The following is a 129,957-nucleotide window of genomic DNA, read 5'->3' as shown; positions in this document are numbered from 1 at the left end:
TACTGCTGGTCAGTAACTTCAGCTCTTGCTTTCTGCACCATGTGCTTGGATTTGGGAGAGGAATATGCTGCATCCAAGGACTTGTCCCTGACTCCTCCCTGAGGGGGAGGCCCCATCTCCCATTTCACCATGTCCACCACAGTCCCCAATCCATGGCGAACATGAGTCTGTTCAGCAACAGCAGGCTGTAGCCGCTGGTGCTTTTAGCTCTGGAGGGCCCCAGTTCAGTCCCTAGTGTGCAAGGACCTCTATGTTGCCTGTGCATTCCAAGCAGAGCCATCAGATGGCACCACGCAGCAGCATTTCCTGTCTTTCTGTGAGCCCTTTATGCTTCATTTACTCCCATCTGTTTCCTCTGTGCAATGTAAGGGAGGGAAGTAGAGGGGCCAAAGACACTAAACAAGATGGACTCAGAGAGTAAAGAGAAAGAGCAAAACACACAAGAAATCAAGACCATGTTTTAAACGTGTCAGGGTTTACTAAATAAAATAGCTCCAAGTGGGGGTAAGCCACCAAGTGCTAGAGCTGGGGGAATGAACAGCGGCAAACCTGGTGAGATGGACAATTGCTAAGTGCATATCCTGGAGGCCTGGAAAATGATCAGTGATGAGTTTTGTTTTTCTTTTTCTCATTTAGCTATCTCTGTTGCCAGACCAAGTCTGGCCTTTATCCCTCAGCAGCTACACCATTCCATTGCTATAATCCACACAGCCACAAGAATGGTTTAGCTGCTTTACAAGTCAATCATGTGATGTGCGGGAAACCAGCGCAGCTGCCTTGTGGTTTTCGGCATGAGAGTTTGATCATTCAGTTTTCTTCTTAATTGTCTGCTGATTCTGGGGCATAGAGCACTCGCGCCTTGTGACCTCTGCAATGGGCCTGACAGGCACAAGTACAAACTGACAAACGCCCAGCATGTGTCATGCTTTTTTGTCTTCCTAGTTTGTCTGAAATTTGCAATGCTGAAACAGGCCTGGAACAGTTCCAGTCCTTTCAGATTCCTCCTGTAGTGCAGCACAGGGATGTCTCTTTCCAAGGGCTCAGCATTATTCAGTGGAATTCACACTGCAGGATGGAGGGACCTTTAAAGGCACCAGATGCCTGATTCTCACACTGCAGGATACTTGACTTCAGTGGGTTTCTGTGCGTGCTGTGGCAGGGGAATACAGCCCTGGGACTGTAGCCTATATTTCAATATGGACTATTTCATCTGAACAGAGTCAATCCCTGTTCTTTCTCTCAACATACTAAGCCAATTTCCACCGACACATCCTCATTATTTGTAATGCTATTTACAAAGCAATGCATGCTCTTCCATGGCAGCTGCAGAGAGGCTGGGGGGCACAAAGGCAGGCAAGGAAGGGGCACACGCATCCAAGGAGGCCAAGTTTGTGGAGGACCCTTGGTGGAGGACTCACAAAGTGCATGTCTGCGTTGGGATGGCCATGTGACAGGCAGCCTCAGTTGGTGACACAGTACTTCCAGAAGCAGTCTGGGAAGGAGAGTGGAGGAGAAGTGTGACAGTCAGTGGGAGAGGATACAGCACAATTCTGATATAGCAGCATGGCTGAGCTTTGTGGATACAGTTATCTAGCCAGGCGCCTGTAGTTGCCATGGCAATCAGTTCCAAAGCCAGGTAGTTAGATGGCTCACTGTTACCATTTGGACTCACCATTCTGCATCCACAATAGCTTGCGAGTAGAAAAGACAGACGCTTCTATATGGAAATGTCAGATAAAGCACCTGAAGGTGTTAAACTGAGCAGACTGATGGAGCAATGGACCTCCCTAACCCTTTAATTCACCATACAGGTGAAACTTTATAGTGGGAAATTAATGGTTTCAGTGTAACAGCTAAGAAGCCTCCACTTTTGAGAAGGGCTCCTAAAAACTCCTGCTTGGATCCTAGGCTGTCAAATTGAGGGTTCACACAGGATAGACTATTTTGCTGTCCCAGAGATGGAGACAGATCTCTGAAGAGACCCAGGTCCTGATTCACTTTCACCTCTGTTAAATTGTCTTTGTACCAGTGTAACTGCACCGGGAGTACAATGGCATAAGTACACCTTACAGAACCACAGAGCTTGAGAGGTCCTGTAGTCAAGCCCCTGCATTAAGGCAGGACCAGGAATACCCAGACCATCCCTGATAGGGGTTTGTCCAACCTCTTCTTACAAACCTTCAGTGATGGGGATCCCACACCTCCTAGGTTACCTGTTCCAGAACTTAGCTATCCTCATAGCCAGAAAGCTTTTCTTAATACCTAACCCTAAATTTCCCTTGCTGCAGCTTAAGCTAATTATCTTCTGTCCCACCCTCAGCTGACAGGAAGAACAATTGATCCCTGTCCCCTTTAGAACAGCCCTGAATATATTTGAAGATTGATCAGACCTTCCCTCAGTCTTCTTTTCTCCAGACTAAACACATCCAGTTTTGTAACCTTTCCTCACAGGTCAGGTTTTCTAAATCTTTCATCATTTTTGTTGCTCCCCTCTGGGCTCTCTCCAATTTGTCCACATCTTTCCTAAAGTGTGCTGCCCAGAACTTGGCACAATACTCCAGCTGAGGCCTTTCTAGTGCTGAGTAGAGCAGGACAATTAGCTCCCACGTCTTACATATGACAGTACTGTTAATATGCCCCAGAATGATGACAGTATTTTTTTGCAACAGTATCACATTGTTGGCTCTCATTTCATTTGTGATCTACTCTAACCCCTAGATTCTTTCCAGCAGTACTGCCAGTTATTCCCCATTTTGTAGTTGTGTGTTTGATTTGTCCTTCCTAAGTGAAGAACTTTGCATTTGTCTTTATTGAATTGTTGATTTCAGACCAGTTCTCCAGTTTATCAGGATCATTTTGGAGGAGACTTGGAGCCGGTGCTCAGCCAGCTGTTCACATTATGCTGACAGTGAAATGATCACAGGCAATATTCTATCTTTAGTCATCAAGTAAAACATTCCCAGAACATACTGGGCCAAATTCTCTCCAGGAGCCAGACCTGGTGCAGGGCATCTGTCAGGTTTCCTGTGGTGCAATATACCTACTGTCTTCCTTTCACCCAGGGATCTGCAGACAGGCAGTGCAGCCCCAAGTCCAGGCTGTGACATCTACAGAGTGGGTATAGCTATAGCAGCTAGTGAACCCAGCTGGGTTCATCTACAGAAACTTGTGGGAGCTGAGGAATTAGCCCGGGATAACCTCCTGCCTACCCCCTGGGATGAATCCTCTCTGGGATGCAGTGGTTTTGCTGGCACAGGAGGGAGCCAATTGCCCAACATGTCAAGTCACTACTGCTCAATATGGCCAGTTGAGTCCTTTGACACTTTTATTGAGATGTCCATGGAGTAATTGACTGTTGTCAGTCCTTTGAGCAGTCATTTCAGGCAGGTTTCACAAGCAGCCAGAGCAAGGGGATCTAGCATTTCTATCCTCCTCAAAGGAATGGGAGGTACTTGGGGAGCTGAAGTTTCGAGTCCCCACTCTCCCTGAATTGTACTTACCCCTACAATTCCTTTTCACGACATGACTGGGGAAAGCGCCTTCAGCTCCTACCACTGGCCTTCCAACTCGCTCCCAGAGTGGGCAAAACTAATGCTCTGCTTGATTCCTGCAGCAGGTGACAAGCATCCCACCCTAACAGACCAGACATCTGGCCCCTGAGAACAAGGAACTGCACTCAGCAAACTGCCTCTTCTCCTCCTGGAGACTCAGGTCGGCTCTGTGGCTCCCCAGGAGCTAAGTGCTCACCTCGCTTGTTGGGTTTCTGTCGGGGCTGCTCTGATTTGGTGAATTCTTGGCTCTGTAGCTGGTCTGTGGCCACTAGTTTCCACAGGATCATCTTGACATCGTTCACCTGAAAAGACACAGGGCCTTTGCTGGGGAGAAAGTGCCCTCCTTGGAATCCTTTCCTTCCCTCCTCACCTGCCAATCACATATGCTAGTGAAGAGGCTGCCTCAGCAGCACTGCAAGCTGCAAGCATGTTGCTTGAATTCCAGCCCCCTGGCAGCAGGACCAGCCAGAGCTCCCTCATATTGATGCCCCGAGTCTGCACAGCAAGGTCCTGCCAATGACAGATTAAACTCCCAACAGTGTGAACTTCCCTCCAGCAGTGCCCTGTTACAGCCCCTAGACCTCAAAACTGCTTTCTCCATCACCAGGCCTACTCCAGGATGACTGGCCCTGGTCTGATCATTTGAGATTTGGCATCCCAAACAAGGCTGACTACTCCACAGTGAAAAACAGCAACAATGCCTGCCTCTCTCACTCACCAGGTTATCAGGGGCATCCTCTGGAGAAGTCTCTTTGCCTCCTGAAATGACAAAATATCTATGGCAATACTATCATCAACAGAACACAGAGCAACTGGGTTTTCCAATAGAATGACTGGGTAACAATCAAAAGGGTGTGACGGAATGCATCCTGTCTTCACCCCCTACACATGACTGTAATAATCTTTGTGCAAAATATGTCTTGTGAGCTAGCATTTGAAAACTAACTCACTGGTCAATAGGACCATGGTGAAATGTGTGCAGCAACATTATCTGTAAAGTTATTAATTCCCCCTGAGTGATGTTGGTGGCATATGTTCAAAACCAGCCCCAATTAGGGAGGACCGGTCAAGCGGGTCTTAAACAAAGGAGTGTGTATTTACCTCAGTTTACATGAAAGTGGTAACTAAGGTCTTTGAGACAACAAGTGGGAGACAAAGCAAATCTGCATTTTAGCGAACAACAGCATGAAGCCTCTTTCATGAGGAGACTCCATGTCTCTCCCTGTCCAGCCCCTTTTTTTCAGCGGAGATGACAAAAGACGCAGCCGCTGGACTTTGGAAGCAGGTCCTGGTCTGAGAGTTTGGTCAGCAAAGTTACTGGAAACATGTGGTAAGGGACTTCACCTTGAGCCAAGTCTAGTTAGTTGAGTTTAGCCCTAGAATGTATTTTCACTTTATTTCTCTGGGAACCATTTCTGATTTTAAGGCCTTGTACTCACTGACACCCTATCTCCTTGTAGTTAAATCAACTTGTTTAATTCTTTAATCAAAACTGATCCAGAGTTGTGAACTGTGTGGACAACTTCATTTAAAGTGGCAAACTGCTGTACATTGATCCCCTTAGAGGGGCAATGGACCTAATCTATCTGGACTGTTGTGGAGAGGGCCAGAAAGTGCAGAACACATATTTTGGGGTAAAATCTGGGTCTGGTAGTGTGATGGGGTCACACTGCAGGTAGTAACCCAGGCTGCTGGGAGCCAGAGTATGGCAGGTCTGTTGCTGACAGGCTGCTGGGGTCAGAGTTGCTGGACTGGGACTGTACTCATAGACACGAAGGGGGTGACCTGCATACTGTCTGGCTGGTTGTGAGCGGCCCAGGTGGGAGCTACAGCAGCAAGGCACTGTGAGGCACCCCAGGGCAGACAGTGACACAGCCCTCCACTGGTCTGGATTGCACCTGAAATGTCATAATGAGACCAAAGGAAATTCTCCTCTTTCAGGGGACAGAGCACAGGACACAAATGAGGGCCATGAGAGCGGAAGACAGATGCCAAAGACTCAGTACTCACCCTTCCAGTGGCCTGCTTTCTGAATCTGGCTTATTCCTTCTTCCAGAGCAGAGAGAACTGAGTTCAGACTCCTGGACTGCCTGAGCCCAGTGGAAGCGGTGTTATCAGATATGAACCCAACTGCATTGTCCTCCAAGTTAAAATCCGTAGGAACAAAATCTGGGTTTAACAGATAAATTATCACAAGGTTCCTGGTACTTTAGGACAGTCCTGCTCCTCAGACAGACAGGCAGAGAAATTTGATATGTTGTGAGGGGTGGGGTTGGAATCTTTCGTCACTTGTGGCTGTGGGTATATCACATGGCCAGGAAGGACATCTGAGTTCACAGCCTGATCTCTGTCCCAGGCCCCACAGGAAATGCACTCTGGCTTCTGGTGGGATGAAGTACTTTGGGCCACAGCTGTAGTGACCACTGTCAGCCAGGCTAGGTGGGTAGGGATGTTTCAAAGGGGTATGGTTATTGCCCTAGAGGGCACCCTATGAGCTTTGGCAATTGGCTGTGGAGACTTGGCACTCAAGCAGTATTTCGCCCCAGGCTGCCCCCATGTCCCTCACTGCCCAAGTTTGCAGCAGGGAAGCCCTGAGTGGATCCTTCCAAGGGGACAGAGCTGTTCCTGCTCACTTAGGAGCATCCATGGAGGGTGGGCAGCAGAAGCTTAAAGAGAGGGCTGGGCAGAGCTGGTGATACCAAATTTTGGTTCCCTACCACATACTGATGGATGCCAGTATCCAGAAGGACCAAGTAGCAGAGAGGCAAAGACATGCAGAGGAGCCACTGGCAACAGCAAAAAGACACAAGTGACTGAGCAATCAACTTGTTGTATAACTGAGCTCTTCCCCTCACAACAGCCACCTGCAGGATCACGGTGCTTTGAGGAGCAGGAATTTGTATGGCAAAGTAAGGATTACAAGTCAGCTGGGCCTCCAAGACATCCCAGATCAGTAATTAGAAAGATCTTTATGTGTCCAGTGCTTTCTAATGCAATTTGCATCAGCACTGCTATCACTCTTCTGTAGCCATCCTCTACGTGCCACAGGGGCTGGCACCAGCTGAGTCCCAGCAGCTGCTGTAAGGCGAAATTCTGGCCTCATTAAAGTCAGCAGCAAAACTCCCATTAATTTCACTTGGGCCAGGATTTTACCCACTGCCTTCAGTGGGATTTGCAGGTGCTCAGGAATGCTGAGCATTGGGCCTGTTTGTGGTTTTCATAATTTCCCTTATGGCTTTTGTTCTCTGCCAAAGAGACCTGTACTTCAACATATTCCTTCTAGCTCATCTGATCCTGACTCTGAATCAGGCCTGGAGTCTCTCCAGATAACGTTTGGTCAAAGGTTTCCACAGAACATTAGTGGGATCTTGAAGAAGCAGCTTTGAATGCAGCTCACGATCACCACCTTGGTCATTAATGGAACTTACACACTGAATCTCTGCAAGCGGAAGCCATTCATGCAACAGATGCCAACTACTGATCCCCACAGGCACTGTTCACCACTGGACTCCAGCCTGAAATCCTCCCCCACACACAAGCCTTCAATAGACCAGTAACAGCACCCAGCTCTCACAGCACATTTGTCATGTGTAGATCACCAAGCGCGTCACACGTGATGAGGGCCATGCCATTACCCCATTTTAGAGGGGCACAGGGAGGTGACGGGACTTGCCCAAGGTCATGCAGTAGCATAACTGGGAATCGAAGCCTGGTCTCCTAATGTCCAGTGTGGTGTTCTAGCCACTAGGCCATACTGCTTTCTACTCTGCTGTTCTGTAAAATACCAAATGATGGAATCCTGATGTTTCTGATTTAAGTGGTATAAATAACCTTAATTACAAATCCCAAGTCTCACAGCCCTGGTTGGGGCAAATTCCCACTGATATCCCACTGAGAGCTTTGCTTGAGTGCGACTGAACTGATCCAGCGATGCCCTATATATGCTGTTCATAGTCAGACATTAGTTACATTAGTTATTAGCAAGGGTGGTAACTCTAGAAAATTGCTTTATACATGAGCTGTGCTTTCCAGATCTCCCATTTAGAAGCCAGAAATGCCTATGTAATCTCCCATTCTCCATGAGGTCTTTATATATTTACTTCTGTCTGGCCACCTATAGGGTACACAGGGCTCTCACCACAGGAGCATCTGAGCAGCTCACCTGAACTCATCTACCTGCGTCTTATTTTAAAAAACAACTGATCAATGAGATCAGATTGCTCATGAATAGACTGGCCTTTAGTAATTTAAAAATAATTCTAGCCCTTATGCAGCATTTGTAATCATCAAATTTCAAAGCAATTTGCAAAGGTGGTCAGTATCATTACCCCACTGGGGAAACTGAGGCACACAGCAGCAGCGACTTGCCCAAGGTCACCCAGCCAGCCAGTGGCAGATCCAGAAATTTAATGCTGGTCTCATGAATCCCAGTCCTCTGCCCAGTTCATTAGGCAACACTGCCTGTCTGAGCCTAAGAACGGGGTCTGTTGTCTCACCTCTAATTTGATCCAGTTATACACAGAACCAGACCAGGACAGTCCATCTCACTGGCTGTAGAAAAATTCTGGCATGCTAGCTTGTGGTTCTGATGAGCCAAATCAAACCAGGTCTAAGACCAAAGCAGGGAGATGCAGGCAGGTTTGCATGCACTTTCCAGCGGTCGATGCCAAACTAAATGTCAGATTTGGTGTCATTCCAGTCGGAGCTGGACAGGACCTGCCCATTAGGACACTGACTAAACTCTGCCTGGCTTATCGGTGCTGCCAGCCAAGTGAAAGAAAGATTCAGTAATGGCTCTTACCTTGCACCCCCTCACTCTCAGGATACATGGGATAGGCATCCATGTGGCAGGCTGCTGAAAGCACTGCCAGGGTGCAGAGCAGAACCTGGGGATGCATCTTCTGGACTCCTCTTCTCCTTGGAAACTTGATCAGCATTGGAGGAGCCTGCCAGACTGATGGAGGGCTGAGAAGGGACTTCTTCTTTTATACATTCCTCACGTATTAATCTCTGAGAGATCAATATGTCATCATTGTGATTCTCATCTTCCTTGCCGGCCATCCATCCTCGTGACAGAGCAAGCCATCACTATTATCACCCGGGTGCCATCCCTTAAATCTCCCCCGTTCGCTGCTTGAACAGGTGGCGTTAACAGACATTTGCCTGGCCCTTGAAGATCCCCACTGTTTACCTTGGCCATGCTGAACAGGAGACGGGGCAGTTCCCCTCTCTGCGCCCTGACGTCACAGGCCTGAGAGCCTCACAATGAATGCAGCAGGTTTCGGCCAACACTAGTGGAAATCTGAGGAGAGACAACAGTGAAATAAAACTTCCATTTGTAGAAAACCCGCAGTTCCTTTTCATAGGAACCTGTTTTGCAGACATCATTGCCATTTTCCCCAAAACCCCTTCAGATCAGGACTTTCCCAGCTAGGGAAAGGCCCAGGGATAAAGGCCCAGATCTGCAAAGATATTTAGGCACCTAACTCCCATTGATCCTAAATATCTTTGAGGATCTGGGTCAAAGTCCCCCACTTCAAGACATCCCCTCCTATTGCACCCCCGGTCAGTGATAATGCAGACCCTCTTCCATAGGGCACACATCAGAAGTCCCCATTCTCCAACAACCACACAAGGTTAGTGGTCATTTCCCCCTCCTTTAAGCCACAAGTCGGAACAACTAGCACCAGGCCGCTGCTGAAGTTCGTAAGGGGGCCTCCTTTCCTTTCATTGATCCCCAAGCTATAGCTAAAGGGTCTCCTTCTAGGGGAGGCCACGATTAGTATTGATAAAGTCCCCTCTCCCAGGGACCCCTTGATTGGGATGGACCATGCCCATAAATGTCAGGGGATTTTCACTGGGTTGTGTGATTTTGTACACACTGCACCATTCACATTTGTTTCTAAATTCTGGACATTTTCAGTTTTGAGTTTAATATTTATTCTTCCATGTGCAGAGGTGGTGGCAGGAGATGGGGGGAGGGAAAGCATTGCATTATTGGCTTCGCTCCACCCTACTGACTCTCAGGCGATGGATATGAGCATAAATAGTTGGAGGAAATTGGGACTAAACTAAGGTGTCTTATGAAAGATAGAAGTTTCATGTGTCCCTGGTTAGCTCTTTGGAGCTCTCCCCCTACTTCTCGCACTCATGGCCTCCTCTGGCTGATGTTCCACACCATGGTCACTATCACACAGTCAATGGCAGATAAGCCACTGAGCCCATGGGGCCCAGGCCCTAGGACCCCAGCCAACGGGAGGCCTCTAGCTTCTGCCCAGTGAGTGGGGCGAGGGAAGCCCCTGTGCCCCCTGACCCTATTCCCTGCAGAAGCTGCATGATGAGGGAAGCCCCCTGGCAGCACTCTCCCACCCCATCCCCAGCAGAAGACATGGGATGGGAGAAGCACCTTCCCCCTGCCAGCAGCACCCGAGCCCATCCCTGGCAGAAACTGCGGGATGGGAGAAGCCCACCCCCAGCAGTGGAGGGGGGGCAGAAAGGAGCAAAGGGGGTTGTGGGGTGGGCAGAATGGGGGGGACCATGAGTGGAACAGGGGCAGGGTCCTGGGGAAGGGGCAGAAAGAGGAGTGGCTGTGGGCAGGGCTGCAGATGGAAGGAGTGGAACAGGGGTGGGACCACAGGTGGAAAAGGTAGGGCGGGAAGCCTCCCTACTTGCTTTGGCCCAGGGCCCCAGGAAACCTTAATCCACCTCTGCACACAGCCCTTGCCATGGAAGAGTGGACAGGGCTTTTTGAAGCCCATCCACAAAATCTATTGAGTCTATTGCATTGAACTATTGAGTTAGGTGAGGTGCTGTCTCCCCTTCCTCTCTGCTGTGCAGCCAGGACATGGTCCCCCACTGGGCTCCCAGTGCCTAATGAATGGAAAACATAAGGTTCACCACTTTACAGTGACAAGCGCCATCACTGGTGCTGCTGGAGCCCGAGCTCTGGGATCTTCCTACCTCTCAGGGTCCTAGAGCCTGGGCTCCAGCCTGACCCCAGAAGTCTACACAGCCATGAACCAGCCCCACAGCCCAAGCCTGTGAGTTGAAGTTAGCTGGCACAGGCAAGCTGGAGTGTCTAGTTGCTGTGTAGACATTCCCTAAGGGGAAATGGAGCCAGCCACACCTGTGCCTGAATTAATTAGTTGCTTCCAGCCTGAGGAGGTGGGGCTAAGAGGGGTTAGGTGATAGATTAATGGACACCTGGGCTTATCAAAGGACTGAGAGTGTGAGCAGACTAGAAAGGGAACCACAGGCTGGGTGGCTCACTCCTGAGCCAGGATCTGCAGGGGAAAGGGAACATCATGGGAATCAGCATGGGCCCAGCGTCTAGCCCAGAGCACAGAGAAAGAGAGACTCTCAGATGTAGCCCAGAAAGGGACAGGGCCTAGACAGTGGGTTGAAGAGACGCCCCCAATGGCAGAGGGACCTTTTTGCTTGTTTGGGACTTTTTAGTTGGATTTTGCTATCCCAGGAGGGGTCTGTTTGCTGTGATGTGGCTGGAGGCTAAGTCACATCACCAGCACAGACCCGTGTGTGCACTGCCAAGGAGACCAACTTCAGGGAGGGAAACTGAGGCTAACAGTGCCAGCTGCACTATGCTTAGCCAGCAGAGAGCCCTATGGGATGGCTATTACCTGTGATGGAGGCTTGTGTATATTCCATAGTAACATCACATTTAAAGGCTTGTTAAAAATTGTGCTAAGATATTTCCAAAGTAATTGGCATAAAAAAAGATTCTTAGAAATGTTGCTAAAAGAGAGGGCCTGACTCCAAAGAGGGTTGCAAATAGGTGCCAGAGGCTCATGACCACCTTGCCTTTCCCATAGTGTATGTATGTATGTGTGTGTGTGTGTAGCAGTGTGGGGGAGTCTTGGCATAGACTAAGCTTCTGGGGGGCAGGGACCATCTTTTGTGCTGTTTGTGCCCAGGACCTAGCACAGCAGGGTCTTGCTCCATGAATGGGGCTCCTGAGCACAACGCTCCTACAAACAATAAATAACAGGAGAGGAGAGGAGAGATGTTGGAGGGGCTGTGGGTTGGGAAAAGCCAAGGAAGAAATATTTTGCCTTCCACTTGCTGAGAAGAGCCAAATTAGATACAATGCAGTCAGGGGACTCTTAGACATGCATTTGCTGTTGCTCCCTCTCCTACATTGAGGCTCATTTTTCATGCAGCAGCTTGAGGGACTGGACTAGTGAGCATTACCTTTGTCTGAACATCATCACCCATCAGTCGAGGCCTAGATGAGACTGATGAGGCCCAGCACCCATCCATCCTCCCCGCAAGTGTCAGATAGCTCAGACTATTCTCCTCTGATTAAATACATTTCTGTTCTATTTCCAATTTGTTTCCACTGTCTGGATGTCAGATTTCTTGAGACAGAATGAAATATCCCTGATAGGGGCTCATCACTCCTTTCATCAGACCAGACAGACACGGGGGCCAAGGCGTGAGCCAGAGATCAGTCACAAAGGGCTAGGTAAGAAGGTGGTGAGAGTGCAAAGATCAGCAATTACATCCTATCAGTGATATAGCTTTGCTGGTCCCAGTCTAGCCCAGATATCAGAACCACAGCACAGCTGGCTGGCATACGGTGCAGGCTGGGATTGATGGTCAGTGACAGATTTTGTGGGGCCCAGGACTAGAACAGCACAGAGAGCTGCAGGCCAAGAGGAAAGGGCATTGGTATTGCTCTGTGGAGGCCCAGGACTGGCATCTCAGGGCTTGCTGCAGATCAGGAACGAGGTAAAACTGAAGGCCTGTGATTGAGGGGTGCTTGCAAAGATATTGCCCATACCAGACCCAACATGAGCCAGTGCTATGGGTCTTGTATTTGTTCTGAAAATTCAGTCACTCTTATGGGCTCGATTCCAGCAGAGTTTCTAGGAGGAATGTCCGCTTACCAAGTGGTCCGCACACAGAATGAAAAAGTTTGAGAGACATTCTAGGAGAGACCTCTCAGCATGGCTGTTAGTGAAAGGCTAGCCTCTGCAGAAAGAAGAGCTTTCTGTACAAAGGAGAGCTGTGCTTCTCCCCATACTGCAACTGACATAACATTCTTGGGACTCTGATCTGGTTGCTCTGCAAAAGAACCCCAAGTAAGTGAGAGCCTGGTCCAGGGGTTAGAGGATAGGGTAGGGAGTCAGAAGACCAAGGCTGCTAATGGAGCACTTGACTTGGGCATATCATTTAGCCATTCTGTCTTGGTTTCCCCAGCTGTGAATTGCTGCTAATATTTCCCTTCCTCATGGCAGTGTTATGAGGCTTCCCTGATCAATGTTTTAATACTCTGTAATATGGAAAGTAGAGGATATAAAAATGTGCTCTAGGCTCCCTATAAAAGCCAGGTACGATAAAGACAAGATAAAGGCCACTTGCTGTGGCCTGCAGGTGTGTGATCTCCATGCTTCTGACAAACAGGATTAATACTTATCCAACTCTAGTCCCAGGAGACGGTTCCAGGTGGGTGTCCAGATTTGGGAAAAAGTAACAACCCCAAATGTGCCCTTATTCCTAGAACTGAACCCACTGCTCAAACATTAAGTGGATCATTGCATGGTGCCTCTAACAGAAAGGACTAGTGGATGGTAATAAGCAGATGAAATGGCTTTGTCAAGACTGATTCCCTACTCTGGAACTTTGAGTGCAGAAGGTGGGGGCCCGCAAGGATTCTAAAAATTAATATTGGTCACTCCAGGCTTGTATTAAACACCTAAGGTTACAGCTTCTCTCTGACCTTGGATGGGTAGATGCTGCCACCATCCAAATGCACAAAAAAAACCCACCTTTTGAGAACCTAGAAAGGGGCACTTGGGAATTCCTTCCTGTGGGGTACCCTCAAGTCCTTTCTCGCCCCCTCCGGGGAAGAGCTGAGAAAGAAAAACAAAGGAAATCAGCTGTTGCCACCAGCTAATTAAACAACATGCACAAACCTCTTAGGGACACAAAAATCCAGTCCTGTTCTTAAAAAAAGTAAATTTTATTAAAAACAAAAAGAAGAAAAAAATACAACAATTAAGCATCAAGATAGCTCTCTTGAGGTTTATCTTAAAAGTGACAAGCAAAACAAAAGCACCTGGGATTAGCACAAAGGAGTCCACAAGACAATAAGAAAAAAAGAAATAACCCTAATAGTGTCTTCCTAGACTTTCCCTGACTTGCTTACATATCTGGGGTTTCAGATAAGCAATCTCTAGGTATGATCTGATGGCTTTTCATACCTGGCTTAAAGCTTCCTACATCAGAGTTCAGCCCAGCTCCTGCTCTGTGTCTCCTCTCTCCAGAGAACAACAACAAACAGACAAAGGGAAAGGTTTTTTACACAATTTTAAAAAGTTCTAGCTCTCCCATTGGCTATTTTAGTCAGGTGCCCACTCCCTTCTTTTTACCTATGGACTTTTTAAGCCCTTTACAGGTAAAACAAATAGAGAACAGCTATCAAGAGGGATTTTATAGCTAACTGGCTGGCTGGGTGTTCACAAAAAGGAGCTACCCCGACTCTCATTTATCACAGGCTTGAATGTGCCATGTGTGGTTGCCCAGTTACATCCTCTATTTTATACATTTCTGCTGTTCACGTCGCCTCTCTGGATGAAGAGCATTATATTTGCTAGTGGTCTCATGGTCTCAAGCCCCCACTACTCCAAACCCTTCCATTCACTTTAATAAGTAATTAATAATAATAGTGCTGAGCACTCCCATAATACTTTCTATCTGTAGATCTTAAATCATATTACAAAGATGGGTCAGTATCTTTATCCTTATTTCAGAGCTGGGAAAAATCTCTCCCCTCCTGCATGTTTTGCTATCTCTCTCATTTTGATGTCACCTACAAATATGATCACAGTTGAATCTGCACCAAAGAGACCAGCCACACAGAGAGACAAAACAGCTACATAGAATGGAGAGATGAGCTTGGGGTATTCGAGTTTAGTTGGCCAAAAAAGGCTTCTGGAAATAGTTATTCACACACAAAAAATTTAGATAAAGACATAAATACTCTTGCAACATAGCACTTCTGTACTTCTTAGAATTCAAAATGGTAACACACAAGAACCCAAAACAGAGAAAGACAAAGCGGGCTGCTCCCTAAGGAGGCAATACACAATTCACCTCACCACTTCATCTAGATCAGGAGTCTCAATGTCACAGCCCATAGGCCATCTACAGCCTGAGAGCCTCGCCACTGTGGCCCGTGGAAACTTTTAGAAATTTATTTCACTTGGCCCTTGTGGCTGCCGGACAAGGTGGGGTGGCAGGAGGAGAGCAGACAGGAGAGATTCACATACTCCTTCCCCCAATGTTGCTCCATCCTGCTGCTCCTGGGACCTAACATGTCATTCATAAAACTTTTGAGGTCTGTGGCTGGGGGACATTCACCTCAGACAGCTCAGCTTCCTGCAAGAGGTTCCCTATCCCTGCTGTTGCTGGCAGAGGCAAGACCCATGCAGCCATGCTGCCAGTTCTTTCTGCTGCAGGCACCACCCCCCGCAGTTCCCATTGGCTGGGGGAGAGGGCCAGAGATACCATCACTAGTCTCCGAGCAGAGTCAGCCATGAAGGCAGCATCACTAGTCGCCGGACAGAGTCAGCCAGGGCAGCATGACTCCAAGGGAGCAAGGGAAACAGGTGGGAAATGAGCTGGGAGGTGGTGTGACCTATGAGGCTCCAATGACAGCACAGGGGGGCACGCTGCCTCCATCCCCCCTCCCCGAGCACTGACTCTGTGGCCAATGGAAGCTCTGGGGGATGGTGCCTGCATGGAGGCAATGTGCCCGATGCCTGCAGGTAAGATAAGGTGATAAGAAGAAGAAAGGAAAGAGGTTCTTTCTAGCTGTTGGCACTGCAGGTCTGTGTAATGAAATTGGGTCCTTTATTTATGTAACCCTTCTGCCAGGCCTAGTTGATAGCAGCAAGGGCCGGGTTCAGTACATAGGGGTCCCCTCCCAACAACATAATGCAAAACCAGCTCGAGCCCCCACCCAGTGACCTGGGAAAATCTTATACACACCCCTGGGCGCCTCGAAGAGGCAATACTTCCCCTCTCGCAAGCACAGAATCTCGGTGTAGCAGAAAATGTTTAATAACATGAGGTAAATGACATCAGCATTAAATTGGGAAAACACCACAACTAGAGTTCATAGACCAAGCCATGAGCAAAGACCCACCCCAGCAAACTGGGCCATGCCCTTTCCCTTTGGTTATTGAGTCCAGCAACCCAAAAATCACCCAAAGTCCCACAACCCAAAAGTCTCTGTCCTGGGTCAATGCAGCCCCAGAGTTCAAAAGCTTATCTGCAGAGTTTCCCCCCCCCAGCCTGGGTGGAGGGGGGGGGCACACACGGAGTTAAGGTGCACCTTACGTGGTCCGAGGCCAACTACCCCACCTCTCTATGGGGTTCTGCTTCCGCCTTCACCACAAACTGCTCCGCTCTACCAGCCGCTCTGATACTCCAGCCATCCCCACAAACTGCTCAGCTCTGCTCTACTTGCTGTTCCATGGGCCACGCCAACCATCCCACAGACTGCTCTGCTAACTACTCCACTCCACCAGCTGTCCCATGAGCTACTCCAGCTGTCCCCACAAACTGATCCACTCACTGATATAGCTTCAGGCTTCCCCACTAGCTAACACAGCACTTAAGTCATCTCAGCTCTTAGTAACTTTAGCAATTTCAGCTTGTAGTAGAGAAGCCCCAATGCTAGTACATCCTTAGCTCAAAGTGAATTCAACTCAGCAGCCTATAACTAGATTCTTAATAAAATCAAAATTAGCCCAACCTACAAACATAGGAAAAAACACCACCCTCTCTTAAGTCACTGGGTTTTGGAACCCATGTCCCTTGTCCAGCGAGTGCTACTTAGTTGACAGAGAGACCCTCTATCATAAAACAGTTTCATTGTCCTTGATTCAAATAATCAGGGTAACAACACTTTATTCCTCCTGCCCCAATAACAGAGAAACTGGGGATCCCACAGCTGCCAAAGTGACCATTTGGGGCTGCTGTGGGCTCATGCTAGGCGGGGTGGGTGTGCCTATGCAAACAAGATCAACCCCTGAAGTTTTTTTCCCACACTTGCCACATTTCACCACCAGATGTCAGGGTAGAGCTCATCCTGTCTCTCCTTACATTTACTTATTACCCACTGACCCATGTAATGTTAGTAGGTTGTGTAGGAGAGGGCCATCTCAGCAGGAGCACCAGGAGGCACTGAACCTGATGGGAACATCATGCCAGACACACAGGGAGGGTTAGAACCACCCACTGCCCCATCTCTTTAGGGTAATAGCCATGCTCTTCACCCCCTGCATCTGACCAGTGAGCAGACATGACTGTGCGTCCTCCTCAGCTGCTTTTGTACCCAAGGAGGCCCAGCCCAGCAAGGTCCTGCTGTCAGCAGAGCATGACATGTGGGAAAGTGGAGCAGGAACTGCCTCAGGTAGGATGGTCTTGGTGAAGGTGTTTGGTGGGCCCTGAGAGACCAGGTTTGTATTCTTGGTGCTGCCTCTGCCAGTGATGTCCTGTGTGACCTTGGACAAAGCCTCAGTTCCCCAGCTGTCACACAAGGATAATAATAACCCATTGTGCCGGGGTAATAAGAACCCATCTCTCTCTCTCTCACATACACACAGTTTGCTTGTAAACAGCCTTACAGAGAGATGTCTCAACCTAAAAAAGGGAAAACTGATGACAAACACCGCCAATTCCAAGATAAGTAGACTGTTGATTATTTTGTCGCTGAGTACAAACAGACTGCCTCATGCTTGATCTGCAAAAACAAAGCTGCTGTTTTAAAAGTCTACAATATCAAACAACATGACACAGCGAAACATGCACAGCAATATGATAAATATCAGGGAGAAGAGAGAGAGAAGATGGTCTGACAACTGAAAAAAGAATTAGCAAAGCGGCAGCAGCAGCAGCAGTAGCTTTTTCAGAAAGCGAGAAAAGAGTCAGAATCAGCAGTTTTGGCAGGTTATGTCATGAGTGAAATGATTGCTAAGTGTGGGAAGCCATTTACTGATGGTGAATTTATTAAACAATGCTTTATTAAAGTCAGTGAGATAGTATGTCGCGATAGGCTGATATTGCTGAAAACAGCTTTCCTATCTCCAAATACAGTAGCAGAGCTTATTCTTGAGCTCTCTAAAGATATCGATGGGCAGCTCATCGAGAAAAGCACAGCTTTCCACACATATTCAATCACACTTGATGAGAGTAGCGATTTGACTGACAGTGCACAGCTTGCCAGATTTGTAAGAGGCGTTGATGAAAACTTTGCAGTAACTGAAGAATTGCTCAGCTTGTCAATAATGCGTGGTAGAACAATGGCCAGTGAAATTTTTCACTGCCTCACAGAAGCACTGGCACAACACGTTCTGCCATCATGGCACTTGTTAGCAGGCTTAACCACTGATGGGGTTCCAGCAATGATTGGTCAAAAAACCGGACTGGTAGCACTAGTACAAAGAAAGATGGCTGAGTAAAACACTGAGCAATCAACAGCGTTACACTGCATCATTCACCGACAAGCACTGTGCAGTAAATCTTTGAAATGTGACACCGTCATGTCCGTTGTGGTGAAATGCATGAATTACATTCACTCCAGGAGCTTGCAGCACAGACAGTTTCGTGCTTTCTTGGAGGAAATTGAATCTAAATATGGTGACTTGCTCTACTTCACTGAGGTGCGCTGGCTAAGCAGGGGTTCTACTTTAAAGAGATTATTTGAACTGAAAACAGAGGTGAAAAGATTGATGGAAGAAATTAAAATGCCTGTACCACAGTTTGAAGATCACAAATGGATGACAGATCTTGCTTTTCTTGTTGATGTAACACAAGGGCTGAATATCCTAAACCTGAAGCTGCAAGGTCCAGGCCAGGTGGTGTGACAGCACTGTGTGACACTGTGAGAGCATTCACAACTAAACTAAAATTGTGGACAAATCAGATTTCTCAGGGGAATCTCACTCATTTCCCAGCATGCAAGTCACTTGTGGAAGAGCTCAGCTCTGACACACAGTTCAGTGGTTCTGAATATACTACTAAGCTTGACCTGCTTTTGCAAGAATTTGATCAGTGGTTTGCAGATTTCAGAAAGCACAAAGAAAGCTTCGATATATTTGCTAATCTATTTTGTGGTTATGTGGAAACAGCACCATGTGATTTACAAGTGGAACTCATTGATATGCAATGCAACATATCTTTAAAGACTAAATTTAGAAAAACTGAGGATGTCACAGAGTTCTTCAGACAACTACGACCATCCTTCCCAAATCTTTGCAAAACCTTTAGAAAAATCATGTCCTTGTTTGGCAGTATTTACATTTGTGAGAAAGTTTTTTCCACAATGAACATAAACAAGTCAAAATACTGAACACAAGTATCTGATGCACACCTTGCTGCAATCCTGAAGGTTTCAACTGCTCAGTCACTGAGGCCAAACATCAACAAACTGACAGAACTGAAGCATTGCCAGGTGTCTGGCAAACACTAAAAACTCTGGCAGGTGGAGAGTTGTATGAAGTTGTATAACAGTTTTATTATTTCTAAGAAATTCAAAATAAAAAATACAATATAGACGTTTTCTTTTCTGAACACCATCTTCAGTGACATCATTGGCTCTCTGGGAGGATTTGAGGTCTGTCATTGTCCTTTAGGTAAATTGAGTTTGAGACCTCTGGTCTAGATCATACTTAGTTTTGTCTTGAATGCAGGGGACTAGACTAGAAGACCTCTGGAGTCCTATGATTCTATGATTTTCTAGTCCTACAATTCTATGGTTTTCTAATCTAGCTTTTCCCAGAATGACTCTGAATCTCTGATCACACACTTCACCACCGAACCCCCTAGCCTGTAAGCAGGACCAGGATGAAATGCCCTTCCCTCCTCCCTGCCCCTACTCTAAAAGTGACAGTTTACAATCCCATAGAGCTACCTTAATATGTTCTGTAGCCAGTGGTAGTGGCTTCTCATCTTCCACAGAAATGCTAGTGTGTGGCTGGAAAAAGGTGGCATGGCTCAGGTGTCCCTCTGTCCCTGCCTATTCCAGCTGCCAGAACAGGCCCCTGTGGGCTTTGGGGAGCCAGTATAAAATAGAGCTTCCCTGAGGCTGCTCTCACTTGTGTCAGAGAGTCGAGGATCTGGGTGGGAGGGGGGTTGCAAAAATAATTTAATGCAATCCAAATCTTTCAACAAGCACAGCATAGTCTGAGCTCTCCTTCTCCTAGCCCACTGGCCACAAATGGATGCAAGAGAGACATGCAAGAAAGGAAATAAATTTGATTGATCTGCTGATTTAGCCACACCCCATTGACTGCACATGGCCAATGCCCCTTAATCCAGAGGACTGTCCTACATTGTTTCCCTGTTTTCTGTTTTGCCTCTCATACCCATCAGAGGTCGCTAGAGTTCTCCCATCCACAACTGCAGAGGAGAAGCTCATTAGGGCTTGCTTGGACCAGAGTCAATGCAATGAACTGAAATGCCCATGGTTGTTCTAAGCACATCTCAGCCTCACTTCCACAGGCACTGGACCAGCATTTCCACCTCTGAGATACAGGAAAAGCAGACACTGGAACCGCTGAGAGGCAGGAAAACCAGCCAGTGGCCAGTCCTCACCCATCAGCAGAAAGGGGCCTTGTGCTGATGCAGCTAATTATTACTAAAGTGTTTTAGAGAATGATCGTACACATACACACATTTATGTGTTATTTTAGCATTTGTCTTACTTTATCCTAACCTGGTGCCACAGTCTGGACCATGGGGTGTGAACCTGGTGCCTGGTGCTGCAGTCTGGACCTTGGTCTGGACCAAGGTTATGTTTTAGTCACAGATATTTTTAGTAAAAGTCATGGACAGGTCACGGGCAGTAAACAAAAATTCACAGTCTGTGACCTTCCATGACTTGTATTATATACCCCTAACTAAAACTTGGGCTGTGAGTACTCTGGCAGGGCGGTTCAGGGGTGCTGATGGGGGCGGGCAGAGGCACGTGTACCAGGACCCCAGCTGGTGTTGGTGGGGGTGGGCAGCAGTAAGCTGCCTGGGACCCCTGCTGGTGCTGGAGGAGGGGTGATGGTGAGAGGTGCACGGCCCAGGACCCATGCTGGTGCTGGAGGTGGGGAGACTTGGCAGGGCTGGCAGGTTCCCTGTTGGGCTCTGCATATGCCTGAAGCTCCTAGTGGGAGGGAAGGCCAGGGGAGTTTCCTGCAATGCCCGCGCCATGAGCTCCAGCTAAGAATCTCCTATTGGCTGGGAATCGCAGCCAATGGGAACTGCGGGGCTGGTGCCTGGGAGTGCAGGCTGCGCACGAAGCTCCCTGGCCCCTCTGCCTAGGAGCTGCAGGGACATGCCAGCTGCTTCTGAGGAGTCTCCTGCAGAGGTAAGCACCACCCCGCACTCCAACTACCCACCCCAGCCCCAACCCCAACCCCTTCCCACACTCAAACTGCCCCAGCAGTGGCCAGTGCTGCTGACCAAGAGGCTGCCTGATCTGCTTGGACAGTCACACGGGCTACTGCAGAAGTCATGGAGGTCACGGAAAGTCACAGAATCCATGACTTCCGTGACAGACATGCAGCCTTAGGTGTGAGTTGTAGCACTCTACCATGAAAAAAAACACAGCACATTAAAGCTTTTAACCAGCAAGACAGTAAAAACCTGGCCATGTGGCCAACTTAGCTGGGACCAGGGAGAATATTCTATGTAAATCTTCAATGGGGACATTTGCAGCAGGGGCTCTATCACAGTTAGCTGGAGACTTTCCCATGAAAAGACCCTTTGTCAGGCTGGCAAGCCAGGAACTTCAGAAATGGAAACATTATCATAGAATATCTGGGTTGGAAGGAATCTCAGGAGGTCATCTAGTCCAACTCCCTGCTCAAAGCAGGACCAATCCCCAGGCAGATTTTTGCCCCAAATCCCTAAGTGGGCCCCTCAAGGATTAAACTCACAACCCTGGGTTTAGCAGGCCAATGCTCAAACCACTGAAGCAGCATCTATGAAAAATTTGTTGCAGTTACTACCCCACTAAACTGCAAAGCCCAACAGGTCAGGGATTTATTCTATTAACCTATCTATTGTGCTGATGTATTTGAGTGCTTCACAATCTGTAATATATTAACCCTCAAAAAACCCCTGTGAGCTAGGGAAACATTGTTCTCGTTGTTTGAGGGGGAGGCACAGAGTGGCTAAGTGACTCAGCCAAGGTCACAGGTAGTCTGGGGTAGAGTAGCAACTTAAACACAGTCTGCTGACTCCTAGGCCAGTGCCTGCCCCACTGGACAACTCTTTCTGCCAATCAGTACTAAGCAGAGTGATAGTGACCTGCTACAGCTCTGTGGCTCAGGCTGCCAGCAGCTGGTATTACAGCTGCTGCCTGCATGGCCCGGGGAAGGAGTGGGAGTTGGCTGGGCTATTTTAGACCATCATGGCTTCATATTTGTTGATGTAAGCAGAGTCAGGATGCGCTCTACCCTGACATCTGGTGTGAATTGTGACAAGTTGTGGAAAAGAACTTTAGGAGCTGGTCTTGTTTGCATAGGCACACCCACCCTGCCTAGCATGAACCCACAGCTGTCTAAATGATCACTTTGGCTGCTGTGGGATCCCCAGTTTCTCTGTTATTGGGGCAGGAAGAATAAAGTGTTCTTACCCTGATTATGTCAATCAAGGCCAGTGGAACTGTTTTATGACAGAGGGACTCACCATCAACTAAGTAGCACTCACTAGACAAGGGACATGGTTTCCAAAACCCAATGAATTGAGAGATGTTGGGTCTGGGTCTGGGTTCTTGTCTAACCAGTTGTGTGCTGCCCCCCCCCCCTCTTTGAATAATGCAGCTAATTTTGATGCTATTAAGAGTCTAGTTACAGGTTGCTGTGCTGAATTTGTTTAGAGCCAATGGTGCACCAGCACTGGGGGTCCCCTACTACAAGCTGAAATCACTAAAGAGCTAAAATTACTAAGAGCTGAGATCACTGAGTGCTGTGTTAACAATATAGCTTCAGGCTCCCCCACTAGTTAAGTGGCTGGCAGAGCAGAGCAGTTTGTGGGATGGTTGGAGCAGCCTGTGGGAGGGCAAGCGGAGTGAAGTAGCTCATGGTGAAGGCTGCAGCAGAACCCCATGGAAAAGTAGGGCAGTTGGCCTTGGACCATGTAAGGTGCTCCTTAATGCCCCACATGCCCATTCTGGGGTGATCTTTTGGGTTGTTGGACTTAAGACCCTGAGGGGAAAAGGATACACCCAAACTTACTTGGGGGGGGAATCTTTTGCTTATGGTTTGTGTTATGAATCCTGTTTATAATGTTTCCCCACCATAATGCCGTATTGTTTCCCTCCTTTAAAAGGATTTTGCTACACTCAGACTCCGTGCTTGTGAGAGGGGAAGTATTGTCTCTTAGAGGCGCCCGGGGGGTGGTATGTAATTGTCCCAGGTCACTGGGTGGGAGCTCGAGCCGGTTTTGCATTGTGTTATTGAAATGGAACCCCTAGATACTGAACACAGCCCTTGTTGCTGCCAACTCAGATGGGCAGAAGAGTTACATTTACAAAGCACCTGAGAACCAGCCTAAGGAGAAGACTATCCTCTCAAGCGTCTACACCAGCGTGCTTCCCAGCAGATGATTCGATGCAGATACAAAGCATGGGGGTACGTGGGGGTGGTACTTGGTGGGATAATACACGTGATTGGAATGTTGGTGTGGATGGGTACAGCTTGCTCAGGAAGGATAGACAGGGGAAAAAGGGAGGAGGTGTTGCCTTATATATTAAAAATGTACACACTTGGACTGAGGTGGATATGGACATAGGAGATAGAAGTGTTGAGACTCTCTGGGTTAGGCTGAAAGGGGTAAAAAACAAGGGTGATGTCTTGCTAGGAGTCTACTACAGGCCACCTAACCAGGTGGAAGAGGTGGATGAGGCTTTTTTTAAACAACTAACAAAATCATCCAAAGCCCAGGACTTGGTGGTGATGGGGGACTTCAGCTATCCAGATGTATGTTGGGAAAATAACACCGCAAGGCACAGACTATCCAATAAGTTATTGGACTGCATTGCAGACAACTTTTTATTTCAGAAGTTGAAAAAGCAGGGGCAAGATTAGGATATGGGAATAAAGGGAAACAAGAAGACTTTTTATCAGTACATTAGAAGCAAGAGGAAGACCAAGGACAGGGTAGGCCCACTGCTCAATGAGGAGGGAGAAACAGTAACAGGAAACTTAGAAATGGCAGAGATGCTTAATGACTTCTTTGTTTCAGGCTTCACTGAGAAGTCTGAAGGAATGCCTACCATAGTGAGTGCTAATGGGAAGGGGATAGGTTTAGAAGATAAAATAAAAAAAGAACAAGTTAAAAATCACTTAGAAAAGTTAGATGCCTGCAAGTCACCAGGACCTGATGAAATGCATCCTAGAATACTCAAAGAGCTAATAGAGGAGGTTTCTGAGCCTCTAGCTATTATCTTTGGAAAATCATGGGAGATGGGAGAGATTCCAGAAGACTGGAAAAGGGCAAATATAGTGCCCATCTATAAAAATGGAAATAAAAACAACCCAGGAAACTACAGATCAGTTAGTTTAACTTCTGTGCCAGGGAAGATAATGGAGCAAGTAATTAAAGAAATCATCTGCAAACACTTGGAAGGTGGTAAGGTGATAGGGAATAGCCAGCAAGGATTTTTAAAGAACAAATTGTGTCAAACCAATCTGATAGCTTTCTTTGATAGGACAATGAGTCTTGTGGATAAGAGAGAAGTGGTGGATGTGGTATACCTAGACTTTAGTAAAGCATTTGATACGGTCTCGCATGATATTCTTATCGATAAACTAGGCAAATACAATTTAGATGGGGCTACTATAAAGTGGGTGCATAACTGACTGGATAACCATACTCAGAGAGTAGTTATTAATGGTTCCCAAACCTGCTGGAAAGATATAACAAGTGCGGTTCTACAGGGGTCTGTTTTGGGACTGGCTCTGTTCAATATCTTCATCAATGACTTAGATATTGGCATAGAAAGTACGCTTATTAAGTTTGCAGATGATACCAAACTGGGAAGGATTGTGACTGCTTTGGAGGACAAGGTCATAATTCAAAATGACCTGGACAAATTGGAGAAATGGTCTGAGGTAAACGGGATGAAGTTTAACAAAGACAAATGCAAAGTGCTCCACTTAGGAAGGAACAATCAGTTTCACACATACAAAATGGGAAGAGACTGTCTAGGAAGGAGTACGGCAGAAAGGGATCTAGGGGTTATAGTGGACCACAGGCTAAATATGAGTCAACAGTGTGATGCTGTTGCAAAAAAAGCAAACATGATTCTGGGATGCATTAACTGGTGTGTTGTAAACAAGACACAAGAAGTCATTCTTCCGCTCTACTCTGCGCTGGTTAGGCCTCAACTGGAGTATTGTTTCCAGTTCTGGGCACTGCATTTCAAGAAAGATGTTGAGAAATTGGAGAGGGTCCAGAGAAGAGCAACAAGAATGATTAAAGGTCTTGAGAACATGACCTATGAAGGAAGGCTGAAAGAATTGGGTTTGTTTAGTTTGGAAAAGAGAAGACTGAGAGGGGACATGATAGCAGTTTTCAGGTATCTAAAAGGGTGTCATCAGGAGGAGGGAGGAAACTTGTTCACCTTAGCCTCCAATGATAGAACAAGAAGCAATGGGCTTAAACTGAACCAAGAGAGATTTAGTTTAGACAGTAGGAAAAAGTTCCTAACTGTCAGGGTAGTTAAACACTGGAATAAATTGCCTAGGAATTGCTGTGGAATCTCCATCTCTGGAGATATTTAAGAGTAGGTTAGATAAATGTCTATCAGGGATGGTCTAGACACTATTTGGTCCTGCCATAAGTGCAGGGGACTGGATTCGATGACCTCTCGAGGTCCCTTTCAGTCCTAGAATCTGTGAATCAAGGCTGTAGCAGACTGGGGTTAGGATGGCTGCATTACTAATGCATGCTGAAGCCTTCATGTAAATTATGCAGGTCTTCCCGGAAGTGTAGCATTGACAATAGTCAGGCCTGGCTGAATGACAGGGTAATGAAACACAAAGTCTCAGGACTAGAAATGGCACTAACAGAGAGTGACTAGGGGCTCCTAGTCTAATGAGTGAAGGCATTTGTTCAAACCCTGCCAGGGCATGAGAGAGCAGGACTTAATTCTGCAGCATCGTGATTTATACACAAGCTCATTTAGTGCCTTTCTAGAAATTTAAATACTGATTAACCATTTCCTAGTCAGTCATTGCTAGTAAAGCCGCCCCCCTGCCTTCCTGGACGTTTTTCTCTTTTCTCTGAGGCCAGTACAATTAGCTTCTTGGCACTCCAGCAATTCAGTTTTATCAGAATTAGTATTAGTATAAAAATACCCTGTACAATATTTCTGAGCTAGCTTTTCTGAGTAGGGCTCGCTTCAGCTGCTTTTTCCTATGTTCTTTGATCTGGCAACTGCAGGAGTCAACATGCAGATCACTGAGCAGACAGCAATGGAGAGCCAGACCAAGGGGTTTAAGATGAGTCAGAGTGCACACAAGCCTGATTTGTCTCCTTACATTACTGTTTCAGGAGCTGTGGCCAGAATGAATCAAACCCACCCCAGGGCTGACTCAAGCCCTCTAGGGACCCCACTTGCCAGGTCTGAGGCCAGGCTGCAGCCCAAAGGTCTATGGACGTCAGGTTTGTATAATATTTGGTGGTGCCCAGAATGGGTCCCAGGCCACCCTACTCCACTCTGCCCCGCCAGCTCCCGGCATTGCTCAGGGGAGGGAGTGAAGCCAGGATTAAGAGGAAGGGGTGGAGTGGGGCAGGGCATAGGCGGAGCAGGGTTGGGAAAAGGTGGGGTGGGGCAGAGCAGAGCAGAATGGGGCAGGCTGGGCCAGGTCACTCACTGCTGCCAGCACCAGGCCCCCCTCTAGCCCCTGAGAACACCCTGGACCCCGCATCTCCCCAAAGTGCAGGGCCCGGGGTGGTTGCCCCAATCCTTCCTATGGACGGAATGGCTCTGAAAATATAAGCCCAAACATTGGTGGAGCTGGGCCCACCTTCCTGAATATTGGTGGAGCACGAGCAGCACAGGCCTATATAACTCACGCCTATGCAAAGGTCTACATTGCTATTTTCAGCCCTGCAGTGCAAGCCCCAGTCAGTTGACCCTGATGCTGAGACTCGCTGCTGGGCGAGGTTTTGCTGTGTAGATGTCCCCTGGGCCTACAGTACTGCAAGCCTAAAGAGACAAAAAAATCCAGAGTCAGATCCTCAAAAATCATGAGCTTGCCCCAAAAATCCTGAGGACTTTTAATTTTATTTTACTATTAAATCAAATCAGGTTTTTGCAGCCTGGCTTTTTAACTTCCTGCTACTCTGCTTGTGTGAGAAGAGAGGGAGGATTTCAGGGTGAAATATCAATCTCTATTGCATGTCTCTCCCTGACTGCTCAGCTGGAGACTTCACTCACCCTCTCCTCACCCCTGAGCTAGGAGAACTGCTGGCCAGTCCCCATTATTCCACACATAGCAGCAAAACTCCTTTGCCTTCTCCTGCCATCAGACTTCTCTACTTGTTTCCCAGCAACACCACTTCTCCAACTCCCTGTTCCCCTGCCACCCATAGCCCCAGGACCCTCTCTGTGCTAGGTCATACATGAAGGCAGGACAGATCTCTGTCCTCGGCCCCAAGGCTTTCTTCCAGCATGCCCAGCCCTGAAAATCACAGGGTCCCATCTTTGCGACAGTTTCTCCAGCAGGCACTAAAATGATGTGTGATCAGTTCACAGGAGCTGACAATACTGCTCCCTACCCCAGCTGCTCAGAAGGGACACTCTTCCTCACCACTGCCTCCTTCAGCCAACCTCCTACCCCCTCATTCCTCTGCACTCCTCTGCCTTCCCTTAATCCCTACATACCCCTGTATCCCCTCTCAGCCTACCTCCTGCCCCCAACATCCCTCCAAACCTGATTCCCCTCTTTGCTCTTGTCTTTCTATATAGGTTTTTAGACCATACTAATCCCTATAGTGGTGAATGCCTGCCAGTAGTGCATTAAGCAATGTGACCACACATCTGTCATGTGCTATTTGTTCTCTCATGCTCTCTACAGGGGGAGAAGTGTGTGAAGTTGAATGTATCATTTGGTGAGTGTTTTGTATGGGGTGTTTTTGTTACATACACCTGTTACCATGTGTTTCTGTTAGAGAGGACGGTCAAAGAAATGCACTTTGCCCTGAGAGCAGAAGGCAAGGAGGTTTGCAATGGTCCTTAGCCCCTAGGGGATGTTCATTCAACAGTCTTGGACTGGCCCCCAGAGAAAGTTGTGTCTAACACAGAGACAAGATTAACACCTATTGCTAGGATTCCATCGGAACAGAGGAACCAAGCTATCAACCATAGTCTTCATCCTGGAACTTTAGATGGTCTTTAGGTAGCCATGGAGCACTTTGAAGATAATGAGCAAGACCTTAAACTTGATATTTAGCATGTGTTCAACTCTGTTGTTTTTATTAGGTTTTCTCTGTAATGCTTTTACCTTAAGAATAAATGTGCTTGCTTAGAAAGTGCTGAGTGGAGACTTGTAACTGCAGGAAATACACTGTCCGTAGCCCTTGGGGAAAATTCAGCACACAGACCCTGACCATTGGGCAGACTGGCTCGCTGGGGATATCACAGCATAAGGCCAGGAGCTGTGCACCCTTAAAGCCCACTGTCAGAAGGGAGGGGGGAAAGGGTTCCTGCCCAGAGACAGGTGATGCCTGGAGACCCAAGACCTGATGGAGCACTCCTGGAGTGGACCATAGATAGGTGCAGTTCCTCTGAAACTGCAACAACTGGAAACTAATGGGCAGGATCCCCTGGGAGGCTAATATGAGTGGCAAAGGAGTCCAGGAGAACTGACTGTATTTTATATAAAGCCTTATTGAGGGAGCAGGAACAAATCATCCTGATGTGCAGAAAGAATAGCAAATATGGCAGGCAATAAGCTTGGCTTAACAGAGAAATCTTCAGTGAGCTTAAATGCAAAAAGGAAGCTTACAAGAAGTAGAAATTTGGACAAATGACTCGGGAGGCCTATAAAAATATTGCTCGAGCATGCAGGGGTGTAATCAGGAAAGTTAAAGCACAACTGGAATTGCAGCTAGCAAGGGATGTGAAGGGTAACAAGAAGGGTTTCTGCAGGTCTGTTAGCAAAAAGAAGGTGGTCAGGGAAAGTGCAGGATCCTTACTGAATGGGAGAGGCAACTTAGTGACAGATGATATGGAAAATTATGAAGTACTCAATGCTTGTTTTGCCTCAGTCTTCACAGACAAGGTCAGCTCCCAGACTGCTCCACTGGGCAGCACAGTATGGGGAGGATGTGAGCAGCCCTCAGTGGTGTAAGAACAGTTTAAGGACTATTTAGAAAACCTGGACATGGACAAGTCTATGGGGCCGGATGCAATGCATCCAAGGTTGCTGAGGGAGTTGGCTGATGTGATTGCAGAGCCATTATCTTTGAAAACTCATGGCAATTGGGGGAGGTCCTGGATGACTGGAAAAAGGCAAATATAGTGCCTATCTTTAAAAGGGGAAGGAGAACCCGGGGAACTACACACTGGTCAGCCTCACCTCAATCCCTGGAAAAATCATGGAGCTGGTCCTCAAGGAATTCATTTTGAAGCACATGAGGAGAGGAAGGTGATCAGTAACAGTCAAGATGTGTTCACCAAGGTGAAGTCATGCCTGACCAACGTGATTGACTTCTATGATGAGATAACTGTCTCTGTGGATATGGGGGTAGGGGTGGACGTGATATACCTTGACTTTAGCAAAGCTTTTGATACAGTTTCCCACAGTATTCTTACTAGCAAGTTAAAGAAGTATGGCTTGGTTGAATGAACTATAATGTGGATAGAAAGCTGGCTAGATTGTTGGTCTCAATGGGTAGTGATCAATGGCTTGATGTCTAGTTGGCAGCCGGTATCAAGTGGAGTGCCCCAGGGATTGGTCCTGGGGCCCGTTTTGTTCAATCTTCATTAATGATCTTGATGATGGGATAGATTGCACCCTGAGCAAGTTCATGGATGACACTAAACTGGGGGGAGAGGTAGTTATGCTGGACAGTAGGGATAGGATCCAAAGTGACCTAGACAAATTGGAGGATTGGGCCAAAAGAAATCTGATGAGGTTCAACAAGTGCAGAGTCCTGCACTTAGGACGGAAGAATCCCATGCTCTGCTACAGGCTAGGGACTGACTGGCTAAGCGGCAGTTCTGCAGAAAAGGACCTGGGGATTACAGTGGATGAAAAGCTGGATATGAGTCAATAGTGTGCCCTTGTTGCCAAGAAGGCTAATGGCATATTGAGCTGCATTAGTAGGAGCATTGCCAGAAAATTGAGGGAGGTGATTATTCCCTTCTATTCGGCACTGGTGAGTAGGGTTGCCTAGAAGATTCAGGGGGCCTGGGGTCCTCGGCGTCAGGTGACCTCTGCTTCAGCAGTAATTCGGCAGTGGGGGGTCCTTCCTCTCTGGGACCCGATGCCAAAGTGCCTCGAAGACCCACAGCGGGGGCCCCCACCGCCGAATTACCGCCGAAGACCCAGCTTTTCGGCGGCAAGTCCTGGGGCAGAAGGACCCTCTGCTGCAGGTCTTTGGGGCTCTTAGGTGGCGGGTCCCAAAGCAGAAGGACCCCCCACCACCGAATTACCACCAAAGACCTGGAGCGGAAGATGCTCTGGGGGCTCGGGGCCCATGAGAATTTTCCGGGTCCCCTGAAGTGAGTGAAGGAACCCACTGGAGGGGCCCTGAAAAACTCTCATGGGGCGCCCTGCAGGGCCTGGCGCCTGGGGCAAATAGCCCCACTTGCCCCCCCCCCCCCCGGGCGGCCCTGCTAGTGAGGCCACATCTAGAGTATTGTGTCCAGTTTTGGGCCCCTCACTACAGAAAGGATGTGGACAAATTGGAGAGAGTCCAGCAGAGGGCAATGAAAATGATTAGGGGGCTGAGACACATGACTTACAAGGAGAGGCTGAAGAATTGGACTTATTTTGTCTACAGAAGAGAAGAGTGAGGGAGTATTTGATAGCAGCCTTCAACTGCCTGAAGGGGGGTTCCAAAGAGAATGGAGCTAAGCTGTTCTCAGTGATGCCAGATGATGGAACAAGGAGTAGTGGGAGATGCAGTGTGGGAGGTCTAGGCTGGATAATAGGAAAAGCTATTTCACTAGGAGGGTGGTGAAGCACTGGAATGGGTTATCTAGGGAAGTGGTGGAATCTCCATCCTTAGAGGTTTTTAAGTCCCCACTTGGCAAAGCCCTGGCTGGGATGATCTAGTTGAGGTTGGTCCTGCTTTGAGCAGGAGGTTGGACTAGATGACCTCCTGAGATCTCTTCCAACCTTAATCTTCTATGATTCTAATATGGTTGTAGTGTTTGTGGGAGCTGTGACAGTGTGAATAAGTGCCAACAGCAATGAGAGCAAGTACTGTGGAAGGAAAAGCATAGAGACAAGTGTCTCAAATCTTTTCAGGAAAAAAGAATAGCAAACAGAGAGACAGGAGCAGGAACTAGGAACCGCTGCAGAAAGAACAGCCATTGAAGTTTTGTGAGCAGCAAAATTTGTCTGCTGCTGATCCGAAGCAATTGGAGGTGGTGGCTATGCTGCGCTCATCTGATCTGAGGCAGGATGGGATAGACCCTCCAGACAAGGAGTGAGGAAAGATCCTTTTTCCTCCTACAGGATGTGCTGGTGGCTGAGGAGACAGTGCCATACAAACAGTCCAGCAGAGGTAGCCACAGTGGTCACTGATTACAGGTCCAGAGACATGAAGGCCATGTGGATAAGGCTGCTTGTGTGGGAGGCAGGCCTGGAGCCATAGAACCCTGGTCCCCAGGACAAAGGCCTGGTTCACTCAGGACAAGAAGGTCAAGGCATACCTTTGGGAGCCAGGAGGAAAGACATGTAGACTGCACCTTTTCAGGGCTAGCAGACAAACAGATGTGGGTATGGTGAACCCCAGCACTCTGCCTGTGGTCTGTGTCAATATGGCCACCACAGACAGCTCTGGGATTCTGTGCGAGCCTGTGTTTTGGGATGTGTTACTTTAAACCAAATCCAGCTTTTTCTCTGGGAAGGGCGGAGCAGGTGAATCAAACTCCCGCAGTGGTTCCAAACTTGCAGAGGGAGATGTCAGCCAAAATGCAAACAGAGAAGGGCAGGAGGGGAGTTGAATTTCCCACTACGGGTAACACAGGAACCGAGCTCTGAGACAGCTGGGAAGGAGGGGGAAGGATGTGGGGTGAGAGCTCCTTCAGTAAGGGCCATATCACCCTACCCAATAAATGTTGGAGAGTGGGCAGCACGGATCGTCACACATGCACACACATGGATACTCACATGCAAGGGGGACAGGCAGAACAAGTTCAGACATCAAACGACAGATCCCAAAAAACCACAATATAATCAGTTTTTTAAAAAATTCCTGATTTGGGGACCAATCTCTTGATTTTTGAACTTTTGGGGTTGGCAATACAGTTAAAGTGGCCTGAAAAATGTGGGAGATCTTCATGATCCCAGCCAAAATACATTTTTATGCACTTGATACAGACAAGTCATAATTGTATGCATACATTTATTACATAATAATCACATTCAATTTCTACTGCATGAAAAAAACCATACCTATTTATTGTTATTGACTTTAAATGCAGAGAGAGATGGGCACCAGAATTTCCACTGAGGCAGGGTGAACAGGAAATTCCCTAGCTATAGATATTTTGTTTAATAAATCAGTTAGTTTTAAATGCAAAACATGTTTTGATAAATGTTTTTTTCTTTTATATCCAATACATTTAAGAGTTTTATTTAACATTTCTAATTGAATTTCAATTTCCATCCAAATAGATTTTGACACAAAACGCAAGTAAAAAATTAATCATCATCTAGTAAATAAGAAATGCATCACATTTTGTAACATTATAAAAAATGTGAAAAATAAGAATCTGAGTAAGTGTCAGTTAAGTTATATAATTTCTTAAATCAATGTGTATAGATACAGTGTATACTCCTGGTTAGCAAAAGAAGCATCAAATTTAGTGTTAAGGCTATATTTAGGTGCAAATCATTACATTTTAATGCTTACCAACCAATGAGAATTAACCTTTCCTTAGAAAAATAACTAAAAAGTACAAATATAAAATAAGATTAAAATACTTATTTTAATCAAGGTTTCCTACTTGCTGATTAAAATAATTATTAAAATTGGTGATTCAAATGTCTTCAATTTCAATCAATCCACCCCTGCAATGAAGTGGTAACTAGTTTAAAGTTGCAAAGAATCCTGTGGCACCTTATAGACTAACAGACGTTTTGGAGCATGAGCTTTCGTGGGTGAATACCCACTTCCTCAGATGCATGTTTAAAGTTTTAAATTTTAACCTACTGTCCTTGGCTAACTGTGGAGATTGTCCAGCATAACCTAACAAAACAAACTTCCAAAGTCCTTCATGAGTAGCATTATTGTCTGATGTATTCTTCCATTTCATACAGTTCTGAGCTGCAGAATGTCTTCCTCTTGCCAGACGTTGTTAAAATCATGCTACAGAAGGACCATTAAGCTTGAGTCACCTGCTGAATGTCAGTATGCGAACATGAATGGATGATCTTGAAGTAGTTGTTCATAGCACTAAATCCATGTTCAGTAATGGCAGGCAGTAATTTCACACAAATTAAAAGGCTTTTCAGAGCATCAAGACATAGTTTCACTCCAAAATCTTTGTAAATTCAGGAGGCTTGCAAAATCTCATGAACATACAGCTGAAACTGACAGCAGATTTCCTGTATTTCCTTTTCTCCATGCAAAGCACTTTGTTCTCCAATTGGCCAATATACTGGATCAAGAACGTTTATACTGGCTATGAGCTCTGAGTCTGTCTCTGGGGCAAATAGTTTCTTTCTTGTGGCTCCCCCTTCCACAATGGAAACAGTCTGAAACACACCATCCTCTGCTGCTTTCTGCGCTTTGAATAAATAATCACCTGGTTGTTCTTTCACAGCTTTAAAAAGGTCTACTTGCTTAAGTAACAACTTGTGTGCAGTCACATTACTTACATCATTCTTCTGTAAACCTCTGCTAGTTCCGTGCATTCTAGATGAGCATCATTCATCATTCTCAAGTCTTTCAAAACTGCATTAGATGCTATCTTCATCTTAAGGCCATCATACTTGCTTCTCTCTCTATTATCTTGAGACATGTCTTGGGGGGCTTCTTCAAAGTGCCTATGTGAAGCTGAGTAGGAGTTCCAGGCGGCATTTGCGGTTCTAAAACTTGATGCCACCCAATGGGTGTCAAGAATTTTGCCAATCTTTGGCAATTTAGATCCAGTTTCACTGTCATATCTTTCAAGGGCTCCCTTGTCTTTTAGTGACAGGCTGTAAAGTAAATACAGAGATCCTACCAAAAATATGAAATGGTTGACACCAGAAGTTTCATTAACTGTATCTTCAACAGCCACTCAAGTCAGTGAGCCAACAATGCCAGGTAACAACCAAGATGGTTAATTCTAGCTTCACCAGACTGCTATTTATCCCCAACATTTTGAAAGCTTCATCAAAACATATTCTTACCCAGATTTCTTGAAGAAGAGACTTCTCCGTACCACAACTTTCAAAATATGACAGGAGGTCCCCTTTGATATCCTCAGCTGTCATTTCACTATGCTCAATCAAACCAAATAGTATAGTAATTGGATTAGCTTTATTCCCAAATAGCCCACATAGATAAATAATCAGCATAGAAGAAACATTACTGATGGCCATGTTTTTGTCATCAAAATAGATAGTTTTAGTTTCCTTTCCTTATGTAGCTAACAAGTTTCTTTTTTATTTCTAGAACAATATGACCAATAATGTCTGCAGCATCATGTTGCTTTGCAGAACTCTACCTATTTCAATTCCATTAGCCTCTTGAAGACTATTAGCTTTGGATGATCAACAAAAGTCAATGTTTATTTTTGAAATATAATATGCAGTCCTAAACACTTGGGTAGTAGTTTCTGCATGGCTGGAATTACTCATATGTACTGAGGTTTCTAACTTACCGTCCTGTCTTTTATCATAATTTCTTCTGCTGCAAGGTGTGTTGTGCTACTGGATTTTTTTCAAAGCTATTTCTGTCTAAAACTCCTAGTATTTCAGAAGATGTTATGTGTGTGTTAATCCATTTAGCCAAAAGTAATCCCTGAGGGAGCAGAGGCAGAGATTGGGCGCAGCATAACCCCATGCAACAGGTCCAATACCACGCAAATTTGGCCTGGCTACTTCTCTGTCATGCCAGCAGGGATAGGGATCCACCATTATACTGCCAGCTCTGGTTACTGTCTCCCCATTGGCAGAAGTGCACCCCAACCCACCCAGGGGTGGCTCCAGGCACCAGCACACCAAGCACGTGCCTGGGGCAGCAAGCCACGAGGGGGCACTCTGCCTGTGGAGGGTCTGCTGGTCCCACAGCTTCAGCGGACCTGCCGCAGGCTGCCGCCGAATTCGCAGGACCAGGACCCTCCCGCAGGCAAGCTGCAGAAGGCAGCCTGCCTGCCGTGCTTGGGGTGGCAAAATGCCTAGAGCCGCCCCTGGACCCACCCCACCATAAGTAACGGAGAGGTGGTGGGGCCAATGAGTGGTGTTGTGACCTTGTGCATGGGCTCCTGTGTTGTTCCTCATCAACACAGACTCTGGTTCCATCCCAAGCCACCCAGCTCTGGTTACTCCCTCCCCATTGGTGGAGGGGTGCCACTGCTGGGGGACCTCACCAGAACCTGGAGTACTCCCAGCCCCCTGTCAGACAGTGGGGAAACAGTACCTGGGGCTGGGTGTCGTGGAGCGTGTTGATGGGGAAGCAGAACTGACTCACTGAGTGGAGCAGAACAAGGCAGCATCCATCCGGCTCAAACATAAAAAAAAACCCCAGTTTGGGTCTGCAATCCCCTGTGAGAGCCCTCACTTTAATCACTGCCCATGTCTGGGTGAGAATCGGTAGCTCTGAGAGGTGTGAACCCAGAGCTGGTAGCTCTGAGAGGCATGAACCAAGAGCCGGTAGCTCTGAAGGGTATGAACCCAGAGCTCTGAGGGGTGTGAACCCAAAGCCGATAGCTTGGAGAGGTGTGAACTGAGAGCTCTCAGAGGTATGAGCTCTGAGGGGTGTGAACAGCCCTAGCCTTTCAAAGCAATATTAAAGACACTCAGACATGGTGATGGGACAGCAAACAGCAGCCCGAGAGAGGACTGTGTGTGTGACTGGGCCTGGAGAAGCACCCCAGCTGCTGGGCTAAGTAATGGTAGCCTGCCTCTCTATGAGGGGCAGGTGACCCATCTGATGTTCCTAGGGGGAGAAGAAAGCTCTGGTGGGAGGGGGGAAGGCCACTGCCCCTGCAGATGAGGGGCAGGGCAATGGCATAGGTGGCACAATGAAGCCACGGGACCCCCCGCGTCATGGTGCAGCAAGGGCCCTGAATTGCCTTACCCTAGCCCTGAGCCTAAGTGGCAGCAGAGCTGCTGCCATGTTACAGCAGAACTGGTATCGATGCTCCTTTTCGACATCTCACACCCTGAATCAGCAGTCACATGTGACGATCCCATTCAAACTTACATATATGATGCCTTCTGTAATACACACAGAATCCCTCCAGCACAGACACAGAGCTCTGGAGCAGTTGGACCAGCCTTCTCAGACAGACCCCTGGCCTACGGGCAAATTTGCTGCACACTGACATGCTAAGTCCTGGAAACACACGGCTACTGAGACTGGATATAAAGAAGCCTCCCCCACATCCTCACCACCCCATCTGAATAAAACCACAGGAGCCTTGGCAGTTGCTCTCTGTCTCACAGTGCCAGGCATGACTGTTATTAATCACCGGTACCAGGCATGCCTCATTTTACTGTTGTCTTTAATCTTACAGCTGCTGGAAAATTCGGTGCAGCATGCTTCTAACTGAGCACAGCATGGATATAGCTCGAGAAAGTGAGAAACCCTGTATGTCTCCTCGGAAACTTTGGCTGTTCAAAGGTTACACTGAAATGTCATCAGCCTTTTGTCTTTTTTCCATTGTTAATGCTTCTGTTGAATAAAACACACACACCATCAGCTACCTTATCTATATACTGAGCATAGGACTCGGGTAATTCCCCAGCTTTTGTGAGTAATCCTTCCAAATTCCCACCAGCGAGAAATCCATGCATGTGCCAGCTTCCCAAATGAGACACATTAGTTGTTAAAGCCCAGAACTGAATGTCAAGGTATGTGGGGTCTATACCCAGTTCTGCTACTGAAACACTGTAAGAGCCTGGGCAGGTCATGTAAATGATCTGTGCCTCAGTTTCCCTAGCAGCAAAATGGGGATAATAAAATGGATTTAGCTCACAGGTAACAGGCTATGGGGATTAATTCTTTAATGATTGTAAATTGCGTTGAAATCCTCAGATCAGGGCCGATGAGATGGGGGGAAAGCCAGTACAAATTACCGGGCCTGGTGATCCGGAAAGGGGCCCGGGTCCCGGCTTCGTCAGCCCTGTTAAGCCAGTCCTCCCTTGCTGGGGGGCCCAAAAATTTTTTTTCACTGGGGTCCGAACCCGCTCTCGGTGGCCCTGCCTCAGACAGAAGGTGCTAGAGAAATAGATCACATTAGCAAATTCGGTATCTCACCTAGCTCTCTTTGCAACAGCTGCTCTGCAAGCAGATTGTACAGGGAGAAAGGGAGAGTGCCTCTTTCTTGCTCTGCTCATCTCTCTCCGTCCCCATCTTTCTAATATTATTTTTTTCTAACATTCAGCTGGGCACTTAAGTAACCTGCCAAACGGCAATGATAAACATGGACTCGAGTGCAACACAGAGTCAGTGGAGCTGGTGGAAAATTTCTGCATTCTACTTAGTGAATAAAAAATATTGTCAATATTTCAAATTTTAATTTAAAAAACCCACAGGGAAAAAAATTCAGAAACACTGGGAAATGTCTTTACCCTCATTTTTCACACACCTCTAACAACTACCAAATCTGTGTGTTAATGTCTTTTTGTTTTGTTATTTTTTTGCTTATAGACCAGTCGTTCTGTATCCTGCCAAGAGTTGACTTTTTTTGTTTTAGTTTTGTTTGTTTGCTGTCAGCTATTCTTGCTGCACCTGAATTCAGTTTTAATTCTTAATCTGGGTTGATATCAAGGGTTAGGCATGGTTAGGCAGGGCAGAGACCTGATTGGCCTGATGCTTTAAGTCTGAATTTTAGATAGTACTTTTACCTTGACTTCTAAAGTTGTTGAGCTGGGTCCTGTATTGGTCATATGTTTAGCTGTCATATTCCCTAATGGGTGATGGAAATTTCCCCATCAGACTCTGAGCTTGCCGCATACAGTATGATTATCCTTGATGGCTGGTCTCTGTTACGCCATTCATTTTTCTTTCAATTAGCCTGTCTTCCTCTTCCAGTGAAGATAAGTGTCTGGAGACAGCAGCCACCATACCTATTTTTTTTCTTTCTACTTCAGGACTGAAAATACATCTGGTGACAGATTGGGAGATTTAATCCACTGAGTAACAGTTGCAAACACACCCAAGTGATTTAGAAGCCTGATGTCTTGCCTACTTTAGAAGGTTTTCTTACTTTAATGAGTTATATAGTTAAAGTGGTACAGTCCCCTGGTGTGGATGCCGCTGCACTGGTGAAAAGGTGCTTTACACAGGTAGAGCTACTCCCATCAAGGTAGGGGAATGAGCTGTGCCAAGATAAGGCACCCACACTACAGCTTGTATCAATATAACTATTTCATTAGAAAAATGATAGCTTAACTGACACAGGAAGGATGCTCCAGTGATTAGCTATTCTGGGCTGGGTTCAATTCCCAGCTCCACCACACATATCCTGTGTGACCATGTTCAAATCACTTAGCCTTTCTGTGCCTCAGCTGCCCATCTGTACAATGGGTATGAGAGCCCTGCCCTGCCTCACCATGGTTGTGAGGCTGTTGGAGATTGTGAGGCACACCGATACTACCCTGATGGGGAAATATGTAAGAACCTCAGATCAGTAGTTATACTGGCAGAATGTTGAAGTGCCTAAGTGCCATCGACTCTCATCTCACAGATAAATGTTGTACAATTGTCAAACATAAATGCCCAGATTCTGATCTGCCTGACACCCGAAATGCATTGGCTTCAGCATTTCTCCTTGTTTTCACTGGTACGAGTGAGACAAGAATCAGGTACATCTCACACACATCCACCACTTGAAAGAAACCCACAGGTCCGATCATCCATTTGATAACTCAGCCAGTCACATTCCACTCTGCTGCAGTTTTACAGGTAACCTCAGAAAGTGCCTGTGCACACTGGCAGGAGTCTGGCACATTGCTAACAGCACCCAGTGTTGTACATGGTGGTTCCCCTGGAACCAACCAATCTGAAATTGGAAGTTGAAGGGGCAGGACTGGAAATCTGGGTGCAGGGACAAGGCTGCTTGAGTAGCTGTCAGGAGCTCCAGTGGGCATGTAGTACATAAAGGCAATTACTAGCTCTCTGCTGAAGAGGAGCCAGAGAATTGTGGTGTGTTGTGCACACTCCATGCTGCAACTATAGCCACTTGGGATGGACTCCATCTCCAGGACCTGCTGACCATTCTAAAACTTCACACTCATATCGAACCCTTCCTTGAAGGATCTCAGAACGCTGCCCTCAGGATTAATCAAGCCTTAGAATAAGCCTGTGAGCTGGGTATATAGAGAGACACAGAGAGGTTACATCTCTTGCCTAGGCTCACACAGCAAGTCAGTAGCTGAGCCAGACACTGAACTCATGAGTCCTGATTTGCAATCGCTTGCTCTCCAGCTATGCAGCCCACACTCTCTGCCTTACACTGACTCTTTAATGAGAATAGTTTAGATTCAGCTAGCACTCTTCAGGGCAAAGCACTTTACAAATCATATCCTCACAGTACTGCTCTATACAGCCAGCCTCTGGGTGCTTGGGGAGATCCAGCCAAGGCACAGCCTGCAGCAAAACACAGTCAGCAGAGAAAATTCCAAGTAGAGTACTCAAGTATCTCTTACAAATCTTGCCCAGGGATCCTCAGTGACCAGGCTTATGTTTTAAAGACTCTTCTAAAAGACCTCCCCATGGTAAATTATGTCCAACAGCCTGCCTGAGAAGAATGATAGGCTAAGCTGGGGTGACCTGAGCCTTGGGTGCAAAAGCACCCCCAGAAATCAAGCCTGGAACAGAGCTGAGCCTGCCTAAAATTCAATCTCTATTTCCAGGGAAGCTAGACGTTTCAGACCTGATGCTTGCTACACTAAGCCATCCCTGTGACATTATTGACATGAACTGTGACCATATAGATCATTGTTACAACTAAGGCCCTATAGTTGCACCAAATCTTGTACAAAGGAGGTCAAGTCGGGTGTCTATGGAAAGGTTGTAATTTGCTGGTTATGATTATGCTGTCTGTATGTGTGTGTGTCATTTTTGTATTTGAAGTTATGAATATTGACTATGTACTTGTATCTCAATGTGTTTAATTCTAAATAGCATCTGGTCAGCTTCTTGAGAAAGGACTATTCTGAGTAAGCGCCCAATCAAGAAACACTTAACTGACAATGGACTTTGGGAAACACTAATCCGCATCTGAGCTTTCCTGGAAATGTTCAAACTAACATGTAAATAATGGCATTGGCCTCCAAAAAGCTGAATCGTTCATGGACATGTGACTTGCCCAGGAGCCTACAAACTCCATCTTGTCGCTGTGATTTTGCACAGAAGAACAAAGGGGTTTCCACCCACAAGTGAGAGAATATAAAAGGCTCTGGAAGCCCCTCCATTTTGTCTTCAGCTGGCTCAAGAGATGACCTCTCCACCCCAAAGAGATGCCTGATAGAAACTGGAACAAAGGACTGCAACTACTGGGGGAGGGGGAAAGGAGGAGGAGGGGAGAGTGATTGCTGAACCCAGGCCATAAGTCACAACTTTGGTCTGGAAAGGATTGGGCCCAGACTAGAAAAGAGTCTAGTCTGTGAAAGAAGCTTATTGGGACATCTCTGAGGGTGAGATTTATCTGTATTCAGTTTCCTACTGTATTAGGCTTAGACTTGCATGTTTTGTTTTATTTTGCTTGGTGAATTACTTTGTTCTGTATGTTATTACTTGGAACCACTTAAATCCTATTTTTTATACTTAATAAAATCATTTTTGCTTATTAATTAACCCAGAGCAAGTAATTAATACCTGGGGGAGCAAACAGCAGTGCATCTCTCTCTATCAATGTTATAGAGGGTGGACAACTTATGAGTTTACCCTGTATAAGCTCTATACAGAGTAAAACTGATTCATTTGGGGTTTAGACTCCCAGAAAGACTGCATACTGGGTGCTGGGAAAGTCGCTGTTAACTGAGAAGCCCCTGGGCTAAGCTAATCTTAGTTTCATAGAATCATAGAATATCAGGGTTGGAAGGGACCTCAGGAGGTCATCTAGTCCAACTCCCTGCTCAAAGCAGGACCAATCCCCAACTAAATCATTCCAACCAAGGCTTTGTTAAGCCTCACCTTAAAAACCTTTAAGGAAGAAGATTCCACAACTTCCCTAGATAACCCATTCCAGGGCTTCACCACTCTCTGAGTGAAAAAGTTTTTCCTAATATCCAACCTAAACCTCCCCCACTGCAGTTTGAGACCATTACTCCTTGTTCCATCATCAGGTACCACTGAGATCCATCCTCTTTGGAACCTCCTTTCAGGTAGTTGAAAACAGCTATCAAATCCCCCCTCATTCTTCTATTCTGCAGACTAAACAATCCCAGTTCCCTCAGCCTCTCCTCATGAGTCATCTGCTCCAGCCCCCTAATCATTTTTGTTGCCCTTCACTGGACTCTTTCCAATTTTTCCACATCCTTCTTGTAGTGTGGGGCCCAAAACTGGACACAGTACTCCAGATGAGGCCTCACCTATGTCGAATAGAGGGGAATGATCACGTCCCTCGATCTGCTGGCAATGCCCCTACTTATACAGCTCAAAATGCTGTTAGCCTTCTTGGCAAAAAGGGCACAGTGTCAACTTATATCCAGCTTCTCATCCACTGTAACACCTAGGTCCTTTTCTGTAGAACTGCTTCCTAGCCATTCAGTCCCTAGTCTGTAACAGTGAATGGGATTCTTTTGGCCCAGTCCTCTAATTTGTCTAGGTCCCTCTGTATCCTATCCCTACCCTCCAGCGTATCTACCACTTCTCCAAGTTTAGTGTAATCTGTAAACTTGTTGAGAGTGCAGTCCACACCATCCTCCAGATCATTAATGAAGATATTGAGCAAAACTGTGAACAAAACAATGAACTGCAGAGAGGTGTGGCCCAACCTCTAGGTTTGTGCTGAAGCTGACCAGAGAGTCAAACTCAGCAAGCCGGGAGTAGGGGGAAGCCTTCACTAGCAGGAGGGTTTGTTCTCAGTGGTATCCCAGCACATCTAGTGAAAGTCTTGAGGGAGTTTCTGTGACCAAACCCATCACAATCCCCTATGATGACTGAACAAAAACCAATGATATTTTACAAATAGCTTTTTAATCACCGTCTCACCCAGCACAAGACATACAGCTGGCTTCAGCCCAGGCTGATTTCTAAAGCAGCATGATTAATTCCTAGCAAACTATTTTTAAGAGGATTTGAGTCTCTCTGATTTCAGTGGGACTAGTGTAAATCACACTGAGCTAAGCAGAGTTACTCCAAATTTACATGGGTGTAACCAAGACCAGAACCTGGCTTCTTTCCTGCTCATCAACTGTCTGTGGGCAGCTCGTGATTTTCATCAAATGCACTGGTTCTTCCCAGGTTTGTAATGGGCATTTTTGGTGAGTTTAATCATCTCTGAGCAGTTCAAGAAGGTCTTTCCACCATCAGAATGACACTTACAACACTGACACTGCCTTGCATCCTCTCAGTCCATACCCACAGCAAGAGATAAATAATAAAATCTAAAAAACAAGCAGAGATTTTACCCCAAAGGTAGAAGTATCAGAGACTACATGAAGTCCACTAGGGACTGAACTATTGCTACTGATTTTACAGGGAAGGTGCCCAGATACTATGGTGAAGGGGAGCAGTCTAAAACCCTTAGATAGGATGGAGAGATTAGATAGGAGTTTGCTGTGAGATTTCAATAGTTGATAGTTGGAGGGAAAAACCTACAACCTCATTTTATTAAGATGTGATCAACTGCCACCTTGAGCACGCTAGTTAGAGGTCCTGCTCCTTCCTCCTAAACACTATCCCTGCATCTGTCTGTCATATGCTTCTAGGGGAAAGACTTCTTTTCAGTTTGGAAAGGATATAATACATTGGGTGCCCTATTAAAAACAAACAAGGAACAAAATAAGTGTGAGCTGAAGGTGACTGGGCAAATAAGCACATGGTATTGTTTCTGTTTCCTGTCTGGCTACATGTTCAGTGCACATTAAAATCCAGTTTCCATTAATACTACAACATGCAGCTTCAACATTTGTTGTCTGTGAACAATCATGCCAGTAACACTTGACAGCACGATTGCTGGCAGAGTCAACACAAATGGGGCATGTACACAGCCAAAGCAAACTCACTGACACATGTGAGCAAACGCTGCCCAATTTTTCCAGAAGAGCTCTGCATCCAAAATCAGGAACAGGTTTTCAGCAGAGCTCAGCATGCCAGGTGGCTGTTGGGTGTGGAGCTCTTCAGAAAATCATGCTCTCCTGGATGGTGACTTTGTGATGTGGAGAAATACTGATTGTAATCTCCCCAGGGCAAGAACTATATTTTTGTTCTGTATTTGTGCAGTGCCTAGCATAATGGGGCTTTGACATCGGCCTGGGTTCCTCCAGACTCTCCAGCAATACAAAAAAATAAATAATAATAGACACTAGATCAGCTAGCCTCAAACTCCCTTCTGTTTGAGAGAGTTAGAGCAGGCACATTCTGTGCGCACCCAAGCACTTAGTGTGTGTGTATTAAACTAGCCTCTGTCAGTTCAGACAGAAATTCTGGTAAGGACAGGAAAGAAACCTTGTTAAATTGCCATCTCATAACTGTAACTAATAAACCACAACCTGGGGCCTCTGGGAAGGTGCCTCCACCAGCTTTTCATTGTGATTTGTAGACTAGTTCAGGGCCGGGCATTTCCAGATATGAAGAAATCCTGCTGGGCAAAGGGGATAGAGGCATTTTGTCTCATCTTAGCAAAACTGAGGAGTCCCATCCCCCTAAGAAAGATGTTTCTAGGGACACAAAATTGGCTTCCTGCCTGTTAGAAAAAGCTAAAGGATGATATAACACAGCTCCATAGAGATCACATAGGGCCAGATTCCTTCCTGGTGTGGATCCAGTAACTTTTATAGAGTAGCACCCAGGGTGAATTTGGCTTGTAGATTCTAATAAGGCTTTTGCTGGATCATTATATCTTAATGTTTAGATCCTGCTCTTTGTTTTGCTGTAACACATTTTTAGGTGCCACTGTATGCACTTGACTTCTGTAGAGATTGACTCGAAATGATGAGCTAAAAGGAAAGTGTTTCTCTCCTGCCAAGCTCTCTCTGTTTTTCTTCTTACCTCATTTTAAGTTCTATGCCCTGGCAATCTCACTCTGGAAGCATGGGCTGGGGAAATTTAATTAAATGGCGAAAATATAATGAGCTGGAACAGGGGATCGGCTTCAGGCAGTGTAGGCTAGTGAATAGGGCACTGCCAGGAGAATTGAGTTTCATTCCTGATTTGGCCTCTGACCTGTTATATGGCCTTGAATGAGTCTGGCATGTGTCTCCCTTATTATCCCATGTTGATCTTGTCTATTTAGAGTGCAGTCCTTGGGTCATGGACTGTCTGCTATCGTAACAAGAGAAAGCCTGGAGCATGGGGTCTGCCTGAACCACAGTCAGCAAAGCCAGGCCATGCTAGGAGCCAAAGTCAGGCCCTGTCATAGAGCAGTCATTTGCTCACAAGTTCACATGAACATGGCAAAGAACTGTTAAGCATTGCTAAAACACGCACTCCTAAGAGGTGCTGCTAGGCACTGGGTATTCATATAAACACATTCCAGAGTGCTAGCACAGGCATACCCCAACTTACAGTTCTCAAGTAACAGCATAAACACAATCCTGGGCGATGGTACAGGAATACACTAACCCTGAGCCAGACAAGGATGGGAGGACAGGATAATGACGGGGATGTTTTGTTCGAACCAGCATGTTCAAGATTTAGGGTGGGTAACTAACCACATCAGGACTGTGATATGTAACTTGTTTGTATCATTGTATAAAAGAGAAATCACAAGAGGGGCATGTTTGTCCAGCTGAGGGAGCAGCAGAAAGTCCTGCTGCTGACTGAGCTGGTCCATTGATCGTGGGAATATGTGTTAGTGCACCTGTAGTACTCATGGGGCACCAGGACTGCGCCTCAATGACAATAAATCTGGCTGAGCACCTTCAGCAATGAACCAAGTCTGTAGTCTTTCTGGGTAGTACTACTGATGTTTGCAAAGCAGGCTGTCTGCAGGGCTGGTACAGCACACGGCGAGAGCACACACACACGTCAACTGACAACATTTGCTACTATGTGTTTACACAGCACCTAGCACAACCAGGCTTCCACTCACTAGCGTCTCTAGGCTGTGCTATAATAATAATTGTTAATATTACTTGGGGCTGGATTTCCTTAGGTCTATGGCACACAGAGCCCTGACTGTGTTAATTGGAGAAATGCCCTTTTTCTGCTTTATGTCTGCATTTAGACATTTGCCTTGTCTTTATCTTAAGGTTATTATTACCTGTTATTGGTATTATTGTAGTACCCAAGAGCCACAGTGATGGACCAGGACCCTGTTGTGCTATGTGCTGTACAAACACTGTATGAAAAGACAGCCTTTGCCACCAAATAACTGACAATCTAAGCATAAGACAAGAGACAACAGATGGGTGCAGACATCCAGCCAGGGGCCTGGAAGGAAACAATGACAATATTGGCCAGCATGCAGGGCAATGGTCTCAGCAAAACAGAACTTCAGCAATCTGGGCCAAAGACCTCTCCCACTCTGAGACAAGGCTCATAGACTACTACTGCACTCTTCCGCATGACAGCATTGTCTTTCACCAGGATAAAGCCTATGTGACCTTTCTCAGGGTCTAGCTCAAAGGTATGGGCTTGCTCTGAGGGGAATCTGACAATCATCACAGACATTGCCAGGTTCTGTTCCACCTGCAAAGAGCATGTCTCCAGCCAGCCTCACTTATAAAAGCACAGGAGCACATCAGGCATAATTCAACATTTCAAAAGTCCTCACATGGCTTTTTGCCAGGGGGAGAGAGAGAGAGAGAATCACAGGACAGCTACTAAGCACCCCTTTAATGTATCTCAGCAAGATGTTCCTATACCACAGTGATTAATGAGATAAGAACCTGAATAAAGTTTCTCTGTTTTGAAAATTGCTGTGTAATGACTTCACAGTCTATTATGCATCCATTGATGTTATCTGGTTAAGGTCAGATATACATGTATTTAATTATGTAGCTTTTTAGTATAATTTAAATAAAAATACTCACAAGCTTCTGTACAAATAAATCTCCCCTCCACCCGCCCCGCTGCACACCATTCTATGGTCTTGCACAATTAAAGATGTTCAGAGGTTTCCAGTACCTTTGTCTGACAAGTTTTCAATCAAGATGGGCTGTTTTTCTAAAAGCTCTGCCCCAGGAATTACCGTGGGGCAGGTCTCTGGCCTGTTTCATACAGGAGGTCAGACTCGATGATCCCAGTGGGCCCTTCTGGCCTTGGACTTGCTGAATCTATGAAGCATCCAGCATTGGCGGCTGTTGGCAAAAGGATACTTGAGTGGAGGGACCATAGGTCTGGCCAATATGGCTTTTCCTATGCACTTCTATTCTTCGCAATGTGCTATATTTCACAGGTAATCCACTCTGCACACAGGGGCAGAACCCCTCCACAGAGGCATCACCAGCTACCAAACCAATGGCATTCTTATGTGTGGCTGAGTGCTTATTAATCACTTAAGGTACATCTACACTACGAAAATACCCCACCAAAGAACATACTAGGCGGCAGCGAATTTGAGAGCCTGGGATGACAGGCTTAAGCTATGGGGCTAAAAAAAAGCAGGGTAGATGTTCCCACTTGGGCTGGAGACAGGGTTATGAGATCCTCCTCCCACACTGGGTCTCAGAGCCCAAGCAGGAATGTCTACATGCTTCTCTTTTTAACCCCACAGTGCAAACCTGAGTCAGTTAGCCTGTACTTACAGACTCAAGAACATAAGAATGGACATACTGGGTCAGATCAATGGTCCATCTAGCCCAGTAGCATGTTTCTGACAGTGCACAATGCCAGGTGCTTCAGAGGGATTTAACAGGGCAATTATTGAGTGATCCACTTCATCCTCCAGTCCCAGCTTCTAGCAGTCAGAGGCTTAGTGCAGGGATAGTCAATTATATTTTGTCAAGGTTCAAATTTCTCGATCAAAGTATAATCAAGATCCAGGCTCCAGAGAAAATAATTTAAAAAAATAACAATGACAATAAATAAATAAAAAGATTTTGGGGTCCATTCAAAAGCATCTGGTGGCAGAGCCACCCAGAGGATTCGGGGGCCTGGGGTCTTCGGTGGCGGGGGGCCCCCACTGCTGAAGACCCAGCACTTTGGCGGCGGGTCCCAGGGCAGAAGGACCTCCCGCCGCTGAATTGCTGCCAAAGACCTGGAGCGGAAGAAGCTTCGGGGGCCCAGGCCCCGCAAGAGTTTTCCGGGGCCCCCGGAGCGAGTGAAGGACCTCGCTCCAGGGGCCCCTGCAGGGCCTGGGGCCTGGAGCAAATTTCCCCCACTTGCCCCCCCTGGGCAGCCGTGTCTGGTGGTTTGGATTTGGCCCATGGTCCGTCTATTGACTATTGCTGGCTTAGAGATACCCAGAGCATGGGGTTGCACCCCTGACTATCTTGGCTAACAGCCAGTGACAGACTTATCCTCCAAAAACTTATCTAATTCTTTTTTGAATCCTGTTATAGTTTTGGACTTCCCAACACCCCCCTGCAATGAGTCCCACAGGTTGTGAGAAGAAGTACTTCCTTATGTTTGTTTTAAACCTGCTCCCTATTAAATTTCATTGGGTGAGCCCTGGCTCTTGTGTTATGTGAAGGGGTAAATAACACTTCCTTACTTACTTTCTTCACACCAGTCATGATTTCATAGACCTCTATCATATCCTTAATTGCCTCTTTTCAAACTGCAAAGTCACAGTCTTTTTAATCTCTCCTCATATGGAAGCTGTTCTATACCCCTAAACATTTTTATTGCCCTTCTCTGTACCTTTTCCAAATTCTAATAAATCTTCTTTTGAGATGGTGCCACCAGAACTGCACACAGTATTCAAGATGTGGGCATATCATGGATTTAGATAGTGGCATTTAGATATTTTCTGTCTTATTTTCTACCCCTTTCCTAATGGTTCCTAACATTCTGTTAGCTTTTTTGACTGCTGCTGCACACTGAAAGGATGTTTTCAGAGAACTATCCATAATGACACCAAAGTCTCCTTCTTGAGTAGTAACAGCTAATTTAGAGTCCATCATTTTGTATGTATAGTTGGGATTATGTTTTCCAATGTGCATTACTTCACATTTATCAACACTAAATTTCATCTGCCATATGCTTGTCTAGTCATTTAGTTCTGTAAGATTCATTTTTAACTCTTCACAGTCTGCTTTGGATTTAACTATCTTGATTAATTTAATAGCCTCTGCAAACTTGGCCATATCAATCTTTAGCCCTTTTTCCACATCATTTATGAATCTGTTGAACAGCACTAGTACCTGTACAGATATGTGGGGAACCCCGTTATTTACCTCTTTCCATTCTGAAAACTGACCATTTATTACTATCCTTTGTTTCTTATCTCTTAATCAGTTACTGATCAATGAGAGCTCCTCCTGTGTTATCCCATGACTGCTTACTTTGCTTCAGAGCCTTTGGTGAGGACCTTGTTAAAGGCTTTCTGAAAATTCAAGTTCACTATATTCACTTGTCCACATGTTTGCTGATCCCCTCAAGGAATTTGAATAGATTGATGAGACATGATTTTTCCCTTACAAAGGCCATGTTGACTCTTCCCTAACAAATAATGTTAATCAGTGTGTCTGATAATTCTGTTGTTTACTATAATTTCAATTCATTTGCCTGGTCATGAAGTTAGGCTTATCAGCCTGTAGTTGCCAGGATTGCCTCTGAAGCATTTAAAAAAAATCGGCATCATGTTAGGATCTGCCAGTAATCTGGTATGGAGACTGATTTAAACAGTAGGTTACATACTACAGTTAGTAGTTCTACAATTTCACATTTGAATTCCTTTAGAACTCGGGTGAATCCAGTCTGGTCCTGGTGACTTAGTATTGTTTAATTTATTAATTTGTTCCAAAACCTCCTCTACTGACACCTCAATCTACGATAGTTCCTCTGATTTGTTGCATAAAAAGAATAGCTCAGATATGGGAATCTCCCTCACCTCCTCTGCAGTGAGGACTGATGCAAAGAATTCATTTAGCTTCTTGGCAACAGGCTTGTCTTCCTTGAGTGATCCTTTAGCATCTCAGTTGTCCAGTGGCCCCACTGATTGTCTGGCAAGCTTCCTGCTTCTGAAGTACTAAAAAAAAGGTGTCAGTTTTTGTTTCTTTTCCTAGTTGCTCTTTGAATATTTTTTGGCCTAATTATAGTTTTAAACTTGACTTGCCAGAATTTATGCTGCTTTCTCTTTTTCTCAGTACGATTTGACTTCACTCTTTTACTCTGTGGTTTAGCCATGGTGGCATTTTTTTTTTTTGGTTCTCATACTTTTTTGTTTATTTGAGGTATACATTTAGTTTGAACTTCTATTATGGTGTTTTTAAAGTTTCCCTGCAGCTTGCAAGTATTTCACTCTTGTGAGAGTTCCTTTTATTTTCCATTTAACTAGCTTCCTCACTGTTGTGCAGTTCTCCTTTTTGAAGTTAAATGCTATTGTAATAGGTTTCTTTGGTATTTCCCCCCATGTGGATGACTCCTTCTCGCATCCCCCTACTCGCTGCTGCCGGGGTGGGGGGTTTCAGTGCAGATGTAGCCTTAGGAAACCATGACACCATGGGGGTGGGATTTTCAATGGGGTCTAAAGGAAATGGGTGCCTGATTCCTTTAGGTCTCTTTGAGACTCTCACCTGAGATATCATGCGTAGCACATGTCCCAAACACAATTCACTTCCAGAATATGAGCCCCATGTCTCGTACTTGCTGGTGGAAGTGCTGTGAAAACCTGGCAGGGGAAGGTAAAGTGCTTGATGACTTCATCTCCTGTTTCTGATGTGAGTCAGGAAGAACCCCTTTGGGTAGCCCCCTTTCCCTGCCTTCAAGATCTCACATGCCAGAAAAATTACACTGTGGTGCAATATGTTTTTCAGATGAATCAGCTAGCCCCCGATTTCAGAACGAAATGAGGCCTGGTATCAATGCATGTGGAGATAAGTGGATAAGGGCATTCCAACCACATAGTCAGGTGCCATTTGTTCATCTGTGAACAAAGGGCTTTCAAAGAGAAAGGGGCAGACAGCACAGAAGAGAAAGCCAGAGAAAGGGATGATGAATCAATTAATATACCATTTTGGGAATGCCCCTGTGCCTAAGGCTAAGATGGTGTTTTCACCCAAAGCCCCTACAGAGGGTTACAGAGAAGGAATGCGCTTTTATCACCTCAAATATTGGGGAAGAGTCACGCATCAGTCACCAAACTCTCATCAAAACAAGGGCATCAACAAAATGCAGGACAGCCAGGATTTTCTTTCTCCTCTGTTCTCTGATACCATTTCTACCCTGCCCCCTTCTTCCACAGGTCATTCTTGGATCCCCCACCACCAACAGCCTGGAGTTGACAGGTATCTCCTTACTATGTTCCAGGGCTTACAATCTATCAGCGTTCATATTGCATACAGCATGGGTGAAATCTGACATCAGTGGAGCAAGGATTTCACCCCATGTATCCAATCTGGAGTGCAACCTCAGAAGCAGATCAGATAGTTAGCAAAAAATCATAACAGAACCCATTACTCTAACCCAAAAATACCCTCAAAATTCTGGAGGAGGGAAGGGAATAAAAACCAACCAACTGTTATTATAAAACAGTTACTGAAACAACTATCTTTTCACAGGTGATGGTAACACACAAAGCAGGTTCTGAAAAGCAAGTGGCTCCCTTTCCCCATAGGGAAACCCCCAATTTTCCTAGTATATTTCTCATACATTTGCTGCCGCATATCGTAGCTTTGTGTAATGCATGCAAAGCTGGACTGATCTTGCGTGACGCAGAAGACAGAGCATGAAAGAGAGACATTTCCATAATAAATTAGTGTTCTAAGAAAGAGATACTTACAATGTACATTCAACGTTTCCAGCTTCATGTCAGATATATACATTTACTAGAGAGAAAGTCACCCCCTCAGTTTGTCTGTCACTAAAGCTGTATGAGAAACGTGATTCGATCAGGTCTCAGGAACCACTCAGAGCCTTTCCCTTGTTTTTGCTTTGTGTGGGTTTCACATACCTTATGTCTTCCTTAAGTTTCAGGTTCAGATGAACCCACAAACTCACACTAAAACTCAGTCAAAACCATAAGCTTCTGCTGGTTTCTATTGCAGGTGGGCCTGAACCAAAAGGCTGTACCTAAATTCACAGGTCAAACTATCTCTATTGGCCACATGGCCAAATCCAATCACCCGGGGCAGTGAACTTCCAACTGAGGGGCTGCTGTTCAGGGGTGAAGGTTCATGGATTGGAGCTAGGGTTCTTTCAGCCCAATTCCAGAGTCTGATCTTACTGGTTTTATGTATATAACACTTCAGTGGAGTCAATCTTGATTCACACCACTACAAGTGAGTCCAGAATCAGACCCCCTTCACGTGGATAAACATATCGGAAATCTCCCTGTACAGTAATGTCTTCTTCCCAGCTCCAGCATCATTAGCTACAGGACAAGCACTTGAGGGCGTAATTCATAGCTATAGAAAGTCATGATCTTAGTGTCATCAGCCTTTGGGTACGGCTCCCCACTGGGGTCATCACTAAGCTCTGTGCACTCTGGGAGGCCATGCTGCTCTCGGCTCACAGGTAGGTACTCCTGCTGTTCTACATCACTCTGACCCAGCCTTGCCAAGTCTTTTTTGCTGTCCTTCATTGTCTTATCAGCAGTGTGACTGTACAAGTGCCTGGGAAAAGGAGCAAGGTGGTTTTGTGTTTCTTCATTGACCTTCAGTTTCACAGAGCTGAGAGGAATATCAGCCCAGTCCATGGGTGGCCACCCTCTACTCTTGCCATCAGTGTTCTTTTTAAGGTCCCTGAGGCTGCAGGTTGGTGGTGAAAGACTGCAGGTTTCTGATACTGGAGATAAGCACTTGCAATAAATCTGGAGGTGTCGAGGACTCCGAATCTCTGAGCAAGTCTGGTAGCCCCTGTCACTCATATAACCATCTTTGGCCAGTGCTGCTGACATTGAAGATAGCTGTTCAGAAAACACCAACTGGCCCAGGGGAAGCTGGGCCTCCAGAGCAGTACTGTAGTTCCCTTCACCTGCATATCCATCCTTCGTCTGTCCTGCTGATGACAAGGGGGCTTCAGGGTCTACAGTGCCAGTAAACTCTAGCTGGCCCAAGGAACTGGAAGAGACCATGTTTTCACAGTAGCCTGGGCCAAACCCATTGGCACAGTAACCTTCCTCCTCCAGGCCTGGCAGCCTTCTGGAAGTAGCTGGATTTGGAGTCTTTCTTGCTCCACTGGGGAGTTACCATTGGAGTCAAGCCCAGCCACTGAGATTAGAGTGACAGAGGCACCCTCGAGGTCATAGGCAAGTGACTTGTTCCAGAGGTTCACATTTAGCTCTTCATTCAGAATAGCCTGCCAAAAATGAACAACAAATCAATACAAAGCAATAACAGAGACTCACATATGATGGCAATGAGCACCACAGACATGCTCTTCAACACATGAATAAACTACAGTACCTCCAACTGTGGAGAAGGGAATAATCCCATGAGGAACTGCCCAGTGAAATCATAAACCACAAGAGAAACCTTCTGGAGTGGTTTGTTTGCTAAAGTGATTCTCTCATGGTTGGCACCAGCAATGGCCACAGCAATTCATTATCATTCCCCTGTTCCTAGTTACTACACATGTATCAGTTTCAGCTGAAAAACTCTACTTTCCAGCATAAACAACTGACTGCAACAATAACTTCCAGCACGTAAACTGGCAGGGAATAGGAAAACAATCTGACACTACCCTCTGTAAGGGACTGTCTCAAAACGAGGCATGGGTGAAACTGTCTTCCTGCCTAGTCATTTACACCACTCTCATCACTAACATAATGTAAGAACGGCCATACTGGGTCACACCAATGGTTCATCTAGTCCCGTGTCCTGTCTTCTGACAGTGGCCAGTGCCAGGTGCTTCAGAGGGAATGTTCAGAACAGGGCAATTATCAAGTGATCCATCCCTTTCATCCAGCATGGGTGCAGTTTGAGGAGCGGGCTGGGGGGTATTGCCCTCCCAACTGCAAGCCTTGGGGCAGATACAGAATTTGCCCCCCATGCCAGGCCCTATTGTCTGGTTGGAGCTGCCCCCCGCAATATAGAAGTCAAACTACACTTATGTCCAGTTCCAGCTTCTGGCAGTCAGAGGCTAAGGCACACCAAGAGCATGGGGTTGCATCCCTGCCCATCCTGGCTAATAGCCACTGATGGATCTATCCTCCATGAACTTACTAATTCTTTTTTTGAACCCCATTATAATCTTGGCCTTCACAATATCCCCTGGCAATAAGTTCCACAGGTTGACTGTGCGTTGTGAAGAAGTACTTCCTTTTGTTTGTTATAAACCTGCTGTCTATTAGTTTCGTTGGGTGACCTCTGGTTCTTGTGTTATGTGAAGGGGTGAATAACACTTCCTTATTCATTTTCTCTACACTAGTCATGATTTTATAGTGCAGTCTTCAAACCAAAGCATGAAGAAGCTTATGTTTAGCATATCTGGCACGTAAGTACCTTGAAATGCCAGCTGCAACAGTGCCATGCGCACACCTGTTCTCACTTTCAGGTGACAATGTAAATAAGTATCAGGCAGCATTACCTCCTGTAAATGTAAACAAACTTGTTTGTTTTAGTGATTGTCTGAACAAGAAGTAGGACTGAGTGAATTGTAGGCTTTAAAGTTTTACACTGTTTTGTTTTTGAGTGCAGTTATGTAACAAACAAATCTAGCTTTGTAAATTGCACTTTCGTGATAAAGAGATTACACTACAGTACTTGTATGAGGTGAATTGAAAAAATAGTATTTCTTTTGTTTATCTTTTTACAGTGAAAATATTTGTAATCAAGAATAATAATATAAAGTGAGCACTGTACACTTTATATTGTGTGTTACAACTGAAATCAATATATATTTGAAAATGTAGAAAAAACATCCAAAATATTTATAATAAATTTCAGTTGGTATTTTATTATTTAACAGTGTGATTAAAACTGTGATTAATCATGATTAACTTTTTTACATGAGTTAATTTGTTTTGAGTTAATCGCTTGAGTTAACTGTGATTAATTGACAGCCCTACTTAGAAAAGATCTCAGCTCCACTCTCTTTGTTATTCTCCATTCTTCCCCTCTTGTCTCATTCCCAAAACTTCCTACAGTGCTCTCCATTAGGTATTTCATTCACTCAACGATTCCCTCGTCAATCACTGTTCATCCCTACCAAACGTATCTGTGTGAACTCACAGCCCAGCAGAGCGACCCAAGAGCTGTCAGTTCCAGAACAGGAGGCATGCTCTGTAAGAATTAGAGGGCTTGGGATGTCCAGACAGTGCCCAGTCTAACTGTTGCATGGCTTCAGCACTGTAACAATACAGTGCCATTTACTGACGCTTGACAGGAGTTGTTGTTCACTCACCAGTGTTTTGGGGAAGGGCATTTTCGAGACACTTGAATACATGTAGAGTTTGAGGAAATAGAAGCCAATGGCACTCAGCAGAAGCAGCACAAGGAGAGCAACCAGAACAAGAACAAGGTCCCAGAGTAAATCTGAAAAGAATTAAGAACAATTCAAGCAGGGGGAGGGAGAAATGCTCACACTGATCCACCTTTAGGGTCCTGATCACTCGGACTGCTACACACCAAATGGGTGTCTTACCAAGCAGTGTGTTACCCCCGTCACTTACACCAAAGGAGGTGCTACTCTGCACCCCCTCATTAGCCACCTGGGGCGTGGTCACTGACTGAAAGGGTGCCCTTGCTGCACCACAGGGGGCTAGAGGAGGCGGGTTGTGAAGAATGAGGGGAGAGGGAGAACTGTACTCTCCCTGCTCCTCATTATTTTAACCCTGGACTTGTACTAGTCCACTAATGTCCAGGTTCTCTAAGCAGATGTAGCAAAGTGTGCTTCCTACCCCATCTCCAACAAGGGCCACTGGTATGAAGCAGCTGTAGTGGCTGAGCCATTGGCAAATCCTTCATGACAGCTGTGCTCCTTTTGGAGCCTGCAAGTCACTCTTGCATCATGCAGACTTTGGTCTCCTTTGCTAGAGGATGGTGTGGACTGCACCCTCAGCAAGTTTTCTGATGACACGAAACCTGAGATAAGTGGATCATAGAATCATAGATTATTAGGGTTGGAAGGGACCTCAGTAGATCATCTAGTCCAACCTCCGCTCAAAGCAGGACCAATCCAGTAGATATGCTGGAGGTAGGGATAGGATACAGAGGGACCTAGACAAATTAGAGGATTGAACCAAAAGAAATCTGATGAGGTTCAACAAGGACAAGTGCAGAGTCCTGCACTTAGGATGGAAGAATCCCATGCACTGCTACAGACTGGGGACCGAATGGCTAGGCAGCAGTTCTGCAGAAAAGGACCTAGGGGTTACAGTGGATGAGAACCTGGATCTGAGTCAACAGTGTGCCCTTGTTGCCAAGAAGGCTAACAGCGTTTTGGGCTGTATAAGTAGGGGCATTGCCAGCAGATCGAGGGTCATGATCATTCCCCTCTATTTGACATTGGTGAGGCCTCATCTGGAGTACTGTGTCCAGTTTTGGGCCCCACACTACAAGAAGGATGTGGAAAAATTGGAAAAAGTCCAGCGGGGGCAACAAAAATGATTAGGGGGCTGGAGCACATGACTTCTGAGGAGAGGCTGAGGGAACTGGGATTGTTTAGCTTGCAGAAGAGAAGAATGATGGGGGATTTAATAGCTGCTTTCAACTACCTGAAAGGGGGCTCCAAAGAGGATGGATCTAGACAGTTCTCAGTGGTACCAGATGATAGAACAAGGAGTAATGGTCTCAACTTGTAGTGGGGGAAGTTTAGGTTGAATATTATGAAAAACTTTTTCACTAGGAGGGTGGTGAAGCACTGGAATGGGTTACCTAAGGAGGTGGTAGAATCTCCTTCCTCAGAGGTTTTTAAGGTGAGGCTTGACAAAGCCCTGGTTGGGATGATTTAGCTGGGGACTGGTCCTTTTTTGAGCAGGGAGTTGAACTAGATGACCTCCTGAGGTCCCTTCCAACCCTGATATTCTATTATTCTATTTGTTCTCCTACCGGAACATGCCCACAGCTGGGTCTTGTTCAATGGCCAGACATATTACAGGGTGGGTGGGAGGATGTTAGCACCTGAGTGCTATTTGCAATCCAGGTAAGAGGGGCACAGCATGCCATCAGTAGTTAACTCCTTATCATCTCTAAATGGCTACCCTTAGAAACAACATGGCTTGGAATGCTTAGCAAACCTCCAGCCATGTTACACCGTGGGAGCAATGACTCTCTATGCTCATGGGGCTCTGCAGATTCGACAAATACAATCACACAGCCTATCAGGTCACCCTCCTCTCACAGACTCAACTCTCTGCCTCTGTTGTCCTTGATGGCCAAGGCCCTGACCAATCAATCCATCCCCAAATCTAAACCAGAAGTCTGAACAGGGAATACAGCAGTGGCACTGCCCTGGAGCTGTCTTACCTGCTGGACTGTCTGGAGTCTTGATACATTGCACAGATACCTTGCTTTGCTCTCTGACCACACGGGCTGTGACACAATAATCGGTATTTGGTTTCAGATACTCAAATGTGTGCGAAGTTTTCTTGCCCTCTGGCTGAAAGGACACCTTATGAAGAGATGGAGACATTGCCATGACAGCACCTGCCTCACAACTGCACCATGGAGCAAAAATTCACTCATGTCACCCTCGTGACATAGGAGCTGGAAAAGGGACATGCCACTGCTTCTGGGAGCCACTTGAGGTAAGCGCCGCTTGGACCCTGCACCCCCTGAGCCTCTCCCCATGCCCCAACCCCCTGCCCCAGCCCTGATCCCCCTCCTGCTCTCCAAACCCTTTGATCCTAGCTCAGAGCACCCTCCTACACCCCAAACTCCTCACCCTCAGCCTCACCCCAGAGCCCACACCACCTCCTGCACCCCAACCCCAATTTTGTGAGCATTCAAATTTCTAGTTCCTGATGTGGCCCTTAGGTCAAAAAGTTTGCCCATCCCTGGTCTAAAACCTCCTCAATGAATAATTCTGCGATAACATGGCTGTGGGATCAGTTTCTTCCTTTGAAGAAGTAGGTAGTGGCTGGTGTATGCAGGTTAATATCGCATGTGCATTTTTATCTTAGCTAATGTAATTTCAGTCATTTTTCTTATCCATGAACACAGTAGCCCAATGTCTAATGCTTTCTGGAATGCTGTTGAGCTGTTAGTTTCAGTATCCTGTGGCAAGGAATCCGACATGTTCATTATGCAAAAAAAATTTTCTTTATGTCAGTTTGAAGCTTGCTGTCTTTTCATTTCACTTAGTGTCTCCTTTGCATTAGGAGAAAGAGAAAATAGAAGTGTCTGATTTACCAGTCCCTCCCATTCATTACTTTATATATATATATATCTGTCACATCCTCTCTTCCACAGCTTTCTCTGACTTAACTGCTATTGCTCTGTCAGTCTCTCTTCATTGCCTTTCTCGGACCTTTCCTGCCTCTGCATTTGCTCTCTGCAGTTACCTGTCAGCTAGTTCCAGTGCAAATTATGTTACCCCATCACTCAAGGGTCTTAATCACCTCTAATAAGTACTTTCCATACCTAATCCATAGTTCTGTCCGCATTTCTGTTCTTGATGTCTTCCCTCTTTACACATGCCATCTAATGGCTTCTGAGGCATTCCAGTCTCTCTGCCCTTCACTTACAAGAGTTCCCTCTCCATCTCCTGATTAGGGGTGGGTGAACTAGTTTGAAAAATAAGAAACCACCCCTATCTCCAAGCCCTTTGCTAGAACCCAGTTTCTAGAAACAACAATCCCTTTTGAAACGTCCACAAGAATAGTTTCTTGCCCATCTCCAAACATTCTGGGTCCCAAAACCAGAGGTACCAAACCATCACTAGGAAGGGTGCCTGCTGGGATCAGAAGTTGAAGGACCAGTAATCCTGATCCCATAAGATTTCCAACCCAATATTGCTGACTCAGGAAGCTCAAATAAGCATCCAAACTTGGACATTCTTCTATCCAAACCAACCAAACCCCTGCCCCTGTGAGGGTCACCCAGCACAATATCTAGTATCATCCACACTCTGCCCAACCTCACATCATGCAGAAGTGTGTAACCTCCTCTCCTCCCAACATACAGTGAATGTTGTTGCTTACGTTGTTGATATGAACACCCTTTTCGGAAAGGCTGATTCGGTACTCTCCAGTTCGGCAGCACTTTTCTGGACTGACTTGTAAGTGCCATTTCTCCTGCGATAAGGGGTGAGTGGCATGGACAGAATTACGGTCAGATTCTCATTCACCAGTATAAGAGTCAGGATAGGGGGACCCACAATCGCTGTGAAAATCAAGAGAAAGGCATAACTGTCAGGCTACTTGTTTTCTAGAACCGATATCTTCTTTTTGTAGATTCCTGTCTAGAGTTTGGTAACTTCATCCTCTCTCATGGTAGATCTGGCAGTAGTGCTGTCTGGTGGTGACATATGCCACGCCTCGAAGCTACAGAAACTATCGCAAATTTTCAGTTGACTACACCTATTAAAAGAACAAGGAGTCCGGTGGCACCTTAAAAACTAACAGATTTATTTGGGTATAAGCTTTTGTGGGTAAAAAACCTCACTTCTTTCCCATTAGCCCCTGTTTCCTGCCACACCTGCTCTGTGCTTCTCAGATTGCACTCATCTCAGGCCTCATTAAGCCTACTGCAGCTCTAGGCAGCCTGTAAGTCAAAGGAATTTAAGGTCCAAGGAATTTTCGAATATTACACCGGAACTCTGTAGCTCAGTGGTCACCAAGTGGTCCTAGAGGATCTTCCCAGTCAATTGCGATCTCCAGGCAGTGCAGGGGTCTGCCACTAAGGCAGACTCCCTGCCTACCCCGGCCCATGCTGCTCCCAGAAGTGGCTGCACCCCAACTCACAGCCCTGAGCCCCCTCCCGGAGCCAGCATCCCATATTTCCTCCTGCACCCGAACCCCCTCCTGCACCCAAGTCCCACCTGAGCCCCCTCCCATGCGAGTACCTTGTACCCTCTCCTGCACCCCCAGGCTGTGCCCCAGGCCTGAACCCCCTCCAGCGCCAGCACCCTGTATCCCCTCCTGCATCCCAACCCCCAGCACTGATCCCATCCCAGAGCCAGCACCCAGTGCCCCTCCAGCACCCCAACACTCTGCCCCATTCCAGCTCCCTCTCCCAGGGCCGGCACCCTGTACCCCAACATTCTGCAACAGCCTGGATCCCCCTCCAGCACCCAAACTCCCTCCTAGAGCTTGCATCCCTCACTGCCTCCTGCACCCCAGCCCCCTGGCCAGGCACCTAGAGCCCCCTTCCACACTACGAACCCCTCGGCCCCCCGCCCAGAGCCTGCACCACTTACCCAGCCCGGTGAAAGTGAGTGAGTGAGGGGGAGAACAAGTAACAGAGCGGGGGGGATGGAGAGAGCAAGACGGGGCTTTGGGGAAGGGAAGGGCCTCGGGAAAGGGGCAGGGTAGATTCTGGGTTGCCCTTAGATTCAAAAGTGATCTTGGGTTGTAAAAAGGTTGAGACCACTGCTGTTGCTCATAGCCTTGTTGGGCAGAAAGGTTGAGCACATTTTATCTCAAGAGCCAGATGGGCTGGCTTTTCCCCAGCAGAACTCTACAACTCAGACTTGGAGTTATAGTATAAAATAAACCTTCAAGTAGAGCTAAGGGTATGCTCTGGCTGCACATAGAGACCTGAGATGGGACTTGGTTTTCAGGACTGCTCAATCCTGAAGAGACACCCAGATCCCGGGGATGACGGGATTTCAGTAGAGTTGCTTAGGAATTATTTTTGCCCCGGGGAATCATTTCAATGAAATTGATGTTTTCCCCAACTTTCATTGAATTTTTTTTCAGGTTTTGGTAAAAAAACTGATAATCCCAAACTAGAAATGTCTGCAAAAAAACTGTCAGTTCATCAAAAAGCTATTTCAATTGGACTAACCCTAACCCTAACCCTAGCCTTTTGCAATAGAAAATTTCAATTGTCTCTAGAATTCCATCTTTGTGTCATTCACTGTGTTAGTCACAAATCCTCAGCCTGGGAGCAAGAGGAAAAATTTATTCAGTCAGGGTAATTATTCAGTACTTCCATTGCTCCACCAGTGAACCCTAGCCTTGTCCTGAGCAAATGCTCCTATAGGAGAAATCCAATCCCTGACTATTCTGTGCTATTCTGTTCCATCCTACCTAGGACTTATACTGTTATTCCATCCTGGGCTATTCCACACATCACCTGGAAAGGACTGTTGTGGCCCACAGAAGATCCAGTCTCTATAGCTCCATCACTGCTTTTAGCTTTGGTTTGATCTGGATAGTTCAACCCAGCACCACTGAAAGGGAAGTGAATCTAGCTCTCCATCTCACACTCCCTTGCACCACTGTCAAAGCTCAGTAGGCGTCTCAGGGTATGTCTACACTATGGGATTAGTCTGATTTTACATAAACCGGTTTTGTAAAACAGATTGTATAAAGTCGAGTGCATGCGGCCACACTAAGCACATTAATTCGGCAGTGTGCGTCCATGGTCCGAGGCTAGCGTCGATATCTGGCGCATTGCACTGTGGGTAGCTATTCCGTAGCTATTCCATAGTTCCCGCAGTCTCCTCCGCCCCTTGGAATTCTGGGTTGAGATCCCAGTGCCTGATGGGGCAAAAATCATTGTCGCGGGTGGTTCTGGGTAAATGTCGTCAGTCATTCCTTCCTCCGGGAAAGCAACGGCAGACAATCATTTTGCGCTCTTTTTTCCTGGATTGCCCTGGCAGACGCCATAGCATGGCAACCATGGAGCCCGTTCAGCTTTTTTTTTTTTTACTGTCACCATATGTGTACTGGATGCCGCTGACAGAGGCGTTACTGCAGCACTACACAGCAGCATTCATTGCTTTTGCATAATAGCAGAGACGGTTATCAGTTGTTCTGTACTGTCTGCTGCCATTGTAAATTGGCAATAAGATGACAGTTATCTGTCATTCTGTACTGTCTGCTGCTATCATGGGTGCCCTTGGCTGAGGTCGGCCGGGGGCGCAAAGGCAAAAATGGGAATGACTCCCCGAGTCAATCCCTTCTTTATGGTATCTAAAAATAGAGTCAGTCCTGCCTAGAATATGGGGCAAGTGTACTAGAGAAACCCGTGTATCAGAGAGCACAGCTGCTCCATGTCAGATCCCGCAGAAATGATGAGCTGCATGCCATTCACAGGGGTTGCCCCTGCAACAACCCCACCCTTTGCTTCCCTCCCCAACCTTCCTGGGCTACAGTGGCAGTGTCCCCCCCATTTGTGTCATGAAATTATAAAGAATGCAGGAATAAGAAACAGTGACTTGTTAGTGAGATAAAATGAGGGGAGGCAGCCTCCCGCTGCTATGACAGTCCAGGCAGAACATTAAGCGGTGTGGTGGAGAGGAGCCCAGCATCCCGCTGCTATGATAGTCCAGGCAGTACAGAATCTTTTCTTTACACATGAAAGGGAGGGGGCTGATGGAGCTCAGCCCCCAGTTGCTATGATGAGGACGGTTACCAGCCGTTCTGTACCATTTACTGGGAATGACCAGGAATCATCCTATTTTTACCCAGGTGCCCTCGGCCAGCCTCACCTGAGGCCAGCCAGAAGCACTCACAGGCTGATGGTGATGACGGATAGCAGTCATATTGTACTGTCTGCCACCGGGGAGGAGAGAAAAGCAAATACTGCTCTTCACTGCTGCAACATTGCTTCTACCACAACATTCAGTTGACATAGGGTGACATTGAAAAAGTCAAAAAACGATTTCTTTCCCTTTTCTTTTACGTGGTGGTGGGAGGGAGTAAATTGATGAGCTATACCCTGAACCATGCCGGACAATGTGTTTGAACCTACAGGCACTGGGAGCTCAGCCAAGAATGCAAATAGTTTTCGGAGACTGCTGTGGACTGTGGGATAGCTGGAGTCCTCAGTACCCCCTTCCTCCCTCCATGAGCGTCCATTTGATTCTTTGGCTTTCCGTTACGCTTGTCATGCAGCACTGTGTAGCCTGGAGATTTTTTTCAAACGCTTTGGCATTTCGTCTTCTGTAACGGAGCTCTGATAGAACAGATTTGTCTCCCCATACAGTGATCAGATCCAGTATCTCCCGTACGGTCCATGCTGGAGCTCTTTTTGGATTTGGGACTGCATCGCCACCCGTGCTGATCAGAGCTCCACGCTGGGCAAACAGGAAATGCAATTCAAAAGTTTGCGGGGCTTTTCCTGTTTACCTGGCCACTGTATCCAAGTTCAGATTGCTTTCCAGAGCGGTCACAGTGGTGCACTATGGGATACCGCCCGGAGGCCAATACCGTTGATTTGCGGCCACACTAACCCTAATCCGATATGGTAATACTGATTTTAGCGCTACTCCTCTAGTTGGGGAGGAGCACAGAAACCGATTTAAAGAGCCCTTTATATCGATATAAAGGGCCTCGTAGTGTGGACGTGTGCGCCATTAAATCGGTTTAACACTGCTAAAATTGGTTTAAACACGTAGTGTAGACCAGGCCTTAGTCAGTAACAGAATCCTTTAACTGAGTTATTTTCAGCCAGTGTGTTTCAGTCCATTATTCCAGCTCTTTTTCCCCATTAAGTTATGAGTTTTACAATGAAATAAGATGTTCCCAAAGCAACTACACTTTTGTTTCACTTGAACATCAGAGATACTCAGAGTACAACAGCAGAAAGCTTGGAACAAAGGAAAGAGGCATTAACCCGGTTAATAGTGGCACCAACCACTTTTAATCCCCATCCCCTTTGCCATTCCTTCCCAAACAGTGATGCACCTGTCCTCAGTTAATCAGCCCTATTCAGTATGCGGCCTTTACACACACAGTACACATACCAACCAACATGCAACAGTGTGAGCATGCTCCGTGCAAATATACAGCAAGAGTGGCACTGCAGTGCTAACCACTGTGTTTCAGCTTTTGCTAATGTCTGAACCAAAACCAACCGATGGGCACATAATGCGGGACATGGAAACTGCACACTCAAAAGCCACTGGAAAGATTAAAAACACAGGAATTTGTTTTCAATGCTAAGAAATGTCTCTAGTCCAGAGATGTCCCTAATTCTGCTTGGCAGCGTTCTCTGGAACATTTTCTGCTAAGTACCATGACACTTCCCTTTCATTGAGATTCACAAGTTCACAATTTTTATAGGGATTTGTGCCCAGGATTTATTAATTATTATTAGTATTACTATAGTACTCAGATGTTCTAATTCGGGACCGGGGCCTCATTGTGCTAGACACTGTTGTAACACCGACAGACCTCAGTGGGCAGGATCAAACCTGGGCCCTCTGGAGCTTAGTGCATGAGCCTCTACCGCATGGGCTAAAAGCCGACTGGCTCTTAGCTAAGGCTGTAGAGCAGACTTTATATATTTATACTATATAATATATATTATATATATATATTTATTCATTCTCTCTCTCTCTCTCTCACTAGAGAGGACAGAATATCACACCCTGGAGATGTGTGGGTTACACTGTACATAATGGAAAGTTGACCTGGGCCCCAAAGAGGTCACAATCTAAGTCAGTCAAGGATTTGCAGGAAGACTGGCCATATCTAATTCTGTCTAGACTGGATACAGAAAAGACATTGCCCAATCTTCTTCTCCAGCTAGACTCCAAGGGCATCATCCTCTATTGCCAGGATTCCTACGCCTTTTCCTTTAAGGATAGTTGAAGGCATAAATTCCAACCTTATGCTCTTCAAGAGCTCCTTTTACCTCCCCAGATAGTTTCCTGTTCCAACTCTGTCTAGAAAATACAGAGGCACTTCTCCACACAAACATGGCACTTGGCACCAAAGGGTGGCACCCGTTTCTGCACATCTTCAGAGATCCTTCTGGATGACCTGCCAGCATTCACAAATCCTGAAGTCACTTTTGAGGCCCTTGAAAGGCTAGATAACATTCTTCCTGCATCCAGCCATGACAATGTCAACATGACGATACAACAAACCATCATGTTTCACTGCAATGTGCCTCACTATGTCATGACAGCAGCTGAGTTTTTCTACTGTGAGACAAAATCCCTCCAGTGGCAACTGCAGACTCTCACTCTCATATTAAATTTACTCAGATCAAAAGGTAAAAACTAGAGTATTAGGGCTGCTAACTCTACATCTTCACCTAGTATCTGAAAACCAAGGTGTCTCCATCGACTTGATATACTATCACTTACAAATCTTCTGGAATCAGAATTTACCTGTCTGGGATTACAGAATTGGCAATTTGTTTGTTGTTGTAGCTGTACTGATCCCAGGATATTGGAGAGACAAAGTGGGTGAGGTAATCTCTCTTATTGGACCAACTTCTGTTGGCAAAAGAGACAAGCTTTCAAGCTACACAGAGCTCTTCTTCTTCAGGATCTGAACACAAGCTCTACAGAGCTCAAAAAGCTTGTTTCTCACCAACAGAAGTTGGTCCAATAAAAGATGTCACCTCGCCCAGCTTGTCTCTCTAGGATTGGAAATGGCTTGAGCCCTGTCTCATCCAGGTTGCTGTTTTCAAATCAGGATCAGGTTGACAGTGAATGACAGGGCTTATCATTTGATAGTTGATGAACAGCCCATGTGATATGAGGAGGTGGTCTCAGTCCAGTTCCTAGTGGTGGGACATATGTCGACCACATAAATCCATCATTCCAAACAGCAATATCAGCAAATGGCCAAGGAATGAGGGCATAGAACTGAACTAACCTTTCACCCTTCAATGGGGTCCCTACAGGTTACAGTGAGGGCATATTGACTGGGCAGTTCTCTACCTCTAATTTACTTCTCTGCAGTTAGAGAATGAAGCCAAGCCAGGTGAATCCATGTTCAAAAATGCCCCAATTCACCTCTGGCCGGCCCTAAAACACACCTAAAGGAGCACCTGAGATACGTTGCCTTCCCTGAAAGAGCAGGCACAGCAGAATGGCTACAAACAGGAAAGTGCCTGGGGAGACTGGCCAGAGAAACCAGCTCTCCCAGATCTGACAATGAGATATGAACTGATTGTGACCTCAGAGAGGATTACAAACAACACAAGGCAGTTAACAAGGAAGAATGAGAAAAAAAAACTTCCTTCCTCAGCCTCCCATGCTGTGACTCAGGCAACCTGCTGTGCACAAACCCTCCTCATTCACTCCTCCACAGTGACATCCTTGTGGGGTTCGGGGAAGACTATGGGACACAGAAGTATGGCTTGGAAGACACTTGTTCCTTCTTTCTGTCTGGGACTCTGTGTGACTCTGCTAGCAGCTGGCTCCTTTCTGGCAGGATGACTCTGCACGGACTCCTCGGTCTACCCCAGCCCAGCAGCTATTCTTTGAGTCCCTGTCTGGCCAGCTGTCTGCTCTGGTCACCACTGGGGCATCTCAGCACCTTCAATCACACTCAAAATGTGAATCTGCATTAGCTCAGAGAGAGACACCCCCATCTTTCCAGAGAAAATGTTCCCTGCCTTGGACTCTCACCCCTCCCCTCGCCAGGATCTCATCAGATTCATCAGGGACAAGACACCCATCCAGCAAGAACCTTCTCCCAGCCAGCCTCCTCCTCCACCCCATTGCTGACTCAGAGGGGTATTTTTCACTATCCACTCTTAATCTGTAAACCTGCCCCCTTGACTCCATCCTCCTCACTTCTCAAGCTCCCGGTCTCAGCATTTCTCCCTCCCTCTATTTTCAAACTCTCATGCCCAGGGCTTCAACATGTCCTCATTTCACCTGCCCTCCTCTGACTACTCTATCCACTCTCATTACTGCCTCATGATCCCCTTGCATCAATTCATAGAGTGTAAAGCCATTTGGGACCATTACACCATCCAATCTGATCTCCTGAATAGCACAGACCATTAAATTCCACCCAAACACACTGTGTTGAGTTCAACAACTTCAGTCAAACCCAAGCATTTCAGTCCTCAGGAGACTACTGTTGTGAGGTCAGGCACCAGGAGAGACTGAGATGCCAGCAGTGCCTGAGGCCCTTCCATTGCAGGGAGTTGTTCAGGTGAGACATGGCCCCATGTTGCAGAGGCAGGCAAAAAGGTCCAAGGTCCTTGCCAGTATGACCAGGGGCAAAATTATTTCCTGACCCCTAGTTTGATAATAAGTTAGATCTTGAGTATGTGAGCAAGACACACAAGCCAGGCGTCTAAGACAGAGGATTCTCTGTACCAGCTCGGAGCACTGGTCCGCCCCAACCAGTATCCTGTCTTTTGCCATGGCTGATCTCTGATGCTTCAGAGGAAGGTGGGAAAAAAAACCCAACCAGAATACGATTGTGCATCAAGGAAAAAAATTCCTTCCCAGCCCCAGCAGGCAACCAGCTGAAGCCCTGAAGCATGAGATTAGATTGTAATGATTGTCGAAGTGTTATGAGAAAATTAGGAAATCCTGTTCTCTGCATGGCCCATGAAAAAAAACCAGGATGAACAGGGAGATTCACAGATTCCAAGGCCAGGTGTGACTGTGACCACCACGACCATCCAACCCAGCCTTCCCACCCCTGACACCCATACAGAGGCCTCCGAATTTCTCCCAGAAGTTGGATTTCATCTTTCCTGTATTCCCCAGGCCTATTCAAAACATTGTGACCTAAATCACTATCGTCTTCCACCCTGGTAGATCATTCCTACCTTCTCGGAACCCCGTTGCCTTCCTCATCAGTGTCAATCATCCCATAAACCCCTCCCATCTTGCTCCCCCAGCGAGCACAGGAACCCACCTCCAGGAACTCAAGCCCCTGTGGAATCTCCCTGCACACAGTCACTGTTATGCCCCTCCTTCTGCCCTTGGGCTCCCAAAGGTCCTTACTGTCTCTATACGGTTGTAGTTCATTGGAAATGGTCCATTTGGACACCTGGGCTCCATCCATGGCTCTCACCCTGGCCCAGTACAATTTGTGTATGTCTTCGAAGTACAGTTTGCATGTGTGTGATGATCTGGTGCTGTTTCTCCAACAGGTGTCCACTTTGGTCCAGTTAGAAGAGCTGCATGTGGAAGCAGACACAATAACACAACAAGAAGGAGCCATCAGCACTCCTTATCCACCACCTCATCCCAGCTCCACTTAATCCCCCCTCAGACAGGGGGACTCCAGAAGGAAAGACCTTGCTCAGGTGAGTCACGTGGGAATCTTGTGGACTGAAGAGGGAATAGCCAAGACTGATCCTCTGCTCCACCTCCACCCCATCCACTGCCACCTTGGCCAGTGGAAAGGGTCAGAAAATATGCATATATTTTTACTTAATTAAAAAACAACCCTCTGGCTGCCATAGTGCCCTCCACTTCCTGCTCAGTTCCTCCCTTTCTGGTGGGAGGTTCACATGTCTGCTGTTGGTTGGGCTGCTTGGGCCAAATTGGACTTGAGCAAAATGTTTCAGACAAATAGTTTATTCACTGAAAAATGCAGTTTCAGTCAACCAGAAATTATTCACAAATTGGACACAAACTGTCTGAATGGTTTCTGCCCAAAGTTTGTTATTTAGTACTCAGACACCATTCATAAAATGGCTGCCGGTGGTGCCCTCCTTATAACCTTCAGCCCCGTGGTTAGGACACTCACCTGGGATATGGGAGACCCAGATTTAATTCCTCCTTCACCTCAGACAGTGGGATTTGAACTTGAGTCTCCAGGAGAATGCTCTAACCACTGGGATTTGGGATAATCTGGAACAAGTCTCTCTTGTTGAAGCTGTTCCACTTTGTATAAATAATTAGCCATTGGAAGATGGACTTAAACCTGGGGACATCTCAGGTGCATACCCTACACATTATAAGAAGGACATCATCACCACCAGCTCCTGCTCCACCCTCCAGGTTGTGAATCTAGCCCTTCAAAAATGTTTGAAAAAATACATTTCTCATTTGACCCAAAATGGATTTTTTTCGATTTGTAGAAAATGATCGCAATCCTGGATTCGGCTGAATTTTTGTTTGATTTTTCAAAACTGCCATGGAACCTAAAAATCAATTATTCGCCCAGCTCCAGGTAGAAGAGACAAGCCAGGAAGAGGGTGGATAACCTGACCTTTAAGAAACTAGGAGCCTAGAATGCAGAGAGGTTAAAGATGGGCATAGGAATACATAAAACCAGCTGAAGAAGAGTCAGTCTGCTCACGGCTGTAACATACCGCTGGCAACTTTGAACCTCATATTGGGTGCCATTGCCTGAGCCGGAACCAGGCTCCCACACCAAGAGAATATGGAAATTTTCAGATGTTAGCGTCACATTCTGTGGAGGAGACAGCATCCCTTGAAATGAAAACAAAGGAAAGCAGATCAATAGCATTGTAAACCTAAGGGAAGAGAGTGCTGCTTTCCTATTGGTCAGCTGTCAGGCAGAGACCTGCAGCATATGAAGGATACCCAAAGTATAACATTTCAGTATCTAAGGAGGTCACTGCAGCATGTGGATTTATCCTGCACAATTGTCTTATTTCCTCAGCAACAACAGTACTTAGCATTAGTTCTGCTCTTGGTTACACCCATGGAATCTGAGGTTCAAGCAACCTGATATTCCATTGTGCCCAAGAGTACACAGAATGATTAGACAAACCTGAAGAGTGCAGACCAGTCTTAGGCTATGGCTATACTATGCAACTTTTAGCGGCATGGCTGTGCCACTACAGCCATGCCACTAAAAGGTGCGTCGTGTAGCTGCTGTTTGTCGGTAGGAGAGGGCCCTCCAGCTGACAAAAAATTTCCACTGGCCAAGAGAGGCAGCGGCTTTGTTGGCAAGAGAGTGCTCCTGCCGACAAAGCACGGTTCACAGTAGCACTTTTCATCAATAAAACTTTTGTCATTCGGGGGGGGGGGGGGTTTAACACCCCTGTACAACAAAAGCTTTGCCAACGAAGTGCCAGTGTAAACAAAACCTCAGTCTAGTGCAGTGTCCCTGCTTCCTGGCCTCGATTTGCTGGCCTGCACAGATGAACTAGGAGTGTGTGGGTGGGGGAAGCTAATACACAGTCTGCCTAGAATTAGAGCTGTTTGAAAAACGCTATATGTTTGTGTTAAAAAAAATAGATCAAAGTGTAAAACATGCATTTCATTTGAATTTTTTTGCTGAATTTTTAATATTTTCCAACAAAATTAAAACCTGAATGCCAAAAAAGTTGTAGGTTTTCTTTTTCTTCTCTTGTTTAAAAAAACCTCTTTATCTTTCTCTTTTTCTACCACTGGAAAAAAGTGGAAAAATAGGAGAAAAAGGAAAGCAAAACCCTCCCTAAAATGAAAAAATGATTTTTTTATTTGGTTTTGCAGCCAAAATTTCAATCCAAAGGAAAACATGTGTTGGTCAAAAAGTTATTTTGCATAAGAAAAAACCCAGTGTGATTAAAAAAAATTCTGTCATCTCTTTATGGAGGTGGGAAAAGATTTCACTGTATACATATCATGCATGTATGCACACCCTATAATCCATATGTACACAGAGGACTCTATTGTTATTCAGTTTCTCCCTTCTGCTTCCCACACAGATGCTCAGTTATGGTTTCAAACTGCCTTTGGACCTTGCTCTTTGGGTTCTTTATCCCATCAGCCACATGCTTTCACTAAAGCATTTTTTTTCCTAATAAACTGTCAATAGCTTATCAGTAACAAGGCTCTAAACTATGCAGAGTTTTGAATGACTTGTCCTGTTAGGATATTAACAAGGCAGACTGTCAAAAATCTTTTCGTTTGCTTACAGTGAAGATCAGCCTTTACTTGGACTCTTCAGTAGCAAAGCCACTGCGCTGTTCACTGAGCTTGTACATTTAGGTTTTTCAGGTATTTGACAGAGAGAGATCCTATGGGGCCAACACTCCACAGCTGTCCTGAGGCTGCGTAACCATTTTTGCCTAGGATTGTGAATCCTTTAGTAACCCTAGCCACCCTCTCCTTGCCAGGTCACAGTGGAGCTTACCCAGTAGGAGGGTCTGATGAAAGAGGAGGAGAAGCACACTCAATACAACAGGCATGGTCCTGCACTGCTACCGGCACAGCCACATCCATCTGTCCCTGTGTCCTACATGTGCTTCTTGGAGCCAGTCACCTGCAGGGAGGAATGGAGAGAGAAGGGCACAACCCTTGCTGGGTTACTCATGCCAAATGCAAATATCTGAGAGGACTGGAAACCAGGACTAGTGAAACACAGCCAGAAAAGAGCGAGATGGCTGAGGAAGGCATGCCCGTGTCACGTGAGTCTGTGTCTTGTGGTTGCCACCTACCCCCTGCAGGCACAGGGCTCACAAACCAGCACACCACTGTCTCCATGGCGACCACTGGTGTGAGTGACTCACCGACTGGCTTGTCTTTGGCCATGAGTCACACACACAGATCTGCAGCGAGCACTCTTGCTGCTGTGTGTCGCCCAGAGCAGGCTAGCCTTCATGCCACGCCTTGATGTAAGGCCAGACACATTCCAGCCCTCACTGCTGTGATTTGCTACACAGAACCTTCTCCTGTCTGCCTAGAGCTGCCCATAGGACAGAAAGTGCATCCTAGGGAAGGGACAGGCAATGTGGAGTCTGGGCTGCTGCTGACTCAGGTGTGACATAGTGTGACAACCCTGGACAAACTTCTCCAGGTGGCCTGCAAATGGTTACAGCAGAGGGGAATTCCCAAGCAGCTCAAGACTGGGCAGAGCTAAAGGAATCCCTCATGATTAGGGCCCTACCAAATTCATAGCCATGAAAAATTCTTCACAAACTGTGAAATATGGTCTACCCTGTGAAATCTGGTCTTTTGTGTGCTTTTACTTTATACCATACAGATTTCACGGGGGGAGACCAGCGTTTCTCAAATTGGGAGTTCTTACTCAAAAGGGAGTTGTGAGGGGGGGGGTGTCATACCTTTAGTCCCAGATTTGGACCTTAGCGTCCAAAATATGGGGGTTAGCATGAAAACCTCCAAGCTTAGTTACCAGCTTGGACCTGGTACTTGCTGCCACCACCCAAAAAATTAGAGTGTTTTGGGGCACTCTGGTCCCCCTGAAAAACCTTCCCTGGGGACCCAAGACCCAAATCCCTTGAGTCTCACAACAAAGGGAAATAATCCTTTTTCCCTTCCCCCCCTCCAGGTGCTCCTGGAGAGATACTCAGACACAAGCACTGTGAATCCAAACAGAGTGACTCCCCCTCTCCGTTCCCAGTCCTGGAAACAAAAGCACTTTCCTCTTCACCCAGAGGGAATGCAAAATCAGGCTAGCAAATCCAACACACACAGATCTCCCCCTGATTTCTTCCTCCCACCAATTCCCTGGTGAGTACAGACTCAATTTCCCTGAAATTTCCCAGAAAAGAAAACTCCAACAGGTCTCAAAAAGAAAGCTTTATATAAAAAAGAAAGAAAAATACATACAAATGGTCTCTCTGTATTAAGGTGACAAAATACAGGGTCAATTGCTTAAAAGAAATATGAATAAACAGCCTTATTCAAAAAGAATACAAATCAAAGCACTCCAGCACTTATATTCATGCAAATACCAAAGAAAAGAAACCATATAACTTACTATCTGATCTCTTTGTCCTTACACTTAGAAACAGAAGATTAGAAAACAGAAACTACTTCTCCAAAGCTCAGAGAAAGCAGGCAGACAGACAAAAGACTCAGACACAAACTTCCCTCCACCCAGAGTTGAAAAAAATCCGGTTTCCTGATTGGTCCTCTGGTCAGGTGCTTCAGGTGAAAGAGACATTAACCCTTAGCTATCTGTTTATGACAGGGGGGTCACAAGATTATTTTTAGGAACATTACAGTATTGCCACCCTCGTACTTCAGAGCCTTCAGAGCTGGGTGGCTGGAGAGCAATGGCTGATGGCCAGGCACCCAGCTCTGAAGGCAGCAGCAGTGCAACTGTAAGGTGGAAATATCATACCATACTATGCCACTCTTCTATGCTGGCTGCCTTCAGAGCTAGGTGGCGGGAGAGTAGCAGCTGCTGACTGAGGGCCCAGCTCTGCAGGCAGCAGCACAGAAGTAGGGGTGGCAATACCATACCATGTCATCCTTATTTCTGCGCTGCTGCTGGTGGCTCTGCCTTCAGAGCTGGGATCCTGGCCAGCAGCAGCCGCTCTTCAGCTGCCCAGCTCTGAAGGTAGTGCCATCGCTGGAGCAGTGCAGAAGTAAGGGTACCAGTACCACAAACACCCTCTACAATAACCTTGCAAACCCTTCTCCCCCTCATGCCACTGCTCCTTTTTGGGTCAGGACCCCTACAATTACAACACTGTGAAATTTCAGATCTAAATAGTTGAAATCATGAAATTTATGATTTTTAAAATCCTATGACCATGAAATTGACCAGAATGGACTGTGAATTTGGTAGGGCCCTACTCATAATGTGTATGTCTGGAGGGAAAAATGGGAGGGATGAACAAGGGTCTCCATTCCCCACCACATCAGGCCTGGTACAAGGAGCTACATGTAGTATTTCTGAGTGAACACGGAGCCTGCTTGATAGCTTTGGAGCCTGATTCCTCCATTTATCTACAGAACAGGGGCATGGCAAGCTTTCATACTGCTCTCTTATCAAAGAATCATAGACTAGAATAATAGAATCTCAGGGTTGAAAGGGACCTCAGAAGATCATCTAGTCCAATCCCCTGCTCAACCTCACACCTTTCCTAGAGGTGAACCAGATGTCATGGCCCTTTCCACCCTTTCTTCAAAAGTTACCCTGCTGGAATCAGTGGGAGTTTTGCCATTGACTTGAGTGGGGCCAAGATTTTATCCCAAAACACTGTCCTAGCAAGCACTGTCCTCTGCAGAAAGACCAGGGCTGGGTGCTTGAGCTGTGGGGGAAGAGACAAGGAGCTAGTCATTGCTTTGATTATTCCAAAGTGGAATCCAGAAGGGGATCTCCTCAGGGCATCACAGTGCAGTGTGGTACGAAGTTATTATCAGCATCTTACCTATGAGCAGTGATTAACAAGTGAATAGTGTAGGCCAGCCAAAGCACTGCCAATACCTCTGTAGCACACACAATTCTCCTTTGGTCCTTAAACTTCTTTCAAAATACTATAGATAGTTTTAAGATTCTGTTGGGGAAATTGCTTCCTCCTTGCTGAAGTGATGGTTCAAAGGCAGAGCAGAGCATTGTTCTGAGGGACGCGTGCACTAAGTGTGGGAAGGCAGGAACTCCCCCTTCCCTTTACAGCACAGGAAGAATTAGGATTTGGGGGAGGTGAATCTGCCTGCAGGGGAGAAGGAGCATTTGAACACCCAGTCTCAACGCGAAAGCACTGGGGAGGGCAAGCCCAATCTGGATGGAAGGCTACTAAATGAGAGAGTCCACTGGCCTCAGCTCTGCTGGTGCAGCAGATACTCTCAAGAATGCCATGGTGTGTTAGTAAAACACACACGGCCCTGACTGGGCTATAAGAATTATGGTTTCTTTGCTTTGTCAATCAGTGGCCATCTCTGCAGCCTCCCAGACTTTGGGTTTATTTAACCACAAGGAAGACACATTGTCCCTCAGCTCAAACCAGCATCCTGTCTCCAACAGGGGACAATACTAGCTGTTTCAGAGGAAGGTGCAAGAATTTCCATCATGTAATTATGAAGTATCCCACCTCTAGCGAAAGTTTCTGCCTAAACATGGCAATTAATAGTTACCTGATGCCCTGGAGCTTGAGCGTTTCTATCCCTTTTCAGTTTTTATCCTTGCTAGAATAAAAAACGGTTACTCACTTTCTCGTAACTGTTGTTCTTCGAGACGTATTGTTCATGTCCATTCCAATCAGGTGTGTGCGCGCCATGTGCATGCCAGCCAGAAGATTTTCCCCTAGCAGTGTCTGTAGGGTTGGCCCAGGCACCCCCTGGAGTGGTGCCTTCATGGCCCCCAATATAGGGCCCCTCCGACCCTCCACCTCCTCAGTTCCTTCTTGCCGGCTTTTCCAACAGAGGGGTAGGAGGGTGGGTATTGGAATGGACATGAACAACACATCTCGAAGAACAACAGTTACGAGAAAGTGAGTAACCATTTTTTCTTCTTCAAGTGATTGTTCATGTCCATTCCAAGCAGGTGACTCACAATCCAAAGCTCAGGAGGCGGAGTTAGAGTCATGTGCAGATTGGAGCCCAGTCCGTCCAAAGGCCGCATCATCTCTGACCTGTTGTATAATTGCATAGTGTGTTGTAAATGTACGTATCGAGGACCACGTAGCTGCCCTGCAAATTTCCTGAGTGGGTACTTGTGCCAGGAACGCTGCTGAGGAGGCCTGTGCCCTGGTGGAGTGGGCAGTAATCGGTGGGGCGGGCACCTTCGCCAGGCCACAATACTCCCAAATGCAGGATGTGATCCACAACAAGATATACTGAGAGGACACAGGGAGACCTTTCATTCTGTCCGCCATGGCCACAAAGAGTTGGATGGACTTCCAGAATGACTTAGTCCTTTCTATGTAGAAGGCTAAGGCTCTACGTATGTCCAGTGAGTGCAGTTTGTGCTCCCTATTGGAGGAGTGTGGCTTGGGGTACAACACTAGGAGGAAGATGTCCTGGTTGATGTGAAACTGGGAAACAATCTTAGGGAGAAGAGCTGGATGAGGTCTAAGTTGGACCTTGTCCTTATGAAAAACTGTGTAAGGGGGCTCAGATGTGAGGGCCCTGACCTCCAAAACCCGTCAAGCCAAGGTGATTGCTATGAGGAATGCAACCTTGAACGAGAGCTATAACAAGGAGCAGGTGGCCAGTGGTTCAAATGGGGGGCCTGTAAATCTGGAGAGGATTAGATTGAGGTCCCAGACTGGGACAGGCTGACGCGTGTGCGGGAAGAGCCAGTCCAAACCCTTGAGGAAACGACTGACTATAGGGTTTGCAAAGACCGAGAAACCACCTGAGCCTGGATGGAAGGCAGAGATGGCGGCTAAGTGGACCCTTATTGATGACAGGGGCAGATCTTGATGTTTTAGGTGCAGGAGGTAGTCCAGTATGAAAGGTATGGGGGCGAGGAGAGGTGACTGACGGCATTGCTCTGCCCAGATGGAGAACCTTTTCCACTTGGCAAGGTATGTTGCCCTGGTGGAGGGCTTTCTACTACCCAGGAGGACTTGTCTGACCTGGTCCAAACATGACAGCTCTGCGGTGCTTAGCCACAGTGTATCCAGGCTGTGAGATGAAGGGATTCTAGATTTGAGTGCCGGAGTTGGCCATGGCCCTGTGTGATCAGGTACTGGACCAGTGGTAAAGTGTGTGGAGCCGCTACTGACATTTTCAGGAGTGAGGCGAACCAGTGCTGGCGCAGCCACGCCGGCGCTATCAGTATAACTCAAGCCTGGTCCCTGTGGATCTTGAGGAGCACCCTGTGGACCAGTGGGATAGGTGGAAAAGCATAGAGCAGGTGGCCCACCCAAAAGAGAAGGAAGGCATCCCCAATAGATCCCGGGCTGTGACTCCTGAGAGAACAGAATGCCTGACACTTCCTGTTGCCCCCAGTGGCGAACAGGTCTATCTGGGGAGAGCCCCAGAACCGTAAAATTGATTTCACCACATCTGGATGAAGGGACCATTTTTGGCCATGGAAGGTCCAGCTGCGGGTGTCCGCTAACACGTTCTGAATCCCTGGGAAGTATGACACCTGCAGGTGGATCGAGAGCTCTATGAAGAAGTCCCACAAAACGAGGGCTTCCCGGCATGGGGGAGAGGAGCGTGCACCCCCGTTTGTTGATACAGAACGTCACCAAGGTCTTGTCTGTGAGGACTGAAACACATCTGCCTGCTATGTGAATTTTGAAAGCGTAGCATGCCAGATGCACCGCTCTCAGCTCTTTGACATTGATGTGTAGAGCGAGGTCTGTCTGAGACTAGAGGCCTTGGGTTCTGAAGTCCCCTAGGTGAGCTCCCCAGCCCAGATCCGAGGAGTCCATCACCAAAGAGTGAGAGAGGGCTGAGAGCTGGCAAAGGGCACTCCCGCACAAACCACTCGCGAGTTGAGCCACCACAGGAGGGAGTCCAACACTGGGCGGGGCAGGGTTACGATGCTGTCCAGAGCGTATCGAGCTGGCCGATACACCGACGCCAGCCAAGACTGGAGTGGGAGCAGTCTGAGTCTGGCATGTTGCACCACTTAGGTGCATGCAGCCATGTGCCCCAGCAGTTTTAGGCAGTTCCTTACTGAGATCGTGGGGAACTGGCTGAGGCCCTGTATAATATCCCGAAGTGAGCAAAACCTGGCTTCTGGGAGGTACACCCTGGCTTGAATAGAGTCCAGGATCACGCCTATGAACTCTATCCTCTGCACCGGGGACAGGGTAGATTCTTCCTCGCTTAGGAGGAGATCTAACTAGAGGAAGGTCCTTCTTATGAATGCGACCTGAGCCTCCACTTGAGCTATTGGGCATCCCTTGATCAGCCAGTAGTCAAGATAGGGAAAAATCTTATCTGGCATTTGTGCAGGAATGCCGCGATGACTGCCATGAATTTTGTGAATACTCAGGGAGCAGTCAGCAGGCCAAATGGGAGGACAGCAAACTGATAGTGGCCTCTGCTCACCACGAATCTGAGGTAGTGTCTGTGATGTGGGACTATTGAGATATGAAAGTATGTGTCCTTCAAGTCGAGGGCGGAGTACCAGTCTCCTGGATCCAGTGAGAGGATGATGGAGGTTAGTGAGACCATGCAAAACTTGAGTTTCTTTACATGCCTGTTGAGCTGTCACTGGTCCAGGATGGGTCTGAGGCCCCCCTTGGCCTTCGGTATTAGGAAATACCAGGAGTAGAACCCCTTGCCTCTTAGCTCCTGATGAACCTCCTCCACTGCCCCTACCGAGAAGAGGGAGTGCACTTCTTGAAATAGAAGTTGCTTGTGAGAGGGGTCCCTGAAGAGGGACGGGGAAGGGAGTTGAAGGGGCAGCGGGGGTACAGAATTGGATGGCATATCCCCTCTTCACCGTGTGGAGCATCCAGTGGTCTGAAGTGATTCAGGACCAGGCACGGTAGAAAGGGGATAGACAGGACAAGAAGGTAAGATGGGAAGGATCCAGAGATCATACTGGATGGAAAGCCATCCTCGACCATACCGTCAAAAGGGTGGTCTAGGCCCAGGTGGAGGCTTCGGCTGGCCAGAGTTTTGCCCAGAGGAGGGATGTTGCCTCTTCTTAGCACTCCTGTTTCACCTACATGGAATATCCTGGTGGTTTTGTGGTTGATAAGGCTGAGGGGCAGGCTGAGGCCTAAAATGCCTGCGCTGGTTAGCCGGCATGTGAAGTCCCAGCAAGCGCAGGGTAGCTCTCGAGTCCTTCAAACTATGAAGTCTCTTACCTGTCTTTTCAGAGAAAAGAGCTGATCCCTCAAAAGGCAGGTCCCACATGGTCTGTTGGACCTTGTGTGGCAGTCCAGAGACCTGCAGCCAGGATCCTCACCTCATCACCAGCCCTGTGGCCAGCATGTGGGAGGCTGCATCCGCCACGTCTAGAGCAACTTGCAGAGATGCTCAGGAGACCAACTTTCCCTCCTCCATGAGTGCGGAGAACTCCACAAGTGCAGAGAACTCCACCTCAGCTTCATGGGGCAGGAGCTCCACAAACTTTGCCATAGACAAGCAGGTGTTATGCCCGTAGTGGCTTACTATGGCCTACTGGTTGGCTATACGGAGCTGCAGGCCCCCGGTCAAACAGACCTTTCAGCCAAATTCTTGGCGTCCCTGTTTTTTGGGACGGAGCCCTGAAACCCTTGGCGTTCTCTCTGATTGGCCGGAACGACCACCAAAGAGTCTGGGGGAGGGTGCATATAAAGGTGTTCATACCCCTTAGAGGGCACGAAATAGTGGTGCTTGGTTTTCTTGGCCGTAGGGACCAGAGGAGAGGGGGTTTGCTACAGATTTTTAGATGTATCAGTTATTGTTTTAATCAGTGGCAATGCAACCCTGGATGGCCAGAGTGGGCCAGGATATCAATTACAGGGTCTACATCCTCCTCCACCTCCTCTGCCTGTATCCTCAGGCTTTGGGCGGCCCGCCTCAGGAGCTATTGAAGAACATGGTTGTCCTCCAGAGCCGAGGCTGTCGATGTCCCCATGACCACTTAGTCAGGCAAGGATGAGGATGAGAGAATAGGTAGCGGGCCCTGTTCATTACCCTCGGCCCCCCTGGGGTCCCTCAGCACCCGGTACTTGATCCATGGAGCTGGAGCTGATGGAGAATTTGGCACCGCGGTCAGTGCCAGGGCCGACAAATCCAGCAGTACTGAGCTTGACAGCGTTGGCGGGGTCAGAGCTGGAGCTTTTGGTGGTGCCATGGCCTGGAGAAACGGTGCCAGAGCTGGTTAAGTTATCAATGCAGGCGCTATCTGAGCCAGCGGAGCTGCTCTCCCAGACGACGGTGCCACCGGTGGTGGCGCCGGCGCTGACTGTGGCACGAAGGATGCTGACAACACCGACACAGTTCTGGAACGTGGATTTGGCCCTGACTCTGATGGTAAGCCCAGGTATCCAGAAGGGCCACTGGGCAGGTGGTTGCCACTGTTGCTGCCATGGTGCCCGCTATGACTGGTGACTCTGCCGAGACCTGGACCTCCTGCTCCGCGACCTACTGGAGCGATTAGAGTCCGCTTCCGATTCTGAGGTCTCCGAATAAGAGGACCACGGAGGAGCAGTATCCTGAGTGACCAACAAGCGGTGCCCCAACTCCGGGGAACAGTGTGGTTCTTGTATCTGCACGGGCGGTGATGGAGATGGAGACCGGTGGGCCATCATGGCTGGCTTACCCCTGGAGTGGAACAGGGGGTGCGCAGTTGCCAGCGATTTGTCCCTCCTTTGTGGGAAGGATGTCACCGGCAGGCGCATCAGGTCGAACACCTCCGGTGTCGATGGTGGCTGTATTTCCCCCTGGTGGTCCGGTGACTGGGGAGGGTTCAGTTTCGACTGGACCCCAGCCGGGGCAGGAATCAACTAAACCCTGGGCAGAGGCAAGGAGGAGGCAGTTTGTCATGACCCTTTAAGTTTTGAGAGGGGTGAACGGCCTCTCACTGGCCTCTTCTTTTTTACTGGCACCGGGGATGGTGAGCAATGCCCTACTGAGGCTGACCCGTGGCAGTGCCGGTGGGCTTTAGAGTCTTTAACTGGGCCCGTTTCAGGCACCGTTGGTGCCGGAGCACTGCGCACTGAAGAGGACATGCTCGGTGCCTGAGTCAGTGGGTCCTGAGTCAGATTGCAGTCTCAACCCGCCTCCATCAGCAGGAGTTTTAGTTTCTGCTCTCGGTCTTTAAGGGTTCTGGGGTGGAAACCCTTGCAAATGTGGCCCTTCTCCTTCTGGTGACTCTCACCAAGGCACTGCAGGCAGGAAGAGTGAGGATCACTCTTGGGCATAAATTTGCCACAGGCCTCACAGAGCTTAAACCCTGGAGACTCAGGCATACCCCAGGAGGGGGACAAAACATCCTACCAACTAACTATACTATAGAGAAACAACTATTAACAAACTGAGAACTATATACAACTAGGATCTAACAGACACTGCTAAGGCTCTTGCTGCAAGAGCGAGCAAAGTTCCAGCTAGCCGTCACTGCCGGTAAGAAGGAACTGAGGGGGCGGAGGGTCGGCGGCGCCCTATATTGGGCACCATGAAGGCACCACTCCAGGGGGCGCCCAGGCCGACCCTACGGATGCTGCTAGGGGAAAATCTTCTGGCTGGCATGCACACGGCACGCACACACCTGATTGGAATGGACATGAACAATCACTTGAAGAAGAACTGTGGATGTTTATCCATATACGTCTTCTCCTTTTTGAAAGCCTGCTAGGCCCTTGTTCTCAATGATATCTTGTGTCAATGAGTTCCATAGGACAATTGTGACTTATGCTAAAAAAAATTCATCTTACAATTTTAAATTTGTTGCCTTTTAAATTTCATGCAGTGCTCCCCACCCCACCCCTTTGTTCTGTTCTGAGATGGGGTCAATTAAAGCAGCCAAGTTTTCTGCTCCATTGTAATTTCTCTCTCTGGTTGTCCTGTTCCAAAGTAGGGTGCCACCACAGTGACACAAACGTACCCTAGAGCAGGGAGTCCCAAAATATGGGCCATGGCAGTCCTGGGTGGTTCACTGGCACAAGTTGCACAACTGCATTCTCCAGTCAAGCTCTTAGTAAATCTGTAACTCCATGGGACTTGTGTAATCTTGTTCAGTTTTAAACAAAATTGTGTTTTCCCTGAAAGCCATATTTTGCTCTCAACATTTTTTTAAAGTGTAGTTCTACTAAAATTATTTGGTTTCAAAGATCTTGAAACATTTCTTTGAGTGCATATTGCTAGGGATTTCTGTTATTATAATTGTTCATATTACAATGAAAACAAAACGTATTGATTTACAGTGTTATAGTTCATATGTATGTAATAATCAAACTAAAATTTTCCACAAGAAATGTTACTAGTGGGACACAAGGCCTATTGCAGCAGCACAGATGGGCCTCAGGCAAAAAAGTTTGGGAACCCCTGGCCTACAGCATGGGTGGGATCATTTGTTTCACACATGCCGCTGTGCCATAGGGGTGCTGGAACACTTTTTATAGTCGAGATGCTGAGAGCCCTTGAACCAAAATGTAAACTCTGCATATAACAGAAACTACTTCAAGCCAGGGGGACTCCTAGTTCCAGCACCTATGGCCTTGCCGTGTGCACTACACACATTTCCCCAGGTCTTTGGAGAACAAAAACAGCTCTGTCAAAGCAGGACCTGGGTTACTGGCAGGACAGTCCTTTACATCTGACTCCCTCCTTCCCCTCACATACCTGAGGACAGATCCTTCTCTGTCTCATCTGTCTCTCTTCCAAGTGAGCAGCACCCTGCGGCTGGGCTCTTAGATGCTTTGGGCGACAACTTGCCAACAACTGCACCCTGAATGACTTTTGCAGTTCATGTCCTTTTCCTGGTTTCGTCTCCTTTTTTTCCTTCCTTGTTGATGGTTTCATGCATGGCTCAGGCGGACAGAGCGTTATTTCTATCTGCACCATTGCCTCCCTCTCCTGGGTCAGCAGTGCCCTCAGCAGGTGGTGAAACAATACAGCCTAGCCTAACATTTTGTTGTATTTGTCAAATCCAATGGTGGCTGCCAGTTTCACTTGCTAATCTGACACACCTCTGAATAGCACTGTGAGGTCAAAGCAAATATTTATGACGTGCAGAAGCCTACAGCACAGCAAATTCTCAGTCTATTAACTCTTTAATACTGCCTAACACTCAAGCATGCTTGAATGTGTCCAAACAGGCATTCATTTGGAAATGCATCTTCATTCTAAGGTATCAGAAGGGTAGCCCTGTTAGTCTGGATCTGTAAAAAGCAACAAAGAGTCCTGTGGCACCTTAGAGACTCACAGATGTATTGGAGCATGAGCTTTCGTGGGTGAATATCCACTTTGTCAGAGGCATGTAATGGAAATTTCCAGAGGATTAATGTCCAGCTCAGGATTAAACAAAGTCTGTGAATGGCTAGCCAACTACAAAAGCAGTTTCTCCTCCCTTGGTGTTCACACCTCAACTGCTAGAAGAGGGCCTCATCCTCCCTGATTGAACTAGCCTTGTTATCTCCAGACTGATTCTTGCCTGCATAGTTTTACCTGCCTCTGGAAATTTCCATTACATGCGTCTGATGAAGTGGGTATTCACCCACGAAAGCTCATGCTCCAATACTTCTGTTAGTCTTTCAGGTGCCATAGGACTCTTTGTTGCTTCATTCCAAGGGTCCAATAACATTTTTTTTATTTTATTAAATTTGAGTGTTTGACAAGATAGAGAGTTTTCAGTTGGACCAGTGAAGGGTTTACAATACCTTGCTCGTGATTCCTGGCCAAAACCATTCCAAGTGCCGTCCAACATTTTTTGGCCTTAAAGTTTGCTGTCTAGTGTTGCTGCCCTGTTCCAAGCCAGAGATGGCTGTGTTATGGACTCACAGGTCGTGCCCACTCTTGGCCCCGTACGTTCCCGGGGGGGAATCCCCTTCAGTGTGACAGCCCCTCTCGGGGGTCCACTCGCTCTTGGGGGTTAAGCCCCTCCGCCTCCTGGAACCACACCTCTCTGAGGCTTAGCACACCTGTCTCTTGCCTTGAGCCCCCTCATGGTGTCTACTCACTCTGGACCCCTGGTAGGCTCTGCCTGCTCTTTCTCTCCAGTCCTGAGACCCTGCACTTTCCAGATGGGAATCTGATATCAGGGGCCTCAACAGCTCCTCCCTTGTCCTTTGTCTTCCGTCCCAGGTAAACAGGTCACTAGGGCCTTCTCTTCCGTCCTTTGTTTCCCTCTGGCTGGAACTGGTTGGTCAGGTCACCAGGGTCCTCTCTCCTCAGTCCTTTGTCCTCCCACTGGCCAGAACCAGCTGACTGCCAAGCTGGAGTGGGCCTCTTTGTCACCAAATCACTGGTTGTTAGGGTTCCCCATCTCCAGGCCGTTGCCCAGGGGTCCTAGCTGCTGGGCAAGGTCACACCTCGTCCTCTACAACAAACTCTCTCCCACTACCTTGTTAAACATGCAGCACACAGAGAAACTGAGGCACACACACGTTATTCATGTAAAACACTACAAAAATCCCCAACTTCATCACAGGCTGCATTTCAGCAATACTGAGGAATCCCTATACATTCACAAGGCACAGCTATCCCTCTGTGAGGCTGAGCCATGCTGTGGAGGGGAGATTGTCTAACAGCCCAGTGGAGGTGGTCTGCAGGCATTATAGCTTAGCAAGGCATAATACTGTTACCCACTCATCTCTGCTCCTACTCAAAGAGTTCAAAGAGCTTCCCAGAGTAGTATTAATGGTACCAGATTTATTGGCATCGTTACAGGACCATAAACCATAGCTTGATTACTGTACCCTGAGGACAAGCAGCCTCCTCAGTTTGTATCCAAAAACCTTGCCAGTTTCACACATGAGAATTTGCACTAATGCTTTGGGATCCTTTTGTATATTCCTGACTTTCAAGCCAATAAGCATTATTTTTTTAAAAATGGAGTTACAATAGCCTTGAAAACTTGTCATGAAAACTTATGAGCCCAAACATTTAACATGACGACTTGTATGGGAAAAAGAAAACCTGTTTCACTGGCCCTGGGGTAGAATTTTTCAGAGATATCACAATATCTGCTTTGTCTAAGGGTTTTCCTTTGAGGTCATTGAACAAATGTCATGATTTTTCTACAATAGGTTGAACAAGCAGAACCCAGGAAGTGTCTATTGTGGAATTTTGTGTCCCAAAGCAATACCCTGGCACCCCCATATTCACCACTGTCATGCAATTAGGATATGTTTTGTACAAAGTATGCCTTGTGGGGTATCATCCTAGAAGTCTTGAACTGCTAAACATTAAAATCTCATTGGCTTGTATGTGTTACCATTGTATGTGAAGTTATGAAGTTTTGCTGCATGTGTGTGACGGGTTCGGTCACAGAGATCCCCTTGGGACTCTCACTTGATGTGCTGAAATTACCTCTGAGCCCGTTTTCTGTACCAGCCTGGGACTCTAGAATCCTGCCTTGTTGAGCCAGACATGCTATCCTGCTGCAACACACACCCAGGTCTGGTTCACACCCCCAAAGCTGCAGCCTTTAACCAAAAACAGCTCAGCAGGTTACCTCTCCAGCACCCAAACACCCAATTCCCAATGGGACTCAAACCCCAAATAAATCTGTTTTACTCTGTATAAAGCTTATACAGGGTAAACTCATAAATTGTCCACCCTCTAGAACACTGATACAGAAAGATGCACAGCTGTTTGCTCCCCCGGATATTAATCATTTACTCTGGGTTCATTAATAAACAGAAGTGATTTTATTAAATATAACAAGTAGGATTTAAGTGATTTCAAGTAATAACAGACAGAACAAAGTAAGTCACCAAGCAAAATAAAGCAAAAACACACAAGTCTAAGCCTAATACATTAAGGAAAGGATTACAGGTAATATCTCACCCTCAAAGATGTTCCAATAAGCTTCTTTCACAGTCTAGACTTCTTCCTAATCTGGGCCCAATCCTTTCCCCTGGTACAGTCCATGTTAGTTCCAACAGACATCTCAGGTGGTAAGCAGGGGTTTTCTCGTGACTGGCAGCCTCTTTGTCCTGCTCCACCCCCTTACATAGCTTTGGCACAAGGCAGGGATCTTTTGTCTGTGCTTGGCCCCCACCCCTCCTTCTAAATAGGAAAGTACAAGATTTAAGATGGATTTCAGTATCGGGTGACATGGTCATGTCCCTGTGAGACCTCATTCTTCATTAGCCACGTGCTGGCCCATACATATGCAGGAAGGCTTGCAGGTAAATAAAGTTCATTGATTCTGAAGCACCTTTAATAGCTTCCACTTAAAATGTTTACATCAGTAATACAAGTTTATATCTTATTTTTCTAACTCCAGACATAGAAATAATACATGTAAACAAATAGGATGAACACACTCAGTAGATTACAAGCTTTCTAATGATACCTTACAATGGGTATTTAGCATAAAGCATAGTCCAGTTGTCATATTCACATTTTCATAAAGCGTATGGAGTGCAACGTGTGTGTTACTGAAAGATGTTGTGAAATTGGAAACATCCACAACAAGCTTTTCAGGTACAACAATAAAGAAGCTAGACAGTGCTAATGGCCATCAGCAAAGACAACGGACCATGGAAAAGGTTTGTCCTCGCCTGGGTACCCTTCAGCTAGCCTATGAATAATGGCTGCTATGACTTAGCAAGGTATGCAAAGGCACGTGACCAGACTACATGACACTGAACTCCATTTTGGTACCTGTATTTTTCCACAAACTGGGCTGGGAACTTATCTTGGACAAAGAGTTCCCGCCACAGGGAGTGTCTATATAAGGTGGGGAGTGACGACGATTTGTTTTGATTCCCCCGCAACTCAATACCTGGAAGAACCTCTAAAAGACAAAAAACTTGGAATGGGCCAGGGGAACCCAGGCTGCACAGCAAAGGCAGCTTATGCCTCAAGAATTTGCAAGTCTGCTTGTATCATCAGTCAGAGTGAGATATTGCTAATTCAAATCCTATCTGTCTAGTATATTAGAAGTAGTTTGCGGTTTGTTTATTTGCTAGGTAATCTGCTTTGATCTATTTGCTATCACTTAAAATCTTTCTGTAGTTAATAAACTTGTTTTATGTTTTATCTTAACCAGTGTGTTTTTGAAGTGTTTCAGAAAATCTCAGCTTGTTCCCCACATGAAGGGAAGCAGATTAATTTAATGAACCTGCACCATATGTATCCCCGTGCAGTGCAAGGGCAGTATAATTCTGGGTTTATACTCCAGTAAGAGTGCAAGGCTGGGGAGCTGGTGCTTCCATAGTTGATCCTTAAATGGCTTCGGTAAAGCACCCAGGTAACTCAGTTGGATGTGTGGCGCCACCTGCCGTTGTGTTGGATGACAACAGGGCCTGGAGAGGCTGGCTGGTAGCAGCAGAAGCAAAGCAAAGCAGTGTGAGAAGGGCCAACCTAGGTGAATTGTTAGGGGGCACAGCAGTTCCAACGGCTCCCAGACTGCACCCTGTCACATCTACGTGTAGCTAAGGAATTGTGTATGACCAAAATTAGGGCATTGGGTTAAATAAAGAGTGAAGAGCACGTGCACAGAGTACATGATCTGCAACATTTAGCAATTTGGCCTCTCAAACAAATAGATTCTGCTGACTTGTGACTGAATATAAACATGGTAACCATCAAATACCAGAAGCAAGATTTTAAAATGTTCTGTTCAATAACAAGGGGAATAACTAAAGGAGATACTCATCAGGCAGTGCTGGCTGATTTTGGTTTGTTTTTTCACAACTTAGAAATATAACCAATTTTTTTTTCTACCACTGAAATGCAGCCACCTCTGGAGTGGTGGGTGATATACTCTACATACACCACAACAGAACAAGGGTTAGGAAGAGGACAAAGAAAATCATGGACTAAATTCACACACTAATGTGATTGTATATTCTGGAATTTGGATAAGCTAGCCCCCAACAGGAATGCGTGCACACCATGGGACCTTTTAACGACCACAATTGGAAACAGCTTCAATTGACATCTCACGTGAAATAAAGCGCACCACCACGATAATGGGACATGGTTCAGGGGAACAGTGCCCTCAGTTTTTCTTGGAGTCTCATATGCAGGAACATACTCAGCCCAAGCCAAGTCTCATATGCAGGAACATACTCAGCCCAAGTTGGTGGCATCCAGTGAAACCACAAAGCCTGGGACCATATGGTAACAATTGCAAGCTTTCAGCAATGAGGACACAGTTATGCCATGAACTGGAGGGATGCAATCTCTTTAATACCGGCTGAGTTATTTACATTTGATAAACATACACCATTGCTCAAAAGAAACAGCGGGTAGCTCACAGTGTTTGTGCATGCCCACTTGGGGGCCACATGGAATTAGGGCCCAGAGCCAAGGGAGGACAAAATTCTACACCTAGCAGTACCGTTTCTTTTCCCTCATCCCTTTCAGAAAAGTGTCTTAGGCAGCTTAACCACAATCTACTGTCCCAATGGAGTGGATGAGAAAGGAAGAGCTGGGGAAGCCATCTCATGACACTGGGAGAAATGTCTTCTCCCTCTTTCTGGTGCAATAACGATCCCAGCAGAGGAGGTCTCTCACAGCAAGAGTTCACTCTGAGCCCAAACAGTTTCAGCTCCATGGCTGTCAGTGTTCAGGTCAAAGACCAGTGCTTCCTTTGCCCTGAAAGAGCAGCTGTGCATGGAGGACAGGAGGTGGTGCTACCAGGCTGGGTACACTGCCTTTAGCGCTAAATGCTTTAAAGCAGAAAAACACCCCATGCAACCCTTTTCCCTTCTACAGGTAGTGGGGGAAATACAAAAACCTGTTCACTTCAACTCAGCTCAGCTGGGCTGCAGGTAGCCAGTGACTCTGTTGTGCATGGACAGTTAAGTTAGGCAGATGAGAAAGCAGAGCATCCCAGCTGCACAGCAAGCAAGTTTACACATTCATGGGAGTTTTGAACATTGCTCTCCAGTAGGCACCATGCTGGAAGATTATTCCCTAAATAACCCTTTAGTACCACGGGCCAGCTTGCCCCTTCTCCCTGTCACTTTCCTTTGTCTTTAAGAGGCGAACATAACGGAGAAGGAAAATAACTGAAAATAAAGAGTAGTGGTCTCACAATGGAAGCCCACCTAATCCGGGCACATGCTACCACCTTCCCCAGCAAGGGCATGAGCCTTCCATTCAGAATCCATGAGAACTCTGAGGTTCCTAAAGAAAGAAGCTGACTGGGGATACTTGCTCGCTCCTTCCCTTTCCCATCATCGTCTGCAGGAAGAGGAGGAAATTCCAGTTAAAAACATGAGCTTGAGCAGTAGTACTTGGCCACTGATTGGAGGAGAATGAGCACTTGGTCCTGGCCGAGCTAGCCTGCCCACGCTGCTTTAGAAAGGAAGTTAGGTTGTGTGGGAGGGAGTGTTACTGTTCTGATCCAAACAGGCACTGCTGCCAATTGCTAGCTTTTGGGGAAAAGATTGTCTCCATGTTCCTGCCATGAGGGGGTCCTAGGAATCACTGTTATGATTTTCCAGGGCAAACCCAGCCTCCAAAAGCCTTCTCCAGGTATCGAGCCATAGCCAGTGTCAGATGGTCATTGTGCGGGCCTGCTACCACCTGAATTCCCAAGGGAAGTCCCTCACTGCTCAAGCCCAATGGGCACTGGGTGACAGGCAAGCCCAGGACATTGAAAATAGCTGAAAGAAAGAGAAGGGCATATCAGAATAGACACAAAGTGCTCCATCCTTGGTCATGTGAGCAATCCATTCTCACCCAAGTTACTTGCTGTGGACTCTGGAGAGTCCACAGGGTAAGCAGTGAATTTGACCCAGTACAGACTGCAAGGACAGTTTGAAAATGTTTAAATCAAGACGGATGTTTTTCTAGATCTGATTCAGTTCAAATGGGAATTAATTTAGGGAAGTTCTCTGGCCTGTGTTATACAGGAGGTCAGACTAGATGATCACAATGGTCCCTTCTGGCCTTAGATTCTACAAATCTCCCAATTTTAATGATAAAACTGCATATTGGAGCCCCCAACTAGCAGCAGATCTCCAAGTGCCACTAGACCGTTTGTCTCACAAAGTCAAACTACTGCATCACATGAGATGACAACAGTCATGCAACATCACCATAGTGCATCAAAAGGTCATGACCTCGAGATGCCCTTTTTTCATGAGGATGTTCTATACCAGGGGTAGGCAACCTATGGCACGGGTGTCGAAGACAGCACATGAGCTGACAGCAAACTGCTCGGGTCCTGGCCACTGCTCTGGGGGCTCTGCATTTTAATTTAATTTTAAGTGAAGCTTCTTAAAGATTTTAAAAACCTTATTTACTTTACATACAACAATAGTTTAGTTATATATTATAGACTTATAGAAAGAGACCTTCTGAAAATGTTAAAATGTATGACTGGCACGCGAAACCTTAAATCACAGTGAATAAATGAAGACTCAGCACAGCACTTCTGAAAGGTTGACAACCCCAGTTCTATACAGTGTCAAGTTGTTCCAAAACCACACTGTATCACAGGGCAACACTGAGACAAAGGAACTCAAGACTTGAGAAAGCCATCTAAAGCATATCAATGGGACAAATCCTGCAAATCTCAGGATGGGTGGCAACCCTTGGATGTTCGCTAAAAAGGGGCATATGTAATACAGCTTTAACACCCATCCTGTAAAGAGGATGAAGGTGATCCATTAGGTTCCCTGACATGAGGGTTCCCATGCTACTGCAGTCACACTTTAGTCAAATGGCCATCACCAATAGGAGGCCCAGAAATGCCATATGGATTTAAAGTGTGGTTGTAGACACGGCCCATCACTTACAGGGTGGGGAGAAGCACCTGCCACAGGCTACGATTCCATTAGACAAGTAACTGCCCCAATTAAAATGTCCGGGCGGGGCGGGGGGGGTCATCCACGCTGCTCTCTCCACCCATGTGAACCTGGATATAGTGTTGTGTTCAGATAGCACTTATGTGGCTCCTATGACACAGAAGCAAGAACTCAAGAGTTCATCCCAAAGATAAGTCGGTTTTTGCTCCCACTCTTCTAAAGTTTTACTCTTCAATTAATGGGCAGGTGCAAGGGAAATGGCCCTGCAGGGTATCTGAACAAGTCTCTTGACGTGCAACCAGAAAAATCACATCTCAGAATGAGCTCTGCAGTAGCATCTACACTACTGTAGCCCCTAAAAGTTCTGAGCAGACCCTAAGCAGCATACAAAGGAATAAAACAAAAATAGGCCTGCTCCACAGAGCTCCCCATCTAGGATTATGGGCCAAGGGACCACCAACACAACCACTGCTTGGTACCAACTGCTTTGCGGCACAGGTGAGAGGAACAGTGCATCCCGGGTGAGAAAGCCCTCCAAGGTGAGATATCACATGGTTAAACTGCTCTCTCGAACCTGTGAATACATTTCCCTGATTTTTAAAAGGAAAGATTCTCATGAGACCCCCCCTCCCCAGCTTTTTTTGATATGCCCTCACTACTGGGAACAGGCCTTTTGAGATAGTGCAGTGCTACCCAATTACTTCTGGCACAGCTGAGATTGCAGCTTTTCTCCCACTACTCAAGGGCTGCTCACCTGTATACACAAAGTTGAAAGGCATCCCCAAGGGAAAGTAGTGCTTAGGTGCCACTATGGGGTGGGAAGGGTACAAAAGCATCCCATCAGTCCCCAGCAAGTTCATCATCTCAGTCCGCAGGTTGTGACCCATGCTCACCAGCTTGGCATTCCCACCAGGATTGAGTTTCATCAGCTTCTCTGTCAGTGCCAGGGCTATAAGGCAACAGCAAACACACATGCAGCATTACAGGGAGGCAAACAAGAGACAGTATATCACACAGTGTAGTCTCCTTTACAAAGCACCGTGGGCAAATATCCCCTTCTTAGCAAGACTAGACACGGGAGCATGGGAATTGCTCCAGGAGCAGGTGAGAGGAGACTGTCTCCCTCCTGGCTTGCATGCGGCTAGAACAGGTACTACCTGTACATGCAGGATGATCGAATGTGACATTCCTCTCCATATTCACCATAGAATCTAGGAAGATTATTATTAACTCTTTAATGTCTAAGAGCCACATTTGTTACATGTAATAGCAAAGAATTCAAGGTTGAAAGGGTTCAAACAGCTCTATGTGAGGCACCTGGAGAGTTTTTGTGTTTTAAAGAGACCCATTCTAAGTCTGAGTCAGAAAGAAAATACTCCTGTCTTATCACAGCATCATCAGGAGCATGTCATGCCCTGCCCATTGAGATGTGTTCCCAGAAGCATGGACTGACTCACATGAGAATCTAGAATAAACAGATCTTTTCATTCTATAATTTCTAGAAGGTTATTGGGTCTATTCTTCCCGTGCTTCTCACAAACTCTGCCAGTATGAGACCACACTCTACAATACACTGTCCAATGTTTTATCTGATACAGTTTTAAATGACTCAAGCAATGAGATTTCTGCCATTTCCCTTAGGAGATTATTCCATAGCCAGATAAACCTCATGACTTCAGCATTCAGAAGTTTTTTCTAATAGTCTACTTACATTCTCCTTTGCAAAGAATCACCCTAAATAATTCTTCATCCTTGGCTTTTTCATACTTCAAATATTTGCAAATGCTTACTGTATATTATTAGAAATAATTTGTACCTGCCTTGATCCCAGAGAAAATCCAATCCAAGACTGGAATGAAGAAGCAACATTCCAGTAAAAAACTCAATAGCCAGAAAAAAGAACTCCCACCCAACTCCGTACCACAGCTACCAATATTTTCTATTCAGTCATATGCCACAAACATACATATCCTCTACCTCCTCCAAGTGCTACATTACTTATGTCACTGTATACGCTATACTATTTATACAATCACTCATGCCCTGTTAAATGCAGCGATCTTTTGGGTGGAATGTGGCAACTGTGTATAACAGCATACCACTATTGTCTAGGATAGGTTATGAACGATACCTTTTCCAACTGGAAGAGCTGGGGAGGAATTTAAGGATGCAGAATGTATTTACCCAAACAATCACAATCATACAAAGAGAGCTTGTTTCATAGCTGCAGGCTGTAAATTAGGATTATAAACAACTGCAAATTCATTTTAACTTGGGTTTATTTATTTTTTTAAACGGAAAGCCACATTAAATGAGATGGCTTGACTTTACCAATGGCAGGGATGGTGTGCAAAGACATCCCCAGGAACCATTTCATCAGCTCCCACAGCGGCCAAACGGGCTTCCCATGATCTCCAAGCAGGTCTGTGAACAGCTGTGCTTCCTGCAATTAACAAACACATCACATCAATGCTGGCAGGGGGTTGTAGTTAATATGCAGTGAGTGGTGGGATAAGAGACAGCTCTGAACCCCTCATTACCAGCAGCATTATCAAAGTCACCAAATTATCTGCATTCTCTGTGGAGGGTGCAGGGTGGGGAGACCACATATTGCACCAGAAGTGACCAATCCCCATCTATAGCTGAACAGAAAAGTATTGTTAAATACAAGACTTACATGGGGTGTGGACAGGTTTCCCACATACTGCTAAACCAACTGACAGGACCCACTACATCCAGAAGAAAGGAGGAATTGAGGTGGTATATTTTCAGCTGGCAGGGAGATTTTGTATTGGTTGTGGGGAAATCCTCATCAGCAAGAAGAGTGCTCAACCACTGGCACTGTATACTTCTGATGGTGTACCCCAGATGATGCAATAAGGGGCAGAAGTAAATATTTTTTATGGATGTTCACCATTTTTACATGAAAGTTAGTGCTTTTCTCTCTGGATCTTGGGAAGAGGAAGATTGATTGAATGGGGACATGGCAGAGCTGCTTGGGATTGTGTCTTTCAGGGAGATGAGCCTTTTTGCTATTTGCATATGTAGTCCATTAAGTATGCTATGGGATTTTGACATGAAATACTGTTGTACAGTGCTTGGAGCCCAGGACAAACACTAAGAAGAGTCAGAAGTAATAAATAAAATGAGTGAGAGAGAAGATGGACACCAGCAATTTAAGCAAAACACAGAGCAGGTAGGTATTATAATACAAAAGCCGTATCACACAGACCTGCCAAAGAAAATTAACACTAACTTGCAGCACTGCTGACCACTATATGCTGGCTATTACATACATCATCCATAAATATATATGCATTAAGCACAAATAGCATTGAGAACAAATATCATAGCAGTTATATAACCTAACTTGGCTTATACCTATACTATAATCCTGTTCACTTATGGTAAGTATCCCATAACACCTGGCATTAACTGAAGTAAGCCTAGGCTTAAGTAGATAGGCAAGCTATCAGGACCAATGAGTATTTTACAACAGCAACTGGTAGAGTGTTATTCTCATGGACCAGTACTGGAATGTGCCAAAGGAAGAGGACAAGACATATGATTGTTCTACCCTGGTGCAAACCAAGAAGGAACCTTCACGGACCAGAACCTGGAATGCTGGTATCCAAAACAAAGATAATGAAAGGAACAGAACAAGTTAAGGAACTGCAACAAACGGATGGGTTGAATTTTAGTGACATGTAAATGAATACATAACTTGTAAAATCATCCTATAGATACTAACCAGCTGAAACACATAACTCTGGGAGCAGACTTCATGTGTAAGGTGACTGTAACAACGCTGCATAGATCTGCTTCTGGACACCAGTATCACATAGAACCTTTCTCCTGTACTGTATTATTATTGACTCATAGCAATAAACCTGACTGACACTGGTAGTGGTCTCGAGTGTATTTCATAACAAACCAAAAAGTGTTGTCAAGCAATTGACTATAGAATTTATAAACAGCATCTTTAGTTTCAGTCCTGCCTGTCCCCACTTCTCAGCAGTGTTAATGCACTTCAGTCATGACCTGCATCACCCTTCTGCTGCTGACAGCGAAAAGAGTGAAAAGAAAGCAAGGTAAGCTAGTTAGAAAACCATCTGCTTAGCTGCGTCTGTAAGGACTTGCACAGAAAAGGCCAAAGCAAGAATCCTAAAAGGCGTCCCTCACCTGCTAGATCAGTGGATTTACAGTCACCTCACAAATGGCTGACGCAAGAGGATAATGCTTAAAGTTACATGAAGATAGAGGTGGAAGTGGGGAGCGAGATAGTGGAAGAAGAGAAGACATGCCGCTGGGTCCAAAACCTATCAAGCATGTACACGTCCCCCTCTCTGTCTACTGACAAATAACAGATTCCTCTCTGCTCCATTATGCTTGTGTCCTGGTCAGAATCAGACGCACCTGCCCATCACTGTCACGGGAAGACATCATAGCAGACCAGATCTGGAAAGCATACTTCATCTTGTGGATTGTTACATACTGAACTTGGACCCCACACTGAGTCTCCAGGTGCTCCACCACCTTATGGAAATACAAGGGGAAGAGCGTATCCATCATGTTATGTGATATTTCACTACTCGCAGAAGCAATGAGAGATTGGTGGGCCTGGGTAAAGCTAAGTTAGCTAAGGCCAGTGGGCCAAACAGCCCACAGAGTTGTCACACAGGATGTGGAACCACTCCTATTTTTATTATTTTGCTGGGGTACTACAAGTCCAAAGCATGCAAGTCTCCATATTCAAGGCCAACAGGTAGAGTCAGCTCCATTTGATGAAGATCTGATGTTCCCTAGAAAATTCCCATTGCAACTGTCAATTAAAGTCAGGGTATCCCAAAACTAGCATCAAGGGGACCACAACAGAAAAGGACTTTTTTAATATAGCATCTTTCATCATCAGGTACAGTGGTAGAACACTCTACTGGGCAATGACTGTGAGGGCAAAAGGAGTAAGGCATTCTACACACAGCCGTGGCTCAAGACCCACCCTTGGATTTTATAAACATTACATTTTTATGACTAGTATTATGGCTCTTTCCCTTCTAAAAGATCCCAAAGGATCTTCATAATATAAAAAAGGAGACTTTTATGTAGGTAAAATATAATTATCCAAATTGGAATTTGGCAAGAACATTGCACAGCCTATTCTTGTGTAAAGAATTCATGGCTTACTCTGCATGAATGACTTGTCCAAAAAACTGGACATTAGAACTGTTAGATCTTTAAGATTCAACATAAACTGGTACTAGACATAAGTAAAAAGACCTCAGTTTAACATTTCATCTGAAGGACAGGACCTAAGCAGCAGCATCCTAACTCTGTGTGCTGCTGGCTCACCATTAGGTTAGATCCCATCTTTTAATGATGTATGCAATAAGTGACAAGTTTCCCGTATACAACTCTGATAATGCACTACAATCTCAATTTGTAGTATCCCCTGGCTATTTCAGTCCTGGTCTCCTCTGTGCAAAGACTGACAGTGATGTAAATTATTTGGTAGTTTTATAATTTAATTAACTCCTGGGTGAAATCTGTGCCAAAAAAATAAAAAACTCTGCACACAATATTTTAAAATTCTGCAAAATTCTGCATATTTTATTTGTCAAAATAACATAATATAATCATACTAGTATCAATTATTCTGGTAATTTATTTCAAAATATCTGTCAGCAAGTATGTCTGTAACAATACAGAACAAAAAAAAAAAAAAAAAGATTCCGGTCATTTTTTTGACAAATAAATTCCTTACTAGATATATTAATACAGAACTTCGAGTAATTCATTTAAATTACAATACAGAACTGTATTTCCTGCACCTGTCAGAAGCAGTGCAACGGCTTGGTCAGGGGTAACAGAGGAGCTGAGGGAGATGGAAAGAGCCTGGAGTAAACCTGGAGAGTTGCTGGGTGTGGTTGAGAGAAGTATGAAATGTTTTTGTTGTTGTTTTTTGGGGAGGGAGGGCAGGATTGTTAGGGAGTTGGGTAGCCTCCTCCATGCAGACCCTGGATGTTCCCAAGCCTCTCCCATTCCGTCAGACACATCTGCCCCTGTCCCCACACCCCTCATCCCGATGGGTCTCTGCAGTTCCCCACTCCCATTCAGCCCCTGCCTCAACACTGTCACCCCACTAGCTCCTGAGCCCATGCTCCAGTCTGTCCCCCACACTAACCATTCTGAACTCCAGTCTGTGACCCCCTCCCCAGCAGCCCCATGTGCCCCACTTTGTCCTAACAGGCCAGGTGCTGTGATGAACTTGTACTCCTGGAGGAATTTTGTGCCACTGCACGTGCACAGAATTTTTTTTCTTCACAGAAAGTGCTGTAGTTCCACCCTTTTCCCACCAGAGGCCACTGTGGCACCAGAACAGCCCACTGCATTCATACTGTTGGCTGTTCTGGTGCCACAGTGAGCTCTGGTGGGCAAAAGGCGGAACTGCAGCATTTCTGGGGCAGAACATTTTCTGCAGAAAAAAATAAAATTCTGCTGGACACACGAATTCTGCGCATGTGCAGGAATATATAATGTGAACACACTTCCACTAGAGATTAGATAGTCAACCAAACTCATTTGGTTTATGACTTGCATCATATCTAAAGTTGCTAGTTGGTCACGGAAGTCACAGATTCCATGACTTTCCAGGACCTCCGGGACTTCTGCAGTGGCTGGTGCAGCTGGCTCGGGGGCCCCCTGAGCAGCTTGGGCAGCCCCTGAACCAGCTGTACCAGCCACTGCTGGGGCAGTCTCGAGCCAGTGCGCCACTGCCCCCACAGCAGCAGCAGGAATTTGGGTGTGAGAGCTGGCTCAGGGCTAGGACAGCGAAGCGGGAGGGCTCTGAGCGACACTTACCTTGGGGGGCTCCCCGGAAGCAGCGACATGTCCCTCCCTGAGCTCCTAAGCTCCTGGCCAATGGGAGTGGTGGAGCAGGCGCTTGGGACAGAGGCAGCATGCAAACCTCCTTGACCGCACCTCCATCTAGGAGCCAAGGGACAAGTCACCGCTTCTGGGGAGGCGCACGGAGCCAGGTAGGGAGCCTGCCACCCCCAACCCCTCTCCCCCAGCACCAGTGGGGGTCCCGCGGTGCCCCCTCCCCCCCCCAAGCACCCACCGTACTCTCCGCCAAGAGGGCTCAAGATTTAGTCACGGGTAAAAGTCATGGACAGGTCACTAGCTGTGAATTTTTGTTTACCACACATGACCAATCCATGACTTTTACTAAAAATACCCATGACTAAAATGTAGCCTTAATCATAGCTAACTTCAGGCCTCCTGCCAACATGCTCTTGATTCAACTGATTAGCATCCCATTCAAAAGTACTAGCATATAAGGGCCATGATAAACAAGAGATGGAACAGACATAGGTAGAGCAGGTCATCTCTTATCCAACTGATTCTCTGAACCTCTCCCTCCAGGTTTGTCTACCATACGTCTCACCATGGTATCTGAATGCCTGAATAACCAAGTCCCTCTTACCTTTCTCTGGGCCTGAAGAATTTCCCTGTCCACAGGGGACACGAAAACTGAACCACCATCATGCTCCATGCAGTAGAATTTTACTTTCTCCAGCAACACTTTTTCATCCAGCTTTAGCCTGCAGTGGAAGGAACAATACCTGGGTCACAAGTCTCCATCTCCTGCTATTCCCTAGATTGAAACACTGCTCCCACACTTGCTAAAGTTCCCCGGGATGTTATACTATCTCTGTCATGTTAGAAAGGAGACAGTTGCTACTGACATACAAATACCTAGGTGTTGGCATTAAATACGTCTGACTGCTTGCCTCACTGTCACACACAATCACTGGGTCAGCAGTTTCTACATTTCTTTTAAGAAAATCTTGGCCTCTCAAGATGCCCCTGCACATTAGATTGCTCAGCCAATAGCAAACATCAGGAACAGCATTCAGTATGGGCATTGGAAAGCCAGTGCGGAGGTAGACACAAAGCTGAACACGGACATGTAAAGGACACACATGCAGCAATGAGCCAGTACAGGGGCAGAAACAGGGTAGAAGAACCTACAAGGTTCCCCCCTGTTCTCACCACTGGTGCCTCTGCAGAAATAACTGTGGTCCATTGGAAGTCTGTGCTTGTCTGCTGTCAGTCTTTCAGTCTTTTCTCTTCCATGCAGGATAGGGAGGCCTCAGGGAGCAAAAGCACAGGCCCCCAACTGGCTAGTGTCCTTCTGTCTGCTGGAATGAAAGGACTACACCTGAACATGCTGAGGTAAGAGCAGGGAGAGGGATCCAAGAGCAGCCAGTAAGGGTCATGGCGGCTGGAATGAGATGGATTCGCTGTAAGAATCTGGCCAGGAAGGAGGGAGAAGTAACCTATAAGATACTGTACAGTGACTCTGCATTTATTTTAAGCCATTTCCCATGTTCTGGGCCCTGTGCAGAGAGCTATTCAAGCAGTATATTTCACTCCCACCAAAACTCTGTAGCAGAGGACTCCCTGTGTGAAGCTTCAAATAGACAGAACGTATACCACTCACAAGGGGGAAGGATGACTGTCTGTGAGGAGTCAATGCCTACAGCACTGGCACACAGGAGATCCAATACAGAGACTAACCCAGGTGTCAGGTGCCAAGCTGGCACCGCTACTGAAGGAGCAACTCTGTCATGCAAGATGCTGCACGTGTGTGTCCCTGAGTTTTGCTAAAAGACTTAAAGATTTCTGCAACCTGAATTCTAAGACATCCCCTCTTGATAGACTAGTATACGGTCATCCACCAGTTTGGACCAGTTGCTTAACATATGGCACATTAAAGGAGTAATCAGAAATAATCAAATATATGCCTTACTGGCCAGAAAGTGGTTGAGATCAACTATGAGTTTCACAAAGTGATAAGAGCAACCTACTTTCGGACTCCAGGCCCAGCCATGACCCTCAACATGGGCTCCAGGTCCTCAGCATAGCGACACATGGGACCCGTACACAGGAACTCCGTCCGCACCCCCAGAGCATTGGGGAACTGACCATCATTGGGGACCACTCCTAGAAGCGCAGAGGCACATGAGTTAGCCATCCCATAGCAGAGTGCATACTTGCAAACACAACTTCAGCCAACGTGATTGTCACAGGAGAACTGCCCTTGGGATTCCTCCATGTGAGAGCACCATTCACATACTCATATAATTCACATGCCACTTGGGGGGAAAAGTGCACAGCTGAAACAGACCAGAGCAGCATGTCGCTTTGCTGCTTACAGTCCATCCACACTAGGTCACCCTGCCACTAAGTTACTTGACAGAACCTCATGGTAATGAGAGGCTCACAGAATAATGAGAGGCTGTAGCTACAAGAACACCCAGCCATTTTGTTGCTGAGTCAGAAACACTGACCCTGTCAATGTCCTACTGCAAGGATTTGGTATCTAGTGTGTCAGGTCTGATGTCACCACACTTTCCCTGAGTTTGACTCATAAGAACGGACACACTGGGTCAGACCAATGGTCCATCTAGCCCAGTGTCCTGTCTTCCTACAGTGGCCAATGCTAGATACGTCAGAGGGAATGACCAGAACAGGGCAATCATTGAGTGACCCATCCTGTTGGCCAGTCTCAGCTTCCAGTTCCTAAAATATAGGAGACAGGGTCAGCTTCTCTAACTTCTCAGGCCAAATTCAACTCTGGTGTAACTCTACTAGCTTCCAGGCACTTAACAATGGAGAGGAATTTGACTTCCAGCATCCAACAATAAGCTATTACTGAAAATCCTCTCTCAAAAAAAAAGATATACATATGTCACAGGAGGGCACACAGAACACCTCCCCCCACACCCACACTGATACCTGTGGTTACCCTGCCAGTGGGAAAACATCCAGGGTTATTTCTGATGGGGGCGGGGGAGAAGATGCAAATTCTCAGTCCTGGACACTCGGTACCTGTGGTGGGTTTATGTCCAAAGACTCCATTGAAAAAAGCAGGCATCCGAATGCTGCCGCCGATATCTGAGCCCACCCCAATTACGGAGCAGGCAGCTCCCAGGACACAGCCCTCACCACCTGCATGACAACAAAAAACAGAGAGTTATCACTTCTCCCTATGCCCACTGCGTAATGCTGCCTTCATGCTCACCGCTGTGGCAGCCAGCTAGCCGGTGGCAGAACAAAGGAGCTCTGCTTGCTCTCCATGGAGAAAGTCACAGAATTTAAGGCCACAGGGGACCATCAGATCTGGTCTCCTGCTTATCACAGGCTAACTTTCACCCAGAAACCTCCATGCTGAGCCCTATTACTTTTCCTATTTCAGTCCTCAGGAGACTAAACTGTTGGTGCCACAGGCAGAGACCAGGAGAGACCAAGGTGACACCAGTGCCCAAGGCCCATGTGAGGGCAGGGAATTGATTAAGTGAGATACTCTCAGATGAGCCTAACAAGTGATCTACACCTCATGCTGCAGCAGCAGGAGAAACCTCCCATGGTCCCTGCCAATCTGACCTGGGGGGAAAATTCTCCATGACCCCAAATCTGCTAATCAGTATGACCCTGAGCATGTAGGCAAGACACTCCAACCAGGCATATAAAAAAGCTGATTTTCTAAACTTCAGGGCACTGACCCACTGGCATGGCAGCAACAAGCTGGTACAGAGATAGAAGCAATGTAAGAGAACCTGCAAGATTCACTCATTCTCTCTCTCACACACGCACACCTCCATTTCATCCCCTGGTGCCTCTGCAAAAATAACTGGTCAGTTGAAAGTCTGTGCTTGTCTGCTGTCAGACTTTCAGCCTCTTCTCCTCCACGAAGGAGAGAGAGTCTACTCAGTCCAGGTGGTCCATTTCCACCTAGGAAGAATCTCTGTTGCTTCAGAAGAAGGCAAAAGAAACCCCAAACAAAACCAGAATGCACCAATTGTGCATTGGGGGAAAAAGACCTTCCTGAACCCTGCAGGCAACTGGCTGAAGCCCTGAAGCTTGAGACTGGATTATAGTTATTTAAATGCAGAACTGCGAGTGTTACGAGTATGCTGAGGGCAATGCAGGCAATCCTGTTCTCCCCAGGGTCCAGGAAGAAGGGAATTAACATGGAGACCCAGATTACCAAGCCAGAAGGGACCACAACTGTCCACCACAAATCCCATGAACCTAGCTGCAGAATATCTCCCAGCAGCTGAATTAAAACATATCTTTTAGAAAGACAGCTAATGTTATTTTAAAGACTCTAAGCAATGAAGAGTTCACCACTCCCACCAGTCAGCTGTTCCAGCCACCCTCACTGCCATAGGAAATTGCATCCTATTTCAAGATTGAATTTGTCTAACTTCATCTTCCAGATGCTGGGTCTTGTTATGCCTTTGTCAGCACGGTTGAAAAGCCCCCCCATTTTCAGACCTCTTTTCCATGTGTAAGTACCTATACACAGTGACCAAGCCACCCCACTCACTAAGTTGTCTTCGAGAAACAGAATAGACTGAGCTTCTTAAGCCTCATATTATAAGGTTTGTTTTCCAGCCTCTGGATCCCTTTTGTGCTCTCCTTTGAACTCTCTTCAGTATTTCCACAGCCTTCTTGCAGTGAGGATCCTAGAACACAGTCCTATTCTATTCTAGCAGCAGTCTTAGCAATGCTGCATACAGAAGCAAGATTTTCACTTTTACTTGATGTTTGCCTTTTTATACATTCCTGGATCACATCGGTCCTTTCTGCTCAGCACTGCACTGTGAGCTCATGTAGAGGTGATTATCTACAATGATCCCTCAGTCATTCTGAGTCACTGCTTCCAAGACAGCCTCCCATCCTGTAGGTTTAACTTGCATTCTTGGAAGCCAGATGTATTATGGTGCATGTGGCTGTTTTGCATCCCCATCTTCTCCCATAAGTCAGCCACATGGATGCATTCATCCTTGGCTCCTCCACTCTGACAAGCCTTACACAGGATTTTTCTGCCCCAGCCCCACCTCCAAAAGAACCCTGAAGACAAGGATTTCTGGGGTTATAGTTACCATTGTTTACATATATTACAGCAGGGCGTACTTGCCCCAACCAAGGACAGGCTCTATTATGCTAGGCGCTGTACATACACAGAGTAAGAGAGACTGCTTCTGCTCATAACAGTTTCTCCTTTTCTCTTCCACTCAGTGACGTTCTCTTCACTCTTTCCTGATGTCTCCTTCCTGCCAGCCAGCAATCTCCCATCTTTCATTTTAATTCACTGCACTCAAAACCAGACACTAGCTGATCCTGGCTTCATGCCCTAAGCTGTTGAAGGCTAGAAGTTCTTTCTGCTGAGGCAGCATGTTCTGCCCCCAGAGACATGAGGAGTTCCCCGGAAAGCCATTGTGTCACTCAACAGCAACCCCTCAGGTCAGTTCTGAATGGCACTCCTATTATACAGTCTTGTCTATACCTGCTCAGCCAGAAGGAGGAGGACTCGAGTGTGGGCCAGAGGAGTGAAAGATAATAAGGTGATCTCTTGGGATTCTGCTAGAACCACTCTGGCAGTGATAACCAACCATCCACACGGGGAGCAATCGTGCACACAGATAGAACAGGAGCCTCCAGCTACACATGCACGAGGGGACCAGTGGGAGAAGAGCAGCTTCTTGCCCATGTGTTTTGCCCAATTTGTGTAAACATGTCAGAACTACTCATTGATGCCAGCATGAAGCTACTCCAGCAAGGAAGCCCTGAAGTGATGCCAGATGGGAAGTAGAGGAGATATCCGTCACTGTTCAGTGCAACTGCATCTCCCCTCAGTCATGCAGAAAGCCTGAGAGTGCATGTCCTTCAGCTCCCTGTTTCTTTACATACCCTTAATTTGAGGTGAAACCTCAGCACAAGTCATGTCCCCTTTCTTCTGAACTCCCTGAAACCTTCTCCTATACACTGCAGGGGTCAACTCAAACCTTTGCAACAAAGCTTGCTTACAACTATCATAATCTTTATAATCCTTCCTTCTCACAAGGGTAAAAGTGTCCAAGGCCTTTGTCCCAGATAGCAAAAGAGTCAGGCACCATGTCCACCTTCCCTACCTTATTCAATTCACACCCCTTTTCAAAAGGATGTAGTATCCACGTGATCACACTCCCTATGTCGAGCAAGTAATTTGGAAATTACACCACCCCTGGGGACAGGCTACACCTACTTGGTTATGGTTCTGCTGACGCAGTTTCTCCAACTCAGTCTGATATTGGTGCTCCTTGTTCTCTTCTCTCACCTCATACTGACGCTGCTTCTCCCTCTTTTCTCTTTCATACTGATGCTGCTGCTCTCAGTCTGCAAGCTGCTGGTTTCCTGACACACTTGATCCCTCTCTAGCTGGAGCTTGCCTAGCTCCAGATGTTGGGCTGTCCACCATTCCTATTGCAGTGGTGTTCTTGATCTGGACAGAACACAGTTGTGTATCTGTCAGTTTCATCCCTGCTTCTCTTCAGGGTGTTGCCTCTAAGACTCTCCCCATCTGCTAGGCTGTCTGCCAGCAGGCTCGAGGTTCTCTTCAAACCTGGCATTGTTTCTTGACTGGTCATTAGAATAAAGCAAATCAACTCATTATGAGTTTGTTCCATCTTCAAGCTGATCTCCCTTTCTCTGCATAGCTCAATCAGCCCATTTGTCTGCAGCTGTTGACAATCCATTTTCCCATTTCTCTTTTCACTAGTCCTTTTCCCAAAAAGACTTTTTTCCCCTTTGTGCTTTTTCTTCTATAGAACTTGCTTTTACTGCACGTATGCAAGTCACACTATTATAGTTTCCATCACTGCTACCATAGATGTCACAGGTCATGGCAACTGCCCCTGTATTTCCCTTCTGGGGTCCACCGAGGGCATCCACTATCAAGCTTCCAGCGCCCTTCCAGCTCCTCTCTTCAGCAGAGAGATACCGCACTGGGGCATCCCGGGTGAACAGTTCCCTTCACTGTGTATTTCCCAGCACAGACAGTCAACCTAAAAAGACCTGCTTGCTTTCTCTTCAGAGACTGATAACCGAGGGACTATTACAGATATAAGTTACGACATAGCACTTCCAATGCAAATCTATTTTATTCTTAAGGCAAAAAGCATTAGAATCAACAAAAGAACCTTCATGCCCCCTAATAAGCTTATCAGTGATCACCCCACCCTCGGGGTTTCTTTGTGGTTACAAGTTCACCAGAGCTTCAGCACAGAACAAGCACACAGTCTTACGAGGCCTCAAAGAACCAAGTCTTTCCGATCCTCCCTTAAGGATCCTGGCCATTTGCTGGATCAGGCAAAAGGTCCTGAGTCACTTAAAAATCAGGCTTTTATCCAGAAGTCTTTTCTTTGTCTGTTCATAACTGGAGAATCCAGTTTGAACCACTATACAGTGAGTCTTCAGACTTACGACACAATTTGTTTCTCAGAATTGCATTGTAAGTCAAAATGTCGTAAGCCGAAACTGCTTTTCCCATAGGAATCAATAGTATAAAGGGGGATTGGTTTCTGAACCAAGGCTTGATATACTATTTTCACCACAATAACCCAGATTTTTATACTAAATAAATTATAGATGACTAATGTAGCAATATCAGTGTTTGGTACCCACCATTCACATAAATGTATAAAATCACATATGCTTTAATTTTCCAGAACGTTTTGAAAGGCTCTTGGCTGGGGGCTTCTCTGAAGTTTGGGCTGCAGGTTTCTCTGGAGTCTTCTCTGGAATCTTAAAGAAAGCATCTAAGGTTTAGAAAGATGTTCCCCTCTTCTCCTTGTAAATTTCTCTGTAGCAGCTGTACATGTTGGATATGCCCCTATTCACAGACGCACTGCGTTCAATGATGGGAGACCGGCTGGGAAGCCAGCCGGGGAGGTAGGCAGCAAGGCAGGCAGCTGCTCAGAATGCCGGCAACATACTATGCAGAACTGGGGCTGCTTTTTACAGAGTTGCTTGTAAATAACTTTGTGGTTGTGTTAAAATGAATGGAGCTGGAAGGGGTCCCTTGCAGTCGCTTGTCTGATTGACTTCCACGGCCAGAGTAGCTTGTTGCCAAGTAGCCTTGATGCTTGTCTTTGATTGGCTCCTGGCCCCAGGCTCAGCCAATCAGAAAGTTTGAACAGTGACATCATGATTGGCTGAGGCTCAGCATGTGATGTATGCTGTCCTCCCTGCCAGCTTTCATCATAAGGGCAAAACGAGTGTCATAGGCTTTCATCATAAGGGTGAAACAGGTAGTCAATTGAAAAGCGTCATAAGTGGCGTCCAACATAAGTCAGGCATCGTAAATCTGGGAACTCCCTGTATGCATTTCTCTCCCGGGGGGGCTGGGGTGTTCTTCAAGGGGTAATGCCAGAGTAAGTTCATTAGCATACCCCCGTCCTACTAGAGAAGGTACATACAATGCCACACCATCACATACATGTTTGCATTTTTAATACAATACACTCAAAAGGTATTAATCCTAATTCAATATGGTTTAACTTAATTCAATACATTTATCTTAATTCCATGATGTTTGTTCGCGATATTACAGAATATCATCAGTCTGTCACAATGCCCAATAGCCAAAATGTTCACCTTTGAATTCCCATCATATCAGCTTGCCCACCTGCTATATGACAGCTATGTTTGTGGCTAGCCAGTTAAACATCTGCAGAGCTTTTAAAGTGCAAAGTGATCAACGAGAGGAATCTGGCAAACTCATCTGTGCACTGTAGTATTGGCTTCCTGGCTCCTCACCTGAACTGCCACCCACGATCCTTTGCAGGTCATATGGGTTGTTCGTTCTGCCGTAGACTTTGTTGCTAGACTCATACCACATGCACAGCTCACTGCAATTGGTCACACCCAGTGGAATTGCACCAGCTTGCTTTAACCGTGACACCACCAGAGCGTCTGACGTGGAGATCAAATTGCGACGGCTAACCAGGCCAGAGGTGTTGGGCATCCCTATGGTGACAAGATAAAAACCAGATATAGTGGGTCAGAGATGCAATAACAATCCCCTTGAGATTACAAGCTATGCCAGTGTGAGTGTTCCAGGAGGTGGTCCAGGGAAGCTCATGCTAGGAGGGAGAAAGCAAAAATTTAGGGAGCAGTGAAGCATCCTGTGACACCTTATAGACTAACAGACGTATTGGAGCATGAGCTTTCATGGGTGAATACCCACTTCATCGGACGCACCCACGAAAGCTCACGCTCCAATACGTCTGTTAGTCTATAAGGTGCCACAGGACTCTTTGCTGCTTTTACAGATCCAGACTAACACGGCTACCCCTCTGATATTTACGGAGCAGTGGCTGAACGTCAATGGGCCAGTTAACATTCCCACACAGTGGGTCTAATACAGTGCCATGCAAAGGGGAGAGGAAAGAGACTGATGGGTAGGAGCTGTTTGCAGTGTTGCTGTAGCCATGTGGGTCTCAGGATATCAGAGAGACAAGGTGGATGAGTTAATATCTCTTATTGGACCAACTTCGGTATAAGCTCAAACACAACAAAAGTGGGTCTAACAAGAGATATTACCTCTCCCACCATGTCTCTCTCAAGAGGCAGTTGGATTCAGTTTAGCAGGCTCCACCACTTTGGCCTCCATGCCAAAGCCACGACCCTCATGAGAAAGGAGCAAACTGACAACAGGCTGCAGAGTAAATCCAAACAGCGCCCGGTAAAGGCTGTGTGTAAACGCACCATGCAGCGCGAAGGCCTCCTTGACGGTGAAAGGAACCCCCAGGAAGGGAAATTTTTCCTGCAGAGAATCTTCATCTCCATGACCTTCCGACAGCAGTTTGTCAACATGGTGGGCCTCCTGAAGAGCTGCATCGAACCTGAGGGGAATGGTTGGCAAGGAGAGGGAAGGGAGAGAAAACTGGTCAGTCTCTGACTGGACTCAGATGAACCCCCAGTTCATCTCTAACCAAATCCCAATCAACATCTGAGTGGGCTGATCAGCCCTTTAGATGGGGGTGGACAAAGAAAGAGAAGGACTTGGTGAAAAATAAGTAGGTTAATGTGTTAAAAGCAGATAGGTTGTAAAGGAAACAATATGAAGCAACCCATTACTCATTTCCCTACCCCCATCACTATCCCTTCACCATGGTGAGCCCTTCTCTGGCCAGCTCCTGAACAAGGGAGGGGGTGGGGAGTGAAGACAGAGGACCAGGAATCAGGAAATCTGGGCTCCATTCCCAGCTCTGCCACACACTCACTGCGTGAGCTTGGCTGAGTCCCTATTCTGTAAGACAGGGGATTTGGGGCAGTAAGTTTATTAATATTCATATAATGCCTTGCAATTATCAAAAGAAAAGAGGTATATGAAGTACAAGGCAGATTGCCCACCTTATTTCAATACTTTTACAGTTATAGATCAGGCTACTCCCACACAATGAATGACAAACACACACCAGAAATTGGTAACCTAACCAGTTCTACTTTTTTTCAGAAAATAATTGAACACTGTATATATCCTATCTATGCAACATCTTTAGGGTAGACAGACCTGCAGTTAAATGCATTCACCACTAGGTGTGATTGGTCGCCAAATATCATAACATCCATTCATCAATAGCTAGATATGGACTAACCCAAATTTCTGTGTTTCTTCTGCAAGTGAGTCTGAAAAAGAGATGAAGGAACTAGTCTCAACAAAGTAAGAACCAACTTGAACAAAGACTCAAACCCTGAAATGAATCAGCTGCCTCTGTTTCCTAAACCACTTGGAAGCAGCAGAATACCCGAGAGAGATACCATGCTCATTGCATTTCCAGCCTCACTGGAATTAGAAAGTACAGTATTCTCATCTGGAAGCTTGTGTTTGCAGGACTTCTGTGACTCAAGTGACATGGAAAAGTTCTGTCCATCTACACTGTAAGTAATTATTCAATTAGAATAGAGAATTAAGATAATTTACTTACACACATCACATTTTAAAATAATTAGACTGATTTAAAACTATCCTGGATTCTGCCTGTGAAAGGCAAGAAAAAAAAAATCATTCATTTTTTAGCCTCTTCCTTGTTGCAAAGGAGTACAGAGAAGGTAAAAAGAAATGGAGCAAATATAAATAGCAGCAGGAGGCTCAGTGAATTCGGGCTGGTATAAAAAGGTATAAGGTTGATAGCCCTGAATCCTCTGTTTATCCATGGAAACAGTAAGAACATGCTGTGAATGTTAATTGTTTAAACAGTTCTTACTGTGTTTTATGAACAGAATGGCCTCTGTCCTGTATTCCACTTGTATAACAGTTCTGACCTGGAGAATGATCACCGATAGTTACATATTACTGGAATATGTATGATCCATTAAGGGCACAGTCACTTGGTCAAGTTTAATTACTTGCTAGGTGTATATTGCTCATAGTTACAGAAAATGTCAGCAAAGAAAGTATGTACTATGAGCAAGAAGAACTGAGCTCCTCCACCTATCACAACCTCCGCAGGAGTCAGTGACAATTAATTTCACCTAAACTATGGGTTAATCTTGCAATTCTAACAGATGGTTGAGGCATTCAGCGCTAATTCATTGCATAAGTCATGTCTGGTTGACAAATCAATCGGTTCTAACGTACCCCCCCCCTGCAAGCATGACATGGGGGGGGAATGATCACATATGTGGGTGGGGTGATCACATTTTGAAAGGTGGAGAACCTCACATGGAGGCTGGTTATCTTGCCCTGTTGCCAATCATGGCTTGTAACAGCTGCTAAACTGGACTATAGAAAAGTCCATTTCCTACCTTTCCCCTGGCTCACCTGGACTTGACAACTGCATTGACAAGCGGGTTTATCTCCTCGATCCTCTTGATATAAGCCTGAACAACATCAGTGCATTTCACCTGCAAAAGACAACAAAAACAGATACTAACTAGGACCAGGTGGCTGGACAGAGGGTGAGAGGGAGGCTGCTGGTCACCAGGATGTTCGGGCAATTAGAGATTTGAGAAAAAGAAATGAGGGAACTAAATTACTGCTCTCCTGGGACTGCCTTTCAGCTCCCCTGAGCCCCTATATCAGTTCACTGGGTGGCGGTCACTTACCTCCTTGACCGCTTCACTTCCCCCAAAACACCCATACATCCCAGTAGCCGTTTCCCTGGAATTCCCATTCAAATTAAAGGAAAGTCAGGATCTCTCCATTGCAAATTCTACATAGGAATCAGCTAGCCATTATAGAAATGCAGCCACCATGGCCCCTCAATACAGATCACTTAGCAACCCTACACCACAGATCAGAGTAAGAAGCATATCCAGCTTAAAATGGCATGGGGAAATCGGTGGGATGCAGTGACAAGAGCTGGAATTTAGCCAAGACACTGAGGTTTACACTCAGTCTGGCCAAAAGTGCCACAGAATCTTTCATAAAAACTACTTACCCAGTATGTTTCCACAGCACACTTCCCACACCTTCGCCCAAAGGCTCCCTAAGCATATTACAGATTGCATATAGACAGATCACTTGACCGCCATGCAAATTCAACCATCTCTGGGGAGAATGTGATAGCCATACTGCACCAGCCGCATTTGCAAAACAGTTTAGGAAAAGAAATGGAAAACACCTTCACTTAATGACAGCCACAGTTCACAGACTCAGTTTGACATTTCATCTGACTGACAGCACATCCAGTAGTACAGCACCTCTAATGTTGTTTAAGGAAGATGTTGTCTTCAATACTGAATAAGGGGGAGAATGCCCCCTACTGATTCACCATTACCAAAAATACATTGCTTTGCATTATTAAGGGTTACTCAGTTAAAATTTAAAGAGGCCCTGACCAGAGATTTATCTGATACTAGAGGAGAGCAGGCAACTTGATTTTATCCTACCAAATAAGACTACTCTATAGTTTGGCAACTCTTTTTCATATGTGATTATGCATTCATGTTTTCCTACATGGTATAAAAGTTTTGGTACAAGGAGGATTATGACCTATGATGATTTTGTAGGAAGAAAAATGAAGCAATGACATTTTTTAAATATATGGAACATTATTCCCTATAAGTGTTGTTGACTTAAATTTCCAATTATGCAATTACAGTATTTAGCTTGTAGGCTTTTTATGGCAAGAATCTGTCTTTTCAATTGTCTGTGAAGTGTCATGCTCACCTATGGCAATGGAGAAGTAAAACTATATAGCACTATAAATGTATAGAGAATATACATTCCATTGGATATTAGTTAAGATACACACAAACAATTAAATGGGCTCCCTGCTCCAAAGACTTTTCACTTTAAAGGCAAAAAGGTGCAGTACAGATAATAGACAAGGAGTGACAAGTCACTTCCATGCCTAAATAAAATCTATAATGTACCAATGTTGGTATAGAAAGGTAATCATATTTTACTTCAGCACTGGCTCATTTCAGTATAAGCAAGTAATCTTAATCCCTGCACAAGCAGGTCATTAGGTACTTCAGGATGATAGGCATAAATGTAGTATTTAAATCTAAATGTACTGTGACTTTACAATACACCTACTATCTCCTTAAGCAATCACGTAATATTGTTATAAATATCTACCCGAGTATTTCTCATCATAAACCTGAATGACTGCTTCACAAAGTACATGTAGAAATAAATAGGACTAGTTACACAGGAAACCAATTAGCTAGCTGCTCTGCTCTCTCACAAAACACACATACAACTTAAATCTTTTTATGAAAAGACTGGAGTTTGCTGTGTTCCAAGGAATTTAGATTCTCCAGAAGAATACTAGCACCATAGAATAGGCCTTCTGACCTCTGCGCAGGCTCTGGACTTCCACTTTCAAAAGGACAGACGCAACTATGCTCATGATCAACTACACAATTTTTTACTAATGGGAACAGGACAGTTTTGTTCTTCATCAGATATTTCACAACATGCTGCTAGATCTCTAACTGCACCTACTGCTATAGGGATCCTAGTGCGTGAAAGAGACGCAGCACAGATTGTATTCATGACTGGAAATCAGGATTTTCAATTTCTAATCCTAGCTCTGCAGAACGGGACAAGTCACTTAGTCTGTCCATATCTCAGTTTCCCCAAATGAAAAACATTTACTCACCTACCCTGCAGGAGTGTTGGCATAATTAATGTTTCAGCTGTGCTTTGAAAGACTAGTGTTATACAGCTGCTTTTGGTAAATGTTATATTATTACTGGCAGGTCTGTACCTTGGGAGATTATAGCTATATTGCAGGAACACAGCAATGGATCAGCCAGTGTATGCACAAGATTCAGTTTGCTAGCTAAACCCCTGTCTAAGATTGCATGACTGTTTACCTAACACAAGTTGAAAACACATGCATCCAATGCTTAATCTGTGTCAGTGCTGAGCCCCAGCACCTCCAGGCTTGACAGTTCATAGCCCCAGCACCTCTGGGTTTGCCACATCAGTTATAAAATTTAAAAAACTGTTTGATATTAAAAATTAAAAAACTGCTGATATAAGAGGAAAGCACTTCTTTCATTACAAATTAAGCACTGCATGCATCACTATTCATCTTAGGGTAGTGGAAAAATATCTCCCTTCTGAAACAATATACTGATCATCCACCTTAGTATAAAGTGCGAAAACCTTCATCTCACCCACAGCCTAGTGAATGACATCAGAAATGTAAAATCTCAGAACTGTGTACAGACAACTTTTCACGTTAGGAAGATGCAGACATTCGTTACACACCATCGGTTACCGACATGGGGTTTGTCATGCATTAATAAGGCATCCAGTGCTCAGTGTCACAACCTTCCTAGAGGATTGAGAAACAGGACACTGATCATAAAAATTAGGAGAGATGATTAGGGCTGTTTTCACACCAGACTGGGGCCCATGGCAACTTTAATACAAAGGTGTGGCCTACACCAACTTCCAGAAAACAATGCTGAATAAAGATTAATCTTGATTCAAGCAGAAGTCATATTAATATAGATTAATACCCATTAATTGCAATATAGATATTCCCATTGCCTCACTGGGTAATTGCGATGTAGACAAACACCAGCAGCTATCCTGTGTCAGCTGATTCAGGCTTGCAGAGGTAGGGTTGCAGGGCTATAAGACGGCAATATAGACATCAGGGCCGACACATGAGCCCGAGCTCCGGGATCCCATAAAATGGGTGGTCTCAGAGCTCAGGCTCCAGTCCGAGCGTAGGCAGAATCTTTACTAAGTGCTACAGCTACCCTGCTGCAGGGCCGTTAGTGTAGACCAGTGTTTTTCAACATAGGGTCCTCAGACTATGTCTAAGGGGTTTTGAAAAGGTGACTATGAAAATAAAGCTTCAAATCCCAGAAAAGGCATTCTGTATCTGAATACCCTGACCTACAGCAGTGTTGTCATTACTGTAGAAGTTTTCAGTCTAAGATTTCTATGGTAGCGATCCGCAGACCACAGGTTGAATTTCCAAAGGGGTCAATACCTCTGTTCAAAAATTTTTAGGGGTCCACAAATCAAAAAGAGGTTGAAAACCACTGGTGTAAACAAGCCCCAGGATCAACTTAGAATAATATGTGCCAGAAGCTGCAGTCTCTGGATGTTGCACTGTTCATTAGGGCGAACCTGTCACTTCTGCATTGTATGTTGACAAATTCCCCCATCAAGGCATGCCTCCATTGAGAATTATATGACAGGTACTTCCTCTATGTAGAATTCCCAAAAGTCCACCATGTTTCAGAACTGCTCGTATTTCAAGGATTATTCTGCCCAAGTCGGACTATGTAGTGTCCTAACCAGGAGAAAGTGATGGCTTGTTTTGCCAAGGCCAATCAGCTCATTACTAGAGAAAAGGAGAGGTCTAGCTGGGAGTTTATGGATTCATATGTTCCACATGATCAGCTCTCCAGACATCCCCTCCTCCCACATAGTACTGAGTCAACAGACTCTGATCATGTCAGCCAGGTATCTCTCTCCCCAGCAGATGCTCAGGATGATCTATCAGACAAGAGGAAGAAGAGAGAACTAGTCCTTTCCCATAGAAGAGTGCAGCTGGATGGCTCCTGGCCAAGGCAGCGTGATCTGGGACCTGGCGCCCCTTTTGTCTGTATTCTCTCCTGGTGCTGAGAGAAGCCCAGCAAAGGGATGAAATGGGGCTGCCCACACCCTGCACACATATACCCCATCCCACAGCACACACCTGGCACTGGTACCCCATCCCACAGCACACACCTGGCACTGGGACTCCCACCTGCTACCCACAAAGTGCAGCATCAGGCATACAGAGGGTGCCCCCACCCCCCAAGCAGGCACGATTCCAAGCTACAGAGAGGCTCTCCCCCACCTCAGCGCGGCAGGAGAGTGCAGCGCGTGTATGTAGCGGCCCCCCACACACACACACACCCAGGGGGGCAAGAGAGGGCGGGGAGCTCAGCGGGTCCCCTCTACCCCGGGAGTGCCAGAGCGCACAGCGGCCACTTCACTGCGACGCACGGGGAGGAAAGCTAGGCCGGGAATCCAGGAGTCCTGCCCTAAGGGCGCCCCTCCGGGAGGCAAACTACAAATCCCAGCAGCCCCCGCCCCGCTCTCACCTGCTGGCGGCGGATGCGCCGAGCCAGCTGCCTCGCCGACAACAGCAGCAGCGGCTGGCTCGGCGGTGGCACGCAGCGCGCGGGGGGCGCCCCAGCCGGCTGGGGCAGCGCGGGCGGCCGGGGGGCGAGCGCGGCGGAGGCGCGCGCCACCAGACTCAGCAGCACGAGGAAGGCGCGCGACAGGAGCCGCAGCAGCAGCACAAGGCAGCGCTCCGCGCGTGACAGCGCCATAGCTAGGCAGGGGGGGACCCACAGTGCAGCGCGCGGAGCCGCCGCCTCCACAGTTATTAGGCTCCCTCCCCAGCCCGCAGCGGGCGAGGGAGCCGGGAGTGGCACCGCCCCGCGGGGCGGGGCAATAGGAAGCACGGCCCCCTAGGGAGGGGCGAGTTCTGGGGCTCTGCGGTCACAGTGGAGGGGGGAGGGGTTGTGTCAGAGGCTTGTCGAGAGGGGCATCCCCAACCCTGGGCAGCACCCACCGACTGTCCCGTGGCCAATGACACCTCCCCTTCTTCCCTCCCCCCGCAGCCAGGGACAGTGCTGCCAGGGCAACCCCCCCCACACACACACAGACAGCACTGCTGTGGCACCCCCCCCCACACACCCCCAACCAGGTGTGGAACTGCTGGAGTCACTGCCCCCCTCCACCCATATGTAAAAATTCTGTCCTAGGCCTCAAGCCATGCTAGTAACACGAGAGACAGTATTGCCCATGCTCATACTACAGTGAGGAATGCATTATAAGAACCTATATCCAGGTCTCAAACTCAACTTACCTTAGGGCCAGTGACACACCTCAAATCCTCCCAGCGGGCCAATAATGTCACTGAAGATGGTGTTTGGAAAAGAAAACATTTATATTTTCTATTTCAAATTTCTTAGAATTAATAAAACTGTTATACAACTTTATACAATTCTCCTCCTGCCAGAGAGTCTTTGGTGTTTGCCAGACACCTGGCAGCACTTCAGTTCTGTCAGTTTGTTGATGTTTGGCCTCAGTGACTGAACAGTTGAAACCTTAAGGATTGTAGCAAGGTGTGCATCAGATAGTTGTGCTTGATATTTTGACTTGTTTATATTCATTGTGGAAAAAACTTTCTCACAAATGCAAGTACTGCCAAACAAGGACATGATTTTTCTGAAGGTTTTGCAAAGATTTGGGATAGATGGTCGTAGTTGTCTGAAGAACTCTGTGACATCCTCAGTTTTTCTGAATTTAGTCTTTAAAGATGTGTTGCATTGCATATCAATGAGTTCCACTTGTAAATCAGATGGTGCTGTTTCCACATAACCGTAAAATGGATTAGCAGAAATATCGAAGCTTTCTTTGTGCTTTCTGAAATCTGCAAACCACTGATTAAATTCTTGCAAAAGCAGGTCAAGCTTAGTAGTGTATTCAGAACCACTGAACTGTGTGTCAGAGCTGAGCTCTTCCACAAGTGACTTGCACGCTGGGAAATGAGTGAGATTCCCCTGAGAAATCTGATTTGTCCACAATTTTAGTTTAGTTGTGAATGCTCTCACAGTGTCACACAGTGCTGTCACTTAGGGAGACCAGGCAGCAAATGGGAAAAATTGGGACAAGGGATGGGGGTTGGGAAATAGGAGCCTATATAAGAAAGAGACCCAAAAATCGGGACTATACTATAAAATTGGGACATCTGGTCACCCTATGTGTCACCACCTGGCCTGGACCTTACAGCTTCAGGTGTAGAATATTCAGCTCTTGTGTTACATCAACAAGAAAAGCAAGATCTGTCATCCATTTGTGATCTTCAAACTGTGGTACAGACATTTTAATTTCTTCCATCAATCTTTTCATCTCTGTTTTCAGTTCAAAGAATCTCTTTAAAATAGAACCCCTGCTTAGCCAGCGCACCTCAGTGAAGTAGAGCAAGTCACCATATTTAGATTCAATTTCCTCCAAGAAAGCAGGAAACTGTCTGTGCTACAAGCCCCTGGAGCAAATGTAATTCACACATTTCACAGCAATGGACATGACATAGATTTCAAAGATTTACTGCACAGTGCTTGTTGGTGAATGATACATTGTAATACTGTTGGTTGCTCAGCCATCTGTCTTTGTACTAGTGCTATCAGTCCAGTTTTAAGACCAATCATTGCTGGAGCCCCATCAGTGGTTAAGCCTGCCAACAAGTGCCATGATGGCAGAACCTGTTCATAGAATATCAGGTTGGAAGGGACCTCAGGAGGTCATCTAGTCCAATGCATTGCTCAAAGCAGGACCAATCCCCAGACAGATTTTTTTTGCTCCAGATCCATAGATGGACCACTCAGGAATTGAACGCACAAACCTGGATTTAGCAGGCCAGTGCTCAAACCACTAAGCTATCCCTGTTGTTCCAGTGCTTCTGTGAGGCCGTGAAAAAATTCCACTGGCCATTGTTCTAGCGCGTATTGTTAACAAGCTGAACAATTCTTCAGTTACTGCAAAGTTTTCATCAACGCCTCTTACAAATCTGGCAAGCTGTGCACTGTCAGTCAAATCGGTACTCTCATCAAGTGTGATTGAATATGTGTGGAAAGCTGTGCTTTTCTCGATGAGCTGCCCATCAATATCTTTAGAGAGCTCAAGAATATGCTCTGCTGCCATATTTGGAGATAGGAGAGATGTTTTCAGCAATATCAGCTTATCGGGACATACAATCTCGCTGACTTTAATAAAGCATTGTTCAATAAATTCACCATCAGTAAATGGCTTCCCACACTTAGCAATCATTTCACTCATGACATAACTTGCCAAAACTGCTGATTCTGACTCTTTTCTCGCTTTCTGAAAAAGCTGGTCCTGCTTTGCTAATTCTTTTTTCAGTTGTAAGACCATCTTCTCTCTCTCTTCTCCCTGATATTTATCATATTGCTGTGCATGTTTCACTGTGTCATGTTGTTTGATATTGTAGACTTTTAAAACAGCAGCTTTGTCTTTGCAGATCAAGCATGAGGCAGTCTGTTTGTACTCAATGACAAAATAATCAACAGTCTACTTATCTTGGAATTGGCGGTGTTTGTCATCAGTTTTCCCTTTTTTAGGTTGAGACATCTCTCTGTAAGGCTGTTTACAAGCAAACTGTGTGTGTGTGAGAGAGAGAGAGATGAGTTCTTATTACCCCGGCACAATGGGTTATTATTATCCTTGTGTGACAGCTGGGGAACTGAGGCTTTGTCCAAGGTCACACAGGACATTACTGGCAGATGCAGCACCAAGAATACAAACCTGGTCTCTCAGGGCCCACCAAGCACCTTCACCAAGACCATCCTACCTGAGGCAGTTCCTGCTCCACTTTCCCACATGTCATGCTCTGCTGACAGCAGGACCTTGCTGGGCTGGGCCTCCTTGAGCACAAAAAGCAGCTGAGAAGGAGGCACAGTCTTGTCTGCCCACTGGTCAGATGCAGGGGGTGAGGAGCATGGCTACTACCCTAAAGAGATGGGGCAGTGGGGGGTTTTAACCCTCCCTGTGTGTCTGGCATGATGTTCCCATCAGGTTCAGTGCCTCCTGGTGCTCCTCCTGAGATGGCCTTCTCCTACACAACCTACCAACATTACATGGGTCAGTGTTGTAAAAAAGTAAAGGGCCCCATTTCATTACACAGACCTGCAGTGCCAACAACTAGAAAGAACCTCTTTCCTTTCTTCTTATCTTCACCTTGTCTTATCTGCAGGCACCAGGCACATTGCCTCCATCCCCTGGAGCTCGGGGAGGGAGCACGGAGGCTCCCTTTGTGCTGTCATTGGAGCCTCACAAGTCACACCACCTCCCAACCCGTTTCCCACCCTTTTCCCTCACTCCCTCATGCCGCCCTAGCTGACTCTGCCCAGTGACTAGTGACACTGCCTCCATGGCTGACTCTCCATGCTGACTAGTGATGGTATCGCTCTCCCTCTCCCACAGCCAATGGGAGCTGCAGGGTGGCGCCTGCAGCATACAAAGCGTGGCTCTATATCTAAATTTCAAATGTTTGCTCCTGGAGTAGCGCCCACCAGGTATTTAGCAAATTAAGTGGCTCATCAAGGAACACAACGCAAAATGGACTATGGGAGATGCCTATTTACAGATAATAGACTTTCCTGCCAAGTCAAGCCTGGACATGTGATTTACTCATGTGACTCCAAACTCCATCTTTTACCATAATTTTCCACTAGCTGTATTGAGGGCTTTGTTTGGAACAATGGGTTTCCCTCCACATTACAGAAGCTATAAAAGGCCCTGGAAACATCTCCATTTTCCTTTCTTTCCTGCTCAAGCCTCTAGACTATGGACTTATACTAATGGGAGCATATAGTGTATGTATTTGATTCCTTTAACCAATTTTAACTCTCATAGAATCATAGCATCGTAGAAGATTAGGGTTGGAAGAGACCTTAGGAAGTCATCTAGTCCAACCCCCTGTTCAAAGCAGGAGCAATCACAACTAAATTATCCCAGCTAGGGTTTGTCAAAAACCTGTTAAAAACTTAAAAACCTGTAAGGATAGAGATTCCACCATCTCCTTAAATAACCCATTCCAGTGTTTCACCATCCTCCTAGTGAAATAGTTTTTATTAATATCCAATCTAGACCTCCCACACTGCAACTTGAGACCATTGCTTCTTGATCTGTCATCTGCCACCACTGAGAACAGCCTAGCCTAGCTCCATCCTCTTTGGAACCCCTGCCCCACTTTCAGGTAGTTGAAGGCTGCTATCAAATCTCCCCTCACTCTTCTCTTCTCCAGACTAAATAAGCCCAGTTCTCTCAGCCTCTCCTCATAAGTCATGTGCCCCAGCCCCCTAATCATTTTTGTTTCCCTCCACTGGAATCTCTCCAATTTGTTCGCATCCTTTCTGTAGTGGGGGGCCCAAAATTGGACACAGTACTCCAGATGTGGCCTCACCAGTGCCAAAGAGAGGGGAATAATCACTTCCCTCAATTTGCTGGTAATGCTCCTACTAATACAGCCCACTATGCCGTTAGCCTTCTCATCCATTGTAATCCCCCCAGGTCCTTTTCTGCAGAACTGCTGCTTAGCCAGTCAGTCCCCAGCCTGTAGCAGTGCATGGGATTCTTCCATCCTAAGTGCAGAACTCTGCACTTGTCCTTACTGAACCTCATCAGATTTCTTTTGGCCCAGTCCTCCAATTTGTCTAGGTCCCTCTGGACCCTATCTCTACCCTCCAGAGTATCTACATCTCCCCACAGCTTAGTGTCATCCGCGAACTTCTGAGCGTGCAATCCATCCCACATCCAGATCATTAACGAAGATGTTGAACAAAGCCGGCCCCAGGACTGACCCTTGGGGAACTCCGCTTGATACCAGCCGCCAACTACACATCGAGCCGTTGATAACTACTTATTGAGCCCGACGATCTAGGCAGCTTTCTATCCACTTTATAGCATAGGAACCTACTTCCATTGTTCCCGGTGGGTTCTCAACCCCACCCCCACCCCTGGCTCTGCCCTTACACCATCCTTGCCCCACTCCCATTCCACCCCTTCTCCCAGTCCCCATCCCTGCCCCATCTCTTCTCTATCTCCTCCTCTGAGTGTGCCATGTCCCCGCTCCTCCCCTCTCCCATCTGGAAAGTCCTAAGCGCCACCAAACAGCTGTTTGGCAGTGGGAAGCACTGGGAGGTAGGCGGAGCAGCGGGGACACGGAGCATTCGGGGGGGGCAGTTGAGGTGGGGTGTGGGAGAGGAGAGCTTGGCTTCCAGTGGGTGCACAGCACCCACTAATTTTTCTCTGTGGGTGCTCCAGCCCATTCATCCAATCCATATTTCATCCAGTCTATATTTCTTTAACTTGCTGGCAAGAATACTGTGGGAGACCATATCAAAAGCTTTGCTAAAGTCAAGATATATCAGGTCCACCGCTTTCCCCATATCCACAGAGACAGTTATCTCATCACAGAAGGCAATCAGGTTGGTTAGGCATGACTTCCCCTTGGTGAATCCATGTTGACTGTCCTCTCCTCCAACTGCTTCAAATGGATTCCTTGAGGACCTGCTGTCATGGCGTAAATCCCCACTCTGAACCTTAGAGTCCAAAAGATGGGGTACCAGCATGAACTCCTCTAAGCTTAATTACCAGCTTAGATCTAATAGGCTGCCACCAACCAGGACTTACAGTGCCTGGTACATTCTGGTCCCCCAAAAAACCTTCCCTGGAGACCCCAAGACCCAGATCCCCTGGATCTTGACACAAGGAAAGTAAACCTTCCCCCACCGTTGTCTCTCCCAGGCTTCCCCTCCCTGGGTTACCCTGGAAGATCACTGTGATTCAAACTCCTTGAATTTTAAAACACAGAGGAATTCCACCTCCACCCCTCCTCTCTTCCACCAATTCCCTGGTGAGTACCAACTCAATTTCCTTTGAGCCTTAACAAGGGGAAAATCAATTAGGTCTTTTAAAAGAAAACTTTTAATAAAAGAAAGAAAGAGTAAAGATCATCTCTGTAAATTCAAGATGGTATATTACAGGGTCTTTCAGCTTATAGACACTAGAGAAAAGCCTCTCCCCAGCAAAAAATATAATTTAAAATACTTCCAGCAAAATACACATTTGCAAATACAGAAAACAATCAAAAGACTAAACTCGACTTTTTCCTGGTACTTACTAAAATTAGAACAGAAGAGATTTTTTCAGAAAGATTGGAGGAATCTGCTTATATGTCTGGTCCCTCTTAGAACCCAGAGAGAACACACACAAAAAGAAAGAGCACACAAACAAAAACTTCCCTCCACCGAGATTTGAAAGTATCTTGTCTCCTGATTGGTCCTCTGGTCAGGTGTTCCAGGTTCACTGTTTGTTAACCCTTTACAGGTGAAAGAGACATTAACCCTTAACTATCTGTTTATGACACCTGCTCCATAATTTTTTCAGGGACAGAGCTGAGACTGACCAGTCTGTAGTTCTCCTTCTTCCCATTTTTTACAGATGGGCACTATATTTGCCTTTTTTCCAATCGTCTGGGATCTCCCCCTATCGCCATGAGTTTTCAGAGATAATGGCCAATGGCTCTGCAATCACATCAGCCAACTCCCTCATCACCCTTGTATGCATTACACCCAGCCTCATGGATATGTGCATGTCTAGCTTTTTAAAATAGTCCTTCACCTGTTCTTTCACCACTGAGAGCTTCTCACCTCCCCATACTGTGCTGCCCAGTGCAGCAATCTGGGACCTGACTTTGTCTGTAAAGACCGAGGCAAAAAAACATTGAGTACTTCAGCTTTTTCCACATCATCTGTCACTAGCTTGCCTCCCCCATTCAGTAAAGGTCCCATACTTTCCCTGACCCTCTTCTTGTTGCTACCATACCTGTAACATACTTCTCACCTTTCTTTCTTTCTTTTTATAAATAAACCTTTAGATTTTAGATACTAAAGGATTGGCAACAGTGTGATTATTGAGTAAGATCTGAGTTATATATTGACGTGGTGTGTGACTAATCCTTTGGGATCAGAAGAACTTTTCATTTGATTGAATTGATTGTAAAGAACCACTCATCTTGAAGTCTAGTGGTTTTGGTGGTGATACAAGGACTGGAATGCCTAAGGAAACTGCTATTTTGATTTCTCGTTAGCCAGTGTGGTGAAACAGAAGTTTATTTTTGTTGCTGGTTTTGGTATATCTTAAGGGAGAATAACTGCCAGTTTTGAGGTATATCTGCCCTATTTTTCTGCAGTTTGTCCTGAATTTGGTATTGTGGAAGAATAAAACAGTCTTCACTCTTAGGTTGGTTGCAACATACCAGAGGCAGTTTATTTTCATTAACACTTGCAAGGGGAGAATACTCACTGGCAGGGGTTCCCCTCCCGAGGCAGGTCTCCGTTAGATAAACAATTAAGGCAAGCATTGATACCCTTTGTTACATACAGTAATGATCAACAACTGCATTTTGTTTATACATATTCCTTCCTGATATCTTACTTTTCTCAGCAATTTTCTGCTACAGTCTGTGTTCCATTCTTATCTAACACAAGGTCAAAATAACCTCTCACAGTTTTTTCCACTCACACAGACCCTGCATGAAATCTCACGTTATTAGAGCTAGTGTTAGCCTGACTCGTCTTCCTAGAAGACTAAGATGTCTGTACTTTTCCCGACTTCCACATTATTCTCAGTTGTGACCCACGAACGCACGGTAACACAGGGTTTCCTGCATGAATTAACAACCCAAATCCTCAAAGGGAATCAATGGAAGTTAAGTAGGTAAATACCTTTGAGGATCCTGGTCTAAAGTCATTTGGGGATAATTCAAGCATACCCCTTCTACAGGTAACAAGTTCCACACCCTGGAGAAATACCAGAAACTGGTTTGATCTTTTTCAACAAAGCTGAGAACACAAAGGATTTGAGACTGCATACAGTAACCATCTTGTATAAGGACACTCACACTCCGTACATGATGAGACTATGACCAAAAGGGATAGGCCTTACACAAATGGCCTGACGTACTTTCGTTCTTTCAGGGTCTCCACATGGAGGATGGGTGGCTGCCTGATAAAATAAACCTGCCTAGAAGCTGTTTATTGTTTCATGTAATTGTTTTTTCTCTGTAATACTTTTGTTCTAAATAAATAGTACTTTACTTTAGGAAGGCTGGCTGGTCACTGGATAACCCTGTCATTGTTCCTGGGAGAACAAGATGGCAGGTGCTCAACTAACCTGCTGAGAGTATCACAGTGGATTGCAAGAGGCTTCAGCCTGAATTCCTGGTCTGGAGGGAGAAGACTGAAGGATCGCACTCCAAGAAAGGTGACAGTTGCAGGCCTGAGACCTAAGTGGAGTGCCTACAAGGAGGCCAGGAAGAGGTCAGAGCTACAATTCTCAGCAGCTGTGACAAGTATTCCTCAATTTCTGCTCTTAAGCTCCCTCTCCTCCACAAAAACTTCCAAATTATTCAAGACAAATGGAGGAATGGGAATGGGCAACAGGAGATGGATCACTCAGTGATTCCCTGTTCTGTTCATTCCCTCTGGGCACCTGGCACTGACCACTGTTGGAAGACAGGACACTGGGCTAGATGGACCTTTGGTCTGACCTAGTATGGCCACTCTGATGTTCTTATGAGGAGAAATATTAATTAAGGGTAGATTGGACAACATGACTGAGATTTTGGACTAAAACAAAATATAGGCGTCATTCACTTTTGGAAAATTCTTTACCCTCATGGCCTAGGAACTTCACATTTGTTTCATTGAAGAGCCTTTTATGAGATCTGTTGCACAGGATTGTTTTTGAGGAGTCAGGATGCTGACTTTTGGCATTAATTTCCTTAGCCATTGGAATGGATGCAAGCTTCATCAGCTGCTAGCAAGCTTTAAGGCACTCACAAGAACATCTGGCAAAATTTAGGAAATTCATTAAAGTGATCCAGGTGCAAAGGCTAGGCTTTACAATGGTCTCTCATTCCCTTCAGAGTGCAGGGAAATTTCCATGATCTATTGATTTTCCCAGCCCAGCTTCCGAGTTACAAGCTCTCTTTCCTCCTCCTACCTTTTTTAGTGCACGTCTAAATGGCACGGGGATTATTTCACTGGAGATAGTGGGCAAACTAAATAGTCATGCCTTGAAAAATTCTCCCTGCAGGTAGTTCACATGAGCCAATACATCCTAGAATCATGCCTTGGCACAGGTTACAAGGTTTCTTAGATTTGTAGCCCCAGATTTGGGGTGTGGCTGCTGCACAGCTCACCTTTGCACTCTTCTAACTGCTACAGCATCTGTGCTGGCCACTCTTTCCTAGGTTCTTGTGTGTCCGCCCCTACTCAGGAATATCCAGGCAGCAACACAACCCTTAGGTTGCTCCAGCTTGCAGCAATGGTAAACAGTTCCAAGGGACAAAAAACACAGCTGAGGAATACGTGGATGCTGGCCCTGCCACCTTACTTTTAGCCACATTCCCTTTTCCCTGCCACACTGGCATCTAGGGTAGGAAAAAGTATCTGGAGAGCCCCCACTGTTGGCTGTACACTACAGGGGATCATCCCATATGGGTGATCCTCCTTGGGCCAGTCAATTCTAGGGCCAAAGCAGGCCACCTGCCTGGCACAAATCAGCCATATGGTGGGGAACTTGGCTTATTAAATCCTTCATCAGATCTGATACCCCTTTGAGCTCTGCTAGATCCACAGCTACAGCTGGGAACATTCAGATATTAGACAGAATCTTACAGAGTGTTATATATAAGAATTAGAAACCACTTTGTTCACCTGGTGTTAAGGGCTAAGATTGTAAATACCTTGAAGGGAAAATAAAATGTTCTCAATATAGCTGCTGTTTGGAAGAGCCAGTTTCACTACTTTACAGTTTCTAGAACTTATGTTCCACTTGTCCCTCCCCCATGCTGTCAGGCCTTGTGCAGAGAGGGATTCAGGTGGCGGGCTCCTCCATGCAGCACAGTGTTGCAGTAAGAAGCTTTCATGGAAAGTGTCAGCACCTATATTAAGACAGCATCTCCTAGTCTTTGTTTGGCAACTTCAGCTTTAAAGAGCAGAGCTTTGCAATTCATACCAGATTACATGCCACTTCCTTAGTTCTAGTGAAATGCAGTTCCATTAAGCAAGATGTATGCTTGTAAGTGTCTGCTGTTGGGGTTTCGCCCTGCCCAGGGCGACTGAGAGACAGGCCTCCTCACTACATGAGTCCAGTGCGTTGGTGACTTAGCCGGGTGGGTCAGGACACAGCCAGGAGCTCAGGCCCTCAGGCAGGGGCTGAGCAAACAGTTCAGTAAGGCAAGCCCAGGCCCTAGGTCAGGGCAGGGCAACAAACAATAGTTCAGGGCTCAGACCCTCAGGCAGGGGCTGAGCAAACAGTTCAGTAAGGTAAGCCCAGGCTCCTGGACCTGAGTGCAGGTGCGAAGGAGAGACTGCCACCTGTGAGTGGGGTGGCAGGGGGGACGCAGGCCCACCCACTCCTCCGCGTCCCAGCCCGGGGCCCTAACAGCGGCAGGCAGCCTGCTGTTGTATCAATGGGGATCCTGGCCACAACACACTGACATTGGCTCTGGGTGTGCTGCAGCCAGACTAGGGTCAGCTGCCCCAGGGCTACTTCCGTACTCCCCCTCAGGCCCTACCTGGGTCCTGGCATTGGCCTCTGGGGGGTCCAGGAGCATAGGTTCGTCGGGGCAGGGGTTGGGCGGCAATTCTGGCAATCCCTCTGGGTGGCAGGCACAGGGTGGCTCCGGCAGCTCCTCCGGGTAGTGGGCACAGGGTAGCTCCGGCCAGTCTGGGTGGCCACCTGGGGCTGCAGGAGCTTCCCAGTCTCGGGCTCCCCTAGGGACATCTGCTCTCTCCGGCGGCTGGCCAGCTTCTGAGCCCTGGATTTGGTCTTTTATACTTCCTGCCCTGCACCTTGACCTCTGGGGAGTGCGCACAGGCTCTTGCAGCTCCGCCTACTTTGACGTCCGTAAGGGCTCGTCCCTCTCTGGGGCGGCTAGAAGCCAGGCCGCCTCACTACAATGCTAATGCTGCCCCGGTTAACATCTATTACTACTTAGTCAGACTAATTCAATGAATGATCTGGAGTCATCCCAATAAAGCAGCCATTCCAGTTCACGGCATCCCAGTAAAACAAAGTACATTGGGATATTTTTCATTAATTAGCCCCTTTTATCCCACAGCATTTTCCATCTCCTGTAAGTAAGTGTCAATACTGAGGGGAAAACAAATGCATTTTATTTATTTTTTTAAAACATTAAAAAGACAGGTAAACAGGAAGCAGTAAGTGGGGAGATGATTTTACCTTGGTGAGACCACTACTAGAATACTACGTGCAGTTTTGGTGTCAACATTTTAAGAAGTATGTTGAAAAATCAAGGAGGATGCAAAAAAGAACCACAAAAATTAACTGAGGGCTGAAAAAAATGCCTTACAGTGAGACACGGAGGAATAAAATCTGTTAAGCTTATCAAACCGATCTAGAGGTGACCTGATTACAGTGTCTAAGTACCTTAACTGGGAGAAAATACATAGTATTAAAGGGCTCATTAGTCTAGCTGAGAAAGGCATTACAAGAACCAATAGCTGGAAACTGAAGCCAGACAAATTCAAGTTAGAAATAAAGGCACACATTAATGAAGAAGGTTTATTGGCACCAACTACAAAGGGAGGTGGTGGATTCTTCATTTTGGTTGGAGACTTTGAATGAAGACTGGGGCCCAGATCCTCAAAGATGTTGATGTTCCTAACTTCCATTGACTTCAGTGGAAGTCTCCCTCACCCCTCTAAAGTACCAAGTCTTTTTCTAAGCATTGATTTCAATGGAAGTTAGGAGCCTAAATACCTTTGAAGAGCTGGGCTTGGGTGCCTGTCTGGAAGATGATTTAGCCAAACAAGTTATTGGGCTCCATACAGAGGTAACTACATGAAATGTAACTGCATGACATACCAGAGGTCAGACTAGATAATCAGATGGTTCCTTCCGGCTTTAAACTCTATGAATCTATAAATCTAGAGTGTGGGTTAAGTGATAAAGCGGCAACTGTGGAAAGTGCATGTGATGTTTCACTCCATATTCTTTATGAAAATATGCTTATGAATATAACATAACTGAGATATACTTTATGCAAGACGGGTCTTGTAATGTATTGTTGCCAGCACAAAGTGCTCGAGGCCAAGCAACAGCGGGGGGGTCCGTCGCCCGGTGTGCCGCGCCAATAAACACACCAGGGTGGAGAAGCAAACCAAGTTTATCTGAGATTTTAAAGCGGTGCAGGGAGACTGACGCCTTAAATTAAGCACACCTAAAACAAGCAGTCTGTTTTTTTATATTCTGTAAGAACTTTTTTTGCTAACTAGCAATTCCCTGTTTTTTCTCCCTTTTCTGTTGGGCTGCAGCATTTTTTTTTACACCCTTTTTTTTTTTTTTTTTTCTGCAGAGACACGTATGCTGTATTTAAAAGCGGCCTTGAAACTTGCTTTAATTTAGCTTCAGTGTGTTACAGCAGGGAACTGGCTGTTACAATTAGAAAACTAACTGCTGACAGTACATTTTATAGCTTTTAATATATTAGGTTACACTAGGTTCCACAAAGTGTTAAACATGGAGGAACAATGATTCACTGAGGCCTACAACAGGAGGGCTTCATGGACACTTGTGGTTTACCACTCTTCCGAGTTACCTAGGGTTATACCTGGTGACACCAACAACTTTCTCCTTTGAGAAAACTTAACAAACTTTTGGCTGAGTGTTCTTATATGCAGAGGATAAAAACAGATTAAGCTCATAGGCATGGGGGTTGCTAGTTACAGTCAATTGGGAAATGCCGAGGGGTCGGGGGGAGCAGAGTGAGTTCAGGAGCAGTTTACAGCATTGTATGAGCACAAAAAGGACAACAAAAAGGAGTATACGAAAGAGCAAAAACACTATACGCCGACCCCATGCACCTAATTGGGCATCCAGGAGCTTAACCAGCCCCATACCACTTGGACTCCTGTACCGGTGTTATCAAGGGTAATAGGGTGAAAGGTGGCAGCCTGCTTCTTAATAGCATGTATATTAGTTTTTACCCGCTGCTGTTGGTTTATAAACACACAACAGCTGGAGTTAACTAAGGCACAAACTTTACCCTGATTAGCAAGGAGGTAATTTAGGGCTAAACGATTTTGTAAAACTGTCTGGGACAATTCAAATACTTTACCCTGGAGAGCTGATAAGGCATGTGCTGTGGAATTTGCTATTATTTTTAAAGCAGTAGAGATGTTTACTATGGCTTTTTTTAACTTATTTACTTTTAACTAAGGCAAAAACCAGCAAAGGAGTGAAAACCCGTAGGCCGACTGGCCAGGGGATTAGCAGGAACATTTCGTCAACTTCGCCAAACATGATTACGGACCTTGCCTTGGTTTAATGTTGGATGTATTGTGACAGCAGGGACTACAGCTCCCAGGGCACAAGAGCCCCACCAGTCAGCAGGGAGTGCTTTATAAGCCGTCTGATTACAAAGCCAATACCAGCCAGATCCCGTAGGGACCAGCCATGGTGCTCAACCACAGGTGGAGGAATAGCTTAGGTAAACATGTTCTGAGTAATTGCACTTCACCGTGGCATTGCCCACAAAGATGGTATTGTCTCCCTTATTTTGCCAGTAGCATGCAGCATAGGGACCCTGAGGCAAGAAACCTGGTTGCACGTCTAGTCCCTTCCAGGACCCAGAGAGAACAAAGCAAAACCCAAACCATGGATGGACCATGTTTGAACTGGGGGGTCCGGGCTGTAGTTGCAATCAGGAAAAAGCTGATCTATAAGTGTGCCATTGAGTGGAAGGGGAACACCCCATAGCGGAATGCCCTGATTGGTATGAGTGGGAGTGTGTATGCAGACCCAACATGAGGATTGATTTACACCTTGGGCAACTGCACGGGTTAAATGCAAAAAACTATTACTCTCCCATTTTGCATGCTTTTAGGGGAACACAGGAGTTAATAGCAGCAATATTATGGCAAGCAGTAACAGGAGGGCAAACCCTGGACCTGAACCCATATTGAGTGGATTACTTTAGGGCCTTAGAATTACAAGTCTCCAAGTGCCCACAGAATAAGAAATACTAACACCAAGCTGTCATAAACAGATTGTTAAGGGTTAATGTCTCTTTTACCTGTAAAGGGTTAACAAACAGTGAACCGGACACCTGACCAGAGGACCAATCAGGAAACAAGATACTTTCAAATCTCAGTGGAGGGAAGCCTTTGTTTGTGTTTTTTGGGTTTTGCTTTGTTCTCTCTGGGTCCTGGAAGGGACTAGACGTGCAACCAGGTTTCTTGCCAATCTCCCTGCTACAGTCTCTTATATATTCAGAATAGTAAGTATTTAGTAAGAAAGGCGGTTATAGTCTTTTGATTGTTTTCTGTATTTGCAAATGTGTAGTTTGCTGGAAGTATTTTAAATTGTATTTTTGCTGGGGGGAGGCTTCTTTCTAGTATCTATAAGCTGACGGACCCTGTAACTTTTACCATCTAAATTGCAAAGATAACTTTTACTTTTTTTCTTTCTTTTTATTAAAAGTTTTGCTTTTAAGACCTGTCTGATTTTTCCCCTTGTTGAGGCTCAAAGGAATTGAGTCTGTACTTAATAGGGAAGGAGAAGGGAGGGGAGAAGGGTGGAATCCCTTTGTTTTAGATTCACGGAGCGTGAATCTGTCTATCTCTCCAGGAGCCCAGGGAGGGAACACCTGGAGGGGAAGAGAAGGGAAGGGAAGTCTGGGAGAGGCAACGGTGAGGAAAGGGGTTTACTTTCCTTGTGTTAAGATCCAGGGGGTCTGGGTCTTGGGGGTCCCCAGGGAAGGTTTTGGGGGGACCAGAGTGTATCAGGCACTGGAATTCCTGATTGGTGGCAGCTTATCAGATCTAAGCAGGTAATTAAGCTTAGAGGAATTCATGCTGGTACCCCAACTTTTGGACTCTAAAGTTCAGATTGGGGAAAGATACTATGACATAAGCACGTGAGAAACAAAAGGAGCCAGGCTGACAAGTTAGGCTGGTCCTTTGAAAATAAACACAACCAATGTACAATGTGTTTGCAGGGAGTGCACTGTGGCTGTTCAAAGGGATCACAGGGCATTCCCAGCACTTCTTACTGTTGCTTAAATAATAGCTTAAGTCCCAAATCGTTGCTGGAAGTTTTTCTAGCAGGCTGGATGGTTTACTGTTCAGGAGCGGGCACTGCTTTCAGACAAGAGTGATGAATCCAGTTTTTGTGTTTTTTAACCTTTGCTGCTCTATGGGAAACCAGCAGGACGGTGTGGGGTTCTTTTCACTTTTTTTGGAGAGGCTTGTTTTTTCAGGTACAAACAAGCACGGAGCTGCCGGGCTGCAAGGAGTGGATTGGGACATCCAGCGAAAGAGGCTGCAAATCTTTGGTGTACCTGTGAAGAGAACAGAGAACAGCAGACAAAGAGCGCATGTACTGAGACAAGAAACCACACCCCATTTCCCACTCCCCTGCCAGAACCAGTGTCCCATTCATAGGCCATGCCCTTCCAAACATAATTTTAAAGGGACTGAGCCCTAATCTGCCCTTAGGGAGAGCACGGACACGGAGTAAAACAAGGGGCAAAGCATTAGGCCACCGAAGAGAGGCCTCCTGGCAAACTTTCGAGAGATGTCACTTGAGTGTCTGATTTATGCGTTTCACTACTCCACTGGCTTGCGGTTGCCATGGAGTGTGGCGCTTTCAAGGGATTTGTAAGACATCCGATACGTTCTGAACAATTTTTGATGTGAAGTGGGTTCCATTGTCAGATTTCATTCACTGGGGGAGTCCGAATCGAGCAATAATTTTCTTGACAAATTTTAAGGCCACTGTTCTGGCAGTATTGTTTTGACATGGGAAGGCTTCAGGCCATTCGGTGAATTGATTCACTAAGACAAGAAGGTATTTGTACCCTTGAGTCTGGGGGAACTCAGTAAAATTTATTTGCCACACCAGTCCCGGGCCTGGGGTGGGTTCCAGAGTGGCTGGCGTCACTGACAGTCCTGGTCGTGGGTTATTTTTTTGGCAGACCAAACATTTAGCTTGTACCTGGGATGCTAGGGGTTTAAGTCCAGAGGTTAGAAAATATTTACTTATAAGCTGGGTAAGAGCCTCCCTGCCTGCCTGGGTGGTTTGATGTAATTGCTGTAACATTGGTCGGATTAGGCTTTTAGGTAATAGAATTTTTTTTTTTGTGGAGTGGAGCCATTCCTTTTTTTCCTGGAGACCAAGCCTGTTAGCCAAGTTTTTTTTTTTTGGAGAGTACTGCGGGGCTGGGAGCTCCCCTACTGATGGGATAAGGGCATGCATATGGGCAGTCTTTGCCTCTGGTGGCTGCAAAGTAGCAGCACGTTTGGCTTTCCTGTCTGCCCTAGCATTACCCAGGGCCACATTTTGATTTTTGCTTTTGTAGGGAACTGCGGAAGACTGTGTCACGGCCTAGCTAGGGTATCTCTGCTTTCTCGGCAGCCTTGTGGAAAGCCCCTGCTCGCTAAGTGGCCGGTCATTGTAGGACACGGCATGCCAGTTATAACTTGCTTTTAACTGGTTGAAACCAGTTTGTATGGCCTTAGGCCAAAGGGCGGGCATAGCTTGTGGGAAGTCCCTTTTTGCATATGTATAAGTTGCTTTTGTATTGTGTATATATAGCTGTATGCTCCCGGTCCCGCCTTTGGACTCCGACCCAGGCCGAGCTGAGCTTCGGTGCTGGGTTCCCCGCCAAAGTAATAGCAATGCCCAGGGTCCCCGTTGCGAATGCGTCACTTTACCTTCATTAAAGCCAAATAACTCACAGTGTGTGTGGGCCTCGTTCTTGCAGAGCATCCAAGCACGTTACACCTTTGATGGGCCTTACAGTGCACCACTGCTACCTTTAAGGGGAGCTGTATGGCTTCTAGAAGCCGGAGGATCTGGGACCCATGCTTAACCGGAGAGCGTTGGGCTGTTAGCAGTTCTTTTTGCTTTCACAAACTAGCATATGCATGTAATACTTTAAAAGCATATTTAGAGTCACTAAAGATGTTGACCCATTTTCCTTTTGACAGTTTAAGCGCACGGGTCAGGGCTACTAGTTCAGCAAGCTGGGCAGATGTTTTAGCAGGTAAACCCTCCGTTTCCACGGTATCGTGGAGGGTCACAA

The 129,957-nt window shown here is 46.3% G+C and overlaps 2 protein-coding genes across 6 annotated transcripts; both read right to left on the bottom strand.

The window, feature by feature from the left end:
• Positions 1-8,825: 8,825 nt before the first annotated feature.
• Positions 8,826-80,968, bottom strand: LOC115657543 (interleukin-22 receptor subunit alpha-2-like). 3 transcript variants are annotated; one of them, XM_030575530.1, is made up of 9 exons: positions 80,850-80,968; positions 70,051-70,179; positions 68,276-68,396; positions 66,957-67,132; positions 58,276-58,456; positions 56,600-56,665; positions 54,537-54,667; positions 50,974-52,490; positions 32,505-33,986 (listed from the first exon to the last, which is right to left on the bottom strand). In XM_030575530.1, exons 2-8 carry the CDS (start codon positions 70,103-70,105, stop codon positions 52,477-52,479), a joined length of 744 nt encoding a protein of 247 aa, XP_030431390.1. In that variant the 5' UTR covers positions 70,106-70,179; positions 80,850-80,968; the 3' UTR covers positions 32,505-33,986; positions 50,974-52,476. The 3 variants fall into 3 exon arrangements, with proteins under 3 accessions (XP_030431389.1, XP_030431390.1, XP_030431388.1); XM_030575529.1 differs by lacking the exons at positions 32,505-33,986; positions 80,850-80,968 and adding an exon at positions 8,826-8,853 and having other exon boundaries at positions 70,051-70,287; XM_030575528.1 differs by lacking the exon at positions 80,850-80,968 and having other exon boundaries at positions 70,051-70,287.
• Positions 80,969-86,352: 5,384 nt separating this feature from the next.
• On the bottom strand, positions 86,353-112,594 carry FAAH2 (fatty acid amide hydrolase 2). 3 transcript variants are annotated; one of them, XM_030575312.1, is made up of 12 exons: positions 112,349-112,432; positions 107,601-107,683; positions 106,435-106,465; positions 105,542-105,678; positions 104,591-104,800; positions 98,837-98,956; positions 97,813-97,948; positions 96,426-96,543; positions 93,359-93,478; positions 91,274-91,385; positions 89,697-89,891; positions 86,353-87,796 (listed from the first exon to the last, which is right to left on the bottom strand). In XM_030575312.1, exons 2-12 carry the CDS (start codon positions 107,617-107,619, stop codon positions 87,621-87,623), a joined length of 1,374 nt encoding a protein of 457 aa, XP_030431172.1. In that variant the 5' UTR covers positions 107,620-107,683; positions 112,349-112,432; the 3' UTR covers positions 86,353-87,620. The 3 variants fall into 3 exon arrangements, with proteins under 3 accessions (XP_030431172.1, XP_030431170.1, XP_030431171.1); XM_030575310.1 differs by lacking the exon at positions 106,435-106,465 and having other exon boundaries at positions 112,349-112,594; XM_030575311.1 differs by lacking the exons at positions 106,435-106,465; positions 107,601-107,683; positions 112,349-112,432 and adding an exon at positions 106,350-106,430.
• Between the last annotated feature and the right edge of the window lie 17,363 nt (positions 112,595-129,957).

This window comes from Gopherus evgoodei, chromosome 9 (genome assembly GCF_007399415.2).
Source record: "Gopherus evgoodei ecotype Sinaloan lineage chromosome 9, rGopEvg1_v1.p, whole genome shotgun sequence".
Classification (NCBI taxonomy): Eukaryota; Metazoa; Chordata; order Testudines; family Testudinidae; genus Gopherus; species Gopherus evgoodei.
The sequence above is the reverse complement of the archived record's forward strand: the minus strand, read 5'-3'. Positions and strand labels throughout refer to the sequence as shown.

Excerpts from the sequence above, each read along its gene's own strand:
- LOC115657543 (XM_030575530.1), bottom strand. The coding sequence starts at position 70,105 with ATGCCTGTTGTATTGAGTGTGCTTCTCCTCCTCTTTCATCAGACCCTC. Across the intron at positions 67,133-68,275 it reads GAGGTTCAAAGTTGCCAGCG|CTCTTCTAACTGGACCAAAG; the intron begins GTATGTTACAGC and ends TTCCACATGCAG. Across the intron at positions 54,668-56,599 it reads GACTCCAGACAGTCCAGCAG|ATTTACTCTGGGACCTTGTT; the intron begins GTAAGACAGCTC and ends AATTCTTTTCAG.
- FAAH2 (XM_030575310.1), bottom strand. The coding sequence starts at position 112,579 with ATGGCGCTGTCACGCGCGGAGCGCTGCCTTGTGCTGCTGCTGCGGCTC. Across the intron at positions 107,684-112,348 it reads GGCGCATCCGCCGCCAGCAG|GTGAAATGCACTGATGTTGT; the intron begins GTGAGAGCGGGG and ends TGTCTTTTGCAG. Across the intron at positions 97,949-98,836 it reads TGGACATAAACCCACCACAG|GAGTGGTCCCCAATGATGGT; the intron begins GTACCGAGTGTC and ends CTGCGCTTCTAG.